This window comes from Embiotoca jacksoni, unplaced genomic scaffold (assembly GCF_022577435.1).
Source record: "Embiotoca jacksoni isolate LCO1_2020_lvr unplaced genomic scaffold, fEmbJac1.0.p SCAF_98, whole genome shotgun sequence".
In the NCBI taxonomy this organism is placed as follows: domain Eukaryota; kingdom Metazoa; phylum Chordata; class Actinopteri; family Embiotocidae; genus Embiotoca; species Embiotoca jacksoni.
In genome coordinates, this window is record NW_027185456.1 from 359,252 (window position 1) to 501,074 (window position 141,823).

The 141,823-nt window shown below is 43.7% G+C and overlaps 9 protein-coding genes and 3 long non-coding RNA genes across 16 annotated transcripts in view; 8 read left to right on the plus strand and 4 right to left on the minus strand.

The window, feature by feature from the left end:
• Positions 1-1,132, plus strand: part of rps6ka3b (ribosomal protein S6 kinase, polypeptide 3b) — a 37,671-nt gene extending 36,539 nt beyond the window's left edge. For all 3 annotated transcript variants that reach the window (XM_069142118.1, XM_069142117.1, XM_069142115.1), the window contains one exon: positions 1-1,132. This exon is cut by the window's left edge and continues 1,368 nt beyond it. The gene's annotated coding sequence lies outside the window, so the exon portion shown is untranslated.
• A 2,504-nt stretch (positions 1,133-3,636) lies between these two features.
• LOC138193868 (zinc finger protein 763) lies at positions 3,637-6,782 on the minus strand. Of its 2 annotated transcripts, XM_069142149.1 has the most exons (3): positions 6,633-6,782; positions 6,510-6,543; positions 3,637-5,942 (listed from the first exon to the last, which is right to left on the minus strand). In XM_069142149.1, the coding sequence occupies exons 2-3, from the start codon at positions 6,534-6,536 to the stop codon at positions 4,752-4,754; spliced, it is 1,218 nt and encodes a 405-aa protein (XP_068998250.1). In that variant the 5' UTR covers positions 6,537-6,543; positions 6,633-6,782; the 3' UTR covers positions 3,637-4,751. The 2 variants fall into 2 exon arrangements, with proteins under 2 accessions (XP_068998250.1, XP_068998249.1); XM_069142148.1 differs by having other exon boundaries at positions 6,510-6,782.
• Positions 6,783-7,268: 486 nt separating this feature from the next.
• Positions 7,269-12,670, plus strand: eif1axb (eukaryotic translation initiation factor 1A X-linked b). The gene is made up of 7 exons (XM_069142150.1): positions 7,269-7,448; positions 9,122-9,205; positions 10,268-10,371; positions 10,666-10,716; positions 11,129-11,210; positions 11,502-11,593; positions 11,873-12,670. Exons 1-7 carry the CDS (start codon positions 7,433-7,435, stop codon positions 11,876-11,878), a joined length of 435 nt encoding a protein of 144 aa, XP_068998251.1. The 5' UTR covers positions 7,269-7,432; the 3' UTR covers positions 11,879-12,670.
• A 1,869-nt stretch (positions 12,671-14,539) lies between these two features.
• map7d2b (MAP7 domain containing 2b) lies at positions 14,540-38,880 on the plus strand. Its single transcript, XM_069142180.1, is given in 20 exon segments — positions 14,540-14,641; positions 14,940-15,100; positions 16,122-16,205; positions 16,511-16,564; positions 17,272-17,432; positions 22,291-22,323; positions 22,325-22,454; positions 25,079-25,168; positions 27,631-27,720; positions 29,295-29,389; positions 30,232-30,305; positions 30,433-30,484; positions 30,486-30,642; positions 31,159-31,297; positions 31,989-32,169; positions 32,627-32,731; positions 33,008-33,071; positions 34,026-34,170; positions 34,714-35,006; positions 35,881-38,880. Coding segments are annotated over 18 exon segments (1,980 nt in total). The 5' UTR covers positions 14,540-14,641; positions 14,940-15,063; the 3' UTR covers positions 35,003-35,006; positions 35,881-38,880.
• Positions 38,881-40,033: 1,153 nt separating this feature from the next.
• LOC138193872 (BCLAF1 and THRAP3 family member 3) lies at positions 40,034-49,893 on the plus strand. The gene is given in 12 exon segments (XM_069142155.1): positions 40,034-40,045; positions 40,912-40,955; positions 41,110-41,191; positions 41,193-41,764; positions 42,169-43,017; positions 46,372-46,541; positions 46,915-47,041; positions 47,124-47,196; positions 47,271-47,395; positions 47,511-47,610; positions 47,695-47,797; positions 48,921-49,893. Coding segments are annotated over 12 exon segments (2,271 nt in total). The 3' UTR covers positions 48,935-49,893.
• A 722-nt stretch (positions 49,894-50,615) lies between these two features.
• lipib (lipase, member Ib) lies at positions 50,616-58,227 on the minus strand. The gene is made up of 10 exons (XM_069142157.1): positions 58,155-58,227; positions 55,425-55,816; positions 54,813-54,921; positions 54,511-54,612; positions 54,202-54,291; positions 53,899-54,066; positions 52,587-52,676; positions 52,285-52,393; positions 52,016-52,189; positions 50,616-51,455 (listed from the first exon to the last, which is right to left on the minus strand). Exons 1-10 carry the CDS (start codon positions 58,204-58,206, stop codon positions 51,371-51,373), a joined length of 1,371 nt encoding a protein of 456 aa, XP_068998258.1. The 5' UTR covers positions 58,207-58,227; the 3' UTR covers positions 50,616-51,370.
• An 81-nt stretch (positions 58,228-58,308) lies between these two features.
• LOC138193892 (uncharacterized) lies at positions 58,309-62,720 on the minus strand. Its single transcript, XR_011177888.1, has 4 exons — positions 62,647-62,720; positions 61,443-61,581; positions 61,013-61,336; positions 58,309-59,244 (listed from the first exon to the last, which is right to left on the minus strand). It is a non-coding gene; the product is annotated as an uncharacterized lncRNA (long non-coding RNA).
• Positions 62,721-62,813: 93 nt separating this feature from the next.
• LOC138193891 (SH2 domain-containing protein 1B-like) lies at positions 62,814-65,839 on the plus strand. The gene is made up of 4 exons (XM_069142186.1): positions 62,814-62,956; positions 63,587-63,650; positions 64,344-64,549; positions 64,638-65,839. Exons 1-3 carry the CDS (start codon positions 62,814-62,816, stop codon positions 64,527-64,529), a joined length of 393 nt encoding a protein of 130 aa, XP_068998287.1. The 3' UTR covers positions 64,530-64,549; positions 64,638-65,839.
• A 1,092-nt stretch (positions 65,840-66,931) lies between these two features.
• On the plus strand, positions 66,932-77,111 carry cip2a (cellular inhibitor of PP2A). Its single transcript, XM_069142188.1, has 22 exons — positions 66,932-66,995; positions 67,254-67,356; positions 68,063-68,210; positions 68,835-68,947; positions 69,341-69,435; positions 69,520-69,616; positions 70,265-70,387; positions 70,691-70,836; positions 71,105-71,180; positions 71,852-72,091; positions 72,717-72,879; positions 72,956-73,103; positions 73,252-73,351; positions 73,440-73,558; positions 73,648-73,828; positions 74,602-74,676; positions 74,821-74,931; positions 75,203-75,399; positions 75,965-76,078; positions 76,245-76,327; positions 76,595-76,734; positions 76,808-77,111. Exons 2-22 carry the CDS (start codon positions 67,255-67,257, stop codon positions 76,952-76,954), a joined length of 2,718 nt encoding a protein of 905 aa, XP_068998289.1. The 5' UTR covers positions 66,932-66,995; position 67,254; the 3' UTR covers positions 76,955-77,111.
• Positions 77,112-77,875: 764 nt separating this feature from the next.
• Positions 77,876-84,367, plus strand: chrnd (cholinergic receptor, nicotinic, delta (muscle)). The gene is made up of 12 exons (XM_069142189.1): positions 77,876-77,980; positions 79,099-79,244; positions 79,330-79,374; positions 79,465-79,574; positions 80,260-80,415; positions 80,853-80,962; positions 81,237-81,437; positions 82,069-82,180; positions 82,471-82,585; positions 82,867-83,077; positions 83,318-83,436; positions 83,957-84,367. Exons 1-12 carry the CDS (start codon positions 77,923-77,925, stop codon positions 84,137-84,139), a joined length of 1,566 nt encoding a protein of 521 aa, XP_068998290.1. The 5' UTR covers positions 77,876-77,922; the 3' UTR covers positions 84,140-84,367.
• A 24,152-nt stretch (positions 84,368-108,519) lies between these two features.
• LOC138193900 (uncharacterized) lies at positions 108,520-111,478 on the plus strand. Of its 2 annotated transcripts, XR_011177891.1 has the most exons (3): positions 108,520-108,608; positions 109,516-109,661; positions 110,036-111,478. It is a non-coding gene; the product is annotated as an uncharacterized lncRNA (long non-coding RNA). The 2 variants fall into 2 exon arrangements; XR_011177890.1 differs by lacking the exon at positions 108,520-108,608 and having other exon boundaries at positions 108,617-109,661.
• Positions 111,479-133,968: 22,490 nt separating this feature from the next.
• LOC138193899 (uncharacterized) lies at positions 133,969-136,057 on the minus strand. Its single transcript, XR_011177889.1, has 3 exons — positions 135,715-136,057; positions 135,607-135,637; positions 133,969-134,893 (listed from the first exon to the last, which is right to left on the minus strand). It is a non-coding gene; the product is annotated as an uncharacterized lncRNA (long non-coding RNA).
• Positions 136,058-141,823: the final 5,766 nt, after the last annotated feature.

Here is a 141,823-nt window from a genome sequence, read left to right on the forward strand (position 1 = left end):
AATAATCAAAGGTTGAGCAGAAAAATCTCTGCTGATGCCTTTTGATTTAGAGCTGCACAAGCTGACCTGCTGCTGCCCCCTGGTGGCCACAGGAGGGAGGGACATTTGAGGAGCATCAGTGTCACTTATTATAAAAAGTATTCTGACAGTTGAAGAACTTCAGAGCAACAGATTTATTCAAAGTATTTCACTCTTATGAGCAACTAGTAAATAACTAAATATTAAGTTTTAGAATTACTGTTGAAATAAAAACATAAAATATCAAAATATTTTACTTTAAAAAAACAACAGTCTGCCTAAAAAAACCTGAGAATCTGAATTCAACGTCTCAATAAATTTAATTTCAGAATTAGAATTTGATTTCAGTGAACTAAAATATTTTGTTCGATTTTGGACATTTTTAAAAGAAAAATTAAGCCAAAGTTAAAATAAAGTATTTAAAAAAGTGCATGATGTTAAATTTCCTTCTGAAAATATCTAAAAGTTGAATTCAAAACCGCATAAACCCAGAAAAATATTTTCAAGTTCAGAAAATGGCCCGTAACATCTTCCTGAAGTATATTCAAATTTTGAATATAATATTTCATTTAATATCAACAACCTAAATGTAAATATTTACATTTCAAGATAATGTTGTCATTTTTGCTTGCAAACGACTTTATAAACCAAAAGAAGACTTTAAAAAATGCTAAATATCCAAATTTCTGAATTTTCTTTTGCTTTAAAAAAACCCACTTTTCATAGTTAACTTATTATGTAAGAAGCTGCTGATTCGTTGCAGCTCTAATAAAATCATTTGTTTAAATAAATGTAACAACATGCCGCAGATCCTCCGATCGAAACAGGAAAACTGTTTTTTGAAATCTTGTGCAGCTTTAAGTCGTGTCAGTAAATTCAAACAGAAAAGTTTCAGGAAGGCCTTTTTTTAAAAGCTTCCTTAACTCGAGGAGTCTTTTTTTTATTATTATTATTATTATTTTTGTCTTCCTGCTTCCTACAAACTGTCACTTGAACCCGGCCGAGCCTCCGACCGCCTCCACGTGCAACAGAACTGTAAATATGTTGAGCAACTCAGAACTCAGGTGTCATGACTCAAGACGACGATGCATTTTTCTACGTCCGGGAGGAGGGGGGGGGGGGGGGGGGGGGGGTAAAAACATCTGGCTCCACGTCGACCTGAAAAAATATGAATGATAGTCACAACTAAAAACATCTTATTGAGACAAAATGATGAGAAAAAAACTTTCAGGTAAAAAAGGCAAAAAAAAAGTTTGGTTAAAAATCTGAGCTTGTCGAAGTATTTCCTTTTTTCATGAAGCTTTCTCATTTTATTTGATGACTTTTACGCAATCAGACAGATTATTGACTGTTTTTGTCATATTTTTGACTTTATAGGTGAAGATTTTGACTTTTTTTTCTTTTTACTTGATAATTCAAAATGTTTCAGTCAGACTTTGTCTCGTATTTTTTACCTCTGGCTCTTAATTCTCACTTTGTATCTGACAATTTAGAGTCTTTCTGATATTTTTCCTTTTTTAGGTGATAATTTTTAATTCTTCTTTTAAAAAATGTACCAACTTATTTGATCACTTTCACTTTTCATCAAAGAATTTTGACTTTCAATTTGATTATTTTGACATTTCTTGGGTTATTTTTTGACATTTTAAGTGAAAATTCAGTTTTTCTTAAAAAAAAAAAATACAATTCATTTAAGAATTTTGACATTTCTCTGACCAACGTTGGTAAACCAGAACTTTTTACTTTGTCTTTTGACATTTCATCTGATAAATTTGTCATTTTTCTGATCATTTTGACTCTTTGGTGGCTGCTTTTTAAATCACGTCTTACTTTTAGAAAATATTTTGTCTTTTACCGGCGGTGAGCGTCTCCTCGCCGAGCGTCTCGTCTCCTCGCCGAGCGTCTCGTCTCCTCGCCGAGCGTCTCGTCTCCTCGCCGAGCGTCTCGTCTCCTCGCCGAGCGTCTCCTTTAACCCTTCCTTTAACCCTCCGGTTGGTTTCGGGTTGAAAACTGCTTCCTCTCGGCTCGTCTGAATGTCCGTCAACATAAAGGGATGAACTGCAGATTTTTCTTTCTGCTTTCTGTATAATTATTGAATATATAAGTGTTGATCTCTCCATGTACAGCTCTGGGATAAAGACATGTAAAAGGAATTCATTTTATGTTTCTGTAATTATGAACAGGGGAATAGCTTTCTCGTCTTTCTTTGACTCTTCATCTCACTCCCTCCTCCTCTTCCTCTTCTCTGTGACCCCCGTCGGAGACTCGTTCAGCCCCTGCTGCTACGCCAGCTCTCTGTTTTTGTACCTGCAGCGAGAGTTGGACTTTCTATTAAAACCAATAAAAACCAATATTCAGCTGAGAAGGCGTCGAGGCTTTTATTGACTTTAAACACTTGTTTTCTGGTTCGTCTTTTACTGGCTGGAAGTTGTTTTTATACTAAAGTTAAATTAAATCAATGAAGGATGTGAAAAAAAGAAGGAATCCTGAATGAAGGGCTGAGAGTGAAATGGATGTTTTTGGTCCAAGACAACTCCACCCCTCCAGGAGAACTCCACCCCTCCAAGAGAACTCCACCCCTCCAGGAGAACTCCACCCCTCCAAGAGAACTCCACCCCTCCAGGAGAACTCCACCCCTCCAAGAGAACTCCACCCCTCCAAGAGAACTCCACCCCTCCAAGAGAACTCCACCCCTCAAGGAGAACTCCACCCCTCCAAGAGAACTCCACCCCTCCAAGAGAACTCCACCCCTCCAAGATAACTCCACCCCTCCAAGAGAACTCTACCCCTCCAAGAGAACTCTACCCCTCCAAGACAACTCCACCCCTCAAGGAGAACTCCACCCCTCCAAGACAACTCCACCCCTCCAAGAGAACTCCACCCCTCCAAGACAACTCCACCCCTCCAAGAGAACTCTACCCCTCAAGAAGAACTCCACCCCTCAAGGAGAACTCCACTCCTCCAAGAGAACTCCACCCCTCAAGGAGAACTCCACCCCTCCAAGACAACTCCACCCCTCAAGGAGAACTCCACCCCTCCAAGAGAACTCCACCCCTCCAAGACAACTCCACCCCTCAAGGAGAACTCCACCCCTCCAAGAGAACTCCACCCCTCAAGGAGAACTCCACCCCTCAAGGAGAGGTGTCCAGCAGGGCTCCAGATGTCCTCCGTAGTTCAGCTTTATACAGTGTGACCAACAGTCACCTCCGTTCCCTTTGTCTCTGCTTTCGTATGGTAATACAGAGTTGGTTGTAGGTCACAACATGAGGACACCGGAGTCGTTGATTAGATGCAGAAAGTCAAACAAAAAGAAATCACTTGCAAATAAGAGAGAAACCAGAAGAGACTTTTCGGAGCCACGATGCAAACAAGAGGAAGAGACAAATCTTTTTCCCCATCAGCTGATCTTTTAAAAGTATGAAACATTTTCATACAAATCCCAAACTAATAATTGTTAAAAAAAAAAAAAAAAAAAAAGACAAACAAACAAACAGCCTTTAAATGAATAAAATGCCGCTTGAAATTTTTGAAATTTGGAATTTAAATCAGATTTCAGGATTTTAATTCAGCCTCATTGAAAAGATTCAAAATATTCACACAATGAGGAAAATGACAGCGTTAAAAATCAGTGGGGTTTCCCTTTAATTGACAAAGTTTCAGAAACAAATCAAACTTCAAACAGCAAAGAATTAACAAGAAACACATAAAAAACAACAAACATTTCATCCCCAAACACTGGATTTCATTTCAAATATAATAAAAACAAAACAAACATCAATAAAAACAGAAACACAGCTGCAGCTCATCTCCGTCTCTCCACCAGTCTGCTCATATTTTGATGGTTTTTAGCACCTTTGACTCGTGATTTATTTATTTATATTCTTTTAAGAGTTTAAAATATAAATGTTTAACAGGATATTTTATATTTTAAAAAAAATAAAACTTGTTTTAGCTCAAAAGAAGTTCAATTCAACATATCTTATTTTTTATTTCATCCACATTTTGGGCTCATTTACGTTGGTCCCCAATCTGCGGGTCAGGACCCCTTAAAGGGTCCCAACATAAATCCTAAAGGGCCCTGTGATGATTTAAGGAATAAAAAACAGAAAAGTTTTTAATTTCTGTTTCACAAAATAACTTGAAACTCTTTGATCTCCTCAGAGACGTCGTCAGATGAGCTGAAATGTAAACAACACGTGATAAACAGGAAATAAAAGACGTTTGGGGACATCGTTTTTTTGTTTTTAATTCAAATGTAAAAATGACACCGACTACTTCACACGATCGTCTTCTGTTGTTTTTACTTCACAAACAACTTAAATCCTTGTTAAAAATATATTTCACATGTAGTTCCTCCTTCTTCTGATATCAGTTTATGTTTTCATCTTTTTTTTTTTCTTTCCAAACCAAAGTTTGTACATCAGATAAAAAGTAGTAAGATGTGTTGAGCAGCTGCTTTCGATCACATCGCGCGCTCTTCCTCAGCGGGCCGAAGATGTTTGGAGTTTTTATTCTCTGATGAAAAGTCGTCAGAAAACAAACGGCCGTTGGAGGCGACGTGAGGAAGATCATGTGATGAGACTGAAAGCTCGGAGCTGCTGTTTGTTTGTTTCACGCGGATTGTAGTGAAATCAGTTTACAGACAAACAGGCGGTCGTGTTGTTGTTGTTGTTGTTGTTGTTGTCAGACGTGAGCCCGACACAGACGAGGTCGCTCAGAGGTCGTCCGTGAGGTCAGAAGTCGGAGTCGTCTGTGGCCGAGTTATCGGCGGCGGCTCCGAACGTGGGCGGGGCGTTTCCGCCCGACTCCGACACCTCCTTCTCCACCTCCAGCTCCTTCTTCCTGCTGTGGTTCCTGATGTGCACGCTCAGACCCCTCTCGGTCATCTCGTAGATGCGACACTTGGCGCAGTAGTACGGCGTCACGCCGACGTGCCTGAACTGGTCGGCGAGGTACGAGGCGATGGTCTTGAAGCCTCTGCTGCAGACGTCGCAGCGCGGGACGACGCCGGCGTGCGTCTTCTGCATGTGTCTCCTCAAACCCCACCGTGACCCCGAGTACCCCGTCTGGCCCGCCTGGCCCGTCTGACCCGTCTGACCCGCCTGACCCGTCTGGCCCGCCTGACCCGTCTGGCCCGCCTGACCCGTCTGACCCGCCTGACCCGCCTGACCCGTCTGACCCGTCTGACCCGCCTGACCCGTCTGACCCGCCGGCCCGGCCGCGCAGAGGCGGCAGGTGAACACCGCCTCCTGGTTGGCGTGGCGTTTGGTGTGCGCGTCCAGCTCCACCTGCGTGCGGACGCTCTGCTGGCAGGTGGAGCAGAAGAAGGTCTTCCTGCCCTCCGTGTGGTGCATCTGCTTCAGGTGGACGGCCAAACCCGACGCCCGTTTGAAGAGCTTCCCCGGCGGCGGGCACAAGGAGCACATCAGCGTCTTCCTCCCGGCGGCCGAGTTCATGGCCATGATGTCGCTGTGGTCGCCGAGCGCCAGCACGCTCTTGTTGCTCACCGCCGCCGCCTCCTTCCTGAGCCGCGCCTCCTCCAGCAGCCGCCTCCTCTGGCTCACCTTGTGCCTCGGCCTCTGCGGTCTGGACGGCGCCGCGTTCTCTCGTTTGACCGCCGGCTTCTTGGCGGGCAGCGAGCGGTCCACGGACATGGTGAACTGGTAGCTCTCTCCCTCCTCCTCGGGGTTCGAGTACTCGATGACGTAGACGCCGTCGTCCTCGTCCTCGGCGGCGGGCTCGTCCTCGGCGGGCAGCGAGTACTCCACCTCGTAGTACTGCGGCGCGTCCGCTTTGGCCTTCCCCCCGCCGTGCGACGGCTCCCCGGCGATGTGGGAGTCGTCGATCCTCACCACCGTTATCTGGTCCATCCCGCCTGCGTAGTCCCAGTTTCCACCTCGAAGCGCCGGCTGCTCAGAAGACGCCTGAAGTGACAAAAACATTCATTGGCAGCAAATAAATTAATATCTCACACTTAAAATGCTTGAACATGTTCTTCTACGGGTCTGTTGTCTTCATTATTCTGTACAAGTATTGGAAAACAATAATAATTACCATTAATAATATCACTACTGTGTATCTCGTCCTTCAGAATTAAAGTAAATCCACGTTTTACATTAAAGACGAGTGTTTGTTTCTATTTGTTCTTTTATGCAAAAAAATAAAAGTTCCATACAACATTAAAATATGTTCAACATGACGTTAATAAAACATGAATAAAGAAATTACATCTGTTAACAATTGTATTTAAGGAAATGCTTTTATTTCTTTAAAAGCATGTTTACAGCAGCAAACATGAAAACACGTTTCTGAAAACGAGGGTTCATTGAAAAATCTGCTGTTTTAAGAAGAAGCTGAACAACAGGAGCAAAGTTCTTCTTCTTCTGTTGAACTCGAGTTCCTTTCTGGAATAAAGACTCACCACCTCTTCTCCGGCTGCGATATCTTGTCCGAATCTTTTAAATAAACGTGAGAATGACGTCAACACTCACCTGGATCCTGCTGCCGGAGTCAGCCATCACAGACCTGAAAACACAACCGCGGCTAACGTTAGCTCCAACGACCGAGAGAGACGCGGCCGGAAGTTCACGCCGAACGAGTTTATTTTTTCTCACTTTGCACCGCTGGCTCGTTATCAGGTGAAGTCAACGGTTAAACTGCGTGTTAGACACAGATGATGAGGAACCTTTAGTCGATGGAGGGTTGACTGGATGCGGGAGGCCCGTCGGTTTACCCCCCCAACAAAAAGGTCTATTTTTCTTCCTGCAATGTGAGCAGCGGCCTGTGGGAGGGACGGTGCGCCCCCTGGTGGCGCGGAGGAGTACAACCAACTCAGTGCGCCCCCTGGTGGCGCGGAGGAGTACAACCAACTCAGGCTTCGACTGGTTTCCATGATGTTTAAATTCAAGGAAAAACGGAGAGTTCAATAAATGTATGAATATAAATTAACCCACTTAAAGGGGTATAACATTTGGTGGTTTCAGACTTTAAAAAAAAAAAATCTTTTACAGTGCATAAATCACAAAAACAATAAACGTAGTTGGTAGAAAAATACAATTAAAGATCAAATTAAACTGGACTTAATAAAATATTTTAAAAAAATGAATTTGTATTATCAGATATTCCTACTTTAACATTAACTCCGAGTGCTTATTGGCTGTTTGTGTTGTTTTTCCCGCCATTGTCTCTGTAACGATTTCTTTTTATTAATAAAGCAACGCGGCTTTTGAATACCTCCATCCACGCATGCGCAGACCGGTGTAGACGCTCAGCGCTGACGAACCGAGCAGCTCAGTCGGTTCAGACCTCCGCGATCACCGGGAAACAGTCCGCCATCACCGGGAAACAGTCCGCGTCGGAGCACCTGGTTGTCCTCCACCGAGCGGGATCACAAGCGACCGAGGCGGGAAAGAACATGCCCAAAAATAAAGGTGGGACACGACGTGTGTGTGTGTGTGCGCTCGCGCCCGCCGCGAGGAAGACGCACGCAGCGAAAACGTGACACCGACCGGGCTAACGCTAAAGTTAGCACGGGTCCGGGTCGGGTCGGACCGGACCGGACCGGGTCGGTTCTGTCTGAAAGGAGGAAGTTACGTTTATTAAAAGTTGTGCAGCTCTTCGTGCCCGTTAGCCAGCTAGCTAACGCTCTTACCGTTGTAATGCGGTTGCTAGCCGACGCGGCTAACTAGCCGACTGCTAGCTGGGTAAACCGCACCCCGGCCCGGCCCATCCGGTCCGGCCCGTCCGGTCCGGCCCCGTCCGGTCCGGGAGATCTGCTGAATTTATTTTAATACAACCCGCTCGTGACGACTTGAAGGAAACCGTTCAGCCGCGTTATTAAACTAATTTCCGGATCCGACCGGAGCGTGTTTTTAAACGAGCTAACAGTGACGTAACGTCTAAGAGTCAGAAGACTTCAACGAAATAAACTCATTAAATCTGAATCACGAAGACTCGAGATCACCGAGTCATCCTGGACCTGACACGGGTTAAAACTCATCTCTGGATCTGGGCCTTCAACGGACCTCCGTCCATTGTTACTGGGAAGTAACGGAGTACTTCTGAAGTACTCCCGTCCTGTAACGGAGTACTTCTGAAGTACTTCTGAAGTACTAATACAACACCGTGAAAACACGTCATTACACATTAAAGTCCTGCTACACAACTTTAGTTGTTCAAAATATTTTTAGATGTAAGCAATTCAATTTACAGCCTTAAGAGAAAAACCAACAACAGATGGAAGAACAAACTCCAACAGAACCAAGGAACCTCCAACAGAACCAGAACCAGAGGTGGAGAACATCTGCCTCCACTGGGTTGGTGGTGAGAGGAGAGCAGAGAGAGAAAAGGACAGCATGGAGATACAAGACATGAACTGTCGGTTGGCGGCCGACAACCGCAGAGCCGAGACGACCGGTGGACATCTGTAAACAGAAAGGACAGAAACCATCATGAAGTTAATGAGAGTTATGAGTGTGTCCAGAGGAAAGAAGCCCAGTGCATCATGGGAGGTCCCCCAGCAGCCTCGGCCTGTAACAGCATCTCTGCAGGATGGTTCAGGTTCACCTGAGCAGCTCCACGAGAAACTTTATCAAAAAGGACGTTTTTAAGTCTGACCTTTAACGCTAAAGAGGATTATTCTCCTTTTAGATTAATATTACTGCTGTAGATGTTCAAGGTTTAACTTTCAATTTATCAAAAAACACGTGAAACTAAATTGACATGCCTTCCATCTGGCAGGAAGGGTGAGAGATTATAATCTTATAAAGTACCTCGTAAAGAGTTCAGACGTGTTGTGGAGTAAAGTTCAATATTCACCAGTAAGAAGGGAACGTCCACCTCGTTCATACTGACCAGCCAACGTTTGTGTACAGATGTGTGCGTCTCTTGTTTTTGTTGTTTGCTTCCAGCTGCTTTTGAAATGAAAGTGAGCAGCTCGTTCTCCAAAATGAAATAAAAAATGAGAACATTTATGATTCGATGATGATTCGAGGAGGAAGTGTGTCAACTAGATTTTACACACAAAGAGAATAAACTGAAAATGACGTGATTAAAAACTAAAACACAGAATTGATAACTTGATTTTTTTCGTCTCTGCTTTCAGGAAAAGGAGGAAAAAATCGGCGACGTGGAAAGAACGAGAATGAGTCTGAGAAGAGAGAGCTGGTGTTCAAAGAGGACGGACAGGGTGAGGTCTGGTTCGGTTTACTGACGGCTGCACTTGAAAGAAAACTAAACAACCGGGAAAAGGATAATGATGATAATTGATTCATCAGTTTCAGACTAAAAAAAAAAAGGCAACAAAATTTGAATAGTTTAACGTCCTCAAACATGAGAATGTGTGAATGTAAATTAGAGTAAATTAAACATTTTTAGGGCCAAAACAGAACCTGCAGATTCAAACACGGATCAGTGAGACGAACTAAAAATGAGGACAGTCGGCAGGATGAACAGGAATCTGTTAAAACCCGACAGGCTGGCGGTGATCCGTCTGAGGAGACGACCTTCGGTCCTCACGGCTGAAATGTGTTCACGGCATCGCTTGTAAATATTGAGGGGTTTTTTTTCTCTGCAGCTTCTTGAAATATTTATATATCCACAGCGTGTGTTTATGAGGATTTAAATAATCAAAAATAACCTGCATTAATTCAGCTCAATCACACAGAGGGGTTTGTATAGTTCATGTCGACAGGAAAAGCATCTTTAAAAGGGTGAAAGTGAAGTAATAATGTGCTCTAAAAGCAGGATTGTTCTCCTGCCTGGTTTCCTGTTGAAAGCGTTCTTCCTCTTTCTGTTGTTCCACCAACAGCAAGAACCTTCCTGTTCACACACCAGAGATTCTTCCATTTCCACCCGCAGCTCTTTTTCTGGACTCATCGCACACTTTTCTATCACAAATATTATATTTCCAGAAGTGATCAGATGCTTTTGACCAATGAAACCCAATTTGACTGTTTTTTTTTTTTTTTTTTTTTTTTTTTTTTTGTGGTTTTATTCAGATAAAATTCTTAAAATGGCTTATTTCATAATAAAGATGTTAGTTTCCGGTAGGACATCAGTAGAAACGCTCTTAAATGCTGCAGGAAATAATAGTCATTGTAAATAATTAGTATTTTAGGTTATCTAGCTTTAAATCTCTCATTCAGACTCTCTGGTGGTTTTTCAGAACTCGTTGTGTATATTTTGACCCGTCTCCTCCTCCTCCTCCTCCTCCTCCTCCTCCTCCTCCTCCTCTTCTCTCGTCTCTCAGAATACGCTCAGGTGATAAAGATGTTGGGGAACGGCCGTCTGGAGGCCATGTGCTTCGACGGGACCAAGCGGCTCTGCCACATCAGAGGAAAACTCCGGAAAAAGGTGGGAAAGTCCGGAGTGTCCTCTCTCACCTTTTTAACCCACCGGCTCACACACATGAACACCCCCCCCCCCCCCCCCCCCCGAATTAATGCTACCTCAGCGTTTTCTCCGTGGCTGGTCAACCACCGTTAATGTGGCAGCGTGGACTCCATTGACCGTGTGTGTGTGTGTGTGTGTGTGTATGTGTGTGTATGTGTTGTGTGTGTGTGTGTGTGTGTGTGTGTGTGTTATGTGTGTGTGGGTCACGAAGTGTACGACTCGGTGTAATCTCTGCTGTCTTTTGTCTTCCTCCAGGTTTGGATTAACACGTCAGACATCATCCTGGTCGGGCTGAGGGATTACCAGGTGGGTGGGAGACACACACACACACACACACACACACACTCACAGACACACACACGGATCTTTTTTCTTTCCGTTCTTTCAGTCGTTGTGTATCTGAAGGTTCTCGGTCGTCCGGGTCGTAGTCCGTCCGGGTTTTTATCTCGAGGCTGCTGGACTTTGTCCAAAAAAGCTTCTTCTGATTAGTTTTGATTGTGATTTGTTGATTTCTGCCAAAGCTGAGAAAAGTTATGGATTTACAGGAACACAAGGTCAATAGAAGTTTTCATATCTTGTCATTTTTATCAATAACTTCGTCTTCAAGACGGCGAGCTTTGTTTACTGTTGTCGTTTACCTCGGAGGCTAGATCAACGAAGCGTGTTGACTTTAAACACGGCAGAGCGTCGGACTCAAAACCTTCAACTTGTGTTTCAGGACAACAAAGCTGACGTCATCCTGAAGTACAACGCAGACGAGGCTCGCAGTTTGAAAGCGTACGGAGAGCTGCCGGAGCACGGTGAGTTTCACTGCAGACATAATCAGGATGTCTTCGAAAGGACAAGAGTCCAGGGGGGAAACTGGGACAGACGAGAGGAAGAAGTACTTTGGTCTCTTCCAAATCGAAAACTTCAGGACTCTTGTCGAATAACGTGTGCAGTTACAGACTTTCACCAGCAGAGGGCCTCATTTCACTTGACTTTTTAATTACAACATTATCATCACTTTCTGTTGCCTCTGCGTCACCTGGAGTAGAAACTATTGCTGCAGCAGTGAGATGATCATTTAATTGATAAACTTCTCCTCACAGCCAAAATCAACGAGACGGACACCTTCGGGCCCGGAGATGACGACGAGATCCAGTTCGATGACATCGGCGATGATGATGAAGACATTGATGATGTAAGTTTTTTTATTTTTTTATTCAACGTACCTTTTCTTGCTGATTGTCAATGAAGTTATTTGTGTTAATAAAGGGAGTTTTGTTTAAAAAGGCTACTTACTGCCGTTAATACTTTATCATGAAAAAGAATTACGCTCCCGCAAATATTGTGCCCTTGGCTTGAATTTGTGTTAATTAATAATTGATTAATTTCCTGGAGGGACTGTTAAATCTGTTAAAAGAACACGTGAAATGTTCTTTAAGTTGAACTAACCGAGTTTCCTGTCTTTTCTGTGCAGATCTAAGCGCCTGCTGCTGGAAGGGGATGATGGGATTTTACTACAGATGCTCCAATTAGGATATTTTGAGCCGATTACAGCACACCGACAATAATTATTTTTATTAAGATAAGCCTATGCCAATCCAATACCGTTCATTAATACACAATATGTTTATTCCAGTTTGTTTACCACCAGTTTGACGTCTTTGTTGTTTGGAGAACTTTTAAGTGCATTTCACAGCTGAGGAGGAGGAGGAAGAGGAGGAGGAGGACCAGGAGGACCACCACCGGCTCCTTTTGATTTGTTGTTAACGATGACGCTGCTCTAGAAAGACCATTTTGAGTGTTCGCTGTGAGCGGCTGCAGCCAGCTACCTGGTAACCACGGCAATGCAGATAGTCACCCCCCCCCTTTTTTTTTTTCCTGCCTTCAAGCAGTTGGATTGGAGAATCAGGAGTTGGCTGATCACCAATTTGGGTGACTATCTGGAGCATTGCTAGATTTTATTTTATTTTTACTTTTTTTTTTACTTTTTACATCAACAAAAAAAAACCCGACAACTCTGCTGTTTCACTCAGAGTTTTTCCTTCTTTATTATACTATTTTTTTTTTTTGCATTTAATGTTGAGGAAACAGTCGCTCATTGTTTTGTAGAGATCGACCTCAAGACTGCAAAAATATCCAGCACCAAATGCACGTGATGTTTTAAAAAAATTTAAAAAAAAAACAAGACAAGAAGTTGTATTTATATTAATTTCACTCTCTGTGGAATTTAGAAACAGTATCTTTGGAATCGATAATAAAAAGATGAACCAGATGTTTTTTTTGTTTTGTTTTTCTGTATCATTGTAGCTGTGAGACAGTCTGAAAACTGTTTATCGATGACAGATAATAACTTTTTTTTTTGTGGCTCTATATCCTTCATGTTTGTACTTTTTGTTCGTGTCCTGCTCCTGGCAGCGTGTCACAGTCTGTTTTGGGATGAACCATGGCCTTAACGAAGGCCCCTCCCCTACCCCCCCCTCACCCCCCCACCCCGCAATCAAAGGAAGAATCTAATGTAATTTTCTATCGTTTCCCTTATTTGTGTTTCTGCCTGGTATTTTTTTCTTTTGTTCCCATGTTCTGTTATCTCTGCTGCTCGCTCTGCGGCTGCAGCACCTGGTGAAGCTCGGCCCGGTCCGCCGCTCCGTCTCACGCTGGACCAGCGGTTCCCAAACCTGTCCACCATTGCCACATACGCCCCCGCCCCAGTAAAACCAGTAAAACCTCACAGCACAGCCATCTGTCTTACACATCGTCTGAACCTCTAGAGTCACAGTGATTATATATACAGTGCATTATATCTATCTTCTTCCTCTAGAAAACCTGCCCGCGTTCCCTTAGGGGGCCCCCGCACCTCAGTTTGGGAACCACTGCTCCAGCCTGAACGGGGCCTGTTGCTGTTGTTGCTGTAACTCTGAATTAATAAAAAAAATTAAATAATAATTAAAAAAAAGTACTATGATGTTTGAAGGCTTGGTTTCCAATAAAGATCTTAACTCCACTGACCTGGCAGCGTTGCTTCTTGGGTGCACTTCCTGTGCCGGTCTGATGGTGGCGACGTGGAGCTTCCAGGTAAACCGGCCTGGAGGCCTTCAGGGCTGCAGCCTGCGTTTTAGTTTCTCATGTTTACAGCTTCAAAACACACTTTTTGTTTTCCTCTTCCTCCCCGTGGTCGTCTTCTCCTCATCGGTGCTTCGTGTCTCCTTGTTTTTTGTCTTTTGTGTCACATTTTGATTATTTTACGTCACCTTGTCCCATTTATCTCATTTTAATTGTTTTGCGTCTCTTTGTTGTGGTTAAATGTCTCTTACAGGAACATTTTGGCAGCTTTTGGTGGTAGTTTGCATTAAATTCTGGTCCTTTTGCACCTTTATCTTTTCAGTTTGCAACCTTTTGTGTTTTATATTGTTCAGTCTGAACATTTTGCATCTCTTCTTTCTTTTTCAACATCTATTTGTGGTCTTTTTGTTATTCTTTGCAGTTGTTTTGTCACATTTTGCTTTTGCATTTCTTTTTAATCCATTTTGTCTCCGTTGTCATTTAATTTACATCTCTGTCTCGTTTTTGGTTGTTGTGTATTTCTGGGATGAAACCAGGGGCCCGCGGACTCCCTGGGGCCCTGGACGTGTGCCCAGTAGACCCCATCAGTAATCTGCGCATGATGCGGAAAGACGCAGCGTGTGATCGTTTTCATGGTGGATTATATTGGACAAATGTTTTGTTATTTCTGGAGCTGCCATCTGACGTCACTCTGAACGCGCGTGTCGAGAAGATGAAAGCGGCACTGAGTCGTATTAGGGCATCACTTTGAAATAACAATGACGTAACGCCGCCGCTGGGCCAGCTTGTGCCTGGCACGTGCGCTCTGGCACGAGCCAATTTGATAGCCAGCACCAGATGTTAGCACGTGAGAGAGAGAGAGGCATTTTTCTTTAAGGGCGGGAAACGATTGTAACCCACCTTTAAATCGAAAAGAATCGATTCAAACAATCAGTAAAAGGTGTTTTGATTGGGTTTTTTCCGCTCCGGAGGTGGTTTTATTCCTCCGCCGAGCTGCATATAGTTCTCAGGCAGCAGCGGCGCACCACCTGGTTGCTAGGCGACGCATTAACGGCGTGCGCATGAATATGTAAATTAGCCAACTGTGAAGCGGTCGCAGGTTTTATATTTCCGTTTTAGAAACAGCAGAAACACGAAAAAAAAAAATCGCAGTTTATTATTAATTTTCATTGTTTAAAAACAGGTAAGAGACATTTACAGCCTCATATATATCAGTAATATTTCATTTTTTGTGTGACATTGTCTACGTCTCTTTTAATTATTTTATTTGTGAGGTGATGGAAACCAACCGTTGAATTATTATTATTTTTTTATTTTTTTAAATCGTACTGCGGTCCTTTAAAATGAAGCTATTTTATTTAAGGGTTTTTAGCCGAGAAAAAAAAAAACAATGCAACAAAAGCGTACGAAAATAAACCAAAAATAAATAAACCCTGGAGGTGACATGCCCCCCCCCCCGCTCCGGTCTGCCCCTCCAACAGATCCGCTCCGCCGCTGCTCGCATCTCCTCCTCCGGTCTTTTCCCTGAGTCACGGAGCCGCACCGGCTGCTCTCCTCGGCGGCAGAGCTGTTTTCTTGTTCTCCTGTCGTGGTGCAAAATACTCGATGACCCAGGTGGCTCCGAGCCCTGCTGACATGACAGGTGAGGAACAACATTCAAAAATGGATTTTATAGATATATATATATGTACATATGTATATATATGTACATATGTATATATGTATATATGTACACATCTCTGGTAGATGACGACACGTCTCCAGAATGAGAGGGATTACTTTACAGAAGCACCAGGACATGGACATGGACATGGACATGGACAAGCCCTTTTTCTGCTAACCTAAACAAGCTTTATTTTAAGGATGTATATTTGTTAACAGTTTCCGTGGTGTGTTTTTATACCTGACGTTTGTAAGGTTGTTTATGGAAGTATATTTTCTATTTATAGTGTCGTGTTTTTTCATGGATCAGTCACTGCAGCTCCATGTTCAGAGTAAAATACCTGCAGTGTACCGGGCAGATGTTTGGTCAGGATGTTTTTCTGTATTCTGACTATATGCATGTGTTTGGTATGTGTTACTGGAGGATCCTCAATCCTAACGTTATATTTTATCATTATTGTTTGTTGTTTGAAGGCTGACAGCTCAATATTTTCCATTAAAAACAGCCACATTCCTTCATCAGTGCAGCAGCTCGATGGTCCGCTGTCACTTACGTCTATTTAAAGAAAGTCCTTTAAAAAACAAAACGTGATTCAGCTGATTTTTTTTTTTTTTTTTTAAAGCACGTGATGTCTTTTAAAGTGTAGATGAAGGACCAATGGGACACTCCGGGGACTTGGACCAGATTTGCATGTATTTGCATGTCTTAACGTGAGTGTGTGAAGAGGACGGAGATCGATCGGTGTCCTTTCTTGAGTTTCTTTTAACGTCAGCGTGACAGATTGAGGAATAAAAAGCGGAGCAGGGCGAAGGGCCGGAGGACTCGGGGCGTCCCGCGCTGACACCTGACCCCGAAGGCGCCGCAGTGACTGACAGGGGGTGTACTGCATTTGGACGCCACGTCCAAGTGTTAGCTTTAATATCAGCTTTACATTTGTTTCTCTGTGTTTTGCGTCTCTGGTGTCGTGAATCGTGTCGACCCCTTCTCATCCAAAACACAGATCTGGTCCCTCCTCCTGCACCGCCGATACCCAATAGGCACGCATCTCCCGCTCGATCGCCGTCCAATCACAGAAGCCCTCCAGGTAAACGTCTAATCGCGTTACACCCTTTGATGTGCTTCATAATCCACAACATAATTAATTGGAAGTCTGACAGCATCGAGATGAAATCTACGCAGCGGAGCGGCTGCAGGAACAAACAGCTCATATGAACACCGCCTTTCTTTTTCCTACTGAGGGAAACACAATCATTGAACTGGGTTGTTTTAGGATCTGAAATTCAGACACAGCTGGAAGCAACGTGATGCTTCATCAAAGATATAAAACGTATGTCCGACCTGCAGGCAGCTGAACTCATCTCCATTTTGTTCCTTTCACCTGTCTTCAAGGCTCCCGGGGACATTTAGCGAAAGAGGAACGGGAGGACAGAGAGAAGACACAAGGTAATGAGTAACCGTCCAGCTGGTGGAGCTGTGCGTGGTCTGTCCGGTTCATCTGTCACTGGCACACACACACACACACACACACACACACACACACACACACACACACACACACACACACACGGCGTGGGTGGTTGAGCATTGGCAAGGAAGTATGTGGATTTATTTTATTTTAGTTGGGAAAAATATTCAGTTTCAGGTCTCACGTTTACATGTTTATCTAAATATAATTAATCACGTATCAACAGAAACATTTATGTGAATTTAAAGTGTTGAGAAAAAAAAAAAAACTTTCAACTGCAATTTTTTTCATCTTTAACACTTGTTTAAGACAAAAGGGCAGAAAAAAGGCAGCTTTTAAGTACATTTTATTTATATATTCCAAAATCACAAATCACTAAAGAGGTTTTCAATCAGAACAAGATCACTTCCTTTGACCATATAAGGAAGAAACAAGACATGCACCGTACGGCGGTCGATGCCGGTGGGTTGAATGTCGCTCCAACAGTTTTAATAGTGGATGAAACGACACATCCACATGTTCATGTTTCACTGAAGCACCTCAGACATGATGGAAGACCGGAAAACCGGAGCCGAGGTCACTTTGAAGACACTTATTAATGCTGGTTTCTGGGTTTATGTGCTGACCGTCCCCCCGCCGTCCCCCCCGCCGTCCCCCCTGCCGTCCCCCCCCGCCGTGTGTGCAGAGCTGTCGGAGGCGCTGCGGGACAAAGAGCGCCGCGCGCAGCAGCAGCTGGAGCGCAGCGCCGACGAGAGAGGGAGGAAGATGGAGGAGCAGCGCAGGAAGGAGAAGCAGCGCAGGGCCGCGGCCGAGGGCAAGAGACGGCAGCAGCAGGAGGCGGAAAAGGTCAGAGGTCACGGCACACTCAACGACGCATTCAAATGCCACGAGAGGAGGCGGGACAGTCCGATGGCCGGAGGAGTTTAAACACTGAGGAGAACAAATATAAACATGGTCAAGATGTGATGTGGCTAATTTTATTTTAATGTAAGAAACAATCTGTTAAACTTCAACATAAGCATGAGATCATCCAAACTATATTGAGAAATGAATTAAGGTGTCGTTTAATTAAGTTAATTTAATGAAAAATAGCTGTGAGCGGGCATCAGTTACAACCATCACCTGAGAATTTTACATCGAACTGTATTTGTTCAAACATCCGAAATCAATTTCTAAAAAGTTAAGTTGATTGGTTTGCAAATAAAATGAATTCTATTAAAGTAAACGTAGGAGGATGGGCGGAGCCTAATGCAAACGTTTGTTAGTGAAATGGTTAAAAGCAACATCCCAGGATTATAATAATGCACAAAAACATAATGTTTTCATCTGTTGATGAACTATTTTCCAGATAAAGTGAATATTTACAAGTTAAAATATAAAATATCCACGTAGATCTTCTGTGTTCCTGGTTTAGCTTTAAATCAGAAAAAAAAACCTCTTCACACAAGTTCTTGATCACTTTGTATTAAAAAAAACAATTGAAGATGCTCTTCAGCGTGAGGTCAACACAATAATACACAATAATACACAATAATACACAATAATACACAACAATACACAATAATACACAATATAATACACAACAATACACAATAATACACAACAATACACAATAATACACAATATAATACACAATAACACACAATAATACACAATATAATACACAATAATACACAATATAATACACAATATAATACACAGTAATACACAGTAATACACAATAATACACAACAATACACAATAATACACAATAATACACAATAATACACAATAATACACAATAATACACAATAATACACAATAATACACAATAATACCGTACCGATACGATCACATATTGCTGTGTCGTCCTTCACGTGTCTCGTTAGGTGTTCCTCTCGTCATCTCAGCTCTCCATCACTCCGGTCCACATACAGATCACATCACCGTGTTGGTTTCCCAGATGAAAAGCGTTTGTTTCCCACCATTGATCCCTCTTTTCTTTTCTCTCTCTGAGCTCTGCGCTCTCTGAATTAATCGTGTCGATCCATAAACCGACTCGGTTTGTTTCCCCGGCTGTTGTTCGCCTGAACAACAGTTTTAAGGAAGTAGCGAGTAATTAATGCAGAAGCTCCAATGACTTTCTGTCGGCCGACCAATTGAGTGCATCCGACTGAAACGTGAACGGTTCGGTGGGTTTTGTCTGTTGGACTGAAAAGCCTCAGAAACGTTATTGTTTTCCGTCTTGAACTCCTGACGGCCAATCAGCAGGCAGCATGTCGAATAGCTCTGGATACCGTGAAATATGACAGGAAACCACCAGAGCCTCTCAGAGAAGGGATGCAGGAAACGGTGAAGCTGCGCGACCTTTACGGGTCAAACACGGACAAAAAACAAAGTCGTTGTTGTTTCTGAATTCGTGAAATACAAAAATTTGAATTTTCTTTTTAAGAATTTCTTGTTCTTATCTGAGGTAGTAAAACATTGAGTAAAACCTCGTGAGTCTATTGATCCGAACGCTCTGTTAACCCGCTAGCGGCCCCTTCTCCTCCCCCTCCCCCCTCCCCCTCCCCCGCCTCATATGCATAACTTAATGACATAATGATTGGTCGGTCTCACGGGGACGATGACATCACCTTCAGCGTATGGCGTGGCCGTTTACTGGAACAGACAGTCGATGTGGGCGGAGCTGTGACCAGCACATCTTCCACCTCCGAACAGGGAAACCAAAGCTTCAGGATCAATCTGCTGCAGATGAAGGATTGATCATTCAACTTAATGTCAGTGTAGTCTGTTAATGTGAGAATTTACTGGACGACTAAAGCTATTTTACTCACTGCAACTGCTGCAATTATTGATTTCTTCAGGGTTTTTTTAATTTGCCTTTAATCGTCCGGTTAGTTCACGGTTACCAACTAAATTCAGAAGCTGGAACGAGAATGTTTGACATGTTTGCATTAATTAATCAAAATAGATGCTCATTAGTCTTCTATCAATCAACTGATTTATTAATTGATTCATCTAAGAGTCCCTTTTCAGCTGCTTTATTGTAATTAAAAAACCTTCTCCATACAAGTTTGCAGGAGTTTTGTAATGAAAATAGATTTGAATAAATTGGATTTGTGCTGTAGATCATCGGCGTAGTTCTGGGTAACGTTTTTAAGCTCACTGGTCATTTTGTCGTTGTCAGACAGTTCACCTCTCTCGGCTTCTGGTTCTTATGTTTCATTAAGTCAGGTTTCTTTTGTGTCTCCAAGTGTAATTAATGGTGTCGTGCGTCAGGCGTTTTATCTCTGCAGATGTGAATTAGTCCATTATGACCAACTTTGGCTCATTTGCCTTGTAAATAACGTCACTTAACTCTGAAGAAAACAAATGACTGTTTACTGAAGCTCTTATCAGATTCACTGTTTTGTTATCGCTGGAAAAACTTCCTTCCATGAATAGAACGGGAATGATTGAATATCCCCTCGTGCTTTCGGTGACTTTCTGTTTTTTTTTTTCTTCCAATCCTGAATCAAGTTGCTGCAGTCTGCTAATCCATCCGTGCTTTTCTCTCCATCTTTGATCTATTTCTACAGTGTGTCTATATCTGTCTGCTCTCCCTCTCTCCCTTTAAATCCTCCCCCCTTACTGACTGAACCTCCCTCCCTCCTCCCTCCTCCCTCCACCTCTCCCTGCAGTTACTGCGTGACTCTGCATGCACCTTCAGCAAACCCCCCACAATGCTGAGGCGGGGCATTTCCATCCTTTATAATTCGGCAGCAAACAGAAGCAGCGTATCAGCTGCATATTGGGCAATTCATATTTTTATATATATATATATATATATATCTTTTTTTCTTTTTTTTCTATATTTACACATACATTAATGATGGTTGACTGGACACCAGTAAGAGGTGTGGTGGTAAACACAAAGCTGATCCACATAAAGAGCAGAAAGGAGTTTTTATTTCGTTGACCCCTAAAACAACATATTTTGCAACCAATCAAGAAATAAACAAATAACAAATTTGAATCAGGAATAATCATATTTATCTCGTATAATCTTCTGAGCACATCACGAAATATTTTGTATAAAAATACTAAAAATAGCAATTAAATGTCAAAATATGGAGTAATTTCACCAAAACAGGAAAATAAACCACCTGAGGATGAAGTCTAAATGTTGGTTTATTTTTGATAATATATGAGTCTACATTTATTAAAGGCTTTTCATTCCTAACCGTCCACTTGGAAAAACTGGACTATTGTTATTCAAAGAGAATATTTTGACGTTATTCAGCATCAAATCTATGCATTACATATGTGTATTAAATCGCTGTATTACACAGAACAAGGCCATCAGTCATTTACATTCAAATGAAGTTCTGTCTGATGAGAAGCATCAGAGGGTCTCTGAGGGTCCAGACTCAGGTTGCAGGTTCACTTCTTTTTTTTATGAGGTTTTAAGTCTGTATCATCAACATAGATCATGTTTCATTGGTTAATCTATCCATCCATTTTATATGAGTCTAGATTGCATTCATTTGACAAATGATATCTTCATGAATTCAGGTTATATACTGAAGAATATACTGGTTTTCTATCATACTTTATGATTTGAACTTTATGATGGTTAAATTACATTCTATGATGTATTAAAAAAGGCTTTAAATTTAACAAGGTGAAGCCTGCAGAGACCCTGTAATAACCTATGAATTACCATCTGTATGTAAATAATAGATGGACTACAGTCACCAGATCTGACGTTGTTTTATGAGGATGTCCTGAGGTGCAGATGAAAAGTCTTCAGATGGAAATCACAGAAAGACTATTACTATTATTATTTTCTTCATTTAAGCCTTGTTTTATGTCACAGATACGCTTTAAAATGAAATCACTTTGTTCACGGTTCATCTGCATTTAATACATGAACAACACACAAATCAATGATAATGTAAGAAGATGAAATGGGGAACACAAGATTTATTGTGTGTATTTTTGTATTTGAATGTGTCATTTATATGGTTTTTTTTTTTTATTTAATTGAATTAACATATTTACAGTTTTCAGTTAAAGTCCAAAGCAAGCAGAGGAACAGAGGAAGAGGAAGACAGGAAGGATGAAGGAGGAGAAAGGGCACTTTCTAAAACAAATGCAACCAGTATCAATATCCAATCCACCCACTCAGTCTGCACGCACACACGTGTGCGTGTGCAGGCATGGTCCCTGTGTGTGTGTGTGTGTGTGTGTGTGTGTGTGTGTGTGTGTGTGTGTGTGCTCATGCACGTGTGTGTACGTGGGGGTGGTGACAGGTTGCATGTGGCCCCTCCTGTCTGAAGCAGGCTCAGTCATTAAAGAGGGAGTGGGTGATCGAGAGAGAGGGGGGGGAGGGGGGAGAGAGAGAGAGGGAGGGAGGGGGGAGAGAGAGAGGGAGGGAGGGGTGAATTGAGCGGTGAGGTAGAGAGGGAGGCAGTCAGTGTTTCCTGGAGCGGCAGACGGAGAGCAGCGCCGCTGTGTTTTCTATCGCTGAGTGACAGGAGAGAGAGAGAGCGAGCGAGCACCGCTGACCGCCAGACAACAAACAGAGGAGCGCGAGGAGGACGCAGGGGCGAGGCCGCTGCGGTTGCATGCGGTAACCATGGCGCAGCCGTCTCCGTGCGCATCCCCGGGCGCCCGTCGCCGTAGCGACGGCTCGGTAAGAGAGTGTCTGTTCTTCCCTGTTTCTGAACGCAACGAGCAGGAGAGGCTGGAGGCCCTGGTGCGCCGGAGAGCCGGGGGGGGCCGAGAGGCGGGGAGGAGGAGGAGGAGGAGGAGGAGGAGGAGGCGGCGGAGGGGAGGTCCGGGACCACCTGGATAACAGGCCCAAGCGGTGGACATGGGGAGGACCGCCTGATGGAGTGGAGGGTGAGTACGATGGGAGGTGGGGGGGGAGTTTGTTGACCGCTGTTGATCGCGATGATGTCAGTGGAGGGTTGGTTTGAAATGTAGAACCGGGGAGACCGAGCGGGTGGATACTGATGGGGGGGCTGCGACCGACGGAGGGGAGGGAGGAGGTCTGGAGGTCAGGAGGGGGATGGTGGGATGAAAGGGTGGAGACGGCAAAGCGGAGGAGGGTCGTCTGTGGACAAAGAGCAGGTGAGATGAAGACGTGAGGAAGAGGAGAAGTGATGGAGGGCAGGAGATGGAAAAGGGTGTGGAGGCTGCAATGCAGGAGCTGCTCAGCGCTTTGTCTCCAAACGTCTGGGAGCCGAGCGGCTCGGAGAGTTTACTGTGACCAGAGCTTCAGTCTGACAGCAGCTGGCGGTATTCATGGTGTCGGACGGTCTCAGCTTGTTAATGTGCTACAGGTGTGTGTGTGTGTGTGTGTGTGTGTGTGTGTGTGTGTGTGTGTGTGTGTGTGTGTGTGTGTGTGTGTGTGTGTGTCATTGCTCTGTTGTTTTGTTTCTGAGCTGGGAGGCCGGTCTAATCCTCAGAGGACCGAGTTACACATCTAACCTTGAATGCAGCAAGGCCACACACACACACACACACACACACACACACACACACACACACAGAGACAGAGTGCGACATGAAGCTGTTCGCTCTGCCGACATCCGTCTCTCTCTTTTTTTTTTTTTTTTTTTTGCTCCGTATCATCTCCCTCCCGTCTTTTCCAAAAACGTTTTCCACGTCGAGGCCATAGCGCCACCGGCGAGGCTCCGGATCCTGCGGTGCATTCATAACGCCATCAATTATTCACAGCGGCCCATCAGCCGAGGCGTCCTGGCACCGACCCGGGACCGAGGTCCAGCCGGCAGCTCGTCTGGCCGCGGCCCGGCTGACTGGCGGAGACGCTGCTCTGGGATCTGTCGGGTCCAGCAGAACGCTCACTGCAGCAGAAACAGCAGCGTCTCATCTTACAGCTCCTCTCGATTAAAGGACAGACACTCAGAGACGCAAAGTGTGTGTGTGTGTGTGTGTGTGTGTGTGTGTGTGTGTGTGTGGTCCATTTTAAAATCTGTGCACCCAGAGGAGCTGTTATTGTAACGAGATGTTCGGTCTGTACCTGCATCAGTTGGAGGTTCCTCTGAACCACACGTCGTGTTTAAAAGCTTCATGGGCTGAAACATTGAGAGAAACATGGAGGATATTGATGGTTAGTAATCAGACGACCTTCCAGGGTGATGAATCAGGACCCTACGAGCTGCTCCACCATCAAGATCATGCAAATGCACCACAGGGACACGACAGTCGGATGTTATGGACTCAAACAGCCAAACATCAGTCAAACCTGCAGAACGTTTCATTTTATATCACTTCAGTTTCCAAAGATACGAAATACCAGAAAACATCCAGAATATTTGGATTTGATTGAATGTTTCTGCCGTTATAAATGTAGAAGCTTCATTTTGAATATTTTACCATGTTTCAACACTGACATCAGAAAGATCTGAAACAAGCTGTTACTGAATATATTTGTGATCTATAACTTCTGATCTGTCAGACAGGTGGAATAAGATGTTTTTGTAAAGGGGAAATACAAGATTATAACATGATCAGCTGCACTAGTTTGTGGTTTTGGGGATGATAATGTTGGTCAGAACTGAAATATGTGATGGCGTTTCTTAAGAGTTTTGTGCAGACATTCATGGTCCTCAGAGGATGAATCCTGTCTGTGGTGAGCCTTTGTTCTTGCAGTGTGAGCATGAGGTTGACCTGAGTGACTCAGAGACTGCTGGATGGCTTATTGTGCTGTTTGGTGCAGATATTCATTGTCTTGCTGAACTTTAATGATTTCCGGACTCCTCAGCAGCATTCAGACAGGATTCACATTACAGGGGGAGCAGGGCATCAAATATTCCCTGTGATTCATCGTCCCGCCTGACATTTAAACTTCATCAAAACACACAGTAAATATACACAAGTGAACATCCATACATCTACATTTTAAAGTTTCCTTCAACATCAAAATACGGTGCGTTAAAAATCAGCAACTGCTTAAAAGCTAATTCAGCACAATTTCAACGTCAACGGCTGAAAACAAAAGAGTCCAAACAGCTGACGTCGTCGTGGTTCACTGGCTCTTTATATTTCTATCGTAGTCGTTTCATAAATGTTCCACGTCACATTTGCAAACACAAAAGCTGAATTTCCCACCGAGCTGATGAAGTGCAGGAGAAGAGAGAAGAGTTTGAACTGGAATCCAATCAGTGATCAGGACGGGAGGTTTTAAAATCCCGGGCTGTCTGGACGAGGAGGACGTTACGCTCGTGTGTCGGGTTTGTGTCTCTCCGGCGTTTCGGGACGAACCGTCACGTTTGTCACGTTGTTTTGTGCGACGAGTCGACGTGACGCCGTCTGCTCTCAGCTGTTCTGGACGTCAGGACACCTGTCAGCGACGCAGGTGTGTTTGTGACACGCGAGTGTGTGTGTGTGTGTGTGTGTGTGTGTGTGTGTGTGTGTGTGTGTGTGTGTGTGTGTGTGTGTGTATGTGTGTGACCGTGTAACGCTTTGCTTTCTCCTGCTCTGCCTCACCTGTTGCCCAGGTAACCCTAAGACCCCGCCCTGCCCTGCCATTGGCTCCGCTCAGCCCAATGAGCTTCCTGCCGCTTCCAGTGCCAGCCAATCCCGTAACGGTACAGACCACATGAACTCTGTGTGCCACGCCCATACCACCCCCCATCTCCACCACCTCCACCCCCGCTGCTGCCGCCGCTGCTGCTGCTGCATCACCTGCAGCCGATCGTCTGTCTGCATGTGTGGACGTCTTTGTGCCGTCACACCGGCTGTGATGTCGTCCTGATGTGTGTGTTAACGGTGTGTGTGTGTGTGTGTGTGTGTGTGTGTGTGTGTGTGTGTGTGTGCTGGTGAATTCAACGCAGTGTTGGGGAAACTTGCTTGTGAAATCTTGTTTAATCCTTCTTGACTCAATATGTTTCTGTTTAGAAAAAGCTCTTCTCTTAAAATGAATCTTAAATCACACATCGCAGCGTGTGAACGTCTCCGCGTTGAGATGAAAGTGTCTCTGAGTGACAGATGTTGAGTTTTTTTGTCCAAAAGAAATCTGGATTTCCAGCATTCAAGTTGGACAACGTGGAGCTAAAACGTAGAACCAGACTGTTAAAGAAATACAGGTTTTTGCTGCATTGCTCTCCCGTCTGGTTCATTAAATGTAACATGAATTTTATTTCTACTCACAAGCATCTTGGCCGAGCCAAAAAAATCTCAACTTGAATCTGCAGGTGTTTTGCAGAAGCACGAACAACCCTTTCCTGTTTAGCTTTGACCAACACGACCTTTTACTCCAACTCTGATATTTCCCAGAGCGCCGTGATGTTCAAACGTGTCAACCAGACACTTTTATCATTACATTTTTTTTTTTAAATTCACTCCAAAGGGGAAGAAACGCCGCGTTCTGCTCGGTGACCTTCTCAAAATGGAGGCGGCGCCGGGTTAGAAAGGGTTAAAGTCAAGCAAACGTGTGACCTCCAACACTGACTGTCTCCTTCGTCTGTATTTGTGTTTGTGCGTTTGTAACAAAGGTGAAGACACACGGCTGCTGCGCCCATTTTCATCAACAGTTGACATGTCATCTTACCTTCTGCTCTTTGGCTGATGAGTGTTTGTTCATGAACAACCACACACACACTCTCCCCCACCCCACCACCACCCCCAGCCCCACCCCCACCCTTATCACAACAAAGGGCTGCTCCACTTCCCGTCTTCCTGGCCGATGGCCCTGTTTAGCGACGCATACATTTCATTCACAGCAGGGAGCCCAGCCTATAAAACACCCTGCTCCTACACACACACACACACACACACACACACACACACACACACACACACACACACATACCAGACATTCCCCCTGTAGCTATCTGTGAAACCCTTTCGACCCCACCTTCCCTCAGACAGACACCACCAGCACACATTTCCAATCATTACTGGTTCATACTGCAGCTCCACCCTGTTTTTTTTTCCACCACTGCTGAACTGCTGCTGCGCTTTGGCACAAAAACATCCAAGAATGTCCAAAAAAATGACACTTTTTATTTTATTTTGAAACTAGATAATCCATTTTTTATTGAAACAGGACTGCTGTGTTGTAATATCACGTTATTTTCTCCACCCGACTGCGGTATGAACGCAGGACGGATGTTCAGCAGACCGTTTTCCTGTTGATCAATAAGTTCTGTCCCACTAAAATCAACTCAATGAAAATAAATGTGTATGTTCAGGTCACATTTAGTTTGGCAATAGTCATAATTTTAAAGCACTTTTTCAAACATGGTTACAAAACAATTTAAAGTAAAAATAATAAAGCAACACGAAGAATTAACAAACACCAAACAATTAAAATGCTTTAAGAAATGAACTTTTTCAGACTAAAACACTGATGAGTAATTATAAAGTTACATTTTTGTATTAATTGTGTACATTTATGATAAATCCTGTATTGATTAGCTTGTCAGGCAGGTTGTTTTTGTGTGATGAATAGATTATAACTACATGAAGTTGACACGACGTTTGCATGAGCTCATTAAGTTATTTCTGAAATTAGAATAAGTGTAAACAAATAAACAGATTTAAACGACATTGTTCATGTTGAGGTTTGAGAAGTAAAAACCAAAAAGCTCTCAGGTCTTTTGTAAAACCTCTTTAAGTACATTTCGAAGCTGCACGAGCACAAACTGAACGTTCAAGTCCTCTTCATCCCTCCCGATGTGATCGCGGTGCCTTCAGGTGCCGTCCGACACGCGTACGTCTCGGGTGGGCGCGGCTGCTTCTCTGTCATCCTCCTCCATGTCGCGATGAAGCAGTTGGCAGACGACCTCTCCGTTCTGCCGCTTCACCGCTGTCTTACATCACCAAGGTTAATTCATGCAGCGACCTCATCGATCGGCAGCATTATTTCCTGCGTGAGCCGGCGGTTTGGTGTTTCTGTCGTGTGTTTTGGGATCAGGAACGTTTATTGAACCTACTTTTACGTCATCAGTGCAGCCGCAGCAGCGCGAGTCACTGGTTTGATTCACTGTGTGTGTCTGTGTAAGTGATGCACTTCTGTTTTGTTTTTTGTTGTTGTTTTTTTAATCAGTTGTTGACTTCCTGTCTCCGCCCACGATGGATCAGCCAATCAACAAACAGCTGTCCAACTCCTCAGCCGCCCTGGACTCACCGGAGAGAGGTGAGACGCTGCTCAACATCTGACTCAGGAAGGTTTTCTGAAACTTAAGATAAAAAAAAAATGTGAAGCGACACTTCAGCATGAAATCAAACTCATTTCTGCTAAAGTGGTTCAATCAAAACGGAAATGCCAAGTCGATCTGATCTGAAAGGAGCTGCAGAGTATTTAGATCAGACAGGTTGGTGAATTAAATCGGAGAAAATCAACTTATAATCATGAACAGCCGCCACAAAAACAAGGTCCTGGATCAAATCTACTGTCCGGCTCAGGTTTTTGTGTGTACTTAAATATTAAATTAAGTTTTTATGCCTTCCCAGATAGAGTCCTGATGCTTTATGAGTGATAATGTTGTTGTTGTTTTCTCCTGTCCTTTAAGAAGATTTAACTGAAGCTCAGTTCTTAAAGGAGAATATTAAGTGAAAGTAAAAAAATCTGAGACAGAATTTGCATTTCTGAATGGAAGATTTGATAAAAAGACAATATTTAAAAAGTGTTGTAATAAAAGGAACAGATAAAAACAATGAAATAAGATAAATGACAAGAATGTCATCATAGATAAAACATAAGACCTCCTTTCCATTCAAAAAATATAATATATATAAAAATGTATTATAATATAATAATGGAGAGAAAAGTATTCTGCATAAGGTTTGATGGTAGGTATTTAAATTAATCCTGAACACTGGAGGGAAAAGCCAGAAGTCAAAGAAAGACAGGACGACATATCGTTTAAAAATGGGGACAACGGTGCACCTTTTTATACGGTCCCTCCGCGGAGACATTAATCGTGCTGCATCGGGTCGTAAACATGCAAACGGCCACAAATAAAAGATGGAAAAAAGGAGCTAAAAAAAGGAAGTACAAACCTCGCTCACCTTCACACAGCTCGCCAATGAGTGTGTGTGTGTGTGTGTGGTGGGGGGAGGGGAGGGAAGGGAAGGGAAGGGGGGGGGGGGGGAAGGCGGCTTCTCTATCCGACCATCATGCATGCATTTCAGAGAGACTATAAATCCTGTTTAAGGCTTTAATAACCTCCAGGAAGAGGAAAGGACAGATTATTTGTAGCCTGAGAGGCGAAACTGAGGGCAAATAAAGCCCTCGATCACTGCTGCTCTCCTCAAGGCAAAAATAAAGGATGACTCAGACGAGTGTGTTCACGCTTTTACATTTTTAATGTATTTATTTTAATATTCTGATTGAAGTTCCTTGTTTTCTGTGTGACAATCTGCAGTATTGAGCTGTTATCAGAACAAACTGTGACTCCTTGCAGATTTATTGTACATTTGATTTCTGAAGATATTACTTTTAGGATACAAAAACACACAAAATGCCATTTAGATCAAAAATATTTCACGTCATACAGATTTTTCTTGATTTGTTTGTCGTAAATATCAGAAGATTAAAATATTTTGCCTTCATTTGTCTTCTTAACTGATGTGAATCTCTGATTTTCCTCGGTCTGTGTCATCGTCATGGTGTGTGCACATCTCTTTATGTTATCTGTGTGTGTGTGTGTGTGTGTGTGTGTGTGTTGGTCTGTGACCCATCAGTGTCTTTTGTGTCCCAACGAACAGTGTCCCCCAGCAACCACAGACCGCACAGGAGTTCCTCCAACCGCAGGAGCATCGCTGGACTTTCAGAGGACACGTCCAAAGCCAAAACACCCACGGTCAGCCTTCACACACACACACACACACACACACACACACACACACACACACACTTATATAAGACAAATCACTTCATCATAAGTGAGGTGTTCAGAACTAAAAGGTCACATTAGCAAGTGCTGTTTGTTGTTGTAATCTCATTAATATGTAAATGAAGGCACACACACACACACACACGCACGCACGCACACACACACACACACACACACACACACACACACACACACACACACACACACACACACACACACACACACACACACACATAATTTAAAGGTCCTGTGTGTAAATGAATGTAAATATCTCAGTAGGTGATTAACTTTCTGCTTCTGTCACCAACACGTGATGTTGTCAGTGTTGTTCCTTCAAAATAAGGCGACATTTTCACACATTTAGTTTCTGCTTTTCTTCACGAGAGGATATTTTTGTAAAAAAATAAAATAATTTTAATTTAAATTAAAAATTAAAAAAATTCAGGAAGTAAAGCAGCTCTGATGCTTAATTTTCATTAGTTCATGAATATATTTGTTATTCTGCTGACTAGACAGGAAGGAGTCAATCAAGTCAACAACAGGAAGAAGATTATACTTTTATGTCTGAGTGTCTTACAGCCGTCGTATTCGTATTTAAGAATTCATGTGGTGAGACGATGATGTCATCATGAAGCTGCAGCGAGCTTGTTGGAGGAGACGGCATGACTCATCCTCTGTGATGCGTCTCCACAACACAACAAAAAAACAAAAAGAAGGATTTTATAAAATGTTTGATGTCGTATTCCTTTTGTTTATTGTTTGTGTTTGTTTTATGTCATTTCTAATATTCTTTGAAATATGACTTTCAGGGGGAGACACCGAACACACAGGCCCGTAGTTCTTCCTTCAGGGTCAACAGCAAGGGCCCCGCCACACCGAAACGGTACGCACACACACACACACACACACACACACACACACACACACACACACACACACACACACACACACACACACTGGCTTGCCGTCCGGGTGTCTTGATCCGGGTTGTGTTGTGTTTTTTTCTTCAGGGTGAGGTCAAACAGGAGTCGCGCCCAGTCCCCCTGCTCCCCCGGACAGTACCCCCCCCTCCCCGCACCGCCAGAGGGCCACCACCCCCGGCACCGACGACAGGGGTCACCCCGAGGTCAAAGGTCACAGCACCCTGGAGAAGAAATCCAGCAAGTCTGAGATCTCAGAGAAGAAGATCCCCAAATCTACCAGCAGAGAGCTGAACGCAGGTAAACACACCTGTACGACCTCCATATAGAAAACTGCTTCCTGCTCTGAACCTCATCAACAACCAGCTCGACGGATCGGAGACAAATTATTGATTTTCGTCACCCAGCAGTAACTGCTGCCCTCTTACTTCATGAACTGACGCTCTGTTTCTAATCATTGTTCTTTCTCCTACAAAGAGCTCGTAACGCCTCTTTTTTAATTTATTTGGTGTCAAAGTGATTTTATTTTGTAATTTTCTTGTGATGAGAAACAGAGACAGGAAGTCACAGATCAGAAGGAGCGTCTTTAGAGGAAGAGTGAAGAAGAAGAAACGCAGCTTTCCCTCGCTGCCAAAAGGTTTTCCACTCGTGTTAAGTGCTTCCTACTCAGCCATCTTTGTCCCTCTCCACCCCCCCCATCCCTCCCCCACACACACACTTCCTCCACACACACACACACACACACACACTTCCTCCACACACACACACACACACACACACACACACACACACACACACACACACACACACACACAGAGTCTCCGAGCACTCCCACCGGCAGGAGTGTCGGCGGGACGACGGATGCCGAGGAGGCGTCCCGTCTGCTGGCGGAGAGACGCCGTCTGGCCCGAATACAGAAGGAGCAGGAGGAGAAGCAGCGGCAGGAGGACGAGAGGTGACTTATTCCACAGATGTTTTTAATACGGAGCTTTTCAATAAGTTATATGCAAAAAAAAAAAAAGAACATTTGAAATAAGTATTTATCAGGATGGAATTGTTTCCGTGACGTTTATCTTGTTCTAGAAAGTCAGACTAGAAGGAACTCTGGGTAAAAACATGAGCTGTGGTAACACACAGACTGTTTTCTATTTCAATAAATGGTATATTTCAGTTGTTCACAATGAAAAAACACAATTGGTCTTCTAATAAATATGGATTCGACTTAATTTCGCCCAATATTGTCCACAGTCGTAATTAATAGAGGTCCAAAACATTGTCCTGTTTTATGTGTGGACTCAGCTGTTTTACGGGCTGATGGATATTCTAAAAATAATTTAGATTGAATCCAAACTGACTTTGTGATTTCAAACAAATCAATATGCATTAAGGAGCCTAAAAAAGGCCGTGCAGCTTTAATTCACATCCTCTCTCACCTCTTTTTAATGGAATCATATATTTACTCCCTCCTGGACGTTTTAGCTTTTCTATATTTGGTTCCTTTGATTTGCTTCGTAATAAATATCTTTAATTTGTCTAAAACAAAAACAAAAAACCTCGTTTTCAATGATACGTGTGTGTGTGTGTGTGTGTGTGTGTGTGTGTGTGTGTGTGTGTGTGTGTGTGTGTGTGTGTGTGTGTTGCTTCAGGCTGAGGGCCGAGGAGGAGCAGAGGAGGCAGCAGGAGGCGAGAGAGCGACAGGAGAGAGCAGCGCTGCAGGCCGAGGAGGAGCGAGTGAGACGGGAGGAGGAGAGGAGGTGCAAGGAGGAGGAGGAGAGACGACAGAAGGAGCAGAGGTGGAAGGACATGCAGGACCAGCTGGACAGAGAGGTCACATGTCTCATTGTTTCATGTGACGTTGCAGTTTTGTTTTCGTTCAAAAGCTTTTAAAAATCGTTTATCGAGTTAATAATATTTACAATTCGTCTGAAGGGAACTTTAATTAATAACAGAAAGATAACGAGGACGAACGAAAACATTCCAGCAAACAGCCAAACGCAACACGCTGCTGCACCGCGGTTCTTTCCACATTCCCACATTGTTTTATTTATCTACATCTGTAAAGTCATCAAGAGTCCAACAAAAAAATCATTTTCATCTGGATTTCCTCATCAAATGTTGTAATTCTTCAAAGACCCACGAAAAGTAAAGTTGGTTAATCAGTGAAATGAGACCAAGCGAAAACAATAAGGAGTTTAGCATCAGCAACATTAATATCACCATAAATACATACAATATAATCACAGCGAGCAAACAGAATGATATTAGTTATATAACCGTGTTTCAGAGGGAGGAGGCGTTCCTGCGAGCTCAGAGGGAGGCGGAGAGGAAGAGGCAGCAGAGGGAGCTGCTGCACATCCAGGAGGAGCAGGAGAGGCAGCAGAGGAAGAAGGTAGACACACAACACATCAACACATCAGGTTCACAGCCTCACACCAACAGGAAACAACCAGCTCTTCATCAAACAACACCATCTTCCTCATTCAGCACTTTTGGGATATTTCTTTTTTTTTTTTGCTGTCATGAACAGAAATGGAAATTTCCTGGCAACACAGCAATAAACTCCCCGCGTGGGTGAAGAAGATCATGTCATGTGATCAAAAGCTCCACACAAAGGTTGCTGAATAAACCGTGATGTAGTGAGATTTATTTATCTCTGTTTTAACAGAGAATCGAAGAGATTATGAAGAGAACAAGGAAAAGTGAAGTGGAGGCTCCGTCTGCAGCTTCAGGTCACACACACACACACACACACACACACACACACACACACACACACACACACACACACACACACACACACACACCACAGACGATATGAAACTGCTCTCATCTCCCCAGTGACTTCACTTTTTCTGTACCAGCTCACTTTAATCTCTTTCATTTCCGTCGCCCTCTCACTCGTTTCGCTTCGGACTCCCTTACGGTTTATTTTACTTCCATAAAGTTCTTTTATTTGGACCCGAAACTTTCTCAGAGCTCATTTTATCTCATTCCTCCAGCGTAATTATTTCCCTCTATGAAATTGGATGTGAGCGGCGTCAGCTGCAGTGTGACTCAGCAGGGCGAGGCAGGCGGGGGAACAGCGCCTCCTGCTGGCCGAGCGGCTGAAACACCGACACCGAGAATACCGCAGCGCTCGTTGAACTCTCTGACCCCAAACCTGCTGACATGACGGCTGGTTTATCAGCTCAGGTGGACACAGAGGAGATGAACCACACTGAGCTACAAAACCTGACAGATAAACTCTTTAGAAAGGAATATTTTTACAATATATGTATTTTATTTCCTAATAATTTAACTCCCCATTCTCCACCTCCTGTCAAAAACATCTAATTGATGCTTGATAACTTCCCAAGTAAACATCTCCGAGTCATGTGTGGTGGCTTAAACCAAAGAAGACACTTCTGCTATTAAATGTATGATTATAAATTACTAATTAAATTATCCAGTAAAGATATATTTATTTATTCACAGTTGCCAAATAATGTGTTTAACTTTTTGTTTTCAGTAAATAAAACCTTGCTGTGATATTTTTGGGTATTTTCAGGCTGAATCGGATCTCTAACACCTCTGATATTATGCTGACCAAAGACTTCCACGTGTGTTTCTGATGACGTGTGTGTGTGTGTGTGTGTGTGTGTGTGTGTGTGTGTGTGTGTGTGTGTGTGTGTGTGTGTCCACAGCGTCTGAGATGAGAGCCGAAGGTGCCGTCAGCCTGGAGGAAGACGCTGCGACTCCTGCCGAGGCCCCCGTCATCATGCTGGGGCCTCTGGAGAATAAGAGCTTCGTGGACGAGCTGTCTGACGGAGTCCAGTCGATGGACGTCAGGTAGGTCGGCCCAACGCACCAACACACTCCTCCTCCTTGCAGTCGACGAGCTTCGACTGCAGGTAACTTCCCTCGTAACAATCGTGTCGTCTCTCATCTCACTGTCGTCCTCTGCTCGTTTATCTTCAGGGAAAACTGTCAAACTAAAATGTGTCTGCTCACAACTAAATGATCATTTACATCATCAGTTCAACTGCAGACTTTTTCTGGATTTCTGGACTCGTTTGATCTAAAAGTATTTTTAAAATGCTCCTAAATCCAAACTGATGTTTTGAAATTAGTTGCTTGTCTGAAAACAAAACCGTCGAATCACCTCGTCGGTATTACTGCTTGGAAAATAATTGTTATATTGATTGAATGTGAGAAGACCTGTTATTGATTAACTCATCATTTTCCTTGTCATTCACCTCGATGTGGTTTTGCAGCACGTGTCCACATGATGTCTGTCAAGTGACCAAATGTTGGTCGTAAAATACCGACGCGTCTTTTTGAGAAGTGCTAATGAGTGAATTATTGTGTCTCTGTCATCATTGTTCCTTTAAGCTCTCCATCTGTCTCCATCAGTCCAGTGTCCAGGGACGAGCCGGCGAGCGTCCACGAGTTCTCGCCGGTCACCGAGGGAACGGACGGCTGTCCCCTGGAGCACCTGATGGACCTGGACGCCATCCGAGGGCAGCGGCAGGGCGCAGACACGCCCCCGTACCCCAAGATGCAGGCCGGCAGCGGGGTCGGAGACCTCAACAAGAACCTGCTGATTCAGGCGTACAGCGCCGCCTCCGAGTCCTCCCAGCTCATCCCCAGTGTCGGCCTGAACAAGCTGGACGTCCAGTAGCCAGGTGGAGACGCACACAAACACATGAAGTGATTTAAAGGTCTCCATGTAGGACGGGTTCCCACAGGTCCTGGAAGTTCTGGAATATCTGCAATCGTACGAAGTCTCTTCCAGACATTAAAGTCAGGAGATTTGATCATTTCCTGGAACATCATGGAGTTTATTTTATATTTGAGTTTCCATTTATCAAACTGTAATATCCTCCCTGCAGTATTTTTCTATCTGGTGTCACTCAACTTGTTTCCTGAGGGATTTTTTTTTTAATTATCTCGTCAACAAATCACTTCAGTCAACTTTTTCACTGCAGCTGCTAACGAAGGTAAAACATGCAGGAAAATCAACATTTCAGGAGCTTCGGATCAAAAACGCCGACTCGAAAGAAAAGCTGGATGTTAAAGTTTAGTGAAACTACTATTGATGTGTTACCATGTGGGCGAGGGAGACGTTCACATGCTGCCTGCATCGCTGCTCTGCTGCAGCCCGGCGGAGGAGGAGCTGCAGGACGTTCACTCACTTTGTTCCACTTAAGAAGAAATATTTTGATCAGTTTATTTTGTGCTGAAAACGCCTGTGAAGTCGTAAATAAAGCTCACAAACTGCTGGGAATAAAATAATGTGGCTGGATTTTGTCTGATCAGCACAAAATAGACTTTATTTGAGGTCATTAAATTCAACTTTTTAACTCAGAGAAAAGTCAGAGAGTTTCTCATTTAACTTGCAGTGGGAGCTGTGTAGAAGTCATGCATTCAAAACTTTACTCATAGTTAAAGGTTTTAGCAGAAATATATAGTTGAACTAATTAAAAAATAACTATTATGCAAAAAAGATGCTGTAACATTTGCAAAAGTTTTAAATTTTTTCCTCTTTCTCTCTTTTAGGACATTTTTCAGGAGCTGGAAGGTAAAAACAGGAGCCAGGAGAAACACACCAAGAAATCATCACCTCCCTCTGCTGCAACAACAACAACAACAACAATAACAATCATCACGTCCACAAGGAACGACTGCTGAACACCCGACTTCTCATCCGTATTACGAACCACAGACACGGCTGTTAAGCTTTCGGCCACATTTGGAGGCCGTGCAGACGGGCAATTTGGACTCAGAGGAAACGATCATGTAAATAATGTGACGTATATTTATGACGTGATTATGTTCCAGAGAAAGAACCGGCGCAATCGGCTTTCTTGCATGTTTGTCGTACAGAAACTTAAGTTTAGGATTGTAAAGCGACTCGAAAAACTCAAGCTCACGGTCAGATTTAATCATCTGAGACTCCAACTTTCTTCTTCATGCTACGAGACTTGCAGGCATGAGTTGTTAAGAAATACACACATTAACCTCCTTCCTCTGCACAGACCGGCAGCGATCTCTTTACCAGCTTCTTCCAGCGCGTCTCCTCCACACTTGTACTCTCGCTGAAGCCAGTCTTGCCCGGCTGCATCGCCCCCCCCCCCCCCCCCCCTCCCCCCTTCCCCTCCTCCCACCCATTAAAAACCCATCACTCGTCTGCGGCCCGCTTTAACCTCTCCCCTCCTGCTCTGTAAAAACTCTGTAAATAGATGGGTGGTGGAGTCTATTGAAGGGGACGGGGAGCCGCTCCGTAGCAGCTGACCCGGAGGAGCGCTTGTTTCGTCCCGTGTAGCAGCGTCGGTGAGGACTAGAGCTAGTTGAGCTGTTTAATGGTCGTAGGTGTGCGTGGGGAGTCTCTCTCTCTTCCTGTGTGTTTATCCCGCCGTGGACGTTCCCTGCTGCTGACGGCGACTCTTCACTCGTATCAAACACAGTTTGCTGTAGATTTCCTGGAGGAACCGTCAAAACCACCGATATTATGAGCCCGCTGTAACACGTAGCCTACAAGCTTTGGTTTCTCTGCTGCTCGTCACGCGTCCGATGGACGTTTGTGGACCGGTGACAGTCCACGGCAGGAAGTGAATATAACCTGGGAGGGGACAGAAGAAAAAAAAAAAAAGCAAAATGTCCTGTATTTTTATCTGCAGGTCGGGAAAATGTTGACACAGTGTGTTGTGTATTTGTCTGGCACTGACTGTAACCACGCAAGCTGCAGTTTATAGTGTGCACTTACAGTAGTTGTGTGTTTCACTGCTCTGAAGACGCTTACCCCCCCCCCCCCCCCCCCCCCCCCCCCCACACCGACTAAAATATACCTCACCGATTGAGAACCGACTCTGGTGTTAAACAGCGTTCACCACCTCGCAGCTCATCACCTCCGAGGCCTTAAACCTCCGTGCAGTCAACAGCTTCGCCCTCCAGCATGCGTGCACTTTTCCACTAAAAGAAAACTTAGAACAAACAAGAACTACAAATTTCTTTGCTTTTCAGCTGCACTCTCAAAAAGGCAGATCAGAAGGACGTGAAGGCAGACACGTGAAAGCACAGTTCAAAACCACCCTTTGCCCCGGAGCCTCGGACCCTCACGGGCCCCCCGAAGCCCCGGGTTCACTGTGTGGATGATCAGGACCAAAACCAGGATTTCTAAAAGTACTAAGGTAACAAGTTCACATCCAGCAGAACCCCGCCCCCCCAACCTATAAAAGATTTAACCAACAATCTTCTGCACATTTTAAGGAAAGTTTCCTTATATTTATTTATTCTACTTTTCATTGCATCGTCTGCTGACCGATATTTCATTCAGGTGGAGAACACTAGAAGCCTTAAGTTACTTTGAGCAGCCACCAACCAAACTCTGTACAAATTTCTGAGCATTTAAGGGGAAAAAAAACAAAACTGCTGAATTCCCCTTTAAAAAGTAAACGTGTAATATGGATTAACAAATTACATTTTATTCATTTTATGTAACTGCTCTGTTATATTTTGGGGATAATTTCTCTCCCTATATTATGGTCTGGTGTCGAGTATGTTAATGTTAGATTTTTTTTTTTGCCTATAAACAGTCTAAAACCAAATGTTAGAGTCAGTCTTTAAAATCCGAACATAAACACTTGGTTTTTTATTCAACAGTTCAACCTTCCTTCAAAATCTAGTTTTGGGTCTTAATAGTGGAAAAAACAGTGTAATTCTAGTTTTTAAATGTATTTTTAAAAACGTTCAGCCTTAAAAAACAAACAAACGTGTGTGTTTAATTCTCTTCATGCCATCGTAAACCTTCCAGATCTCCTGAAATACTGCTGAGCTCATCACCAGTCACGCGTTCTTTATTTACGTTTATACTGTGATCGGCCTTTTTGTATTCTTATATTGATCTTGTTTAGTTTCGAAGGATATCATGTCCCAAAGCACAGAAAGATGCTGGTGTGGATCCAAGTTCTTGAGAGAGTTTCCTGTTGTGGAAAAGGGGCCCCTGCTGCCCCCCTCGGGGGGCCACACTGAGGGCAGGAAGCTTTTAACCCGTCACCGCTGCGACCTCCAGCGTGCTGTTGTTGTTTTTTTGTTTTTTGTTTTTCACGCTCCCCCGTCGCCACGTCAGCTCATCGTTCCTCCAGATTTCTGCTGAACAACTCCATGTGAGAGGGTCTCCTGGGTCCCCTTGTATATGAAGTAAAAAAATAAAGGACATAATGTTTATCCTAATATAACGTAAACTCTGTGACACTGCAGCTTGGTGGAATATATCATTGTAGATGTGGTGCATGGATAACTGCTGAAAAAGAACAATAAACTTCATCGAGCCATTCGAGTCACTGAGCTGGATAATAAACAAAAGGACGTCGATGGAAAACAGACTCTTTAAAGATCCAGAGTCTGTGAGAGGTTCGGTCTCTGACTTTCATAACAAGTGACGTATGAGATGACAGATCTAGTATAGCGCTTAATGCGGCCACTTTTATTTATCACGATAGCTCACTGTGTGTTGACTTTATGCTGCTCTGAAAATTAAAACTGATCTGCAAAAAAAAACCGGCCAATCATGATTTATTATCGCCTTGAAACTCAGCAGATGTTTTACACCGATGTCAACAAAATGAAACATCCTTGTTTTGGCCTTTAGACCTTCAAAATAAAACTGATTTTGAGTAAAAGACAAAAAAAAAAAAAAAAAAAAAAAAAAAAAGATGTACCATTTATGTCAGACAACAGTTGACACAAATTAGTTGGAGGTAGTGGGAGAAATGGGGTTTAATGGGAGTTCAGAAGGTTTAAGATTAAAATCAGCTTTTTTTAACGTCTTCAAAAACTCATGAAAGTTGGTGCCTGACGCATCTGCAAAGTTACGTGAGGTTTGGAGCATCGTTTGATCTTAAACATCAACTTCCTGTGAACCATCAAACTTAGCCGCATCGCCCTGGTTATACACTATACACACTATACACACTATATACACTATACACACTATATACACTATATACACTATACACACTATATACACTATACACACTATACACACTATACACACTATATACACTATACACACTATACACACTATACACACTATATACACTATACACACTATATACACTATACACACTATACACACTATACACACTATATACACTATACACACTATACACACTATACACACTATATACACTATACACACTATATACACTATACACACTATACACACTATACACACTATATACACTATACACACTATACACACTATACACACTATACACACTATATACACTATACACACTATATACACTATACACACTATACACACTATACACACTATATACACTATACACACTATACACACTATACACACTATATACACTATACACTATACACTATAATGACTTCGGTCACTTTTTGGAGTACGACCTTTTCCTGAACATATGACCTGAGGTGGGGATCGAACCGGTTACTTCTCACTGAGGGAACTGCTCTAACCACTGCACCACTGAGTCATACTGCAGCTGGTCGTCCAAAAAGTGATAAAAAGTCATACTTTATAAATACATATATAAAATGTATTTTGGATAAAGTTTGTGGTAGTTTGGACAGAAATCCAATGCGGTATAAAAATAATGATCGCAGGTGTTCATGAATTTTCTGTGGCTGAAAAGTAACAGCCACATTAAAAAGTATTAATCATATAAATATCATAATGACGGAATTTGTACAACGGCTCGTTAGGTTGAATTTCTGTAAAGCCAGGCATCAGCTTTATTTTGAAAGGACCGCAGCGGAAGTGCCTGAACTCTCGCCGTTTGGCTGTTTGCGGCTCTCACCGGAACATACGTCATCGACAGCCATTTTCCTTTTGGACATTTAACGGGAAGGACAACACACTGGGACACATTTTGGTTCTGTGGTGATAGACAGGGTCGTATTGTCTAATAATAAAGGTTTATCTTGCGGTTGTTTGTCGGTGTTATCCCGCTGTAGACGGTGTTAGTCGCGGTCGCCTGACGCGTCGCGGACGGAGGTAAGACAACCGCGTAACGTTAGCTGCTAATTAGCTTTAGCCAGCTAGAAGTTAGCTGATGCGCGTGCACACGTTGGTTTGGAAACGTTTGAGGAAAAATAACAGAATTAATATTTTATTATTCTGTCTTCACGTTGTCCAGACACTCAGATGTGCTCCGTCAGAAACGAGAGTTCAGTTGTTATCGCGTTACTATAGCAAAACGTGACGTCGTATTTTACCTGGAAATGATTGACACTCGTAAACTGAGTTAAATCAGAGAGCTGCAAGTACCTATGACGTCACACAATGACCTATGACGTCACACAATGACCTAGATAAATAGCTTATTTGTTCGGTCAACAGGCCTAAATCCCAAATTTATTTCAATCATTGGTGGAAGAAGTATTCAGATCCTTCACTTTCATTAAAGTATTTAACGGCAGACTGAAAATACTCCACTAAAAGTTTTTGACTTTTATTCCAGCTAACAGGAAGTGTTTTGTTTTGCCTGCAGCTTTCAAAGTAGTTCGTTTTTTGTGTGTTTTTTTTTACAAAAGACTCTTCTTTCCTTTCAGGTTGATCAAATGTCCGGACCACGGTCCCGGTCACCTCGTTACAGGTAAATCCGCCACCGGTGTTTCATTTTCATCAACATATTTGTGTCTCATATGACCCATGTAGCTTAAAACACACCTTTTAGTTTTTAAATGTAAAAGCAGATTTATTGATTCCTGTTACAGTTGTTACATTAGTTGTTTTTTTAATGTTTTCAGGAGGTTCCCGTGGGAGGAACCCGACTTTGACGCTCACAAACTCCCTTCAAAGATGGATGGAAATCCTCCGGACAGGAGCCACCCGCCCCAGAGGAGGTCCTGGAGAATTCAGGGACCGCTTTAGGGAGGACGTGCACCCAGAAGGTCAGAGGAGATCCTCTCCGTTCCCGTTCGACCAGCAGTTCGGGCACCAACGTCATCCAGACCAGGAGTTTCACCACAAGAAGCCGCCGGCTCACTATGACACGATGCGCTACGAAGACCGGAGGCTCTCGCCGCCGCCCGACGGGGAGAGACGCAGGGAAGGCTTCAGGCAACACTTCCAGAGCTTTGAGAACCGGGGCAGGTCGCCCAAGTCTCCTCTGAGGTTGATGAGGGAAAGGTTGCCGCCCACGCCGAAGTCTCCCCCGGACCACCAGCTGAGGGAGTCGGGGATGAGCTGGAGGAGAGAGGAGCAGGGCAGAGGACGAGGGAAGTTCAGAAACTTCAGTCCCGGCGGGAGGTCAGATGACCAAAGAGGCGCAGCAGACAGAGAAGGAGGAAGCAGGAGCGCACAGGGTCCGAGTAGAGGCGGGAAAAGAGAGAATCCGCCGCACGAGAGGAGCCTCGCTTTTAAAAGGCAAAGGAGAGAAACGGATGACGCCGGTCATCTTGGGTAAATTTTAACCAAAATGCTTTTCAGCACTATCCGGAAAAAATGAAGAATGCAGAGGATTCTCATCTCTTGATTTCCCATAGAACCAGATTCCTCCCTGTCCTCACGTCCTATTCTCACTAATGTAGTGACCTTGTGTAGCACAAATACTGCATGGCTTAACGTTTTCCTTCCTTTGCCAGCCTGAACCTTTCTGCATGCCTTAGGCCGACCTCACTGTAGTTGTTAATGCTCGTGGAAGCGAAAGCACTTTTTCAAAAGTTCATGTTGCAGCAGTAAAAACTAAACCAGCCGCTTGGTGAGATACTTCCAGAGCTAATTTCAAGTTAATGAACTAGATGTGAAGATGCGACGGTTGCATGTATCGTTGTTGAACCATGTCACCTCCTCTTATGCCATCACAGGTACAGAAAAGAGGAGGACTTTGAGGAACATGGTTATACAATGGACTCACCCAGAGATGGGTTTGGAGGAGGCGCTCGGGGGAACCTCCCCTCCGGGGACGTTCGCCACTCGCGGCCGCTCGTCGTTGAGCACGATCACGGCATCACGGGCGGCAGACAGACGCCACGGCGGGAACAGTTTGACGATCGCAGGGACCCCGGCTCCGACTTTGACCGCCAGAGGACCCCCCGTCCGACGGGCTCCTCTCAGGAGCGTTTCAGGACGTCCGACAGCCGGTCGGAGGATCGGGAAGGCTCAAGGGATCGGCATTTTCAAGATAATCCCAGAGACGCCAACTATCATGAATCTAGGAGGAGCCCCGGGCCGCAGGAGAGACCCAACACCATGAGATACGGTAATCGAGCCGGTCCGGTGAACCACAGGGGGCGGGGCGGCACTCGCCCGATGAAGGTTAACCTGAACCCAATGAAAAGGCAGTACAACCAAAGTGAGGGAGGACGGACGGGACAGCCCAGGAGTCAACCTCGCTTACAGCAGTCCAACCAAGGATACCAAGACCCGCCTCACACCGAGCAGAGACACGGGTACCAACCCTTCAGGGAGGATTACCAGGATCCCGTCGAAGAGGAGCCAGACTGGATGGAAGAAGACAGACCTCAGCAGTGGGAGCACGACCGGCCCGGAGGACTGGACCGACACCCGCCACGGGACCACTTGGATCCTAAAATGCCCCGTCAGAGGGAGCGGGCGTGGAACCATCAGAAAAACGATAGCATGGCGGTCGTAACCGAGGAAACGCTAACCATCAAAGTGGACATGAGTCGGCCCGTAAAAAAAAAACAGGTAGAGTATTTTTTCTAAAGTTGTGAAGGGGTGAGGGGTGAAAGTTCACACTTTCTTTTTCTGAAGTCAGAAGGAAGCAGCAGTGGAGTGACATCGAAAAGACAACGAATATTTTCAGCTGATATTCACGTGGATTTTGTCTGAAACTGAACCGAACACGAGCGGATTCAGGAACTACGGCTGGAAACGGGTGCACTTGTCACATCGTACGATCGGGACGCTTCACAGAAGTTCCTCCAACAGATGATACATTTTCATCCGAAGGGGAAGTCGTCCTCGGAGGAAACCTCGTGGGACTCGGAGAGGAGGTCTGTTGCTGCTCCTCGATGGAAACACCCAGAAAAAGCATCTCGTGCTTCCTTGAAGAAAATCAGATCCCGGCTGAAATGTAACACGCTGACGTTCAGCTTCGGGAGCGACGCGGGAAAAAAAACACAAAAACGAAGAATCCACTGGAAGCAAACGGTTTCTCCTTCAGAGCGACAGCTTCGGCTGCATCTCATCGTACATTAGTGAAGGAATGAATGAAGACTCGGCACGTTTGAAAGAACCGCACCGATTTAAAAGGACCGACCCGGAGTTCAGTTCTGATTTGAAGATGCAGAAAATCCTCCTCGGCTCTGACCGCTGGCAGGAAGGTTTATGGAGGACAACGCTGGACCGCCTCAGTTTAGCTGAACGGAAGATGTCTCAGACGATGTCCAGGATTCAATCAGCAGGTTTACGTCCACGCAGCCTCCACGGGGCGGGGGAGGTTTTTCTCAAAGATCTCAGAAGACGATTCAAATCTCTGCTGAAGAGGAACGAGCTGCATGAACGGAGCGTCACGCAGATTACAAACATCTCCAGGAGTCGACGGACGTGAACGAGGCAGCGACTCGCTGCTGGTGTCGTGTTTTAACGTCTGCGGTAGAAGGACGAACGCTGCCAACACTCACGCTGTGTCTCGGGACGCTGAAGACTTTTTACCCTTCTGATTTATTTTTGGAGCCACTTTGACTGAAAATGGAAAAAAAACAATCCTCATTTGACTGAGAAAGAATTTGGTGCACAGATGAACGTCGTGGGAAAGAAAGACGACGAGCGTTGAACCTGCTGATGGTTAAACAGCTGCGACGCTCGGACGCATCTGAAGAGACTTCAGGTGGCGTCAGTGAAGCTGGATCAAGAATATTATATGATGGAGAGGAAACGTCTGGGGAGGTCAAACAATGCTGATGGAGACGAAACCATGGAAACATAAGTGTGGGGGCGGAGGGGGGAATCGATCTGGAAACGATCTGCGACAAAGATGAAAGTATTTGGAATCAATAAACACCGTTTGTTTCTTTTTAAGCTGGAACTTGAGCTGACTTCAGGAAGCCGACGACAAACCTGGAAACGTCTCTCGGTTTTGGTCGGAAGAAGTGGAGACCCGTCACGGTAAAAAAAAAAACCATCGGCAGGTACGGTTGCCAGGTTACCGCATCCTGTGTGGATGAACAGGGAGACTTTGTGCTGACGGCTGAAACATCGAACAGGAAGAGGATTCAAAGCCTGCGATGCGACTGCAGACGGACACGAGGAACTAAAGACTCGTCTTCACGTCCAGCGTGTCGCAGGAGACAGATGATGGACGATGGAGACAGAAACAGCTGCTTTTATGAAGAAATCCACCCGTGGATCACCGTTACTTCTCCTGGTGAAGACGACTAAACACAATTTCAGCTTCGCGACATCAACGGGAATTTTCACACTCTGCTTCAACGAGAAGTTGAAGTCAGGAACATAAAGATCATCGTTCCCAAAAATACACGTAATCTTCTCAGTGATGATTTGACGAGGAACGTGAACGCATCATCAGTGCTGCCGAAAAGAGAAACGAAAGCAGTGACGATAAATATCTTTATAACGTGAACTAATACGTGATGGAAACAAAATGAGACCTGGAGCCTCTTCAGTGCTGAAAGAACACATCGACGCTGTGAACATACAAATCATCTGTTCTGAAGAATGGAGGGAAACGGAGTCGTCACCAACTTAAGAAGATGGAAAAATCAAGATGGAGAAACAGTCAGGAGGAGAAACAGTCGGGAGGAGTAACGGTCGGGAGGAGAAACGGTCGGGAGAAGAAACAGAAGGGAGAAACAGTCGGGAGGAGTAACGGTCGGGAGGAGTAACGGTCGGGAGGAGAAACGGTCGGGAGAAGAAACAGAAGGGAGAAACAGTCGGGAGGAGTAACGGTCGGGAGGAGTAACGGTCGGGAGGAGAAACGGTCGGGAGAAGAAACAGAAGGGAGAAACAGTCAGGAGGAGAAACGGTCGGGAGGAGAAACGGTCAGGAGAAGAAACAGAAGGGAGAAACAGTCAGGAGGAGAAACAGTCGGGAGGAGAAACGGTCGGGAGAAGAAACAGAAGGAGAAACAGTCAGAAGGAGAAACGGTCGGGAGGAGAAACGGTCGGGAGGAGAAACAGAAGGAGAAACAGTCAGAAGGAGAAACGGTCGGGAGGAGAAACGGTCAGGAGAAGAAACAGAAGGAGAAACAGTCAGAAGGAGAAACGGTCGGGAGGAGAAACAGAAGGGAGAAACAGTCAGGAGGAGAAACAGTCGGGAGGAGAAACGGTCGGGAGAAGAAACAGAAGGAGAAACAGTCAGAAGGAGAAACACGTCACGGGAATTACTGTTGAAACACAAAGGAGCGTCAGCGATGCTGGAAAACTCCTCAGATCTGTGAGTCCTCAACAGTTCAGACCAAAGGAGGCGTCCACGTCGTGGACAGATTCTGCAGGAGGACGAGAAGTCAGAAGAAACTAGTGGACAACAAAAACATTTCTGCAGCGTGAAAGGGGAGCGGAGAGACGACCTCCGTCCGTCCGTCCGTCCGGCGACGAGACGCTGAAACATCCGAACCGAGAACAAAAGTCGTGCAGCTACAACATGAAGATTTAACGGATCATACAAGAAAAGAAGTGTGAATTTTCACCCGAGCTTTAACTCACCGACATGTTTGGGAAAAAAAAAAAAAAAGAGGGAGGGGGGTAGATTAGTCTTCTCTGGATTTCACTTTAAGTGTTTTTAAATATCCTTAAAAACACTTTAAATTGGTTGGATGTGAACGTCCCCTTTTTCTAGTTATTGTAGACGTCTTTAAAGGAACTCGTGAAAGGTAAGTTTGTTGGGTAAGGTAAAGTTGTTGCTTATTTTATTTGTTTATTTTCTGCTGTGGTTGGGACAGAAAGGAATTAAAAAATACAATAGCTCCTTCTGTTAGTCCGTCTGTCGGGACAATAAATAGCATCTTAAAGATTTCAGTTAAACTTCAACTCCTCTGAATGTCGTCACAGATGCCAGTAAATCTTCCTCCTCCTCCTCCTCTGCAGTCCGCTGTGTTACTCCTCAGACAGGCAGCTCTCTCTGGACCTGGTCAACGTGGGCCGCCAGCGTCTGGACTTCCTGCCCATGCTGGAGCACTCGGGGACGTACCGGGAGACGGCCATGCACACGGGGACGTTCGCCCAGGAGATCATCACCCTGGTGCACCTCGTCAAAGGTCGGCGCCGCACATATCTGAACTAATAATCACATATCTGAACTAATAATCACATATCTGAACTAATAATCACATGTCTGAACTGAACTAATAATCACATATCTGAACTAATAATCACATATCTGAACTGAACTAATAATCACATATCTGAACTAATAATCACATATCTGAACTGAACTAATAATCACATATCTGCACTAATCTAATAATCACATATCTGCACTAATCTAATAATCACATATCTGTGCATCATTTTAGTCGACCGTGTTCCTCCCTGATATTTTTGGTTCAATTGAAACGGACTAATCTTAAAGGTCCAGACCAAACGGTGCGGTGTTGAGACCCTGACAGCGTCTCCCGTCTCCGCCCACAGATCAGTACTTCAGGGACGACGGGGTCACCCTGAACCAACGCTTCTCCACGCCGCAGAAAAGCAGCTACTCCGAAGAAGAGGAGGAGGTGGAGGAGCTGACGCTGGACGAGCGCTTCAGTTTGAACCGGTACGTCGCACGGCAGCGTCGTGATGGAGAAACTCTTCTGATCCTTTTTCTGACCACGTGTACGAATCTCCATCTTCTGCAGAGGCTTCAGTTTAAACATGAACTCGCTGCCTGACGACAACGAGCCTCTGTTCTCCAGACTGGGACCCACGCAGGTAAAAACCGTTTGACTGTTGAGCAGCATGGTTGTGACGGTCTCGTTAATCACACCGATGATGTGCCGAAGCAGCAGCCGGTCCGAGGCCCGGGAGACCTGAGGCACGACCTGGAGAGGAGGCGGCAGGAGAAACTGGAGGGGGTGAAAGTGACGATACAAGGAAACAGCATGTCACAGCGCCCCCGAGGGGCCGTCAGGTGAGTCACGTTCTTGAGTCCTTAACGTTTATCTGAAATAATTTGATGAAAGTTTTTGTGAAATAAACGTGGATTTTTCTCTTCGCTGTGATTTAAATGTTTTTGTAAATGTCAGCGAGCCGGATGTTGAGTACGGAGACGAGGTGGCTCAGATGGACCACGAAGGATTCTCCAACTGGCCCGACGAGCAGAACCGGAGACAAGAAGGGAAGATGGTGAGTGATGAGGTGGAGGTGGAGGTGGAGGTGGAGCCACGTCGGAGTCACGAGAGACTTTTAAATCCTTTTTCTCTTCTTCAGGGACCGAGGAGAGGAGCTCCGAACAGACTGAACCCGGGACCTCAGCGCCGGAACAATCGCTTCGGGAACCGGCGGCAGAACATGCCGAGCACCAACCCAGCAGGTAGCTTCACCTGTTAAACACCGACCGGAGGAGGCGGTGGTCCACATCAAGGCTCTTGTTTTTCTACCCGGGTCGGGTACCGGCCAGGTCGGGTACTTCCGGGCCGGCTGGTACCGGCTGCGACAACCGCTTGTATTTCCACCAGAAGCAGCTCGGCACAAAGCGTCACTAAAAATAGACTTCCTGACTATTTATGAGCAGATCAGCTGGACAGGAAGTGAAGAAGAAAACCAGAGAGATACATTTTCAAAATAAAACACCCTGCGCTGCATCAACCTCTTCAGGTAGAAACAACAGACGCTGCATGCCAAACAGTTTCAACATAAATAAAATAAATAAGACACCTTTGAACAACCTTTACCTTTAGCACAAAAATAAAAAATAAATCACCAAGTTAGAAAGTCGATGAAACACTTTTCTTGTGAATCTGCAGCCGTGTGGAGGATGAATCTATTTACTATGATCGGAGGGTTAATCCTTCCTTGGTGTATTCTTTCATATCATTTTGTCTCTGACGTGTTTAAACACGTTTCAGTGACTCCTCCTCTTACGATGCAGCTGCAGGTGTTTTATGTTCTCTGTGAACATCTGTTCAGGGCGGTTTACATGTTAAGGTCTTTATTCTGGAACTAAACGTTCCAAAATCAAGACTTCCTGCCAGTTATTATATTTTGGATCATCAGTATCCACGATTTATTTTCTCCCTCCTGCAGCTTCTCCTCTCAGACTCAGCGTGACACTTTTAGTCCGAACTTTTCCCGTCCTGAACTCTGCCTGCTCCCGTTGTGTAACAGTCCTCCCGCTCGTTTCCTCGGCAACCACCACGTGGAGCCGTTTGACATCGCCTGCTCCTGTAATATTCTTTGACCTCTGACCCGATGACACGTCACCGTTTTAAGGAGGCTTCCCGCTCGCCGGCTCGTAATCACGGCTGAGCTCATCCAATCTCTTCTCCTTCTCTTCCTCCTCCTCCTTCTACTCCTCCTCCTCCTCCTCCTCCTCCTCCTCCTCCTCCTCCTTTCTCTGCTCAAGCTGCTCCCATCCTCTTTTATTGTCCATGTTGATCTCTTCACTCCTCTGATCCTCCATCTTTGTCCTTTCGTCCCTCCATGTCCGTCTTCAGGTCCCAACTGGTGATCACACTGGGACTCTTCCATTTGGATGTTGCTGCTTTGACTGGAAGCACCAGTTGTATAAAAAAAGAAGTGTTGAGTCTCCGTCTGGGCCTCGATCGCTGCTTTAGATCGAGAGCTCTGTCGACTCGTCCCGACTGTGAAGACGTCTCGTGTGTTTGTGAACGAGGACGACGGACCGGCCGATGACGCCAATCAATATGAAACACCTTCGTTTGTGTCTGTCATTTATTTCTCTTTTTAACATTTTTTGTTAAACTTTGTTTCATTCAGATGTCCAATCAACTTACATTAAAACTATAAACATGGATCAAAGGTGTTGGTTTACTTCCGGCTGCTGAGACTGAATGAAACAGAAAAAGTTACAGTCACTTGTAGTTTCATGACGAGACGCTCAAAAAAGGAAACTAAATTCAAAATGGGGGACTTCCTGTTGACTTGAGGTCATGCTGCCGAGAGACTGTTTTGTACATCTTGATGTGACACACGTATCCTAAAATGTTGGTGCATGTCGGTGAAACGAGATGACGGAGCTGCAGTTTAGGGGGCGCTGGCGAGCCGTCTGGCCACGCCCACTCGCAAAACCCACATCACGTACCGTCTCACCACGCCGGATGTTTGTGACACATTTCATGAGGTTTCAAGCATCCTTTGACCTTAAACACCAACTTCCTGTGTCACGGTTGAGACATCGGACTTTGCCGCATCACCATGGCGACACTCTTTGGCAAAGACAAACAAACTTCTCAATATATCATCGACCACGCGTCTAAGCTATTCTGACCCGACTAGGTTTTCTGTGATCAACCAGGCGGAGCAACGAGCGCCGTGTTCAGAGTCCTGCAGGAAATACTCAGAATAAAGGCACGACTCAGCAATATTTAAAAAGATATCGTTTCAAACAAAACATTTATTTTGAACAGTGTGTGAAAATACACAATAAAAAAGGTTTTCAAGACTGAACCACATTTTTGATCTACTGTGTGTGTGTGTGTGTGTGTGTGTGTGTCACATTGACTGACAGCTCGGTTGAAGGAGTGTCTTCATCTCACCGTGTGAAACTCACTACGACATCACATTCAGGGTTTTCCTTCCATTAAAACAGTTCTTTTTGTTTTTGTTTTAAGTAAATATTATAACGATAAAAGTCCAAAAATGCAAACTGCACCTTCGCCTTCAGGAAACGAGGTGAAAACTCTGAACGTATTTAAAAAAAATAAATAAATAAAACGGATCCGCTGAAACACAACTGCAGACGCAGCTCCTCCTCCGGGCGGTGACGTCATCCATCTTTGTGTTTTCTGCTCCTGAAGTGTCTCTGCAGCGTCCAGGACGTCCACATGTGCAGCGAGGACTCAGGACGGCAGAGAGCTGCTGCTTAAAGGCACAAACGGGAAAAAGATGCACTTTCACTTCCGTTTGTAACGGCAGTGAAACGGATCAACATTTAGATCCCGTATGAAATTATTTTATGTCTCGTAGTGGGAAGATTTTTACATCCATTAACTGATTTCAGGAGTTTTGACTCGATTAAACAGTTAATTTCTTTTAGGGAATTGTGGGAATTTACATGGAAATAAGATGTAAATCCAAAAACATTAAAGGTGAAGATAAAAAAAGGCAAATTAAAACCTTAAAGGAGCTTTAGTCCAGCTTAATAGTTCAAAACAGTCTTTTAATGGGTTTTATGAAATTTATTTATTTTCACAATAAATTCTACATTTTTTTGTTAAACACTTTATATATTTTTTTTTTATTTTTTAAATAAATCTGACTCATTGAATTTAAATGCTGCACATGCAACATTTAAATCTGACAAATTTAATCGTTTTTTTTATAGAATTAAATAATACCTTTTGGGTAAATCCGATAAACTGCATATTGTTTCTCTTCAGCTCTGTGACTGTTTCTGAAATTAATTCAGGATTTAATTATTTAATTTTACAAACTCATGAGGAAATCTTAATCCTTCAGATTATCTGAAACATTTGCAGAAACTCAGTGAATACAGATGTTAAAGATTAAATCCACTTTGTCTCGTGTTTATATAAATATATATATATATTCATATATATATATATATATAAATACTGTTAAATAAAGTTGTATATCTGCGATAATCAGAATGTGATCTGACGGTTTCACTGCAGCTTCATCGCTGACATCAACGTCTCCTGCAGCTCAACGTGAATCAGTCTCATCATCAATTCCTGGTTTCAGTGAGCAAGAGGAGCAGGAGGAGGAGCAGCAGGAGGAGGAGCAGGAGGAGTAAATCCGCATGCAGGTCGTCGGGCGGAGCTCCTCGACGCCCGACGGAGGGAGACGCTGCGGCACCACGAGGACGTCCAGGCGGGTTAAAGGTGAGTCTGATGTGTCTCCATAGAAGAAGAAGAGGAGGATGAGGAGGAGGGGATGAGGAGGAGGAAGTGTGATCAGGGAGTCAGAAGTGAGAGCCGCAGAGCAGAGGTCGAAACGCCACCTCCATGTTCTCCTCCATGATGATGTCAAAGCGGCACAGCAGAGGCCTGATGATGAAGAGGAGGAAGATATGTTTGTTAATAATGAAAGTCTTCATCACAGATCTTAATGTTCTAATGATCTAAAATGAGCAAGAAACTCATCGTTTGTTTTCAGCAGCTGAACTTCAGCTGTTTTGGTTTTTATCAAACTTGAAAGTGAGAATATGAATTCAGATTTAAATCAGCTGCGTTGTAGATTAGATTATTGTGAAAAATATTTTATAATCCAGTGAAACAAACCGTCATTGGAAACGAGAGCGTCACATTTATTTTCTGGATCTTTCTGGATTTCTAATGAGCCTTCAGTGATTATTCATGTTAATAAAGCATTAATGAAGCATTAATGAAACATTAATGAAGCATTAATAAAGCCTTAATGAAGCCTAAATGAAGCCTTAATAAAGCATTAATAAAGCCTTAATGAAGCCTTAATGAAGCATTAATAAAGCATTAATGATTCCTGCAGCTGTCTCAATCTTATTAAGGCCTTATAAATCCTCACTAAATGATTCATTACTCCTTATTACTGCGTTAGATAGGGCCAATGGACCCCGGTGACCTCTGACCTCTCGGGCAGCTCCAGCGGCGTGAGGCGGATCCGCAGCACGCGGATCTTGTAGCGCGGCCCGATGACGTTGCCGGTGTTGATCCGCAGGGAGACCTTCTGGATGTTCTGCAGGTCGTCGTCGAACTGGGCCAGCAGCCGCGTGGCCGTGTACTGCTCGAACCGCTGCGGCTTGCTGCGGAACATTTAGAACATCCGGAGGAACACGATGAACAACGACACGCAGGAGTTTACAGGTTTCCTGTTCTCACCGGATCTCCGACGACTCACTGGTCGATTCGGGCCTCGGTGACGTTCATGCCGCTGTGCAGCCGGATGTAGACGACCCCCCAGCGCAGGTACTGGTTCCACGTCACCATGTCCACCCTGTAGCTCAGCTCTGAGACACACACACACACACACACACACACACACACACACACACACACACACACACACACACACACACACACACACAGTTACACTCAGTCATCAGAGTAAAATATTCTCCTTGAACAAACCAAACTCAGTACCACAGTACTGTGTGTGTGTTAATGTGTGTGTGTGTTAATGTGTGTGTGTGCTGGACTCACTCTTGTAGGGCAGGTGTGCGGTGGTGCTGAAGAAGACTTTCGTCTGTCCGAGCCGCAGCAGCGTCCCCCTCCACCTGCTGATGTCGTAACCTGCAGGTGAGACCGTTCAGGTGTTCAGTCGGACCTCCAACCTCACTGTGTGTGTGTGTGTGAAGCCTTAATAAAGTATTAATGAAGCATTAATGAACCATTAATAAAACATTAATGAAGCCTTAATAAAGCATTAATAAAGCATTAATGAAGCCTTAATAAAGCATTAATAAAGCATTAATGAAGCCTTAATAAAGCATTAATAAAGCATTAATAAAGCATTAATAAAACATGAAAGCATTAATAAAGCATTAATGAAGCCTTAATAAAGCATTAATAAAACATTAACAAAACGTTAATAAAGCATTAATGAAGCCTTAATAAAGCATTAATGAAGCCTTAATAAAGCATTAATAAAGCATTAATAAAGCATTAATGAAGCATTAATGAAGCCTTAATAAAGCATTAATGAAGCCTTAATAAAGCATTAATAAAGCATTAATAAAGCATTAATGAAGCATTAATGAAGCCTTAATAAAGCATTAATAAAACATTAATGAAGCCTTAATAAAGCATTAATAAAACATTAATAAAGCATTAATAAAGCATTAATGAAGCCTTAATAAAGCATTAATAAAGCATTAATAAAGCATTAATAAAGCATTAATGAAGCCTTAATAAAGCATTAATAAAACATTAATAAAGCATTAATAAAGCATTAATGAAGCCTTAATAAAGCATTAATAAAGCATTAATAAAGCATTAATAAAGCATTAATGAAGCCTTAATAAAGCATTAATAAAACATTAATGAAGCCTTAATAAAGCATTAATAAAGCATTAATGAAGCCTTAATAAAGCATTAATGAAGCCTTAATAAAGCATTAATAAAGCATTAATAAAGCATTAATGAAGCATTAATGAAGCCTTAATAAAGCATTAATAAAGCATTAATGAAGCATTAATAAAGCATTAATAAAGCATTAATAAAACATCAATAAAGCATTAATGAAGCATTAATGAAGCCTTAATAAAGCATTAATGAAGCCTTAAGAAAGCATTAATAAAGCATTAATAAAGCATTAATAAAACATTAAAGCATTAATAAAGCATTAATGAAGCCTTAATAAAGCATTAATGAAGCCTTAATAAAGCATTAATAAAGCATTAATAAAGCATCAATAATTCCTGCAGCTGTTGTTCTTGGAAGACAAACCGCTCTCTCTTTTTTTGGGGCTCCCGGCTGCCGGTCAGGGTGTTTTTGTTTTTTTTGGATCACCTACCGAGGACGGGACAGGAGGCGGGTTTGAAGGCTTCGCAGCGCATGCAGCGTCCGTCCAGGAAGTCTCCGTAGGACGTGCAGGGATACCCGGTCAGGCTGCAGGTTCTGTTCAGGGCGCACAGGAACAGGAACACGGAGCGCTGGTGGTCGCACACGAAGTAAGATTTACCTGCAGGGGACAGACGGAGGACGCCGCAGGGGACAGACGGAGGACGCCGCAGTCAGCATGTGTGTGTTAATGTGTTAATGTGTTAATGTGTGTGTGTGTGTGTGTGTGTGTGTGTGTGTGTGTGTGTGTGTTCACCTGAGAAGATGGTTTTGGGACATCCGGGCTGGTCGGCGCCGCCGTTGGCGTAGAAGTCGATGTGTCCGTGAGCTCCTCGCAGGCCGAACGCTGCACGCAGGAAACACCGATTTCATTTATTCTGCACCGTCAGCAAAGAAGTGACGAGATCTCTAATCGTTCTCTGATCGTTCTCTGATCGTTCTCTAATCGTTCTCTAATCGTTCTCTGATCGTTCTCTGATCGTTCTCTAATCGTTCTCTGATCGTTCTCTGATCGTTCTCTGATCGTTCTCTGATTGTTCTCTAATCGTTCTCTAATCGTTCTCACAGTTCATGTCGGTGTGAAGAACGTCCACGAACATGGCGTCTGACGGGTCCAGCCTCTCCTCCGGTCTGGCGCTAGTGAACATCGGCCCCGCCGGGTCCAGACCTGGAGGAATAGGAGGAGGAGGAAGAAGAGGAAGAGGAGGTGAAGGTGAAGGAGGAGCAGGAGGAGGAGGTGAAAGAGGAGGAGGAGAAGGAGGAGGGAGAAGAGGAGGTGAAGGAGGAGGAGGCAACAAAACCCGTCAGCTGGATGATGTATTCGTTGTTTACGTGCAGGTTTGTGTTGCTGCCGGTTGAATCGTCCACCTGTGATGCGGCCGATCTTCCCCTTCAGGTTCGCTCCCACGAAGCCGGCCAGGTGAGCTCCCAGGCTGACGCCGATGAGGTGCACCGAGCTCAGAGCGGCTCCTTCGTCCTGAGGACACGACATTCAGGAGGTTCGTGGACACGTTCGCTGAACTTGGTTCTCATTTAATTATTTTCAGATTGAACTGCTTCAACAGCAGGAATGTATTTATTGGCTTCATGAAGACTTTGAAACAAGACTTTAATGTCTGGAGGCTTGAACGCACCGTGTTTTACTATCAGGCCATTAAACCCAAACTAGGAACGAGATGAGTTGTTTAGATGTTGAGATGCAGCCAGCCGTATTTTTTTGGAGCCGGACGTGACCATATTTGGACGAGATGGGGAGGAGCTGTCAATCAAACTAACCTCTTTTCAGGTATCTAATTAATGGTGGAATTATTTTCAGAACAACACTGATCAGATGTGAATTTATCTTCATGACGCCATAATAACGCGTTAAAAACATGCATTGATTTGTTTTGAATGAGTCTGATGGAGTCGTGATGAAAACATCTGGCCCTCCAGCTGTCGTCCGTCCGCCCCGCGGTGCGTTCAGGGTCGCCAGCTCACCTGCATGGTCTGGATGAAGCCGGTGAGGTTGAGCGCCGCCTCCCTGGTGTACGTGACGGCGGTGAAGTAGTTGAGGTTGGCGGCGCCCTTGTTCCAGTCCACCACGATGACGTTCATGTCCTGCTGCTCGGCCAGCAGGTGCACGAGGTGGTCGATCCAGATCGGCGGCGCGCCGGTGGGCCGGTAGCCGTGGATGACGAAGGCGGTCGGGCGCGACAGGTCGAAGAGCGGCTGGGAGGAGAGCCGGCGGTGGTTGACCTCGCGGCCGCAGTCCAGGTTGGAGCGCGTGTAGAGCAGCAGCCGCACGTACAGGCTCGTTCCCATGAAGCAGTGCGACAGGTTCAGGTCGGTGAAGTTGTCGCAGGAGTCGGCGCCGCTGCTCTCCTCCTGACCTGCAGGGCAGACCGGGGCGAGGCCGTCGGAAGGAGAGCCGGAGAAAATGACATCGAAGCTGCACTGCATGGAGGTGTTTCCATGGCAACGAGGAGCAGCATCAAAGTCACTCACGAACACACACTCACACACACACACACACACACACACACACACACACACACACACACACACACACCTTTAAACCCCAAACAGAGTCTCTCGGCCCGGATCAAACTGAACCAGACTTCTTAGCTGGTTCAGAAACTAATTACAGGAAGTTGAGGCGGCGTGTCGTCACTCGTTAAACAACAGAAGAAGAAAATATAACCGGACAAGAAGTAAAAGGAGCCGAAGTCGCGCTCAGGCAGCGAAGGAGGGAAAAATAAATCAAAAATCAGCTTGAAAATGCTCAAACTTAACTCGTCTTACAATATTACAATATTTTGGCAAAGAAATGAATCTGTTTGTCCGTTTTTTTTCTCCATTTAAACTTAAAAGTCGACGACATGCCGTCTGAACCAATCAGCATCCAGCACCGGGAGCTCCATCTGTCATGAAAAGTTCTCAGAATGACAAACTGAAATGAAACTGAAAAGCTTAGTTTGGACGTTCAGGTGTGAAAACAACCACAAAGTGAAAACAGGAAGTGGCTTTATGTTCCAGATGAAGTGGTTTTTTTGTTTGTTTGTTTTTGTTTGTTTGAGCGTTCCTCCTGTTTGTCTTTTTGCCTCCCGATTAACTAAATCTCCCGGCGGGCGAGCGCCACGTGTTTTCATCAGAACGTGGATCACCTCCCAAAGATGAGACGCGTTCAAGGAACCCACACGGGGACGTTCACGGTCAGCTGGTACAAAATCACATTCACCTTAAAAAAAACGCTTCTTCACGTATGTAACTCTTGAGAGAAATGCTTCATCAGCCTTTGACCCAGTTCCTCTCTAAAAACTGTGCACAGGTCAGAGGTCAGAGGTCAGAGGTCATCAGTGTGAGTTAAAGGCCGCCTGTAAGCGGCGGCATTAGTTCTCCGTCTGGTTTGTCTGTAGTTTGGCCTCTTAAACAGTCGGGATCAGCGAGAGTCTCTTCAGCCTCTTTAAAGTGTCTTTAACCTGAAAACCAAAACATCCAGACGGCTGTGAACGCGTCACCACGGGAGGAAAACAAACCGCTCACTGGTCCTGCAATATATCCTGGAATTAAAAAAATCTCTCTTCCAGACATTAAAGTCAGGAGATTTGATCGTTTCCTGGAACATCATGGAGTTTATTTTATATTTGAGTTTCCATTTATCAAACTGTAATATCCTCCCTGCAGTATTTTTCTATCTGGTGTCACTCAACTTGTTTCCTGAGGGATTTTTTTTAATTATCTCGTCAACAAATCACTTCAGTCAACTTTTTCACTGCAGCTGCTAACGAAGGTAAAACATGCAGGAAAATCAACATTTCAGGAGCTTTGGATCAAAAACGGAAAGTTGGAGAGTTTGTAGATTCTCTTTGAGCATAAAGACTGAAAACCAAAGTGAAACCTGGTTTGAACCTTTGGTGAACTGACAGTTTGATTATCCTCCAGTTCCTTCTAATGATCAATAATTAATCCATTTGATCAATCTGCCTGCAAGCAGACGTCTAAAAAGAGTCGTTGGAGTCACTATATCTTTCGGCGTGGCGACTAATCCGAAGGTTTAACGCCATCTGACCACGTTGTCACTCGTCCAAATATGCCAGGCTTTAAAACTTCCTCCAAACACAGCGACTTTAGCGTTAGCTCGGTGTCCAGCTTCCCGTTGGCGCCCGCCGCCCTGCAATTAGCACACAGGAGCGCGACACTGCCCTCAATAGGATCAGGCTGCTATAAAAAAACCTCCTCATCCCATCAACACAAGGAGGAGGAGGAGGAGGAGGAGGAGGAGGAGGAGGAGGAGGGGGGGCGGGGCTTCACTCTGGAAACGGTCCAACCACACACACACACACACACACACACACACACACACACACACACACACACACACACACACACATCAGTGAACTCTGAGTGAGAAATGACCTGCAGCTCGTTTCACTGCAGCAGAAGCAGATTTTTATTTTACTTTTTTAAAACTTCCCACCGCAGCAGATGGAGAGTTAACTTTAAATAATCTGTTCTCCCCACGCAATCACTAATCTGTTACACACACACACACACACACACACACACACACACACACACACACTGTCTGTTTCTGGGTGTTTGGACTAAAAGAACATTTTTTTTCATCTTTCAGCTCAAATATAAAAACTCAACAGGAAGCAAGTTTAAGTTTTCACGCTTGAACAGAAGTTCTATTTTTATGAATCTTTTGTGATTATTTTTTCGTACCTTTGCAGAGGACGAGGAGTCCCAGCAGAGACACCAGTCGGCCGGGAGGCATCCTTCCTCCGGAGACGCAGAAGGTGAAGAAGAACGTGGAGGGAGAAAGCAGCTCTGAGCGTTGAGAGGAGGAGGGAGCGACTGAACCCGGGAGGGATTTCTGTAGGAGGAGACACCAGGAGGAGGGAGGGGGGTGGGGGGGGTGTCCTGACTTACAGTGAGGATGAGAGCGAAGGGAGATCGGGACAGACGGATGTCAGTCAGGACGCTTGGCGACGAACGAGGTGAAGGACGAGAGTGAGATAATAGATCAGAAATACTTTTAAATCGACTTTTCATCACAAAGTTTCAGGATGAACATTCAAGGAAATAATGTGGAGACGAAAAGAAAAGAAAGGATGAAGACCTTTTAAATAATCAACTGTTGGACAACTCCTGTATTTTTAATTAGATGTGAGAACAAGTTAATCAGCTGTAGCTGCTATAAAAAGTTGAATCTGCTGCTGAACGTTGGAACCACGAGACTCGACCTAAAAGTTCAGTCTGTTCCCGTTGAACGCAGCGCAGCGATGCACCCCGAGCAGCAGGAAGCAGCGACCTTCATCAGGAAGTATTCAGAGTTCAACATCATCACTGAGTTCCTCACGATAACGTGACCGCTGGTACGAGAACATCAGTGACGTCACCATGGAAACCTGAAACTGGAGCAGAGAAACAGCAGATTTTTGGGGGAACAAAGTCTTCAACACGTCTGCTAACAGCCGAGTGTTCCTGAGCCCATGCAGTGATTTCCACTGATTCCTCTTCTCCGCTGTGAGCGGTCGTGTTGGAGAACCCTGTTGCCACGGCGCCACAGTTCAGGTGGTTCACAGTGAATGTTTTCCCCTCAGACGCCTCAGAAGGTTCCCAGTGGAACTCTGTGTTGACAGTCTGAATCTGGGGGACGAATTCACGGTGACACAAAGAAAACCCACCTGGTGTCTCCTGACCTGATGCCTTCTTCTTCAGTCTTGGACAGTGAAGCTCCGCCCCCTTCTTGAAACGTGAACATCTCTCAGAAACACCTCGCCTGGCTCGTCGCTTCACCGCCGGAGACTTTCTGAAACATTTCAAGGGTCTCTATTGATGATTTACGTGTTATGTTTCAGGTCATGTTCACGTACCAGCGGTCACGTTAACGTCATCAGTGATGATGTTGATGAAGAGACGACACTCTGAATACTCCCTCATGAAGGTTGTTGCCTCCTGCTGCTCTGTGAACTTCACTGTGGATGTTTACAGGAAGATAAACAACCAAAAACAGCATCAGAGTGCATTTAAACGTACTCAGTGCTGCACATACTAACAGCCAATATTTTCAAAGTGCAAACGTCACATTTCATGCAAAAAGTAGAGCTTGTTTTGCATCTAATCGTCACTAAAGAAGTTTTTTTTTTGTTTTGGATTCCACTACTGGAAGTCGGCTCTGAACCGTTCCTCGTGATTAATGATGTCAACGTATGATTGTGGGTAAATGTGTGCCATCGGAAGGTGGAGCCACACCAGCGATGGTTATTAATAGCTCTGCAGACTCTGACCACAGTGCACCCAGCACATCCTGCCCTGCACCCTCCGACTTCAACATCAACACATGTAATTTAACATGTACGCTGAGCTTCGGGCCTCGGCTGCAGCAGCAGACTCTCAGAGCACTTCAAAAGCAGCGAAACAGAGCCGAGGCTCACAGTAATGGAAGAGTGACGGCTAAAAACATGCAATCAATGGTGGAAACATACAACAGGAGTCTGGTTGGACTTTTTAAAGTGAGAGAGAGGAAGCAGCATGCAGAGACTCCTCTTCGAAATCTGGGTATCAAGAGCAAAACTGCAGGATGTGGTAAAATAACACGCAGTTCGTTCATAATTCTCGATCTTCCTTCATTACAGCCTCAAAAAAAGGATATATACAATGTACAATATCCCTAAATAGCAAAGCTCGGTCACACTGCAAACAAATCTTTGCCAAAATTCAAGAAAAAAACATATAATTTGAGGAGATAATGACGTATAACCAGTGAAATTATCTCTATATAGCTCGTTAATTTTACTTAGCAGGAAACAATTGAAGTTGGTTCCAGTGTAGAAAGAAATGGACTTTAATAAGTGTTCAAAAGTTTGAAATAAGTGGAAAATATAATTCAAACTGATGTGATGTGAAAAATATGTCCGCGGCAGAAGTGTCTTCGGCTGCAATACCTCCGAGTGCCACTAGAGGTCGGCTCCAAAAAGCCTCCGGCTCCATAGACTCCCATTCAACTTCTCTCATCAAATCCAAAGTGAATAAAATGTGTCCATCAGTTATCTCGGTGTTGTTAGCTAAAGTCACTCCTTCTTATTAGTTTTCTGGAGGTCCAGCACTTTAAAAATGAACCGGAAACTTGTTTGAGTTTCTAAAGTACGCACTGCATCAATATAAAAAAAAAGAAAAAAATCGGAAACCACGTCCATCTGGACTGTTCGACAAAGACACGGTTTGTTGGAGGTTTTCCTGACTGGGACGTTAGAAACAGTGCACGTGTCTAAATGTCCGTAGGACCTGCGTGTTTGTGTTTCGGGGGTCTCTGCAGGCCGAGGTCCACCTGTGATTGGCTCGGTGAGCGGCCAGGTAAAAAGGTCACGATGTTCTGATCAGTTAAAGAGCTTATGTTTGGAGGCCACGCCCTCTCATCGGCCATCTGGCTCAACAAATATAAGGAGTGAATCGGGTGAAAGAGATCATGAAGTCAGTGATGTGTGGTCAGCTTTCAGCGGTTAATTCACCAGGAAGCAGCGAAACCACCATCATTTTTTGTTGAGCTCCCAGAGGTATAACTATGTGACCTGACGCACCTTCTTCGGTCTTGGACGGTGAAGCTCCGCCCCCTTCTTGAAACGTGAACATCACTCAGAAATACGTCGCCCGGCTCGTCGCGTCATCGCCGTAGACTTTCTGAAACATTTCAAGGGTCTCTGTTGATGATTTACAGAGTTTGACCCCAAAATCTGATGTTATCTCGTGGAAATCACTGCATGGGCTCAGGAACACTCGGCTGTAAGCGAGTGTTTTGAAGATTTTCTGTTCTCTGCTCTGATCCGAAGAAGGAAGTGAGTTGATGTGGTTATGAAGAGGCAGACGCTCGCTTGGCTCGAACTTTTCCCCAGAAGTCTGATGATCTAGTCCACGTGTAAGAAAACGCAAAAGTGGATTAATTCTAATAAAGTTACATAAGTTAATTTAGGTAACACATTTAACATGTCCAGAGTACGCATGGTAACTTACTTGACATGTGTGACTTATCAACCCACATCTTCACCAAATTTACTCAGTAATCTGAGCTCCTAAACCAGCTGACTCCTCGCCAAAGGACACTTTATCTCACGGAGGCCAGCGAGCTTCGGCAGAGCGACCGGACCGGGTCCTGAGAACCGGGTCGGGTTGGAAACAAACACACGGCCAAGAAAATATAGAAATTTATCATGTTTTATAAAAGGAAGGCAGGAAAAAAAAATATAAAAAAGAATTTGACATTTTGGATAAAATACAGCAAATAGTTATAAACCAGGAAATAAAAAAAATAAAAACACCCAGCATTGAGGAACTGGAAACATTTGTTATATTAAAAAAATTAAAAAAAAATTCCCCTCGGGGATTAATTAATAATAATAAAGTAAATACCTACCTACCATATAATCGCTAAGATCTCTGAGTCTTTTAAAAGATGTTACTGCGCCACCTGCTGGTTCTTTAAAACTTTCTACAAATTCAGCTCAAAGGGAACTGAAAACACTCCTGTTCACCTTTTAACACTGAAGACGGCAGCAGAGGTGTTCACAGTGTGTGTGTGTGTGTGTGTGTGTGTGTGTGTGTGTGTGTGTGTGTGTGTGCGTGTGTGTGTGTGTGATTTGATTTTTTAATTTTTTTATACACTTTATTAATCCCCGAGGGGAAATTTCTTCACTACAGCAGGGGGGGCTATCAGGGGGGAGATGCTGCAGCAGGCTGCCACTAGCGCGGCGCCAGGTAACCTGACCTGAGGTGTGTGTGTGTGTGTGTGTGCGTGTGTGTGTGTGTGTGTGTGTGTGTGTGTGTGTGTGTGTGTGTGTGTGCACCAGTTAACCCGCTGTGATTAAATGAAACAGATGGCAGCAGCTCAGACGCACCAGAGAAAGAGAGAAAACACACAAGTCTAATAAAAACTGACAGGAAGCACCTGACGGGGGACATTGTGGTTATATATCTATCTGTATATAGATTTAGATCTAAATCTGTGTTGTGTGCATTGGACCCCTGGTAGTACTTTTTTCTTTCGATTAAATGTTCTCTGATATTTCAGCTCGGCCTCTCTCTCTCTCTCTCTCTCTCTCTCTCTCTCTCTCTCTCTCTCTCTCTCTCTCTCTCTCTCTCACACACACACTTCCGGTCGTGGCGCCTCTGGTTTTGTTTTCTGTGTTGTAAAGCGCGTCTGTGCGCACTGAGCACTGACCCGTCTGCCGCTCCGCCACCGCTCCATTCCCGCTGATCCTCTCCAACGGAGCCGCTCCGGGTTTTCATTGGTTGTTTCCCCCCCGTGGAGATGAACCGGTTTTGAAGGAAGCTCGAGAAGCAGCGTGAGACGTGCCTGTGGATGTGCGTCGTTGTGCCGTCGTCGCCATGGCAGCAGCTCTGCCGATGTGCTACCACGGCGCCCTCACCAAGAAGGAGTGCGAGGATCTGCTGGGGAAGAAGAACAAGGACGGAGCGTACCTGATCCGAGACAGCGAGACCATCCAGGGGGCCATGTGTCTCTGCGTGTAGTGAGTACTCCTCTAACACTGGATCAGTCCTAATATTGGTCTGTTTTAAACTAGAGTATTGATCTCCCTTACTAGTTTTATTATATTAGGTGAAGCAGGAAAAAGAGAATTACAATAATGCAGTAATAAAACGCATAAGTGAGTAATTCAGCATCTTTTTTTTTTAATTTAAAAAGAAGCTTCAATAATCTTTGTTAAAATGAGGATTAAAATCACTCCCAGTTCTTCTCCGCTGCTTTTGGGTCCCATCAAAAGGTTTCATCTCCTCATGACCAAAAACACTTCCTCTTCCAGTTTCATGTATGAACCCAGTTCTGCAAAGTCCAGTAAAATGTATTCATTTATTTAAAATAAAACAAATAGACTTGATCAATAAAAACAATTTAAAAAATCAGAAGCAAGATTAAACTAACAAGAAGCACGCAGAAGTGTGAAAGAAGCAAATAAAAACTGCTCCAAAAAAGTGGTAAAGCTGCTAAAAGTCAAAGTGTTCTTATAAATGTTTTAAGAAGTGTTGTCAGAAGTATTTTTCCAGGTGTTTTTAAGCTCTCGTAAAAGAGGACGATGAGATGATGTGAAGATTACAAACATGTCGTCTATCAACAACATGCATCTTGTTTGTCTTTGCAGTAAACAGATGGTGGTGTATACTTACAGACTGCTTCAGACATACACCGGCAGCTACTCGCTCCAAGTAAACACACACACACACACACACACACACACACACACACACACACACACACACAGCTCGGCAGCAACAGAATATAACTAGAATAATATGATAGTTATTAATACGGCTCCTCTGATGATGCCTCAGATGTTTCCGGTTGAAGCGGTCTGAGTGTCTTTAAAGGAACATTTCACCCCACAAACATGGAAACTCACCCGTTCATGACAGAGGAAACTCTTCTGACGTCACAAACACCGGAGGGTTGATTCATGCTCATTGGTTTTTTCCATCCCACTCAAACTGCGAATTGTTGATTAAATCAGCACTGATATTTGAGTCACTGTTCATGCGTCTTACGGGCTGCTGGAGGCTTGAATTCACATCTATATTTGTCTTTTTGATTAGTTTGTTTCCCCTTTTTTTCTGTTCTCCTTTTTCTCCTCCTACATGAAGCTTTTTTTTCTTTTTTTTCTTTACTTCACCTGTCTTAATCATTTATTTCGTTGATATTTAACAGACAAAACAGAGAACTGATTAACTTAGAAAACAATCCGCACCCCCACTGACAATGGAAAATAAAGTTCGTGCATTATAAATGCCAGATTAACTGATATCCGTCCTGGAACCACTGATTCACATTCAGTTTCTCCTGCAAAACAAAATGTACTTTCAATTATACTCCTTGTTATTTACCATCTGCTGTTATTTCGTCAGACGACCGGAAGTGTGCAGGAGTCCTTTTTTAAGACTTTGGACGATCTGATCCTTCATTTTAAGAAGAAGAACCAGGGTCTGGCCATACACCTGCGCCACTCCGTCAAAAGGAAGACGGACTTGTTGATTCGTCCCAAAAAAAACGGCTCCACAGCCGTCACGCCGCGAGCCGATGCCTCTGCCTGACGAAGACTGCGACTACGAGAGTACGTCATGAGTCTTTTCTGTCCTCTTCTCACAGCTTCTTATTTGATTTCTTTTTCTGTATTTCACTTTTTCTGTTTTTTCCTCCAGACACTGCGGCTTCCTCCGACTACGTCGAAGTCCTCCCTGAACAAGTCTGATGTTTGAAACACAAAGAGACAAAAACAAGAGGACGATGCGTTCAGTGACCGGATCTGATTCAGGATAACTGGACCTATACAGCACTTTTCAAAACAAAGTCACAAAGTGCGTTGTGTCATAGATTCAGGATTAAAACATAATGGAGTAAAATTCTGGACAATAAATAAAGGACAATCAATTTTATTTATGTAACGCCAAAAGTTATTTCAAGGCACTTAACATAGAAAAGTCCTTCCAAGAAGAAACCTGACAGTTGAACAATTCCCACGAGATGACAGGTGAAAGAAAGAAACTTAAACAACTGGAAGGAAAAACTCCCTTTTAAGAGAAAGAAACCGTGCTTTGTGATTAAATGAGCGTTTATATGAATACAAATCTGATTAAAACGGTGTCACAGCGATAAATGAGGATTTAAGTCGGATTTGATTGTTTCTGATCCGTTACTTGAAATGGGTCTTTCTCTGGTCTCTGCTGTTCTTCTTCTTCTTTTTTTTTTGGCCAACTAGAAGTGGAGTGAAAAGTGTTTAAGTCATGCTTGAGAGCACAATGTGAAATTTTGTGGTTGTGATTCTGTGAATTTATCAAACATGGTGATCAAGTTTGTGGAAACAACTCTTTGTCTACTGGTCACTCAGACAGATGTCTTGTCACTGCAGCAGATGCATCAATATCTAGGTATCGTAAAAATGAGGAAACTGCTGCTGCTGCTTGTTGTTACTTGAAATGGGTCTTTCTCTGATCTCTGCTGTTCTTCTGTCAGAACAGAAACGTTTCTTATGTCCTTCACACAAGACGATGGCTCTCAGGTACAAAGCTTTCATGTGAAAAAAAAAAAAAAAAAAAAAAAGATCACCTAGTTTTCACGAGGCAATGAACTCTCTTGACCTCTTCCTAAATTTCTGTAAAATATTTTGTAGATATTAACCTGTTTTAATTCCTTACCGGTTCTCCTTTTACTATTAAATGCAATTAAAGGTTCAGTCTTGTCTGATGAAAATAAGATTTGAGTAGCTTTATTTTTTTGTAGTTCATGCAGACCAAACATTTAAAAGAAGTTGTGTCGATCAGCCCACTAGCTGTTTTCTAAACCACACATCCTGTGTCTGTTTTCACACCCCATCTTAACATGCAAACTGCTCACATGCACCTAATATCAGTTGGCACATAAAGAAAATAGTTTAAGATAATAAAATTGTGGAACGCCAGATTTCATAGTCGAAAAGTCTGGTTTGGTCTTTGTTACACTTTGTTGATGATGCTCATGCTGTTATCGGCTAATATCACCTGCAGAAGCAGCTGTTGACATTTGTTGACCCAATTTTTTCCCCTCTGATTTATCTGAAATTCAAAATGCCAAAAGCATCATAAAATAAATGACAAGAAATTGCAGCACCGTATGTGCTGATATGTTTGACTTCAACATGTCTAAACTTTATCATCCTCTTTTAATGAAATGCTATTTTTAAAAGCTCTATTTTACCCAATTGTGTGATAAAACAATGTATACCAAGTATATACTTCCAATACAGAACAAGAACATAACGTCTAATACGATCCGTACAAGTACACAACAGCCCTACATGTTTTGTTTGAATGTTAATTCTTCACCACCAACCACAGTTTATCACAACAGGACAGCCTGTGGTAGTGTTTGACTGCTGAATGTTTAAACTGTTGGTGAGCCAAATAAAGTAGGAGAAAATAAAAACATTTTAAAAGAGTTTACAATTAACAATTCGAAAAAACATAATAAAGACACACAACTTTCCCAATCAGAGAAAAAATAAATATCAAAAACTTGCTTGGCATTTAATTGCATATATTTAATTTAATGTATATATTCTTATATCTTATTAGTTTATTTTTTATTGAATTTTATTCTATTATGTCTTATTTTTATTTTATTCCTTTATTTAATTTGATTTGAATTTAATTTAATTTAATTTTTTTAAATTAAGCTCCAGCCGCTGGCTCTTGCCGCGCCCCCTCACGTTACGTCTTTCTCCGTGATCTCGCCCTAAGACACGTAATAGGGGTGCTGTGATTTTAATTACCTTCAAATTATTAAGAAAATACTAAATTAAAGTGTTACTAGTGGTAAATTAAAACTTTACACATTATTATTAATTAAAATCTTTTGTTTTATTTACACATTGATCAGTATTCGCTTTTAATGTAGCTTGAATCCGTCCGGTCCCCCCCTTCTCTCCGACGTGGTCCGTTCCTCTCCTGTTCGAAGCTGGAAGCGGGAGGAAGTTGCTGCCGGTTTGTTGTTGATGTTTCTCGGAGAAATAAAACCCGCGTCAGGTAGTCTGAAACAAACAAACACACAAATATGGCATGTTACGCATTTGTTTGAAATACACGAGCTGCAGTTAATATTTGAAGCCGCTTTTTTTCTTTTCTTTGGATGAGTTTTATTTCTGTCGTGTCGTGATGAGCGTCGTTAGCCGGAGCTAGCACCGCCGAGGTTCCAACATGGACGCCGGCTGAAGGCTGACATCGGTGGAGGGCGGTGTTGTTCTCCCCTCGTACAGCCTGACAAGGTGTAGTTTTGTTCCGCAGGATGGACATGACGACGTGTCTGAAGTCTCTGCTGCTGGCTGTGCGGCAGTACGGAGACAGCCGGACGGCGCACAGCGCAGCGCAGCTCCAAAAACAGGTGGAGGTGAGCTGCGACGGACACCAGCTGTCAGTTGATTCTGTCAATCAATCAATGTCACAGAAATATCACCGGAGGGACTCTGATCTGCTTCACGGAGCACAGGTTGGGTTGGAGAGGCAGCAGGGACTCACGAGGGTCAGGGAGGAGGTCTGGAGGGTTCATGGAGACGACTAACATTTGGCAGCTCCGACTTTTAAACGATAGAAGATAGAAGTAGGACATGTAAGAAGAGCTAAATGAAGTAAACGAAGGTCTAATTAAACAGAGGACTCATATTAATATATCAATTCATTATTATTAAATATTATATTTAATAAAAATTTTTTTTTTTTTTACTGTTGTTTTATTGCTTTCCTGCACCTATAATGCTGCTGTAGTGAAAACATGTCCCCTTGTGGGATTAATAAAGTATATATATATATTATCTATCTATCTATCTATCTATCTATTATCTATCTATCTATTATCTATCTATTATCTATTATCTATCTATCTATCTATCTTAAGAATTATTGCGCAATGCCAGATATAAATAAATGGTAATAATAATAATCTTCACCTTCCTCACAACAAATGCAGCTCAAAGTGCTTTTACTGGAAGAAAAAGATGTGTTTCATATAAAAACATATCAAAATGCATAAGAACAGTGTGTGTGTGTGTGTGTGTGTGTGTGTGTGTGTGTGTGTGTGTGTGTGTGTGTGTGTGTAGGAGGTTTCGGGCCTCCGGTGTGACCGGCTGCTGTCGTCGGGTCAGGTCCTGCCCACCGAGTGTGTGAGCCGGCTGGTGGAGCTGGCCGGCAGCCCGAACACCGACCTCGCCCTCACGAGCTCCATCATCTCCCTGCTGGCTCAGCTCGGTAGAGAAGCTCCTGTTCACACACACAACGACCGCCGTTATCTCAGTCTGAATCTGTGTGGGTGCATCACATGGAAACAGGAGTCTCTTTTTTTTTATCTTTGGAAATTTTCTTGACGTACGCAATAAGTTTTAGATCAGAATCAGCTTTATCGGCCGGGTATGTTTACACATACAAGGAATTTGAATCCGGTTGTAGCTTCTCTCTCAGCAAGAGAGAAACACAGTCAGGAAGAAAAAGGTGCACACAATAAGAAAAAATTACAAATACGTATACAATAAAATAAGACGAGATACAAATATTTTTTTTTTTAGAAAAAGTAAGTCCAATGAATAAATACACACACACACACACACACACACACACACACATTCAGCTAAGAAAAGTTCTGTAGCGCCTTCTAGAGGGGAGGAGGAGCTGAAACCGAGGGTGTCCAGGATGGGATGGACCTGCAGAGAACATGAACAGGATTCAGACTCTGTAGTCTGCTGCCAGGTTAAAGGTCACGCATCAGATCAGCTGGTAAAGCGTCGTGTGTCCGTGATGCTCATAACGTCGGTTGTTAAAGGAAGTAGAGGAAAAGAAAATCCCAAACCCTGATCTGTGTGTTTTCTTCTCGTTCAGCCTGTGACGACAACAGTCGGGAGATTCTTCACAGCAGCTACAACCTCACCAGCACGCTGGCGTCGGTCGTCCACCGCCACGGCACCGCGCCCGGAGAGCCTCTGGTGCTGCAGGTGAGTGTAAAATGTTTTAAATTTGTTTAAAATCAAATATATAAGAATCAGCAACATCTGCGAAGACACGACACACCGAGGGTCCTTCTCTGTTCGTTCCCCTGCCATCAGGACATCCCCGGCCATCCTTTATCTATTTATGACACTTATTTATACGTCTATACTTCATGACGTGGTGATGTGTCTTTTCCCTTGTTCGTTGCTGCTGAACTGATGAGTTGGCAACTTAAGTTCGTTGTATCTCTTACAATGACAATAAACCACCTTATAACTATACTGTTTGTACAGTTTTGAACCAGTAAACAACTCGGACCTGCGCTTGTTGTTTTCAGTACCAGATGTTTTGATGTTCTATTGAGTACCAGATGTTCTGATGTTGTGTTTGTTCTTCAGTGCCTGCAGGTTCTGCAGAAACTGACGTACAACACTCGCGTCCTGCAGTCGAGCGGCTACGTCCACGAGCTCGTAGCGTTTCTCATGACGAACATGTGAGAAGCATTTTCACACGTCGACCCGCACAATGTATGTTGTGGCTGCTTGTCAGCTAACTGTCCCCCCTCCCGCCCCCCCAGCCAGTCTCACAGTGACGACATCATCATGCCGTGCCTCGGCCTCATGGCCAATCTGTGCCGGGACAACCACTCAGTGCAGAGCCTCATCAAGTCTCTGGTGAGTGTGTGTGTGTGTGTGTGTGTGTGTGTGTGTGTGTGTGTGTGTGTGTGTGTGTGTGTGTGTGTGTGTGTGTGAGAGAGTCTAAATGTTGATGTAACCTTTCTGATAAATATAGTTTTAAACATTTTGATTCTATTTTAACATCCAAACAAACTTCTTTGAGTCCACTCTTTGAAATCGTTGCAAATTTGTTTTAAATTTAACACTGATATAATTAAAACAAGCAAACGTCTTTTTATTTTATTTTTTTTACTCTAAAACCACGTGCAGTAATAATTCTGTCTTCAAATATGTTTTAATCACACAGACTATTTAGCTATTTACACTATTTACTATTTGGTGTCTCTTATTAGTGTCTCTGTGACTTTTCTGTACACGACGACCTGAGGTTGTTGTTTTTATTGGAGCCCACCAAAGACAATTAATTCAACATCAATAAAGAGGCAGGACTGAAAATACACAGTTATTAGAACTGGTGTGTGTTTATCCTAAAAAAACAATTCTTGTCATTTGTCTATACTAATTTTGATGTGACAACACTGATCTTATAAATTTGATTGATTAACATGTTGAACGGGGACGTGTGTTTAATGTCTCGTCCTTATTCTTGTGACTTTTTTTATGTGTTTTTGTGTGTTTTCGAAGGACAACGTGAAGCCCTTCTATCGTACTCTCATCAACTTCCTGGCTCACAACAGTCTGACGGTGGTGGTGTTCACGTTGTCCATCCTGGCCAGCCTCACTCTGAACGAGAAGGTTGGTGAGAAGGTAGGTGGGACACCAGTCGGCCTCCATTTAACACACAAAGAAAAGAAGAAGAAAAGAAAAAACATGTCACGCATAGACGTTGTTTCCTCCTTCGACCGTTGTTGCTTCTCATGGTCTTAAAAATAAGTCGACACACCTTCTTGGTAAATGTTCATAGTTTTTCTTTGCAAAAAGTTTGTTCCTTTTTCTTGTTTGTTCCTCTTTTCACTTCAGTTTTTAATTTAAAACAACAAACAAAATTCCTCTTTTCATTGATGACTGTCTTCATGTTTTTTTTTGTTTTTTTTTCCCCTCTCTCGTCAGCTCTTTGATGCGAAGAACATCCACCAGACCTTCCAGCTCGTGTTCAACATTGTCGTCAACGGCGACGGCACTCTGACGAGAAAATACTCGGTGGACCTTTTGGTCGACCTGTTGAAGAACCCCAAAATATCAGATTACCTCACGAGGTACGCACACACACACACACACACACACACACACACACACACGCACACACACGCGCACACACACACGCACGCACACACACACACGCATGCGCACACACACACACACGCACGCACGCACGCACACACGCACGCGCGCGCACACACACACACACACACACACACACACACACACACACACACACACACACACACACACAGAGTTTGACCTCAGCTGTTGCTTCACTCGTTGAGGTTTTCGTACGCAGTGAAACCACTTTTCCATTCGTAGGTACGAGCACTTCTCAGCATGTGTGTCTCAGGTTTTAGGACTGCTGCAGTCCAAAGACCCCGACTCTGCAGCCAAGGTGAGACGAGACATCTGCACTTTGTTCTGAGTGTGCACACGTCACTAAACACCACACCGGAGCTCCAAGTGGGCTGGTAGTCTCTGCCTACGCAGTACCACAAATAATATGTCATGACTTCTGTCCACTGTTTCTCAGTTCATATGAAAACAAACGTCTGACGTTACTATTGGTCGGCTAAATGCAGCATTTCAAACTAAACGCCTTCTAGTGTCCAGCACTAGGTTCTGAACATAGACTGGATGTAAAAGTTGAAGTAGCTTCTGGGTCGGACAAGTGAGGTCGATGCAGAAGTGCCTTGAACTGCACTACCACCGAGGGCCACTAGAGGTCGGATCCTACAAGCCGCCACAGACTCCCATTGAACTTCTGTCATTAAGTACAAAGTCAATTAATTTTTTTCCACGAGTCATCATTTTGTCATTCACTAAAGTCACTCCCTCTGATCAGAAAATAATTCTGTCATTAATAGGCCTTAAAAAATGGTATGTTTAGGGGCATGTCTGTTTGATTGACAGGCCTGTGGTGCAGTCAGGTTTCTGCTATCGGTGGGCGGGGCTTAGTGTCCTCTAGGTTTCCAATCAGAAAACCTTAGATCAACCGCTAATTTTTAACATGCAGAAAAGACGGAGAACCACCATGTTCTTCATCTTCGTGCTTTTTCCCGTCAGGTGTTGGAGCTCCTCCTGGCCATGTGCAGCGTCGCAGGTCTGCGCCCGCTACTGTGCGACGTGGTCTTCAGACCGGTGGCACCCAACCTGAGAGTCGCAGGACGCCGGCAGAGGGCGGGGCTGGACGGCGGGCGCAAGGCCGGGTGTGGCCTGACTCTGGTGCAGTGGCTGAGCTCGCCCGTAGAGGGCGCCGAGTCGTGCTCGCTGCAGGTGCTGCAGCTGCTGAACGAGCTGCTGGAGGTACGGCAGGGTGGGGGACGAGGTTTCAGCCCTCCATCATGTCCTTCCTTCCCTCCATCATGTCCTTCCTTCCCTCCATCGTGTCCTTCCTTCCCTCCATCATGTCCTTCCTTCCCTCCATCATGTCCTTTCTTCCCTCCATCATCATGTCCTTTCTTCCCTCCATCATCATGTCCTTTCTTCCCTCCATCATCATGTCCTTCCTTCCCTCCATCATGTCCTTCCTTCCCCCCATCATCATGTCCTTCCTTCCCTCCATCATCATGTCCTTCCTTCCCCCCATCATCATGTCCTTTCTTCCCCCCATCATCATGTCCTTCCTTCCCTCCATCATGTCCTTTCTTCCCTCCATCATCATGTCCTTCCTTCCCTCCATCATCATGTCCTTCCTTCCCTCCATCATCATGTCCTTCCTTCCCTCCATCATGTCCTTCCTTCCCCCCATCATCATGTCCTTCCTTCCCTCCATCATGTCCTTCCTTTCCTCCATCATCATGTCCTTCCTTCCCTCCATCATGTCCTTCCTTCCCTCCATCATCATGTCCTTCCTTCCCTCCATCATGTCCTTCCTTCCCTCCATCATCATGTCCTTCCTTCCCTCCATCATGTCCTTCTTTCTGTCCAGGAGGTGCTGGGAGCAGAGATGGTGTCTGACTCCACGCTGAGCTTCGTGGAGATGCTGCTTCCTGTCCTGTCCGGTCTCCTGAAGGGCCTCGATCCTGCGCGAGGCGACGTTCACCTGAGGAAACAATGCGACCGCATCTCGCACGTCACCGGCCTGCTGCTGAATATCCTTTCACTCGTCTCCACCGGTCTCTGCCGTCTCTGACTTCCTGTTCGCTTCGACGCCTTAACTCCTCAAACTCCTGTGCTCCGAGGACGCCACCAGATCTCTGGTGTCCCGCCAGGTCAGCGCCCAGCTCTGCCTCTCGCGGGTCGAGTCCCTCCTCTCCTGTTGCCATAGCAACAGCCAGCTCAACTGCCTGCCTTCGGGCTCCGAGAACGATCTCAGGTGAGCGACTCACGGTCCCAAATCCAGTCCGAGTGACTTCAGAGTCTAAAATGTGTGTTAATCCAACTGTGATGTGTTTTATGATCTCGGTTTCATAAAATAAAAATCACATAAGAAATTCTTAGTTTAATACGTAACCGTGTTTCAGTCAGGTGTGTGCTGAAGCTCTGCTGCAGACGCTGGAGTTGATGAGCAAACTGAGACAGCAGGTGAAGGACATGGAGACCAGCTTCTACCGGATGTTACAGGTAACACCACACTCTTCCTCATCTTCATCGTCCCTCCGCAGCGCTGTGCTCTTCACTCTGTCCTCGTCTCTCCGTCTCCGTCCTCCAGGACCAGAGGATCGTGACTCCGCTCTCTCTGGCCCTCACGTCCCACCACAGGGAGCGTGTGCAGACGGGACTGTCGCTGCTGTTTGAAGCCACGCCCCTCCCAGACTTCCCCTTGGTGGTGTGAGTCGCTCGCTGTCAACACGTTTATATAGAAAATAATAGATCACAGAAAATCGTTTCATTCCACCTGTCCAATCATGTCTCTGAAGTCTGGGAGAAAGTATCGCCGCCAACAACGCCTACCGTCAGAGGGAGGCCGAGCTGTCCGTCAAGCGCGTCGCAGTGCAGGAAGTCCCGCCTCCTTGGACAAACGGCAGCGTGCTGGACTCGTCCGCTGGTTCCAGCAGGAACGTCTGCAGCCTGGTGGAGAAGATTCAGACTGGATTAGAGGTGCAGTGTGTGTGTGTGTGTGTGTGTGTGTGTGTGTGTGTGTGTGTGTGTGTGTGTGCGTGTGTGTGTGTGTGTGTGTGCGTGTGTCATTGATACGGGAAAGTAATTAATCATAAACTGAGACAGGAGCTTCGTTTTAAGAGATTTTCAAACAGTGAATGTTTGCAGGATCTTTGTAATTAATTATTTTACAGTGTTCCAGTTATACTCATCCTTTAAAGGCCCATATTTAAAAAAAAAATAACAGAAAGGAAAGAAGATACAGAGCATAGTCACGGTTTGGGATTTAAATGTGTCTGTACATCATGAAACATGCCCATTTATCTTATGCAGCTTTTATTTTGAAATGTTTACAGAACCACTATTTATTTTTGACATCTAAAGCTTAATTCGATTGAAGTTAAGAAAATGATTCTAGTGTTTTATTTTGTATTAAAGTATTTTAGCTTTTATTCTTACGCGTCAGCGTATTCTGTAATTAACAGTGTAGCCTGGAGATGTGATAAACCTGATAAAGTCCTAAGAAAATTAAAACCATTTAATCTCTGCAGGGATCTAAAAGAGAGTTCAGATAAATGTGTTGACGTGGAAAGAAAAACGGTGTGAACAGCTCAACACTGTTATTAATGTCACAGGTTCCAAACACACTTCGCTTTGTTTTACGACGTTAAAAGACAAAAAGCTCGGGAACATCTGGTTCATGAAGGAGTGGTTGCATTCACTGTTTTCAGTGTTTTCAGTTTTATTTGTTGATGTGTGTTTGTTGTTTGCAGCTGCAGGAGCCGGTCAGAGACTCACACGTGTCGGAGATCATCGACGTTTATGAACAGAAGCTGTCTGCGTTCGCGGTGAGTACGTTTATCCAACAATGAAAACATTTTGTTTTGACTGGATTTCAGCATTTAAGACGCTGTAACTGATGAGTTGTTGTCGGTGGTCGAGTTGTGATGAGTTCTTCTGAAGAGTTGTGTTTCTCCGTGTCTCCCCGTCAGTCGAAGGAAAGCCGTCTGCAGGACCTGCTGGAGGCCAAAGCTCTGGCTCTCTCTCAGGCCGATCGCCTCATCGCTCAGTATCGCTTCCAGAGAGCTCAGGCCGAGGCCGAGGTAACACACACCTGTCACAGAGTTTCACAAAGAGCTGCATGAATGTGGTCAAAATATTCTTTTCATATGGATTTACTAAACACCAGTTTAACATCAGACTGCAGGAGCATGCATCCTTTATGACATTAAACTATGGAATTAACTTTCTCATGATGGAACATGAGGCTGAATGTGAAGTAGATCAGTAAAGAGAGAAGAGGTGATTTCTATTAACAGTCTCAGATGTAATTGTTGTTGAAATATATTATAAAAATGTATTTTCCGCCTGCAGGCTCGTAAGCTGGGCTGCCTGTTGAAGGACGCCGAGCGGCGGCGGGAGGATCTGCAGGCCGCGCTGAGCGGCCAGGTCCTGGAGGTGGAGCGCTCCAAGGCCGACATGGAGGAGCTGCTGCAGCACAACGCCCGGCTGCAGAGGGACTCCGAGGAGCACCAGGCCCTCAAAGGAGCCTACAACACCCTGCTCAACAGGTCAGAGGCAGACATCCAGGATTCACACTCGTAATAGACACGTTACAGGGGGCTGGAGTCCATCCCAGCTCACAGGGTCACAGCCTCCCCTCCACACGTGGGCGGGGTTTTTAATTTACAGTATTTTCAGGTGTGTAACAGGTTTATTTATATATTTAACAGGTTTATTTATATATTTAACAGGTGTGTAACAGATTTATTTATATATTTAACAGGTTTATTTATATATTTAACAGATTTATTTATATATTTTCAGGTGTGTAACAGGTTTATTTATATATTTAACAGGTTTATTTATATATTTAACAGGTGTGTAACAGATTTATTTATATATTTTCAGGCGTGTAACAGATTTATTTATATATTTTCAGGTGTGTAACAGGTTTATTTATATATTTAACAGATTTATTTATATATTTTCAGGTGTGTAACAGGTTTATTTATATATTTTCAGGTGTGTAACAGGTTTATTTATATATTTAACAGGTTTATTTATATATTTTCAGGTGTGTAACAGATTTATTTATATATTTTTGGGTGTGTAACAGGTTCTTCTCCTGTGCAGGTTTAACGAGGCCGATCGGCTGCTGAAGGAGCTGCAGGTGGCTCACATCTGTCTCTCCAAGCAGAACGACACTCTGAGGAAAAACCACGAGGCTCTCCAGCTGCAGCACGACAAGTAACACACACACACACACACACACACACACACACACACACACACACACACACACACACAGTTTCAGACTTCTATTAAACTCCACAGGGTTTTTAAATCCGGCCTGAAATGACCTCTGACCTCTGACGTCTCAGTCGACGACGCTTCTTCTGTGTCTCCTCTTCAGGATGGCGTCGGTGTTGGAGGAGAGAGAAGAAGAGATCCGATCTCTACGTTCAGATGTGCAGAAGAAGAACAGCGACATCGCAGGTCGGTCCGACGTCAGTAAACTCAACACCTGCAGAGAAACGACTTTGTTTTGTGGTTTTAATTGTTTTCTGTTGAGACAAAAATGATCTTAATTATTTTTCTTGAATTTCAGAGAAAGTAGATGCACAAAGTTTAATAAATTAAACTCCTAAATGTTTATTTTTGGAAACTGTCTCTTCCTGCTGTGTCTCCTTTACTTCTTTCCTTCTGTGTGTGATGATGTGAATTCGCTGCTTCAGTAACTCCTCTGCGTTGTTTCTGTTGCAGGTCTTCGTGCTGAACTTCGGGCCGAAGAGGAGAAGGTGAAAGAGAGAGACCGGGTGAGGAGAGAGCTGGAGGAGACGGTGGACGTCCTGAGGAAGGAGCTCAACAGAACGGAGCAGGCCAGGAAGGACGCCAGCATCAAGGTGAGCAATCAGGAAGGCAGTCGAAATCATTTATATCTGACGCACCGTGTTCTCAAACACTTCCTGTTTCCAGGCGTCGTCTCTGGAGCTGCAGAAGAGTCAGCTGGAGACGAAGCTGAAGCAGAAGGAGGACGAGCTGAACAAACACTCGTCGATGATCGCCATGATCCACAGCCTCAGCAGCGGCAAGATGAAGAGCGACGTCAACCTGTCGCTCTGAGCGGCGCAGATGAGTGACGAGGGACAAACTAGACTTTTAAAAAACAACAACTTCACTCTGAATGAACTGAAGCATAAATAACTCTCTGATACTTAATGAACACACATCATGAACTTTATTAAACTGAACTGCTATTTTAAAGTATCGTTGAAGTTCCTGTGTCGCGTGAATGTCTGGGTGTCGTCAATGTCTGTCTCCTTTTCAAATTAAGAGCTCATCTTTTCAAAGTAAAACGCGCACGACGGCATGTTTGGAGTTGGAAAAGCACAACGAGAACGCCGCTCATCATCATCTGAAGAACGTTTAGTTTTAAAATCTTAATAAAGCCATACAAATTTATAAAAACATGTTTCATTTGAATGTTATGGGTTATTGAGGCCAGACGGATGAGACAAAATGCAAATTTTATTGTTGTTAATATTAAATTTACACAAAAACTGCAAAAAGTGAACGTTTCCATATGTACTTGCTTTAATACTTTCTATTTCCAAATGTACATATTTACTCAGTTTTAAGTTGAATTCCTTATTAGTTAAAGTTTATCAATGATGCAAAAGTTAATTTGTAAAATCTTTTATTAATAATGTCCAATTAGATATCACTTAATGAGAAGCTTTACTATTTTCACAACAGTTTGGTCCACAACTTAAAAAAAAAAATTCTCTGTTAAAAAAAACAACAAACTAAGATTTGATGAGCAGATTTTTTGGTGGGAGTAAAATAGTGTAGTAAAGATCTTCCTGTGATGTTGTGAGTGAGTGACCCTCTGCTTCCCGCACAGGGTGGAGCGTCTGTTGTCTATTTTCTCCTCTCTGTGTGTGTGTGTGTGTGTGTGTGTGTGTGTGTGTGTGTGTGTGTGTGCGCGTGTGCGTGTGTGTGTGCAGCTGCTGCCGTCGCTCATTCGTCTGGCAGAAGGTCGGTGGGTGAAAAGGCCTCCCGGACTCGTCTCCTGTCTCAGTCGGTCCGTCATGGAGCCTCAGCGAGCAGCTCCGGCCGCCGTCCTCCTGCTCACTCTGCTCTCATCTGGTGAGTCGCCGGCATTTAATTCAAATTCCACCCGACCACCTTATTTATTCTTGTAAATGTTTTGTTTTAATCTAATTTTGAGACTCACGTGTTAAAAGTCTGATTTAAAAACGAAGGCCTGAACTGACTGGTTGAGCTTTAAAACACTCACTATTTGGTGTTGCTTAAAAAACATCTGATTTATTTGTATTTTCCTGTTAAAACATAAAAGATTTTCTACACTTTTCTGTGTAAAAATATTCATATCTGTGTATAAAAATCCTCTTTTGATCAGTGTAACACAGGACAGTCTTCATGGAAAAGTTTGCAGCAGTTTGTCTTTGAAATTATATAAATTCTGGGACAATTAATCAATTAACTGATGATGTGATTGACAGGAATTTAATTAGCAGCAGTTTTGATAACTGCTTCATCATTTTAAGTACTTTCTTCCAAGCAAATGTAAATATTCAGTAGTTTTTCTCGTCTTCTTTTAATAACGGGACAAAATGATCCGCGTGAATGTGTCAACCTGGACTTAACTCAGTCGCAGCCCCACATTAGACCTTTAAATGAAAAATGTTTGATAGATAAACAAGATAGATGAGCTAATGAAGAAAATAAGTGTATGGAGCCGTCCTCCAATCAGACCCGTGAAAATAAGATAAATGAAATAAAGTGTAAATGTTTGGAGGGGAAATGTCGAGCAGGGAGGGAGCAGCTGATATCACTGCAGCACAGCAGGTGTGATGCACTGAAATATGAGCAGTGTGGAGGCATTCACACACACACACACACACACACACACACACACACACACACTCAATCCTGTTTGTTTTCCTGTGTGTGTGTGAATGCCAAGGAAAGCTTTGTTAACAGTTTACAAAAAAAAACCAGCAAGAAGACGAAGTGACACTCAACTCTACGAGTTTGTGGCTCTTTATAGACTGAATGATAAATTAGTTGGGATTTAAAAGTTCATCCATCGTACAACAGATTATTCTGATCACGCAGGTCACGAAGAAACAACCTGCTGCGTGTTGATGTGAATTTTGAAAGTATGTTTTTGTGTGCGTGTGTGTGTGTGTGTGTGTGTGTGTGTGTGTGTGTGTGTGTGTGTGTGTGTGTGTGTGTGTCAGGGTGCTGGTGCAGGAACGAGGAGGAGCGTCTCATCAACTACCTGTTCAAAGAGAAAGGTTACAACAAGGAGCTGCGTCCGGTGGAGAGGCAGCAGGACGCCGTGGACGTCTACCTCGCCCTCACGCTGTCCAACCTCATCTCTCTGGTACATGAACTCCACGAGGAGCATTCATCAAACACGTGATTAAATAGTCTGTTTAATTTGTGTCTTTGCTCGCCTTCTTCTGCAGAAAGAAGTGGATGAGACGCTGCTGACCAACGTGTGGATCGATCACGTACGTAAACACTCTTTTTTTTCACATTTTTATTTTGAAATATTTCAGTCGTGCTTTTTCTTTTCTAACGTCTGCGCTGGTTCGCGACAGGCGTGGATCGACTACCGACTGTCGTGGAACTCGTCGGAGTTCGACGGCATCCAGATGCTCCCCCTCCCGTCCAGCATGGTGTGGCTGCCGGAGATCGTCCTGGAGAACAAGTGAGATACAAGTTTACGTTTTATTATTTGCACGTGTGGAGACAGAAAAACCTTCCAGCCTGTCGTATCGGTCACAAACATGTTCCACTTCTGAGCACAACCACATCTATTATTTGTTTGCAGGTCAAATTGCTTTAATGTTAATTTATTTGGATATAAAACCATAAACTGTGTGGCCCGGAGGATTCATTGGCACAGTTCATTGATCCACCGCAGCGCAGAGCCAGACCCTCTCAAACCCGCTGGATTATTTCAATAATCTGAGCCTGAGCCGACGGGATCGGGTCGAGTCTGACGGTTCAGGTTGTGAATTACAAACTGGAGTGTTCAGACATTTACAAACGTGAAATACATTTTAAAGCGTTAAAATGAGGGACGACGTCTCAGTGTGTTAAAGAGCTCCTGCTTTCACTCCTCTTTCCTCCCTTTCTTCCTGGTTTGTTTACTTTCCTGTGAGACGACGGCTTGTTTTGATTCATTTCTGTACTTTCAATTCAACAGTTAGAAACAAATTCAAACTCATCAGTTTCCACACTTACTTTTCAGTCTGCAAACCTGCTGCAGGTTTTTGTAGTTTCTCTCTCTGATTCGTCCTAATGTTTATCTGTGTTGGTATTTTGTGTGTTTTATATTTATGTTTATGTTTATGTTTGTGTCCCTGCTTCCTGCTTCCTGCCTCTCCCAGTAACGACGCCCAGTTCCAGGTGGCCTACTACAGCAACGTCCTGGTGGACCCCACCGGTTTCTGCTACTGGCTGCCTCCCGCCATCTTCCGCTCGTCCTGCTCCATCAACGTCAACTACTTCCCCTTCGACTGGCAGAACTGCACGCTCAAATTCACGTAGGACACAAATCAAAACTCAAAAACTATTTGTTTACATGTTTACTTTGTGGCTACAAACTCAGCCGAGCCGCATATTTCAACAGGAACCTGATTTTGACCTTGTTTGGATGATAGAGTTGTAAAAAAATGTTTATATGGTCATGTGATATTCAGAATATTCTCCATCAGTCAACAAATCAGAATAATTCATAAAAGTGTGAACGTACTGAGAGAAAATTAGGATTTAGATGTTGATTATTTGATCATAAAGGTGCAAAAATCCTCAAATGCTAATCAACAAATCAGAAGGAAGGTGTAAACACAAAGGAACTGTCAGAAAAAAAGAAAGAAACTACAAATGCAAAAAAATAAGAACCTGAGTTTTTTTGTTGTTTTTTTTAAAGCAAAAACGTATCAAATGAATTTCAAGCTTCATTTCCTGTGTTGCTGTGCAGCTCGCTGACCTACAACGCCAAAGAGATCCGGATGCTGCTGAAGGAGGATAGTGACGAAAACAGCAAGTGGACGGTGGAGTACATCATCATCGACCCTGCTAGCTTCACGGGTAACTGACATTTAAATAACAGTAAAATGATAATAAAGACCAATGTAATATTAATAACAGTGGAATATCAATATAAATAAAAAGAGACGCAACAAACAAACGCTCACCTCTGCAGACGTTGAGTCTGAAGAAGATCAGTTTTAAAATCCCTCAAAGAGCAGAAACGTCTCCTCAGGTTGTTGATAAATCCCGGCAGCATGCTTCATCCTCTAAACCTCGTCTTCCTTCCGTTCTCCGTCTGTTCTCCGTCCGTTCTCCGTCTGTTCTCCGACAGAGAACGGCGAGTGGGAGATCATCCACCGACCGGCCAAGAGAAACACCTACAAGCACATTCCCATGGAGAGCAACAAGCACCAGGACATCACCTTCTACCTGGTCATCAAACGCAAGCCTCTCTTCTACATCGTCAACATCATCATTCCCTGCGTGCTCATCTCCTTCCTGGCCTCGCTCGTCTACTACCTGCCCGCCGACAGTCAGTGCACGTTTACCACATTTTATTTGTCGGGTTTGAGGGACAATTAAAAAGTCGTAAACTTTTTATTTATTTGTCTGGAAGCTATTTAGCACGAGCTTATTGTGATGGAGGTTTATGTTTTCAGATTGAATACAGAATTTAATTAACTTTCAATTCACATCATTGCGCAGTTCAGAATGTAGATTTTTATTAAGTTATAATCTGGCAAATGTTTCAGTGATAGAAACTTACATTTGAGACGAACAAACTTTCCGTTTAAAGCTGCAAAGGAAGATAAATTTCATTATATTCATCTTTTATTGTTTTCGATTATTATAAAACCTAAAAAAAAATAACCACTGGGGAAAAATGCCCCAAAACCCACCCTGACTTTATTTTGAAAAAAACCCAAAATTTTGAATTTCCTATATTTTAAAACAAAACAACAAACAGAGCCCAGCTGTGTTTACTCGACTCCTAAATGTACTTTCTGCTATTAAAATAATCACCAAGCGTTGGTCTAACGTCAGGGAAAACCCTGCTGAAACAGACTTTGGACTTTGTTGGGGTTTTAAAACGAAACGGAAGCAGAATCTTTCATTTATGAGGAGAAACCTGAAAGAGTTTTTTTGTTGTCTTTGTTGTTCAGGTGGTGAGAAGATGACTTTGTCCATCTCGGTGCTGCTGGCTCAGTCGGTCTTTCTGCTGCTGATCTCTCAGAGGCTGCCGGAGACTTCAATGTCCGTTCCCCTTATTGTCAAGTACGTGTCACACGCACACACACACACACACACACACACACACACACACACACACACACACACACACACACACACACACACACACACACACACACACACACACACACACACACACACACACACACACACACACACACACACACACACACACACACACACACTGATTTTAGTGTTACAATCAGGTTTAGGTTAGAATGAGGGCTGAAGTTTTAGTTGTTATGGTTACGGTTCGGGAACAGGGCTGGAGAAAGCTTTATGTCAATGAGTGTGTGTGTGTGTGTGTGTCTCAGGTATCTGATGTTCAACATGGTGCTGGTTACGGTCGTGGTGTTGAACTGCGTGGTCGTCCTGAACCTTCACTTCAGGACGCCGAGCACGCACGTCATGTCTGAGTGGACCAAGCAGGTAAAACACGCACAGAACACGTGTCGCAGAATTGTACAAATGTCGAGTAAAAACGTCCCCGGAGAGATAAAGAACTGAAATCTAAAGTCAGGGTTTGTCTTGTATGTGGTTTTATGCCTCGATCTTGTATGAAAACACAACTTGTGTACTGTTGCCATGGAAATTGTTCATTTTTATTTCCATTATTAGCTTTAAAAACTTCGTCTTAGAATTCGTATCGTGTCCGTCAACAGAAAAAAAGCAAGCAAGCTATTAATCATCAGCAACTGAACTCTGTCCAGTTTTTCCTTGAGCGTCTTCCCCGGATCCTGCGCATGTCCCACCCTACGGAGGCGGAGCCGCAATGGGATGGAGCGTTGCCGCGGCGATCCAGCTCGGTGGGCTACATGGCCTCGGCGGAGGAGTACTACAGCGTGAAGTCCCGCAGCGAGCTGATGTTCGAGAAGCAGTCGGAGAGACACGGGCTGGCGGCGCGAACAACGCATGCTGCCGGTACGTCAAAACTGATGCCAATGCAGAAGTGGCTTAAAGTGCAATACCACTGTGGGCCACTAGGGGCTGGCTTCAAAAAACCTCCAATAGACTCGCATTGAAAAGAGCATCAAGATCCAAAGCCAATCAAACACATCATTATGTCATGAGATAAATTAACTCCTTCTGATCTGGTGGTTTAAAACAAATATCTGAACGTTTACAAGATGCTAACTTGTATTTGTGTTTGTGTTTGTGTAGTGGTGAAGCCGCAGGACGAAGGAGGTGTGACCGATCAGCTGTACGCAGAGATCAAGCCGGCTGTGGACGGAGCGAACTACATCATCAAACACATGCGCAACAAGAACGACTACAACGAGGTGAGAAATCAACAGGAGGCCAACATGTGCCTGTTTAAAAAAACATCACCAGAAGAAGTTGTTGTTGTCGTCTCTTCTACAGCCTCGTTTAAAAAAACAAAACAAAGTTGGGAAACTGTAACGTAAATAAAAACAGAATCCTATGATTTGCAAATCATGTAAACCCATATTTAATTGAAAGATCGTGCAGCCAAATAGTGCAACAATTTATGGATTCATGTTTCTGAACGTAAAATAGCAAAGAATTTTGTGGATTTCATCATCTGTGGTTCATAATATCATAAAAAGATGAGGACAATCTGGAGAAATCTCTGTACGCATGGGACAGGGCTGATCTTTGGGCCCACAGGCGGCACTCGCGTTAAAAATCACTGCATGGGCTCAGGAACACTTCGGAAAACGGTCCTCTGGTCTGACGGACACAAATTTGAAATGTTTTATCACAAACACGAGCGTTTGCAGGTCTCTGGTATTGGACTGCATTATAAACACAACCCCCCCCCCCCCCATGTCTTCGCAGGAGAAAGATAACTGGAGCGGCATCGCTCGCACGGTGGACCGTCTCTGCCTCTTCCTGGTTACCCCGGTGATGACCTTCGGCACCATCATCATCTTCCTGATGGGAATCTGCAACCACCCTCCACACCTGCCCTTCAAGGGAGACCCACACAACTACACAGAGGACAACCCACGCCTGCTGTAACAGACACACACACACACACACACACACACACACACACACACACACACACACACACACACACACACACGGTCGTGTTACTGTCGACTTCAGTTTCTTTCTTTCCGCTTTATTCTTTCTATTCGATGGTGTTTCCAGGTGGGTTTTCTTACCTTGAGGTGAACGTCTGCATCAGTATATCTTTTACTTTCATTTTATTTGTGCGGTTTGAATAAACTTTTACGTCTTTGATTTTATTTTTGTTTCTACTTCTTAACAGACGATCCACACTTCATACTAAAAATCTCAACTTTTATTCTTCATGATGAAGACACATAAAAACACACGCTCACAGTTTAAAATGACTTCGTTCAACCTTCAATTTGTTCACAGAAATCACTGAAAGGTCCATCAAGTGTTTAAAGTCTGAATCACAGTAATGAAGTTACATTTTGTTTATGCATCCTTTTAAAAGACAAAATCTTTCTCTTCTAAATGAAAAACAAACCCTTATTTAATTCAATATATTTTGCAGATTATGATTAAATTATTCAGGAGAAAGTCTCAATAGCTGCACAGATTCTTTTACTTTACGTTTTAAAGCCCTTCACACTCACACGGGCGCTCTGGCTGATTGTGAACGTGAAGCCTTTAAAGCGATTATAAAATGTAGAAAATAATACCAAAAGGGGGAAGAAAAAAAAAAGCTGAATTAAAAATACAGAAAACATGGAAAAAACAAAAATGCTGCACTTTTTAAAAGCTGCACTTGTGAATCTTCAGACAATGAATCAGGAACAAAATGCAAAATAAACGTGCTGTTATAAAGAGTCAACACGTGTGGTCGAGATGAAGAGCTGAAGTTATAATAACATGCTGTAATTCATATTTTTCTATTTCACAACCTTGTTGGTGTTCGCCTGTCGTCCTGTCGTCCTGTCGTCCACCTCTGACTGTTGTTAAAGGGGATCAATTTACATTTCTGTTATATCCTCATTTAGTTGAGTTTACTGCTATTAAATGTTGAAACTACAACATACACACTCTAGAAAACCATCAGGGGAAAATATATTGTGGTTCAAACTGTGCTGCAGTGCATTGTTATACAAAAGGGTTACTCACCGTCAGAGTTCACCTCCGTTAGATCTTCTTGTTCTTCAGAAATGATGTGGGACCATAAAACAACATTATTAATAATAAAACACAGAAGAAAGGAATTAAAAAGTGAAGGTGGAACATCTTTTTACCTTTAAAATACAGCAACAGGACGACTGTTACTAGAACTGCTCCAATCAAAATAGCTCCAACTACTCCACCTATTTTAACTGCTTCCTGTTGTCCTTCTTTGTTTGTTTGACATCCGGTTGCTTCAGTTAGTCTACCGGCGTGCATCATGTCAACAAAAAGACGAACTACCTCCTTGTTGTTTTAGTTAATTCTCTATTCTGACTTCCTGCAGCCAATAAATAACCCGACTGTTTAACTCTGCATTTCTCCATTAGAGGTTTATTTCATCTTTAGTATTCATTGCTACTTTGAAATTACAGAGAAAAATGATCAACGTGACTTGATAGAAAATTATTTCTACATCCTGACAGATGAGCTCAACCTGCTGCAGAGCAAATGATCTGGTTTCAGATTATAAACTGAATTTAGAGGCCGATATTGAGTAGTGTTAAACCTTTAGTTCATTTTAAAATCTTCTTTCTGTACAATAAGTTATTTTAATCTACAGTAAAATATTTAACTTACTGTTTCTGAAGTCGTTTACTTTCACTTTTAAAAGTGACTCTGAAAGATGCTCCGCCCCTCAACTTCCTCCATTTCAGGAAAACAACCCTTCTTCACCTCTTGAGTGTTTGTCAGATGTACTCACCCTTAGTCAGCAGTGGGAGGGGCTCTGTCAGAAGTGGGAGGGGCTTCGTCAGCAGTGGCAGGGGCTCCGTCAGCAGTAGGGGGGGCTCCGTCAGCAGCGGGAGGGGCTCCATCAGCAGTAGGGGGGACAAGTTAGTAGTGGGAGGGACTCTGTCAGCAGTAGGGGGGACAAGTTAGCAGTGGGAGGGGCTCTGTCAGCAGTGGGGCAGTGGGGGGAGGGGCTCCGTTAGCAGTGGGAGGGGCTCCGTCAGCAGTGGAGGGGGGGCTCGGTCAGCAGTAAGAAGGGCTCCGTCAGCAGTGGGCGTGGCTCTGTCAGCAGTGGGGAGGGCTCCGTCAGCAGTGGGGCAGTGGGGGGGACTCCGTCAGCAGTGGGGGGGGCTCCGTCAGCAGTAGGAGGGGCTCCATCAGCAGTGGGGCAGTGGGGGGGGCTCTGCCAGCAGTGGGAGGGGCTCCGTCAGCAGCAGGGGGGGCTCGGTCAGCAGTAGGAGGGGCTCTGTCAGCAGTGGGAGGTGCTCCGTCAGCAGTGGGGCAGTGGGGGAGACTCCGTCAGCAGCAGGGGGGGCTCGGTCAGCAGTGGGAGGTGCTCCGTCAGCAGTGGGGGAGACTCCGTCAGCAGTAGGAGGGGCTCCGTCAGCAGCAGGGGGGGCTCCGTCAGCAGTGGGGCAGTGGGGGAGACTCCGTCAGCAGTAGGAGGGGCTCCGTCAGCAGTAGGATGGGCTCTGTCAGAAGTGGGAGGGACTCCGTCAGCAGTAGGAGGGGCTCTGTCAGAAGTGGGAGGGGCTCCGTCAGTAGTAGTAGGGGCTCCGTCAGCAGTGGGAGAAGCCCCATCAGCAGTGAGGGGGGGCCAAGTCAGTAGTAGGAGGGGCTTCGTCAGCAGTGGGGGGGGGGGCCCAAGTCAGTAGTAGGAGGGGCTTCGTCAGCAGTGGGGGGGGGGCCCAAGTCAGTAGTAGGAGGGGCTTCGTCAGCAGTGGGAGGGGCTCCCGTCAGCAGTGGGACGGGCTCCGTCAGCAGTGGGGCAGTGGGGGGGACTCCGTCAGCAGTGGGGGGTGCCAAGTCAGTAGTAGGAGGGGCTCCATCAGCAGTGGGGCAGTGGGGGGGGGACTCCATCAGCAGTGGGGGGGCTCCATCAGCAGTGGGAGGGGCTCCGTCAGCAGTGGGAGGGGCTCTGCCAGCAGTGTCCTGAAGAGGAATTTCTTCTTCCGTGTTCCTGCAAACAATAAAAAGGTTTAACAGAAAACAAATATTTAGATAATCTAAAAGAAACCTAAAAAAAAAGAAAAAAATTTAAGTTGTGAAGTAGAAAGAAGAAATTGAGGAAAAATGTTGTTAAAAGTTGAACTAATGAAGCATTTTATGATTATTATTATTACAGGTTTAATTAAACAGGAAATCATCAGTAAATCCACTGTAGGTATAATTTAGGCCGACTGCTCCTTTTACTTCAGGAGTTCTGTTTTTATTCAACTTTTTACTTCAACTGTTACAAACAGACTTCAGCATCACAAACAAATACAATTCAAATACATTCAAACAGTCCTTCGTGTCACAAGCTGTCGAGAAAGCTGGTGATGAAGCACAAAGTGAGAGAAGTCGTGCGTAGAGACGAGGTTGGGAACAAACACAGGACTTTAACGCAGGAAACCAGAGTGAGAGTCCACGATAAAGAAAAAGATCAACGTGGATCCAAACCATGACGCTTTCCTGTCACTAATCATGTCGTCTTTGGTGCAGAAATGTAAAGATTTAACGCCCTGGCAACGATTTCAAGCCCGATTTCAGCTGAGAAGAAAGACTTGATTGATTTTTATTCATGAAACTACAACAAACAAACTCTGGTTCTATAATTTACTTTAACATCTTCATTTATATTCTGTAGTTCAAACAGTGCAGCAGTGCATTTTAATAGAAGATGTTACTCACGGTGTGTTTTCATCTCCGCTGGATGTTTGACCTGAGAACATAAAACTTTATTAATACAAAAAACACAGAAGAAAGGAATTAAAAAGTGAAGGTGGAACATCTTTTTACCTTTAAAATACAGGAACAGGACGACTGCTGCTGCTAGTAGAACAACAATGGTTCCACCTATGATGCCTCCAACACTGATTTGACGATCTGAAATAGAAAAAGAGTGAGTTAACTGGAGGGTCCCTGATGATGATGCCGCAGGAGATCGTGGTTTCAGTGGTTAATAGCCCAGTGATGGAAGCTGAAATAACAAATATACATAAGAGGAATTATTTCTTCTTTCCTTTTCCAGTCTGTCCAGTACGACTGGGACACTGTGGTCCCAACTTCAAATGGAACAAAAGAAAAACAACTTCTTATTTGGAACTCTTCATTTCACAACTTCTACAACAAATTGTCAGTGAGGATTGGATGAAGGTAGAAGCAGCTTTTGAGTTGTAGTTGGTGAGAAGGGGAGAAGGGGAGCACCGGAGGCCTGAGCCCGACACCGAGTCCCTGAGGATCCCGTAGAGGAAGTACAAACACAGACTGCTTTAAAAACACTGAAATCACAGTTACAGCATCTCCACACATTTAAACTCTGAACCAGATGAACTTACCTGGTTTCAACAAAGTGGACGTCCTGTTTTCTACATTTGCTGGTGTTTCTGTGTTTCTCATACTTTTTACATTTAGGTTGATAAATGACTCCTGATTTCCGCTGGAGGTGCCGATGTGACATTTGTATATGCCCTCGTCCTGAACCTCCACTCTTGTCAGCAGCAGGGAGGCGTTTCCTGCAGAGATCTGGTCTTTGAACAGTGACGTCCTGTTTTTGAACCTCTGGTCATGGAGGTTGAGCTGATCTAACTTGTCGTAGTACACGTGGACATTAATATCTTCTTTTGTATAAATCCAGTAGATGACGACCTCATCGCTCCTCGTGAAGCTACACGGTAAGATGCAGCTCTCCATGAAACCACAGGACACCTCAGACTCTGAAACACATTATTAAAAGAGAAGTGAGGGAGGTTCACTTGATGGAAAACAGCAGCTGAATCCAAGATATCAGGAGTGAAAACAGCTGCTGTAATCCTGAGGTAGAAACAACTAAACAACTACAAATATTTGATCATTGATATGATGAGAAGCTCGTTGAATATTTACGTCATATTTTCTACTTTGACATCTTGACATTTAATCAGGGTTGTCTCTGTGTTCCTGCTGCACACTTTTCATCCTGAATCTTTTCAATGAGAGCAGAGGAACAACCGTCCCTCACTGTGATGCAACTTGTTGGGTTTAATATCAAAGAAAACTTTAAAACCTTTAACTGTAACCGTCCCTTTAAAAACATGCTGGATTCAACTCTTTAATGTGCAAATTATATATTTTATAAATCTGTGTAAATATCGCTTTGCATATAAACTTGCATAAGTTTAAGAAAACATTAAAAACAGTAAAATTGGGAATTGCTTTTTAAAATATAAAAACCCAATTGTGTTTGAACTCTCGGCTTTAAATAACAAACTATGATGTTTTATCACTGAATTTTTGTTGTTTAACTTAAACAAAACTGAATGAAGCCAAACTTCATTAATTTACCTTAAAAAAAAAAACAACAACATATAAACAACTTATAAAGAAAACACACTGAAAATAACCACATTTAAATCCAGGAGCAAGAGATCGGTTATTGTCTTCATGGGATGTCTGAGCTCGGTAGAAAGTGTCCGAGTTTTTCTATTTTTTTAAATATGGCCTGCATTGTGTTGGTTGCTCAGATAATGTTGTCACAAACTCTTGAGATCATCTCCCTTCATTCTGAAAACAGAAGACAAATAAAAAAGCCCAGAACGAGCTGCCCGCTGCAGACTGTCTCCCACAGGAGAGTTATTGAAATGAGTGTGAACGTGAACTCAGACTATACAAAAAGAATCTTAATTTGCCTGAGCTTTAAGAAGAGGAGCACTCTCCTTTTAAGAGTATTTTTTAAACATTAGTGTCGCTACAATCTTTACACCAACAGCTATAAACACATGATGCTGATAATAATACAACGAATAACCAAAAACAGCAAGAAACAATGCATTTTGATTCAAAAATATATTCTCATTTTGAATTTGATGGCAGCAACGTGTCAGATGTATTTGTGTCCATATCCAGTGAGGGCTATTTCACCTTCACCAAAGATATCTGGCTCTTAAGCTGCAGGAGACCTCTATTTTTAGAGTGTTTACAGGAAGCAGACTGAAGTCTCTGGAAATGAAAGTTAAGAGAACAAGCAGATTGAATTATACAAATATGATGTAAATTTGCTGCTTAGCCAGAGTTTTAAATATGCAAAAAAATGCTCCTTAAAGCTGCAGAGTCGGTGAGAATTCAGCATTTAAAAGCCAGAAACAAGAAACTGAAAGCATTTATTTATTCTCCGGGATGTTCTGAGGAATCAGATGAAGCCGGTTCAACAAGATTCCAGTTAAAGGTGCCATGAAGCTCTTCATCGTCTTCCTACTATGTAAATACTGAATATATTACACAATCCCTCTTTTAAACATTTTGGTTGTTAATAAAAGGCTTTTTAAACCCTATAAAAAGGGAGATATGATGTTTTATTAAAGCTCCTATAAACAGTTTCAGTGGATTTTATCACTTGACTAAAGTTTAAAGTATTTCTGTGTAGATAAATAATCTGAGTCTGTCGAACAGATTATGTTTCAGAGTGTCAGTTCATCATTTTAAATTAACTTCATCATGTTGTTGAGATTTTTTCCTGATTTATTTCCTCCTCGCTGGACAGTCCAGCTGAAAGACATTTTTCTTGTTGTGTTTAAACCGGTGAAACACGGCAGCAGTTTATATTTCAGTTATATTGTTTTTTAAAGCTTTGAATACCACATATCAAACTGGATTCACCTCCAGTCTGTATGAGGCTTTAATACACCTGTTAACTGACATCTGGAAATCTTGGCACATAATAACATAGAAACTAACATAACGTCATGAAGGTAGTTAGTTTCCTGGTATCTGTAGTTTCAGTGGTGAAAAGTTCAAACATTTGTGATTCATATTTCAGCAGGTAAAAAGTGCAGAAGGACTTTAAAAGCTTCACTCACCTCCTCTGGAATAAGAACACAAAAGATTGAGGGTCACCAACACAACAGGAAACTTCCCCAAAGTCATCCTCATGTCACACTTTGAAAAGTATTACTGCAATGATCAAAGTGCTGCTGGAGACATTTGACTAAGGAGTGGACAAACTGGTCACACAAGTATCAGCTGGGTGTGTGTGTGTGTGTGTGTGTGTGTGTGTGTGTGTGTGTGTGTGTGTGTGTCTTTCCAAGGAAATAAAGGTCAGTTGTTAAATAAAACGCTTCATTATCAACCTTTCTCAATAGAAATTGATGTAACGTGAACTCATTTCACTGGTTTGCTGGAGGAACAATCTGAATTCGTGACTTTCTTCCAAGCTTTGCCGGGCCAGCTGAGACTAACTGAGAGTTAGTCAGCAACAGCCAACTCAGCAGATTCCTTATTTCATATCAGCCAAAGTCAAATAACAAGATGCAAAGAAGTGAACAGTAATTTTCCATCTGACCACAAAGACACACCAGAATAAGCAGATTTGAAGGAAGGGTGAGGCATGAGAGGTGGGACAGAGCAGCGGAGCACTGCTGCCCTTAACCTGGTGATGTATCGCCATGACGACTGGGACCTTCACTGGGTTTGCAGATTTGCACACAAACATTTGGGCTCCATTTCTACCAACTGAGTGGGCTCTGAGTCGGCTCCCTTTTGCTAAGTCAACTCTGATAACAGCCGAGTTCATCACCAGTTCATGTATTTTGGAGCTACAGGGAAATTGTACCGTAAATTAAGATGTAATAGTTTTAAACTCTTTTCAAGTGTTTGAGTCCCAGACAATACTGTACATTTGTCTGTGGACGCTAGCAGAAGGTAAAAGAACATTGGCTCTGATAATTGACCAGTTTTAATCCTCTCCTAGTAGATAAGAGTCCTTTTAATTTCATGTTTTTACTCCTACATGTGTGCGTTAACGTGAACACGCAGTAACGTTGTTGACTAAGTAAACACAGATCTCAAATCTCCAGTTTTCTCCCTGATAACAAGACTCCTTCTGCTTTCAGTAACTTTCTCAACCTTTTACACAAAAATCCCTTTTGAATAATTCACAAACTCCATCAACCAAAAAAAGTATTTTCCGTTAAATACAGATACTCATAAAACTTTTGATAAATATGTTTTTAATAATGAAAACTAGAAAACTATTTATGCAGCATATTGATGAACAGAAACTACAAATATCAAATGACTTTACTTCCATTCATGTCACGATAAAAACTGATTTGTTCTTTTCATTGTTTCACCTTCAGAAACATTCAGTTAAATGAACTGCTTGTAGGTTTATTATTGATTCAGTGGTGTTATGGACTTTTCCTGTGTGTCCTCGTACCCTGTTTCACCTCCAGCTGCTCTCTATAACTGTTCTTCTGTTTTCTCCAGTGCTTGACGGTCTCACCTTGCTGCAGCCACATGGAGGTAAAATCACCGCTGGATGTTGTTACACATTTCAACCAGAAGAGGTCAGTAAAGAAACGCAACGGTCAGCAGTATCACGTTGGTTTCTCAAATCTCAAGGATCCTTCAGAGACGAGGTCGGACTCCTCCTGAGAAACACAATCTTTGTTTTAACTGTGCACTGCCACCAGGTGGCGCTCTATTCACACCTGTGTTATATTCCAGATGTGCATCACTGATAAAGTCACAACCTGGTATGTGCACAAAGGACTGGAGGAGCTTTAAGGCTTCTGGAAAATCCCCTGAACAAAGGACTCTGTGCTTGGTAGGACTTTGAAGGATCCTTGTTATTGCAGCGGACTTTCAGGGGCTTTGATGACGCAGCATCCAAGTTGTCAGATGGATAGATCATAAATAATAGATAATAAATAATAGATAATAGATAGATGATAGATAGATAAGAGATGGATATACTTTATTGATCATTGACATTTTTAGCTACAACAGCTACATAAATTACAATAATATGAGAATAAAATTAAACAATTAAACAACAAAGTATCATTCATCTGTAAAAATATTAGTATTATTGCATTCATTTCAGTTTTTTAGTACAACAGTAAAACGTGATGATAAATAATAATTATAATAATAATAAAAATAATAATATCTTCTACTGAAGATTGATTTGAATCTTGATTGATTTGTTGAACTATAACATATAAATTCTATAGAATGATCAGCGGAAAAGCTTATTTACTTTTTTCTTTGATACGTCAGTTTATATTCTATAAATCAAACATCAGCAGCTCATTTTAATACAATAATTACTCACCACCAGACTAATCCTCACTTTTACAAATGTAAAAATCACAACCTGAATATATTTGATTGAAAAAGCTGTTATTTATATTTGAACCATGAAAAGCTAATCTGCTTCACGAAGAACTATTTTTTCAGGTGAAACAACCAAAAATATTCAGAGTTGACCAACATTTACATCAGTAAGAAGCTAATTCACAAAATGTGTTTTCAAAGTCTTTAACATTTAGCTGTAAACATGTACAGTATTCTTGTATTTTATTTCTACAGTAGGACTGGATGATGACCACGTGGGTGGATCAATAAGTTTGGTGACGTGTTCAGAGTGCAGAGAAGCTGTAACCTCTGTGAGTGAGTACTCCAAGTTTTGTTGCTTGATAAAAGTCAGAACCTGAGTTGCACTCGTTTTTCTAAGCAGAGGTTCAGGTGCGTCTGCAGCGTTTTACGCACCTGAAAGTTGAAACCTGAGCAGAGAAACATCAAAGTTTTTAAACATGTGAGCGGTGCGTGTTGTCGTGTTGGAGAACCCTGTTGCCATGGTGACACAGTTCAGGTGGTTCACAGTGAATGTTTTCCCCTCAGATGCCTCAGGAGGTTCCCGGTGGAACTCTGTGTTGACAGTCTGACTCTGGGGGATGAATTCACAGTGACACAAAGAAAACACACCTGGTGTCTCCTGACCTGACACGCCTTCTTCTTCGGTCTTGGAGCGTGAAGCTCCGCCCCTTCTTGAAACGTGATGTCATCAGAACACCTCGCCCGGCTGGTGGCTTCATCGCCGGAGACTTTCTGAAGACTTTCAAAGGTCTCTGTTGATGATTTACAGAGTTTGACACCAAAATCTGATGTTTCTCTGCTCATCTTTAGGTACCAGTGCTCACAAAAACATGTGGAACTCAGGAACTGATTGTGGACAAGCAACGGAATTTATAACACTTAATGCTGATGTGTGTTGACTTTTCTTTTAACACTTAATCAAAGTCTTTGTAATGCTTGAATCCAGTGGTCCCCAACCTTTTTATCACCGCGGACCGGTCAATGCTTGACAATTGTACTGCAGACCGGGGGGGGGTACGTAGATTGTTTATATTGCGAATATAATAAACGTGATAATAAATAATAAAGAAATATATATAATAATAAAACAAATTATAAAATAATCAACGTTATAGAAAATACGAAGAACCAGCAATTTCACATTTTTATTATTAAACACTCCATGAATGTTATTTTTCAACAGCTGAAATAAAGTTGTCAGTTTGAACCGTCTCCTCTCTCCTCCTCTCCTCCCCTCTCCCCTCCTCTCCTCTCCTCTCCTCTCCCCTCCCCTCTCCCCCTCTCCCCTCCTCTCCTCTCCTCCCCTCCCCTCTCCCCCTCTCCCCTCCTCCCCTCCTCTCCCCTCTCCCCTCCCCTCCTCTCCTCTCCTCCCCTCTCCTCTCCTCTCCTCTCCTCTCCTCCCCTCTCCTCTCCTCCCCTCTCCCCTCCTCTCCTCTCCTCTCCTCTCCCCTCCCCTCTCCCCCTCTCCCCTCCTCTCCTCTCCTCCCCTCTCCCCTCCCCTCTCCCCCTTTCCCCTCCTCTCATCCCCTCTCCCCTCCCCTCCTCTCCTCTCCTCCCCTCTCCTCTCCTCTCCTCTCCTCTCCTCCCCTCTCCTCTCCTCCCCTCTCCCTCCTCCCCCTCTGTTGGCGACCACAGCCCTAACGCTCTCGGACTCTGGTCGCTATGGTAACGTTTAAACAGGCCTTCACAATAAGATACAGATTCACCACCAACATGAATATAAAGTGCATGAACATGTTTCCTCACCATGACGCTAAATCAATGAGAGCCCTGAGCTTGTTTCTCTGCAACGAGATGGTCCCATCTCGGGGTAATGGGAGAGCCTGACACCCGAAGTGTTGCTGATGTCCAGTCTACTCCGTTGTTTTGTTTTGGTTGCTGTCACGGCAGAAAACCCGCTTCACACAGACCGGATGTCGGAAATGGCAACAGGGTTCGGCTGGTTCCTCAACGCTTCGGGTCACGGTGCTGGCCGACAAAGGTCCCCGTGCTATCTTGTTAACAGCAGCCTCTCCTCTCCTGAAGTTCGCGGCAGATGTCTTCAGTGGAGGTTAGATCAACTCTTCACCAATAGTGAATGGCTCTTTAGCCTTAGCAACACGGTGAGCCACCAAGTATGATGCTCTCAGTGCTTTCATATTTATTGACGTGGTGGCCGCCAGTAATTCCTTCTGTCCTTCGTGTTCCTGGTTTTTTCTTTCCAAATCCTCCGGGGGCTTGTTTTCTAATCCAGGGTGTTTGGTCTCCAAGCGGCGAAGCCATGTTGAAGGCTTCGTTGCCTCGTCAGAGAGCCGTTCACCGCATGTGATGCAGAGCGGGCTTGGTCTGTGGGAACCAGCTGTCGCCATAAAGCCAGACTTCAAGGACAACTCCTGCTGTTGTCTGGTCAAAACTTTCTTCTTCTTGGAGGTGGGAGGCTCTTCTTCTGGCTCTTCACTGGCCCTTTTCCCCTGAGAAAGGAAACTTTCCAAACACGTCTGTGTTTTGCTCATTTTGCTTGTGGGTTAAATTTTTGGCGCTCAAAGTGACCGACATGTAACTGAGAGAATCCGGTCATTTTTCAAAATAAAAGATTGTTCAGACTCAGATAATAAATACAACGGAAATAATTAATTATTTCTTGGGCGGCCCGGTACCAATTGATCCACGGACCGGTACCGGTCCGCGGCCCGGGGGTTGGGGACCACTGCTTTAATCTATCAGTATTATTTAATCCTTCACTCTCTAGCTCTTCTTCAAATGACATCAATTTCTCCAAGCTCAGCTTTTAGTAACAGTCAGACTTCAGGAGTGTTTTGTGCGACCCGTTGGGGTTCCCCCGAGAGGTTCTGACTCTCCTTCTTCCCTGAAAACAAAATTCAGCATCAAAAACAAATAAAGGTAAAAGTCCAAACTATCCCTCATTTATGGTTCTTTAGTAAAAATCACAACAATCACAATTTACATTTCTGTTATATCCTCATTTAGTTGAGTTTACTGCTATTAAATGTTGAAACTACAACATACACACTCTAGAAAACCATCAGGGGAAAATATATTGTGGTTCAAACTGTGCTGCAGTGCATTGTTATACAAAAGGGTTACTCACCGTCAGAGTTCACCTCCGTTAGATCTTCTTGTTCTTCAGAAATGATCTGGGACCATAAAACAACATTATTAATAATAAAACACAGAAGAAAGGAATTAAAAAGTGAAGGTGGAACATCTTTTTACCTTTAAAATACAGGAACAGGACGACTGTTACTAGAACTGCTCCAATCAAAATAGCTCCAACTACTCCACCTATTTTAACTGCTTCCTGTTGTCCTTCTTTGTTTGTTTGACATCCGGTTGCTTCAGTTAGTCTACCGGCGTGCATCATGTAAACAAAAAGACGAACTACCTCCTTGTTGTTTTAGTTAATTCTCTATTCTGACTTCCTGCAGCCAATAAATAACCCGACTGTTTAACTCTGCATTTCTCCATTAGAGGTTTATTTCATCTTTAGTATTCGTTGCTACTTTGAAATTAGAGAAAAATGATCAACGTGACTTGATAGAAAATTATTTCTACATCCTGACAGATGAGCTCAACCTGCTGCAGAGCAAATGATCTGGTTTCAGATTATAAACTGAATTTATAGGCCGATATTGAGTAGTGTTAAACCTTTAGTTCATTTTAAAATGTTCTTTCTGTGCAATAAGTTACTTGAATCTCCAGTAAAATATTTAACTTACTGTTTCTGAAGTCATTTCTTTCACTTTTAAAAACCTGCACACATAATAGCTGCTCTGTTGAAATATTCTCTGTTGAAATATTCTCTGCCCCTCATGTTCCTGCAAATCAGGAATTAAAACTACCTGTGGTCATGTTCCTGCCCGTCTTCGCCTCTGAGTGTTTGTTAAATGTACTCACCCTTAGTCAGCGGGGGATTGAAGAGGATTAACTTCTTCTTTGTTCCTGCAAACAATAAAAAGGTTAAAAGAAAACAAATATTTAGATAATCTAAGAGAAATTTAAAAAAAAAAAAAGAAATTTAAGTTGTGAAGTAGAAAGAAGAAATTGAGGGAAAATGTTGTTAAAAGTTGAACTAATGAAGCATTTACTGATTATTATTATTACAGGTTTAATTAAACAGGAAATCATCAGTAAATCCACTGTAGGTATAATTTAGGCCGACTGCTCCTTTTACTTCAGGAGTTCTGTTTTTATTCAACTTTTTACTTCAACTGTTACAAACAGACTTCAGCATCACAAACAAATACAATTCAAATACATTCAAACAGTCCTTCGTGTCACAAGCTGTCGAGAAAGCTGGTGATGAAGCACAAAGTGAGAGAAGTCGTGCGTAGAGACGAGGTTGGGAACAAACACAGGACTTTAACGCAGGAAACCAGAGTGAGAGTCCACGATAAAGAAAAAGATCAACGTGGATCCAAACCATGACGCTTTCCTGTCACTAATCATGTCGTCTTTGGTGCAGAAATGTAAAGATTTAACGCCCTGGCAACGATTTCAAGCCCGATTTCAGCTGAGAAGAAAGACTTGATTGATTTTTATTCATGAAACTACAACAAACAAACTCTGGTTCTATAATTTACTTTAACATCTTCATTTATATTCTGTAGTTCAAACAGTGCAGCAGTGCATTTTAATAAAAGATGTTACTCACGGTGTGTTTTCATCTCTGCTGGATCTTTGACCTGAGAACATAAAACTTTATTAATACAAAAAACACAGAAGAAAGGAATTAAAAAGTGAAGGTGGAACATCTTTTTACCTTTAAAATACAGGAACAGGACGACTGCTGCTGCTAGTAGAACAACAATGGTTCCAACTATGATGCCTCCATCACTGTTTGAACGATCTGAAATAGAAAAAGAGTGAGTTAACTGTAGAGTCCCTGAATGCCTCATGATGTTGATTGAGATGTTTGCAGGTCTTACAGGTATCACAGATAACAGACAGGTTCTTGCAGACCTTCCCTCACCTGCACTGATCCTCAGATCGGTGTTCTTTGTCAGCGTCTCTTCAGCATCACTGAGTTCACACGTGTATTTTCCCTCCTGACCTGAAGATAATTTCTGCAGTGTGAGGCTGCCGGAGTCCGACACACTCTTCACATGCTGCCTCCACTCCTCTGAGACTGTGTAGTCCACGTTAGAACTGGATTTATTCAGGATGGTCTGATGGTGGTTGAATTTCCAAACGAGGCTGAAGCTCGATAGTGAAGGATTTGAAGCAGAGCAGGAGATCGTGGTTTCAGTGGTTAATAGCCCAGTGATGGAAGCTGAAATAACAAAACACAAAAAAAAGTAAAAAGTAAATAAATGTCTTCCACAGAGAAGTGGTACGAAAACGTTTTCTCTAAATGTAGTTGCAGTGCTGGTGTTTCGACCACAGACTGTATAGAAAGTGGACGTGGCTTCAAGGTCTGACAAGTGAGGCTGATGCAGAAGTCCTTTAAACCGCAATACCACTGAGTGCCACTAGGGGTTGGCTCCAACAAGGCTCCGGCTTGATCCACCTGTCACTCCTCCCTCTGATAGTGGATTATTTGATTTGTAGTATTCCTTTTTAAAAATACTTACTTGGTTTCAACAAAGTGGCTCTCCTGCTGTTTCCTGGAGTTTTAACGGTGCAGATGAAGTCCAGATCAGCAACGTTGTCTGAAAGCACCAGAGAGCTGCTGATGTTGTAAAGCTGCTGCTCAGTCTGCTGGACTCTGGTTGTGTACCAGAGGTTCATGTTGGATGGAGGGCTGGTGGTCCAGGTGAGCTCAGGTTCAGGGTAGATCCTCTCTGAGCTGCAGCTGATCCTGTTTCCTTCCTGCTGAATGTCCACTTTATGGACCGGAGCTGGAAAACATGGATTTACTTTATGACAATACAACCAGTAATAAATGAACGGCAGGTTTTCACTCATTGTAAATGGAAATATACAGTATGGTCTAAAGTACAAACTTCTAATGCTGCAGTTTATAAGTCTCTAATGTGGAAGTATGACTAAAATATCCAGTTGGTTGATTCCACCCTGATGATGTCCCATAATGCAATGCACAACAGATGAGCTGCTCACTGCTGCAGTAACATTCAGGTGTGTATAATGCAGAGATTTAAAGAAGCAGCAGCAACAAAACCACGTTACATGTTTGGAAAATGTTTAGCTCTGTGTTGTTGATGTTTACTTGATGGAGCATCCAGAAGTCAAAGTGTGACATGTATCTGGACGTACTGTTTTCTACATTTGCTGGTGTTTCTGTGTTTCTCATACCTTCTACATTTAGGTGGATCAATGAATTCTGATTTCCGCTGAAGGTGCTGATGTAACATTTGTATCTGCCCTCGTCCTGAACCTTCACTCTTGTCAGCAGCAGGGAGGCGTTTCCTGCAGAGATCTGGTCTTTGAACAGTGACGTCCTGCCTCTGAACCTCTGGTCCTGGTGGCCGAGCTCATCTAACTTGTTGTAGTACGAGTGGACACGAATTCCTGTTGTATAAATCCAGTGGATGATGACGTCATCGCTCTTCTTGAAGCTACACGGTAAGATGCAGCTCTCCATGAAACCACAGGACACCTCAGTATCTGAAACATCTGGTAAAGACCATGTTAGTGAGACTTCCATCCGACCTGCGCCGACTGTCGCTCACAGCTTCAGTTTTCTTCTCTGTGATTACAGTCTGGGAACTCGGCTCGTGTTAGCGTTTGTACAGACACTCTGAAGGACGGACCAATCAGAGAGCGGTGTCGGTCGTTAACTGTGTTTGTCCCGCCCGAGAGACGACCGGCAGTGATGTCACCCGTTGGTTTGTGAACCGCCGTTATGAAGCCTCGAGTTTTTTATTATTTATTATTTAGAATTTTAGTTCGGAGCAGTTTGGAGCAGGAAGTGACCATATTTGGACGAGCTGGGGGAGGAGCCAGAGGTCGAACTGACTGATCTGATTGGACACCTTGACGATACCAAGTCCCGCCCACCAATAGCTGTAACCTGACTGCACCACAGACCTGTCAATCAAACAGACACGCCCCCAAAAACAGGTCTTCTTGAATCTTCTTTTCTAATGAATGAGGGATTATTTTCAGATGGACCTCCAGAAAACTAATAAGAAGGAGTGACTTTAGCTAACAACACCGAGATAACTGATGGACACATTTTATTCACTTTGGATTTGATGACAGAAGTTGAATGGGAGTCTATGGAGCCGGAGGCTTTTTGGAGCCGACCTCTAGTGGCACTCGCTGGTATTGCAGCTGAAGACACTTCTGGATCAGAACCATTTTACAGACCTGAAGCTATGAACTCTTTTACATACAGTCTACGGTCCCGCCCCTCCTTCACTGTGATTGGACGGATGGTGACAGTGACGAGCGCAGCGTTAGTAGATTTTTCAACTCTCTGTGACGGTCAGCACCTCGTCAATTAAAACAACTTTAAAAAGTTTGCTGTAGTTCATCAAAAAGTCTTTGGTGGACGCGGTAGATAGTTGCAGCCGTGGCAGAGTGTCGGTCGAGCTGATTGGTTCAAATGAGGCCGAGGCCAACGTGTAGTAGGACGGAACAAATGCAAACGCTTCCCTGTGGAGGGCGACTACACCCATATTCACAGAGTGAAATCTTCAGCTACATCAGACCTGCATCAAACACAAACTTCGACTTAGTTGTGGAGGAAATGTTGGGGAATCGTTGTGGCCGAAGCTGTGATAGTTAACTCTTCACTCACCTCCTCTGGAAAGATTCAGCATGAAGAGAAACCTCATGATCAACGTTAAAATGAGGAAGTGGACCTTCATATCTCTGACCCGGGTCTAGTGAGGATGATGTTTGTGAGAATCTTCCATCAGACCTGCATTAAAAAACAAACTTTTTGTTAGTGAGAGATTTTAAAAACAAAGTAAAACTACTGACAACAAATGAAAACAACAAGAACAGAAAACCAACAGAATCAGAAATATTTAGAAAGTTCAAATCTGTAAAAATGCCTTTCAAGGTGCTGAAGTGCCTTTAAACCAGAGTAGGACAAATATAAATCTGTGATTTAACATGAGGTTTGTGTTTAGCTTCAGTTTTTATAATCAGTGGAGTGTGTTCTCTCTCTCCTTGTTTTTTGGTTGCTTAGTTTGTAACCTGTTATTTGTGTGTTGGGAGGAGAAAAGCAACCAAAACTTACATCAATTCTGAAATACGTGGACTCAGCAGGTATACAGAATTAATGTTGCTGTTTAGCTTTATTTTGGTTTTGAATGATTAAAATAGTTGTTTTTTGCCTTGTGTATGTTGAACCTGTTTCTGGTGTTGTAATCCTTGTCTACAGGGATTTCTGGGTTTTAACTTCTTCAGCTGCTTCAGTTAGTCTAACTAGTCTAGTCTAATGAATCATGTAAACAAAAAGACTAACTACCTCCTTGTTGTTTTAGTTAATTCTCTATTCTGACTTCCTGCAGCCAATAAATAACCCGACTGTTGAACTCTGCATTTCTCCATTAGAGCAGGCCTGTCCAACCTCTGGCTCCTGAACCACATGCAGCTCTTTGCCTGGTTTCATGAGGCTCTTACGTTCATATCGAAGTTTGTGTTTTGTTTTTTTTTTCTTTTAAAATCTTTTTCTTGATTTTGCAAATACTTTAGACAGAGAGGTAGGACAGGATTACCCCTCCAAAAAATTGGGATCTACAGAACAGTACATTCAGTTGTAAGTCTCTTGGAGGTCGTGTTTGTGTTGTTTTAATGTGCGTGTTCGCTTCGCTTGACTTCAATACGGAATTTTCGTCAAACACGTGCGTGAGATGAAAATACCGCAAAGTTTCCCAGTCGGGGCAAAATCATCTGAGGAAACAATTAGTGTCCAGTTCGCTCTCAAAATGGCAGGAAAAAATGCATAGCAAAACGAAAAGATGAAGATGAACACAGGACGTTTTAACAGAGTGGGAGAGTTTGTATTTTTTCGTTGAACGTCATGGCGAGCCATTCTACCTCATATGTCAGGCGTCATCAGCGCATTTCAAAGCTTCAGATCTTCAGCGCCACTTCAGCTCACTGCTAACATCGACCAGGGATTTCTAAAAGGGACTGAACTTCACAAGCACAAGTTGGTCACTTTGAAAAGTCAGACAGAAAAGCAGGTACAGTTTTTCCAAAAATGTACAAAGCACTCAGAGACCGTAACGCTTGCATCGTATCAACTGGCCTGGAACATTACACGGGTCAAAAAGCCATTTAATGAAGGGGAGTTCGTTAAAAAATGCCTCAGTGACGTTGTTGAAATCTTGTCTCCTGAAAACGAAAAAAGAAAAGGCCAGGTACTCTCTCGCTTCTTTGAGCTTTTGGATGCCGTGAAACTGTTCATGGAAGAGAAGGACAAGGACTATCCCGAGCTCTCGGACCTCGAGTGGATTATGGATCTGGCCTTTTTGGTCGACATGCTGTGTCACTTGGACAGACTGAACCTGACCCTGCAGGGTAAGTTAAAAATGCTGCCTGACCTGCTGCAAAGTGTGTTTGCGTTTGTCAACAAACTGAAGCTGTTCAAGGCGCATATTCAAAAGGGAGATTTAACGCATTTTCCCACTCTGCTAAAAGCCAGCGGGCAAGTCACCAGCGCCGCCCTGAATAAGCAAAGAGCCAGATATGCAACACTGGTTGAAAACCTGCACGAAAGCTTTGTGACCCGGTTCCGTGATCTACAACTGAAAAGGCCACAGATGTTCCTCTCGACCCATTTAATGCGGAGACGGACTGTTTGAAAGCCCCGCTAGTCACAGATGAGGCCGCGGCTGAGTTGGAGATGATCGATCTTTGTGAGGAGGACCAACTGAAACCTGCTTTAAGGGAAGGGACCATTGAGTTCTGGAAAAGTGTGCCAATGGAAAAATACCCCAATGTCAAACGGGCTGCGCTTAAGATACTGTCAATGTTTGGGTCAACATACGTCTGAGTCTGTGTTTTCTACCCTGAAACACGTGAAATCAAAGCATCGATCTGTTCTGACTGACACCCGTGTGAAAGATTGGTCAAGTGGCCACAACGGAGTACAAGCCAGATTTGAAGAGGATTGTTCAAGGCAAGGAATGCCAGAAGTCCCACGAAGCAACATGCATAGTAAGTGAAAAACGCTTGTAAATGATGATATTTTTGTTTGTGGACTTGGTTGAACTGAGAGTTTGTGTGTGTGAGACAGTTCACACAATGTTCATTGTTGAAGATGACTGGCCTGTGGTCTGAGTACTGTAGGAGTCCATTTCTGTCATTATCATGTTGGTGTGTGACATTTACAATAAATCTGGCTGAGCAGAGGTCTGTGTGTGTGTGTGTGTGTGTGTGTGTGTGTGTGTGTGTGTGTGTGTGTGTGTGTGTGTGAAGAAGGGATGGGTGATGTTCATGTGTATGATGTGGCTCTTTGCGGTAACACAGTAAAAAATGTGGCTCTTAGTCTCTGACTGGTTGGCCACCCCTGCATTAGAGGTTTATTTCATCTTTAGTATTCGTTGCTACTTTGAAATTACAGAGAAAAATGATCAACGTGACTTGATAGAAAATTATTTCTACATCCTGACAGATGAGCTCAACCTGCTGCAGAGCAAATGATCTGGTTTCTGATTATAAACTGAATTTATAGGCTGATATTGAGTAGTGTTAAACCTTTAGTTCATTTAAAATCTTCTTTCTGTACAATAAGTTACTTGAATCTACAGTAAAAGATTTAACTTACTGTTTCTGAAGTAGTTTACTTTCGCTTTTACAAACAGGAACGCGTCGGAGCTGCTCCATTGAAACACTCCCAATCCTCATGCTCCTCCACTTCCTCCATTTCAGGAAAACAACCCGTCATGTCCTCTGAGTGTTTGTCAAATGTCCTCTCCATTAGTGGTTTCAGCGCCCTCTGCTGGACACAACCTGTAAACACCTGTCAGAGCTCCCTGCTTTCCTTTTACAGATAAAGTAAAAATAAAAAAGGGAAAAATAAACTAATACATTCAACTTTTGTGTTGCAGCATCACAGAAAATTTGATGTGAAAAGTTGAGACTCACTGATGAACAAAATCAAAGTATTTCAACATTTTGAATGAACGTGATTCAAATTAAAACCTACAACTCAGAAAGTTACAAATCTCACTTGTTTCTGTTTTAATCAACCAAAAGCTGCATCGTGGTGATACACGTATACATGAAGCCTTAATATGTATTCAGCCTCACGAACACACATGTTCAGGGTCGGACCGCACAAACAAATAAAACTGCCATCCAGATGTTTCAAAACACAGAAGAACGTTTTATTCCTTTTGAATGTAACAAAAGTCCTGATTTCTGCTGGAGGTGCTGATGTAACATCTGTATCTGCCCTCGTCCTGAACCTTCACTCTTGTCAGCAGCAGGGAGGCGTTTCCTGCAGAGATCTGGTCTTTGAACAGTGACGTCCTGCCTCTGAACCTCTGGTCCTGGTGGTCCAGCTGGTCTGAGTTGTTGTAGCACGAGTGGACATGAATATCTTCTGTTGTATAAATCCAGTAGATGATGACCTCATCGCTCCTCTTGAAGCTACACGGTAAGATGCAGCTCTCCATGAAACCACAGGACACCTCAGTATCTGAAATATCTGGTAAAGACCATGTTAGTGAGACTTCTATCCGACCTGCATCGAAAACACTTATATGTGTTCAAAGTTTCTTCAGAGAAATTTTTAAAACGCAGACATGTTACTAAGTGCTCTACAGCAAATGATAACCACAACAACACTGACAAACTTCAAGCAAGAACAGACATCTTTAGGTTTCTGTTGAGCTTCATTTTTTTAATCAGTTCATTTCTAATCTGGTATTTGTGTGTTGGTGTTTTGGGAGGAGAAATGCAACCTAAACTTGGGTGATTATTTAAAAAGACTCGCAACCATATGAATATGAAAGACGTGAACTTTTAACAGTTGATTTCTTAGTTGTTGAGCAGTATGCTACAGAATATGATTTCTCGGCCCTGATTGATTCACTTTCTTTGTCGGAGGATAATTCATGTTATGCCCCGTCTGGACAGGCCGAGACATAACATGAATTGGGGGCTTGTCCGGGTCGTCCGTTTGCATTTGCGTCGTCGTTTAGATTAGGTAAGTTTGGTAAGTAGTCTTTACTTCTGGTTGGCAATTGTTCTGGTGTGTGGGGAAGAGGAGCTCCAGAAAGGGATTTCCTTTATCGACGATTTTGTGACCTCTCGCTCTTGGGAAAAAAGATCGAAAAGTTCAGGGCAGCAGATTTACTGATTGTGGCTAATTATTATTAAAGCAGAGTTAAAAACAATATCCTGTGTGAACAGTTGGTGGAGACCAGGCCAGGTTCCACATCAGCAATGGCTGCAGGGAGGCGAAGGAAGCAGATGAGGCTGCACGAGTGGCGGATGCGAAAGTGGCGAAGCTTGCTGGCGGGCTCGCCGCTGAATGTGGAACCTGACCTGGTCTCAGACCCACCAGCAGCTACGTCCACCGAGGATCTCGGCTTAACGCTTCGTATAAAGGAGGCGCAGATCTGGAAGGAAGAGCTGGAAGTGCAAGCTATGCATCTCCGTATCAGAGCTCTTGAGCTGGAGAGAGGGTCCCCTGCTACTTCTACGTATCCATAAACCAACGCACACACATCTCTACTTCTTCTGGGTTTGACATCAGCAAACATCACATCAGTCCCACCATACCGTGAGTCCGAAGTTGACTATTATTTCAGTGCTTTTGAGCGCGTAGCTGCCGTATTAAATTGTCCGAAAGAGTTTTGGTCACTTCTGTTGCAGTGTCAACTTTTAGGAAATGTCAGGATCCCTGTCCAACCCTGTGTTCACCTTTTGGTTCCCCCGGTCTCCTCTCCTGATGTGTTCTGTCGTTCCCCTGTTTGTTGTTGTTTGCCATGTGCTTGGTGTTTTGGTCAGTGTCCTCCTCTGCCCGCCTCCAGACTCCTCCCATGGCCACGCCCCTGATCAGCCTGCACAGCTGTGGACAATCCAGCTGATTGCCACCTGCCAGTATATCAGCGCTGGTCCTGCAGTCCTGGGTTGTCGGTCCATACTATCTGCTACGTCAACGAAAACCTGTCGTCAAGGCTGCCAGCCAGCTGTCCTGTTCCGTCGTCTTGGGGTGGACGACCTCTATCCAGCCTGCTGCCCTGTGTCGGACCTTGGGAGACCACATACTCTCTCCAGCCTGCCAGCCTGCCTCGGACTCATCCTCCACCAGAAAATAAAGTCCGTTCTGTACCCGAATTCGATTCTGTGTCTGCATTTGGGTCTTATTCAGTCCCACCTCATAACAGAATGGACCGACCAAGTATGGACCCAGCGGCCACAGACTCGGGACAACAAGCTCCGCCACTCTCTCCACCCTCTGAGACTCTCCCTGCAGAGGAACTTCTAGGGGTAAGATCCACCCTGGACTATTTATATGCTTCGGTTCTGGACCCTGACATTGACCTCCAGTTGGCAGCTCTCACCCTAATGGAGAGAACTGTGACATGCTTGTCCTGGCTGGTTTCTATACCCTCTGTCTCCAAGACGCTCAATAACATGACCAAACTTAGGATGTTTCTGGAGGGTTTTTGGGAAATCACTGTGGTTCTCAAGGGTGGTCGGGTCTTAAACCTGCCACTCTTCTCCATTATCTGGATCAATCAGCTTCAGACCTGATAGCATCACTACCCAAGTCAGTCTCAGTATCTCCATCAGCTTCAGAATCGGTGTCTTCAGCCCCGCCAAGAGATCCAGATGCCATTAGGGCCGGGAAGCTGGCCAATCAGATCCTACAGAACCAAGTTGAACCCAGAAAGGGTTTTGAGGTAACCCGCCTAGCCTTCTGGGAACTCCCCAGGAGGAGGCGACATCGGGCTCACCGGTCCAGCCGCTCTGCTGGCTCCTTTTCTGGTCCTGCAACATTCCTGACCTCAGCCTTTGAGGACTCAACCTCCGAGCCTTCCACGGCCAGATCTACAGAGTCTTCAGCCCCGGCAGCCGCCACAGACTCTCTAGCCGCTATGGACTCTCCTGCTGCTCCTGTCTCTGGACGGGTCGCTGATGCCGGGCCACCAGCTTCCGCCCGGGTCGACGACGCCGTCCCCCCTGCTCCTGCCTCTGGCTCGGTCACTCAAGTCTGACCTGCCTCGTGGTCGTCCTCCAGAGAGGTTCCTCGGGTCTGTCCTGCAACGAGGTCATCCTCCAGAGAGGTTCCTCTGGTCTGTCCTGCCTCGAGGTCGTCCTCCAGAGAGGTTCCTCGGGTCTGTCCTGCAACGAGGTCATCCTCCAGAGAGGTTCCTCTGGTCTGTCCTGCCTCGTGGTCGTCCTCCAGAGAGGTTCCTCCGGTCTGTCCTGCCTCGTGGTTGTCCTCCAGAGAGGTTCCTCCGGTCTGTCCTGCCACGAGGTCTTCCTCCAGAGAGGTTCCTCCGGTCTGTCCTGCCTCATGGTCGTCCTCCAGAGAGGTTCCTGAGGTCGTCCTCACCTGAATGAACATCACCGTCCCTCTGAGCAGGTGAGACAAAACACTAAAACCAGAAGAGTCGGTTCGTCCCGACATCTCAACCTTCTTCCTGATAAAGTAAAAGTTTGAACACAACTCTGCTGACTGACAGGTCAAAGTTAACTTTATTTTCATTCCAACATCGTACAAGAAATACAAAGAGATTGAAGTATTGTTCTTCACAGTGAAAAATAAAAAGAGGAAACAACAAAGTATAAATATGAAATGATAAAAATAGACCAAGTCACTGTTAACACTTTTTCAAAGATAAAAATATGTTACGTAACTTATTTCTCCTCCCCCTGCTGGACCAAATATGGAAGTAACACTAAAAGTAACAGTTTAAAAAAAAATGTCTTTCAAGTAACATTCATCTGTAAATATATGTATATATTCGGTTATTACACTTAATACTTATGTTTTGGCTTTTCTTTTAATACTTAATCAAAATCTTTGTAATTTAATCTATCAGTATTATTATTAACTAGAGGTTGGCTCCAATGCTCACGTCGCCTCCCGAAGAGGTCGAGATGGAAGCTACAGCAAAGAGTCAGAGGGATGTGATTCCTGGTAAAGCAAGTTCACGTTTCACCAAAGATTTAAAGAAGTGAAATACCTCTCGGTTTAAGGAAAGTTGGTTTTTTGTTTGTGTCGCTGGTTACGCGACAAATGTAAGTCTGTTCTGTGTCGTTTCCCGTCGGCGTCAGTGAACTCCGGATGACGGAGGAGCCGAGTGGGCTTTTCTCGATCTTCGTTTTGTTCCGGAGGAGTCGGCCAGAAGTCGGAGGATCCGTCGACCAGGTGAGCGTCGGAGCCGGGGAGATACCTTCAGCTCGACAGGTGACCGCGTCTTCGCCGAACTCGACGTCAACCTGTCGGACGGGACCTACGAGAGAGGAGCGATAATGGAAAGTACAGATAAAGAAGCATCGACATTTTTGTTCAGGAGTTTCCTATGAAAATAAACCCTAATAATTTAATAATAACTGTAATCAAGATTAATGACCGTACGACCAGGCTCAAAGTGAGCTTTCTGTTTTCTTTACTGAATGTCGATCCGATGTTTCCTTCAGACGAAATGAGATTTAACTGGCTTTTTTAATGGCTTTTAAAATAACAGCTTCTTCTCCGGTACCGGCTCGGCTCGGCTGTACTCGCTGTTTTATTTGTGGGGTTTCCATTGTCCGTGGATGGTTTCCGGTACCTGCCACCTGGTCCTGTTGCAGGGTCTCACGAAGGTCTCACACTGAACTTTATGGCGATTTTGTCGAAGTGGTCAAAAAAACTGCACAGTGCACCTTTAATGGAGCCCGTACCTTTTACAACCAGAGAGATGACGCCGGATTGCCTTGTTGTTGTGCATTCAATACTAAGCTATTCAAATAATACAGGTTCATATATTCATGTTTTTATTTTAAACATGTGCAAGGTACAGTGAGCAGGGTGGCCGTGCCACTGCCATTTATAAACAGACCTTGTCAACTGATACCAATCCAGTATCAACATTGTCTGTCAATTACATGATAATCATGCATACAAACTATTCAAATTGCTTTTATTTTAACTTTATCCATTCACTACAATATATTGGATTCATGTTAATGTGTATTTAAAGACATTAAAATTTGTGGGAAAAAATTGGGGGAAAAAATATAAAAAATTGTCTAATCAACCAAAAATGTCACTGCTCACTTTTTCCTTCTTCCAGAGACCAACACCACAGGAAGGAGAACAGAAGAAGTCGTGTATTTGCTGCCATGATGAATCCACAAAGATGAAGAACTCCTTCATCTCCGTGGTTTTCCACCTCTCGGATCAACTCACCTGAATGAACATCACCGTCCCTCTGAGCAGGTGAGACAAAACACTAAAACCAGAGGAGTCGGTTCGTCCCGACATCTCAACCTTCCTCCTGATAAAGTAAAAGTTTGAACACAACTCTGCTGTGACTGACAGGTCAAAGTCAACTTTATTGTCATTCCAACATCGTACAAGAAATACAGACAGATCAAAGTATTGTTCTTCACAGTGCAAAATAAAAAGAGGAAGCAACAAAGTATAAATATGAAATGATAAAAACAGACAAAATCACTGTTAACACTTTTTCAAAGATAAAAACATCTGTTATTTTTTGAAGGTCTGCAGCAGCTCGACTGGTCTTTAACCTCCTGAAATTCACTCCTACTACTCCGCTCCTCCTCCTCCTCTTCCTCCTTCTCTACATCCAGGACATGGTCCAACCTTACATCCCAGCCCGTTCACTCTGCTGCTGCTCCTCCTCCTCCTCCTCTTCCTCTTCCTCTGTCCTGGATCCTAAATGGTAGGATGAGCTCCCCAACGACATCAGGACAGCAGAAAGTCTGAACATCTTCCACCACAAACTAAAAACACACCTCTTCAGACTTCACCTTGAACAGTAGAACTTTAGTATCTTAAAATAGAACTTACTGATAGAACTTTGGAGTTTAGCTTTCTGGAAGAAATTGTATTTTCTTGATTCTTGTTGTTCTGGTTTGAACCCTCATGGTTGAAATGAACTTATTGTAAGTCGCTTTGGATAAAAGCGTCACATAAATGAAATGTAAAAAGGTCTTAATGAATTCTAAATACTGGCAATTAAAATCATCTATAATATTATAATAATAATAAAATGGATTGGAATTGATCCTTCACTCTCCAGCTCTTCAATTCAATCACATCAATTTCTCCAAGCTCAGCTTTTAGTAACAGTCAGACTTCAGGAGTGTTTTGTGCGACCCGTTGGGGTTCCCCCGAGAGGTTCTGACTCTCCTTCTTCCCTGAAAACAAAATTCAGCATCAAAAACAAATAAAGGTAAAAGTCCAAACTATCCCTCATTTATGGTTCTTTAGTAAAAATCACAACAATCACAATTTACATTTCTGTTATATCCTCATTTAGTTGAGTTTACTGCTATTAAATGTTGAAACTACAACATACACACTCTAGAAAACCATCAGGGGAAAATATATTGTGGTTCAAACTGTGCTGCAGTGCATTGTTATACAAAAGGGTTACTCACCGTCAGAGTTCACCTCCGTTAGATCTTCTTGTTCTTCAGAAATGATCTGGGACCATAAAACAACATTATTAATAATAAAACACAGAAGAAAGGAATTAAAAAGTGAAGGTGGAACATCTTTTTACCTTTAAAATACAGCAACAGGACGACTGTTACTAGAACTGCTCCAATCAAAATAGCTCCAACTACTCCACCTATTTTAACTGCTTCCTGTTGTCCTTCTTTGTTTGTTTGACATCCGGTTGCTTCAGTTAGTCTACCGGCGTGCATCATGTAAACAAAAAGACGAACTACCTCCTTGTTGTTTTAGTTAATTCTCTATTCTGACTTCCTGCAGCCAATAAATAACCCGACTGTTTAACTCTGCATTTCTCCATTAGAGGTTTATTTCATCTTTAGTATTCGTTGCTACTTTGAAATTACAGAGAAAAATGATCAACGTGACTTGATAGAAAATTATTTCTACATCCTGACAGATGAGCTCAACCTGCTGCAGAGCAAATGATCTGGTTTCAGATTATAAACTGAATTTATAGGCCGATATTGAGGAGTGTTAAACCTTTAGTTCATTTTAAAATGTTCTTTCTGTGCAATAAGTTACTTGAATCTCCAGTAAAATATTTAACTTACTGTTTCTGAAGTCATTTCTTTCACTTTTAAAAACCTGCACACATAATAGCTGCTCTGTTGAAATATTCTCTGTTGAAATATTCTCTGCCCCTCATGTTCCTGCAAATCAGGAATTAAAACTACCTGTGGTCATGTTCCTGCCCGTCTTCACCTCTGAGTGTTTGTTAAATGTACTCACCCTTAGTCAGCGAGGGGTTGAAGAGGATTAACTTCTTCTTTGTTCCTGCAAACAATAAAAAGGTTTAAAAGAAAACAAATATTTAGATAATCTAAGAGAAACTTAAAAAAAAAAAAAAAAGAAATTTAAATTGTGAAGTAGAAAGAAGAAATTGAGGAAAAATGTTGTTAAAAGTTGAACTAATGAAACATTTTCTGATTATTATTATTACAGGTTTAATTAAACAGGAAATCATCAGTAAATCCACTGTAGGTATAATTTAGGCCGACTGCTCCTTTTACTTCAGGAGTTCTGTTTTTATTCAACTTTTTACTTCAACTGTTGCAAACAGACTTCAGCATCACAAACAAATACAATTCAAATACATTCAAACAGTCCTTCGTGTCACAAGCTGTCGAGAAAGCTGGTGATGAAGCACAAAGTGAGAGAAGTCGTGCGTAGAGACGAGGTTGGGAACAAACACAGGACTTTAACGCAGGAAACCAGAGTGAGAGTCCACGATAAAGAAAAAGATCAACGTGGATCCAAACCATGACGCTTTCCTGTCACTAATCATGTCGTCTTTGGTGCAGAAATGTAAAGATTTAACGCCCTGGCAACGATTTCAAGCCCGATTTCAGCTGAGAAGAAAGACTTGATTGATTTTTATTCATGAAACTACAACAAACAAACTCTGGTTCTATAATTTACTTTAACATCTTCATTTATATTCTGTAGTTCAAACAGTGCAGCAGTGCATTTTAATAGAAGATGTTACTCACGGTGTGTTTTCATCTCTGCTGGATCTTTGACCTGAGAACATAAAACTTTATTAATACAAAAAACACAGAAGAAAGGAATTAAAAAGTGAAGGTGGAACATCTTTTTACCTTTAAAATACAGGAACAGGACGACTGCTGCTGCTGCTGCTAGTAGAACAACAATGGTTCCACCTACTCCACCTATGATGCCTCCATCACTGATTGAACGATCTGAAATAGAAAAAGAGTGAGTTAACTGTAGAGTCCCTGAATGCCTCATGATGTTGATTGAGATGTTTGCAGGTCTTACAGGTATCACAGATAACAGACAGGTTCTTGCAGACCTTCCCTCACCTGCACTGATCCTCAGATCGGTGTTCTTTGTCAGCGTCTCTTCAGCATCACTGAGTTCACACGTGTATTTTCCCTCCTGACCTGAAGATAATTTCTGCAGTGTGAGGCTGCCGGAGTCCGACACACTCTTCACATGCTGCCTCCACTCCTCTGAGACTGTGTAGTCCACGTTAGAACTGGATTTATTCAGGATGGTCTGATGGTGGTTGAATTTCCAAACGAGGCTGAAGCTCGATAGTGAAGGATTTGAAGCAGAGCAGGAGATCGTGGTTTCAGTGGTTAATAGCCCGGTGATGGAAGCTGAAATAACAAAACACAAAAAAATGTAAAAAGTAAATAAATGTCTTCCACAGAGAAGTGGTACGAAAACGTTTTCTCTAAATGTAGTTGCAGTGCTGGTGTTTCGACCACAGACTGTATAGAAAGTGGACGTGGCTTCAAGGTCTGACAAGTGAGGCGAATGCAGAAGTCCTTTAAACCGCAATACCACTGAGTGCCACTAGGGGTTGGCTCCAACAAGGCTCCGGCTTGATCCACCTGTCACTCCTCCCTCTGATGGTGGAATTATTTGATTTGTAGTATTCCTTTTTAAAAATACTTACCTGGTTTCAACAAAGTGGCTCTCCTGCTGTTTCCTGGAGTTTTAACGGTGCAGATGAAGTCCAGATCAGCAACGTTGTCTGAAAGCACCAGAGAGCTGCTGATGTTGTAAAGCTGCTGCTCAGTCTGCTGGACTCTGGTTGTGTTCCAGAGGTTCATGTTGGATGGAGGGCTGGTGGTCCAGGTGAGCTCAGGTTCAGGGTAGATCCTCTCTGAGCTGCAGCTGATCCTGTTTCCTTCCTGCTGAATGTCCACTTTATGGACCGGAGCTGGAAAACATGGATTTACTTTATGACAATACAACCAGTAATATATGAACGGCAGGTTTTCACTCATTGTAAATGGAAATATACAGTATGGTCTAAAGTACAAACTTCTAATGCTGCAGTTTATAAGTCTCTAATGTGGAAGTATGACTAAAATATCCAGTTGGTTGATTCCACACTGATGATGTCCCATAATGCAATGCACAACAGATGAGCTGCTCACTGCTGCAGTAACATTCAGGTGTGTATAATGCAGAGATTTAAAGAAGCAGCAGCAACAAAACCACGTTACATGTTTGGAAAATGTTTAGCTCTGTGTTGTTGATGTTTACTTGATGGAGCATCCAGAAGTCAAAGTGTGACATGTATCTGGACGTACTGTTTTCTACATTTGCTGGTGTTTCTGTGTTTCTCATACCTTCTACATTTAGGTGGATAAATGACTCCTGATCTCCACTGAAGGTGCTGATGTAACATCTGTATTTGCCCTCGTCCTGAACCTTCACTCTTGTCAGCAGCAGGGAGGCGTTTCCTGCAGAGATCTGGTCTTTGAACAGTGACGTCCTGCCTCTGAACCTCTGGTCCTGGTGGCCGAGCTGGTCTGAGTTGTAGTACGAGTGGACATGAATATCTTCTGTTGTCTGAAACCAGTGGATGATGACGTCATCGCTCTTCTTGAAGCTACACGGTAAGATGCAGCTCTCCATGAAACCACAGGACACCTCAGGATCTGAAACATGTGGTAAAGACCATGTTAGTGAGACTTCCATCCGACCTGCGCCGACTGTCGCTCACAGCTTCAGTTTTCTTCTCTGTGATTACAGTCTGGGAACTCGGCTCGTGTTAGCGTTTGTACAGACACTCTGAAGGACGGACCAATCAGAGAGCGGTGTCGGTCGTTAACTGTGTTTGTCCTGCCCGAGAGACGACCGGCAGTGATGTCACCCGTTGGTTTGTGAACCGCCGTTATGAAGCCTCGAGTTTTTTTATTATTTATTATTTAGAATTTTAGTTTGGAGCAGGAAGTGACCATATTTGGACGAGCTGGGGGAGGAGCCAGCGGTCGAACTGACTGATCTGATTGGACACCTTGACAATACCACGTCCCGCCCACCAATAGCTGTAACCTGACTGCACCACAGACCTGTCAATCAAAAAGACACGCCCCCCAAAACAGGTCTTCTTGAATCTTCTTTTCTAATGAATGAGGGATTATTTTCAGATGGACCTCCAGAAAACTAATAAGAAGGAGTGACTTTAGCTAACAACACCGAGATAACTGATGGACACATTTTATTCACTTTGGATTTGATGAGAGAAGTTGAATGGGAGTCTATGGAGCCGGAGGCTTTTTGGAGCCGACCTCTAGTGGCACTCGCTGGTATTGCAGCTGAAGACACTTCTGGATCAGAACCATTTTACAGACCTGAAGCTACGAACTCTTTTACATACAGTCTACGGTCCCGCCCCTCCTTCACTGTGATTGGACGGATGGTGACAGTGACGAGCGCAGCGTTAGTAGATTTTTCAACTCTCTGTGACGGTCAGCACCTCGTCAATTAAAACAACTTTAAAAAGTTTGCTGTCGTTCATCAAAAAGTCTTTGGTGGACGCGGTAGATAGTTGCAGCCGTGGCAGAGTGTCGGTCGAGCTGATTGGTTCAAATGAGGCCGAGGCCAACGTGTAGTAGGACGGAACAAATGCAAACGCTTCCCTGTGGAGGGCGACTACACCCATATTCACAGAGTGAAATCTTCAGCTACATCAGACCTGCATCAAACACAAACTTCGACTTAGTTGTGGAGGAAATGTTGGGGAATCGTTGTGGCCGAAGCTGTGATAGTTAACTCTTCACTCACCTCCTCTGGAAAGATTCAGCATGAAGAGAAACCTCATGATCAACGTTAAAATGAGGAAGTGGACCTTCATATCTCTGACCCGGGTCTAGTGAGGATGATGTTTGTGAGAATCTTCCATCAGACCTGCATTAAAAAACAAACTTTTTGTTAGTGAGAGATTTTAAAAACAAAGTAAAACTACTGTCAACAAATGAAAACAACAAGAACAGAAAACCAACAGAATCAGAAATATTTAGAAAGTTCAAATCTGTAAAAATGCCTTTCAAGGTGCTGAAGTGCCTTTAAACCAGAGTAGGACAAATATAAATCTGTGATTTAACATGAGGTTTGTGTTTAGCTTCAGTTTTTATAATCAGTGGAGTGTGTTCTCTCTCTCCTTGTTTTTTGGTTGCTTAGTTTGTAACCTGTTATTTGTGTGTTGGGAGGAGAAAAGCAACCAAAACTTACATCAATTCTGAAATATGTGGACTCAGCAGGTATACAGAATTAATGTTGCTGTTTAGCTTTATTTTGGTTTTGAATGATTAAAATAGTTGTTTTTTGTCTTGTGTATGTTGAACCTGTTTCTGGTGTTGTAATCCTTGTCTACAGGGATTTCTGGGTTTTAACTGCTTCGGTTGCTTCAGTTAGTCTAACTCAGGGGTGTCAAACTCATTTTAGTTAAGGGGCCACATACTGCTCACTTTGATCTCAAGTGGTCCAGACCAGTAGAATCATAGCATAATAACGCAGACATAACGACAATATTTCTCTGTTTAAATCATTGGTGAAGGTTTTTGGATGATAAACCCTATTTTAAGGTCTTTCTACAATAAACTAGAAACATAAAGACCATAAAATCAGACATCAGCCCACTGTTTATCTGCCTGGTTTCTCCTCTGCAGATTCTCTCGCTTGCGTCACAAAGCGAGCAGCGAACTCTGCTGTCTCCGGAGCAGACGTCACATTTACGATGTTTTTGAAGGAGTTACTGGATCGATTAAAAAGAATTACAAAACGTTTGTACCGTATGTTTGACACCCCTGGTCTAACTAGTCTAGTCTAATGTATCATGTGGACAAAAAGACGAACTTCCTCCATTTTGTTTTAGTTACTTCTCTGTTCTGACTTCCTGCAGCCAATAAATAACCCGACTGTTGAACTCTGCATTTCTCCATTAGAGGTTTATTTCATCTTTAGTATTCGTTGCTACTTTGAAATTACAGAGAAAAATGATCAACGTGACTTGATAGAAAATTATTTCTACATCCTGACAGATGAGTTCAACCTGCTGCAGAGCAAATGATCTGGTTTCAGATTATAAACTGAATTTATAGGCCGATATTGAGTAGTGTTAAACCTTTAGTTCATTTTAAAATCTTCTTTCTGTTCAATAAGTTACTTGAATCTCCAGTAAAAGATTTAACTTACTGTTTCTGAAGTCGTTTACTTTCGCTTAATAGCTGCTCCGTTGAAATATTCTCTGCCCCTCAACTTCCTCCAAATGAGGAAATAAAACGACCTGTCGTCATGTTGCCCGTCGCCTCTGAGTGTTCGTCACATATATTCTCCCTTCGTCAGCAGGGGGTTGAAGAGGAATAACTTCTTCCGGGTTCCTGCAAACAATAAAAAGGTATAACAGAAAACAAATATTTAGATAATCTAACAGAAACTTAAAAAAAAAAGAAATTTAAGTTGTGAAGTAGAAAGAAGAATTTGAGGAAAAATGTTGTTAAAAGTTGAACTAATGAAACATTTTATGATTATTATTATTACAGGTTTAATTAAACAGGAAATCATCAGTAAATCCACTGCAGGTATAATTTAGGCCGACTGCTCCTTTTACTTCAGGAGTTCTGTTTTTATTCAACTTTTTACTTCAACTGTTACAAACAGACTTCAGCATCACAAACAAATACAATTCAAATACATTCAAACAGTCCTTCGTGTCACAAGCTGTCGAGAAAGCTGGTGATGAAGCACAAAGTGAGAGAAGTCGTGCGTAGAGACGAGGTTGGGAACAAACACAGGACTTTAACGCAGGAAACCAGAGTGAGAGTCCACGATAAAGAAAAAGATCAACGTGGATCCAAACCATGACGCTTTCCTGTCACTAATCATGTCGTCTTTGGTGCAGAAATGTAAAGATTTAACGCCCTGGCAACGATTTCAAGCCCAATTTCAGCTGAGAAGAAAGACTTGATTGATTTTTGTTCATGAAACTACAACAAACAAACTCTGGTTCTATAATTTACTTTAACATCTTCATTTATATTCTGTAGTTCAAACAGTGCAGCAGTGCATTTTAATATAAGATGTTACTCACGGTGTGTTTTCATCTCTGCTGGATCTTTGACCTGAGAACATAAAACTTTATTAATACAAAAAACACAAAAGAAAGGAATTAAAAAGTGAAGGTGGAACATCTTTTTACATTTTTTAAAATACAGCAACAGGACGACTGCTGCTGCTAGTAGAACAACAATGGTTCCACCTATGATGCCTCCATCACTGGTTGGACGATCTGAAATAGAAAAAGAGTGAGTTAACTGTAGAGTCCCTGAATGCCTCATGATGTTGATTGAGATGTTTGCAGGTCTTACAGGTATCACAGATAACAGACAGGTTCTTGCAGACCTTCCCTCACCTGCACTGATCCTCAGATCGGTGTTCTTTGTCAGCGTCTCTTCAGCATCACTGAGTTCACACGTGTATTTTCCCTCCTGACCTGAAGATAATTTCTGCAGTGTGAGGCTGCCGGAGTCCGACACACTCTTCACATGCTGCCTCCACTCCTCTGAGACTGTGTAGTCCACGTTAGAACTGGATTTATTCAGGATGGTCTGATGGTGGTTGAATTTCCAAACGAGGCTGAAGCTCGATAGTGAAGGATTTGAAGCAGAGCAGGAGATCGTGGTTTCAGTGGTTAATAGCCCAGTGATGGAAGCTGAAATAACAAAACACAGAAAAATGTAAAAAGTAAATAAATGTCTTCCACAGAGAAGTGGTACGAAAACGTTTTCTCTAAATGTAGTTGCAGTGCTGGTGTTTCGACCACAGACTGTATAGAAAGTGGACGTGGCTTCAAGGTCTGACAAGTGAGGCTGATGCAGAAGTTCTTTAAACCGCAATACCACTGAGTGCCACTAGGGGTTGGCTCCAACAAGGCTCCGGCTCCATAGACTCACATTCAACTTCTCTCATGAAATACAAAGTCATAAAATGTTTTCCACCAATCAGTTGTGTCGTTCACTAAATTCACTCCTTCTTATTAGTTTTCTGGAGGTCCATTTGAAAATAATCCCTCATTCATTAGATATTAGGCCTTAAAAAGCGTCATGTTTGGGGGTGTGTCTGTTTGATTTACAGGCCTGTGGTGCAGTCAGGATTCTGCTATAAGTGGGCGGGGCATAGTGTCCTCAGGTTCCCAACATGATAGAGGCAGATCCACCTGTCACTCCTCCCTCTGATGGTGGAATTATTTGATTTGTAGTACTCCTTTTTAAAAATACTTACTTGGTTTCAACAAAGTGGCTCTCCTGCTGTTTCCTGGAGTTTTAACGGTGCAGATGAAGTCCAGATCAGCAACGTTGTCTGAAAGCACCAGAGAGCTGCTGATGTTGTAAAGCTGCTGCTCAGTCTGCTGGACTCTGGTTGTGTTCCAGAGGTTCATGTTGGATGGAGGGCTGGTGGTCCAGGTGAGCTCAGGTTCAGGGTAGATCCTCTCTGAGCTGCAGCTGATCCTGTTTCCTTCCTGCTGAATGTCCACTTTATGGACCGGAGCTGGAAAACATGGATTTACTTTATGACAATACAACCAGTAATAAATGAACGGCAGGTTTTCACTCATTGTAAATGGAAATATACAGTATGGTCTAAAGTACAAACTTATAATGCTGCAGTTTATAAATCTCTAATGTGGAAGTATGACTAAAATATCCAGTTGGTTGATTCCACACTGATGATGTCCCATAATGCAATGCACAACAGATGAGCTGCTCACTGCTGCAGTAACATTCAGGTGTGTATAATGCAGAGATTTAAAGAAGCAGCAGCAACAAAACCACGTTACATGTTTGGAAAATGTTTAGCTCTGTGTTGTTGATGTTTACTTGATGGAGCATCCAGAAGTCAAAGTGTGACATGTATCTGGACGTACTGTTTTCTACATTTGCTGGTGTTTCTGTGTTTCTCATACCTTCTACATTTAGGTGGATCAATGAATTCTGATTTCCGCTGAAGGTGCTGATGTGACATTTGTATTTGCCCTCGTCCTGAACCTCCACTCTTGTCAGCAGCAGGGAGGCGTTTCCTGCAGAGATCTGGTCTTTGAACAGTGACGTCCTGCCTCTGAACCTCTGGTCCTGGTGGCCGAGCTCATCTAACTTGTTGTAGTACGAGTGGACACGAATTCCTGTTGTATGAAACCAGTGGATGATGACCTCATCGCTCCTCTTGAAGCTACACGGTAAGATGCAGCTCTCCATGAAACCACAGGACACCTCAGGATCTGAAACATGTGGTAAAGACCATGTTAGTGAGACTTCCATCCGACCTGCGCCGACTGTCGCTCACAGCTTCAGTTTTCTTCTCTGTGATTACAGTCTGGGAACTCGGCTCGTGTTAGCGTTTGTACAGACACTCTGAAGGACGGACCAATCAGAGAGCGGTGTCGGTCGTTAACTGTGTTTGTCCCGCCCGAGAGACGACCGGCAGTGATGTCACCTGTTGGTTTGTGAACCGCCGTTATGAAGCCTCGAGTTTTTTATTATTTATTATTTAGAATTTTAGTTCGGAGCGGTTTGGAGCAGGAAGTGACCATATTTGGACGAGCTGGGGGAGGAGCCAGCGGTGGATCTGACTGATCTGATTGGACACCTTGACGATACCACGTCCCGCCCACCAATAGCTGTAACCTGACTGCACCACAGACCTGTCAATCAAACAGACACGCCCCCAAAAACAGGTCTTCTTGAATCTTCTTTTCTAATGAATGAGGGATTATTTTCAGATGGACCTCCAGAAAACTAATAAGAAGGAGTGACTTTAGCTAACAACACCGAGATAACTGATGGACACATTTTATTCACTTTGGATTTGATGAGAGAAGTTGAATGGGAGTCTATGGAGCCGGAGGCTTTTTGGAGCCGACCTCTAGTGGCACTCGCTGGTATTGCAGCTGAAGACACTTCTGGATCAGAACCATTTTACAGACCTGAAGCTACGAACTCTTTTACATACAATCTATGGTCCTGCCCCTCCTTCACTGTGATTGGACGGATGGTGACAGTGACGAGCGCAGCGTTAGTAGATTTTTCAACTCTCTGTGACGGTCAGCACCTCGTCAATTAAAACAACTTTAAAAAGTTTGCTGTAGTTCATCAAAAAGTCTTTGGTGGACGCGGTAGATAGTTACAGCCGTGGCAGAGTGTCGGTCGAGCTGATTGGTTCAAATGAGGCCGAGGCCAACGTGTAGTAGGACGGAACAAATGCAAACGCTTCCCTGTGGAGGGCGACTACACCCATATTCACAGAGTGAAATCTTCAGCTACATCAGACCTGCATCAAACACAAACTTCGACTTAGTTGTGGAGGAAATGTTGGGGAATCGTTGTGGCCGAAGCTGTGATAGTTAACTCTTCACTCACCTCCTCTGGAAAGATTCAGCATGAAGAGAAACCTCATGATCAACGTTAAAATGAGGAAGTGGACCTTCATATCTCTGACCCGGGTCTAGTGAGGATGATGTTTGTGAGAATCTTCCATCAGACCTGCATTAAAAAACAAACTTTTTGTTAGTGAGAGATTTTAAAAACAAAGTAAAACTACTGACAACAAATGAAAACAACAAGAACAGAAAACCAACAGATCAGAAATATTTAGAAAGTTCAAATCTGTAAAAATGCCTTTCAAGGTGCTGAAGTGCCTTTAAACCAGAGTAGGAAAAATATAAATCTGTGATTTAACATGAGGTTTGTGTTTAGCTTCAGTTTTTATAATCAGTGGAGTGTGTTCTCTCTCTCCTTGTTTTTTGGTTGCTTAGTTTGTAACCTGTTATTTGTGTGTTGGGAGGAGAAAAGCAACCAAAACTTACATCAATTCTGAAATATGTGGACTCAGCAGGTATACAGAATTAATGTTGCTGTTTAGCTTTATTTTGGTTTTTAATGATTAAAATAGTTGTTTTTTGCCTTGTGTATGTTGAACCTGTTTCTGGTGTTGTAATCCTTGTCTACAGGGATTTCTGGGTTTTAACTGCTTCAGCTGCTTCAGTTAGTCTAACTAGTCTAGTCTAATGAATCATGTAAACAAAAAGACTAACTACCTCCTTGTTGTTTTAGTTAATTCTCTATTCTGACTTCCTGCAGCCAATAAATAACCCGACTGTTGAACTCTGCATTTCTCCATTAGAGCAGGCCTGTCCAACCTCTGGCTCCTGAACCACATGCAGCTCTTTGCCTGGTTTCATGAGGCTCTTACGTTCATATCGAAGTTTGTGTTTTTTTTTTTTTTTCTTTTAAAATCTTTTTCTTGATTTTGCAAATACTTTAGACAGAGAGGTAGGACAGGATTACCCCTCCAAAAAATTGGGATCTACAGAACAGTACATTCAGTTGTAAGTCTCTTGGAGGTCGTGTTTGTGTTGTTTTAATGTGCGTGTTCGCTTCGCTTGACTTCAATACGGTATTTTCGTCAAACACGTGCGTGAGATGAAAATACCGCAAAGTTTCCCAGTCGGGGCAAAATCATCTGAGGAAACAATTAGTGTCCAGTTCGCTCTCAAAATGGCAGGAAAAAATGCACAGCAAAACGAAAAGATGAAGATGAACACAGGACGTTTTAACAGAGTGGGAGAGTTTGTATTTTTTCGTTGAACGTCATGGCGAGCCATTCTACCTCATATGTCAGGCGTCATCAGCGCATTTCAAAGCTTCAGATCTTCAGCGCCACTTCAGCTCACTGCTAACATCGACCAGGGATTTCTAAAAGGGACTGAACTTCACAAGCACAAGTTGGTCACTTTGAAAAGTCAGACAGAAAAGCAGGTACAGTTTTTCCAAAAATGTACAAAGCACTCAGAGACCGTAACGCTTGCATCGTATCAACTGGCCTGGAACATTACACGGGTCAAAAAGCCATTTAATGAAGGGGAGTTCGTTAAAAAATGCCTCAGTGACGTTGTTGAAATCTTGTCTCCTGAAAATGAAAAAAGAAAAGGCCAGGTACTCTCTCGCTTCTTTGAGCTTTTGGATGCCGTGAAACTGTTCATGGAAGAGAAGGACAAGGACTATCCCGAGCTCTCGGACCTCGAGTGGATTATGGATCTGGCCTTTTTGGTCGACATGCTGTGTCACTTGGACAGACTGAACCTGACCCTGCAGGGTAAGTTAAAAATGCTGCCTGACCTGCTGCAAAGTGTGTTTGCGTTTGTCAACAAACTGAAGCTGTTCAAGACGCATATTCAAAAGGGAGATTTAACGCATTTTCCCACTCTGCTAAAAGCCAGCGGGCAAGTCACCAGCGCCGCCCTGAATAAGCAAAGAGCCAGATATGCAACACTGGTTGAAAACCTGCACGAAAGCTTTGTGACCCGGTTCCGTGATCTACAACTGAAAAGGCCACAGATGTTCCTCTCGACCCATTTAATGCGGAGACGGACTGTTTGAAAGCCCCGCTAGTCACAGATGAGGCCGCAGCTGAGTTGGAGATGATCGATCTTTGTGAGGAGGAACAACTGAAACCTGCTTTAAGGGAAGGGACCATTGAGTTCTGGAAAAGTGTGCCAATGGAAAAATACCCCAATGTCAAACGGGCTGCGCTTAAGATACTGTCAATGTTTGGGTCAACATACGTCTGAGTCTGTGTTTTCTACCCTGAAACACGTGAAATCAAAGCATCGATCTTTCTGACTGACACCCGTGTGAAAGATTGGTCGAGTGGCCACAACGGAGTACAAGCCAGATTTGAAGAGGATTGTTCAAGGCAAGGAATGCCAGAAGTCCCACGAAGCAACATGCATAGTAAGTGAAAAACGCTTGTAAATGATGATATTTTTGTTTGTGGACTTGGTTGAACTGAGAGTTTGTGTGTGTGAGACAGTTCACACAATGTTCATTGTTGAAGATGACTGGCCTGTGGTCTGAGTACTGTAGGAGTCCATTTCTGTCATTATCATGTTGGTGTGTGACATTTACAATAAATCTGGCTGAGCAGAGGTCTGTGTGTGTGTGTGTGTGTGTGTGTGTGTGTGTGTGTGTGTGTGTGTGTGTGTGTGTGTGAGGAAGGGATGGGTGATGTTCATGTGTATGATGTGGCTCTTTGCGGTAACACAGTAAAAAATGTGGCTCTTAGTCTCTGACTGGTTGGCCACCCCTGCATTAGAGGTTTATTTCATCTTTAGTATTCGTTGCTACTTTGAAATTACAGAGAAAAATGATCAACGTGACTTGATAGAAAATTATTTCTACATCCTGACAGATGAGCTCAACCTGCTGCAGAGCAAATGATCTGGTTTCAGATTATAAACTGAATTTATAGGCTGATATTGAGTAGTGTTAAACCTTTAGTTCATTTAAAATCTTCTTTCTGTACAATAAGTTACTTGAACCTACAGTAAAAGATTTAACTTACTGTTTCTGAAGTAGTTTACTTTCGCTTTTACAAACAGGAACGCGTCGGAGCTGCTCCATTGAAACACTCCCAATCCTCATGCTCCTCCACTTCCTCCATTTCAGGAAAACAACCCGTCATGTCCTCTGAGTGTTTGTCAAATGTCCTCTCCATTAGTGGTTTCAGCGCCCTCTGCTGGACACAACCTGTAAACACCTGTCAGAGCTCCCTGCTTTCCTTTTACAGATAAAGTAAAAATAAAAAAGGGAAAAATAAACTAATACATTCAACTTTTGTGTTGCAGCATCACAGAAAATTTGATGTGAAAAGTTGAGACTCACTGATGAACAAAAACAAAGTATTTCAACATTTTGAATGAACGTGATTCAAATTAAAACCTACAACTCAGAAAGTTACAAATCTCACTTGTTTCTGTTTTAATCAACCAAAAGCTGCATCGTGGTGATACACGTATACATGAAGCCTTAATATGTATTCAGCCTCATGAACACACATGTTCAGAGTCGGACCGCACAAACAAATAAAACTGCCATCCAGATGTTTCAAAACACAGAAGAACGTTTTATTCCTTATGAATGTGACAAAAGTCCTGATTTCCGCTGGAGGTGCTGATGTAACATCTGTATCTGTCCTCATCCTGAACCTTCACTCTTGTCAGCAGCAGGGAGGCGTTTCCTGCAGAGATCTGGTCTTTGAACAGTGACGTCCTGCCTCTGAACCTCTGGTCCTGGTGGTCCAGCTGGTCTGAGTTGTTGTATGAGTGGACACGAATATCTTCTGTTGTATGAATCCAGTAGATGATGACGTCATCGCTCCTCTTGAAGCTACACAGTAAGATGCAGCTCTCCATGAAACCACAGGACACCTCAGTATCTGAAACACATCATCCCCATCAGTAGTGAAACTCTTTCCTCTTGACATCAAGCATGTTGTCTGACGTCATTCATTCAGCTGAGCGGAGGAATGTTTCCCAGCAGATTCAGCAGGATTGTTGTGGAAGTTTACAAAATAAAGCTCTCAATCTTAAGAACAAGTTATTTCATAAGTTGGAGACCGCAACTGGAGGCGGGGTGTCGACCGCGCTGGATGATGCAGGAGGATGCAGGAGCTGGAGACAGGACGTCGACGACCCGTCCAGCGACAGGAAACGGAGGAGCAGCACCACTGCTGCGTAAGGCCACGCTGCAGGACCCTGTGGGCCAACTCCCTGGCCCGGATGGCGTCTGGATCGTTTGCCGCAGCTGGAGGCAGGGCCTGCATGATCCTGCGGACCAACTCCTCATCCCGAATGGCGTTGGGATCGCTCGCTGGCGCTGCGGGGGTAGAGAGTCCGTAGTGGCGACTGATGGGGCTGTAGGCTCGCTCATGGCGACTGACGGCTACACATCCAGAGACCAAGGGCGTAGCAGGACCGGATGGCCGGTGACCCCAGCGTCGCCGCCTCCTTCTGGGGGGGTTCCAGAAGGCCAGGTGGGTTCCCTCGAACCCAGTCCTGGGTTCAGCGAAAACAGGATCATTCCGGCGGGCTTGACTGGCAAAATATTGAAACAAAGTCATGTCCCTCGGCCCCGAGTCTGTGGCCGCTGGGTCCTTCCTTGGTCGGTTCATTCTGTTATGTGGTGGTGTTTTATCAGGACCCAAATGCAGGCTCACAGACTCAGGTATCGGTTCCAAAATACAGTCTTTATTTCCATAAATAAAAACAAACAAATGAACAAACCAACCAAAAGGTGGCACCTACAGTGTCCACTTGCTTCCAAGTCGGGAGGGCAACTCCACCGACTGGTGACTCCGACAGGTCGCTCTGCAGGTGGAACAGGAGCCGGAGGAACAGGAGCGGGACGGAGGACGGACGGGTGACTAACTAATGAACCGACCACCAGAGGAGTGCAGGGTTAGGGTACATATAGTCTGGGGAGGTGATCAGGGAGATGCAGCACACCTGCAGGTGGTGATCCGGGGTGAGTGGCTGCAGCTGCTGGGACCAGTGAGGGGCGTGGCCATGGGAGGTGAGGAGAGGAGGACACAGAACAAGCAGACAGGGGACTGAGAGGGCACAGGAGGACACAGGAGGAGAGGAGAGGAGGACACAGAACAAGCAGACAGGGGACTGAGAGGGCACAGGAGGACACAGGAGGAGAGGAGAGGAGGACACAGAACAAGCAGACAGGGGACTGAGGGGACACAGGAGGACACAGGAGGAGAGGAGAGGAGGACACAGAACAAGCAGACAGGGGCTTGAGGGGACACAGGAGGAGAGGAGGACACAGGAGGAGAGGAGAGGAGAGGAGAGGAGAGGAGAGAGGAGAGGAGAGGAGAGGAGAGGAGGACACAGGAGGAGAGGTGATCGGGGTAAAACAGAGGAAAACCGGACTCCTGACAGTCTCTGCTCAAACTGTCAGAAACAGACTCCATGAGGGCGGTACGAGGGCCGGACGTCCACAAGTGGGGCTATCGGACTTTGCCAGAGAACACCAAGATCGGCAGCTTCGTCGGCGTCCTGCGGTCTTCACGGATGAGAGCAGGTTCACACTGATCACATGTGACAGACGTGACGGAGTCTGGAGACGCCGTGGAGAACGTTCTGCTGCCTGCAACATCCTCCAGCGGGACCGGGTCGGCGGCGGGTCAGCGACGGTCTGGGGAGGCGTTTCTTCAGAGGGCCGCGCAGCCCTCCGTGTGCTAGCCAGAGGTACCCTGACTGCCATTAGGTCCCGGGATGAGATCCTCAGACTCATTGAAGACCATCTGCTGGTGCAGCGGGTCCTGGGTTCTTCTGATGCAGGACAATGCTCGGCCTCATGTGGCTGGAGTGTGTCAGCAGTTCCTGCACGATGAAGGCATCGATGCTACGGACCGGCCCGCCCGTCCCCCAGACCTGAATCTAATCCAGCACATCTGGGACATCGTGTCTCGTTCCGTCCACCGCAGACTGTCCAGGAGTGGACTGATGCTTTGATCCAGGTGTAGGAGGAGATCCCTCAGGAGAACATCCGTGGTCTCATCAGGAGCATGCCCAGGCGTTGTAGGGAGTGATACAGGCACGTGGAGGACACACACACTACTGAGACTCATTTGGACTTGTCTTCAGGAATCTCCACAGAAGTTGGATCAGCCTGTGATCTGAGTTTTCCACTTTTATTTTGAGTATGATTCTGAATCCAGACATCCATGGATAATGATTTTGATTTCCATTGATCATTATTATGTTATTTTGTTCTCAACACATTCCACTATGTGATGAATCAAGATTTTAAATGGAATATTTCATTCATTGAGATCTGGGATGTGTTGTTTAATTGTTCCCTTTATTTTTTGGAGCAGTGTATATCGATACGTCCTCCAGAGAGGTTCCTCTGGTCTGTCCTGCCTCGTGGTTGTCCTCCAGAGGTTCCTCGGGTCGGTCCGGCCACGAGGTCGTCCTCACCTGAATGAACATCACCGTCCCTCTGAGCAGGTGAGACAAAACACTAAAACCAGTGGAGTCGGTTCGACCCGACATCTCAACCTTCCTCCTGATAAAGTAAAAGTTTGAACACAACTCTGCTGTGACTGACAAGTACAAGTCAACTTTATTTTCATTCCAACATCGTACAAGAAATACAAAGAGATCAAAGTATTGTTCTTCACAGTGCAAAATAAAAATAAAAAACAACAAAGTATAAATATGAAATGATAAAAACAGACAAAATCACTGTTAACACTTTTTCAAAGATAACAATATGTTACGTAACTTATTCCTCCTCCACCTGCTGGACCAAATAAGGAAGTAACACTAAAAGTAACGGTTTAAAAAACAAAAGTCTTTCAAGTAACATTCATCTGTAAATATATGTATATATTCAGTTTTTACACTTAATACTTATGTTTTGTTTTTTCTTTTAATACTTCATCAAAATCTTTGTAATTTAATCTATCAGTATTATTTAATCCTTCACTCTCCAGCTCTTCTTCAAATGACATCAATTTCTCCAAGCTCAGCTTTTAGTAACAGTCAGACTTCAGGAGTGTTTTGTGCGACCCGTTGGGGTTCCCCCGAGAGGTTCTGACTCTCCTTCTTCCCTGAAAACAAAATTCAGCATCAAAAACAAATAAAGGTAAAAGTCCAAACTATCCCTCATTTATGGTTCTTTAGTAAAAATCACAACAATCACAATTTACATTTCTGTTATATCCTCATTTAGTTGAGTTTACTGCTATTAAATGTTGAAACTACAACATACACACTCTAGAAAACCATCAGGGGAAAATATATTGTGGTTCAAACTGTGCTGCAGTGCATTGTTATACAAAAGGGTTACTCACCGTCAGAGTTCACCTCCGTTACATCTTCATGTTCTTCGGAAATGATCTGGGACCATAAAACAACATTATTAATAATAAAACACAGAAGAAAGGAATTAAAAAGTGAAGGTGGAACATCTTTTTACCTTTAAAATACAGGAACAGGACGACTGCTGCTGTTACTAGTAGAACAACAATAGTTCCACCTATGATGCCTCCAACACTGGTTGGACGATCTGAAATAGAAAAAGAGTGAGTTAACTGTAGAGTCCCTGAATGCCTCATGATGTTGATTGAGATGTTTGCAGGTCTTACAGGTATCACAGATAACAGACAGGTTCTTGTAGACCTTCCCTCACCTGCACTGATCCTCAGATCGGTGTTCTTTGTCAGCGTCTCTTCAGCATCACTGAGTTCACACGTGTATTTTCCCTCCTGACCTGAAGATAATTTCTGCAGTGTGAGGCTGCCGGAGTCCGACACACTCTTCACATGCTGCCTCCACTCCTCTGAGACTGTGTAGTCCACGTTAGAACTGGATTTATTCAGGATGGTCTGATTGTGGTTGAATTTCCAAACGAGGCTGAAGCTCGATAGTGAAGGATTTGAAACAGAGCAGGAGATCGTGGTTTCAAAAGTTAAAAAACCAGTGATGGAAGCTGAAATAACAAATCACAAGTTTTTATTAAAAGTAAATACATTTCTTCCACAGAGAAGTGGTACGAAAACGTTTTCTCTAAATGTAGTTGCAGTGCTGGTGTTTCGACCACAGACTGTATAGAAAGTGGACGTAGCTTCAAGGTCTGACAAGTGAGGCGAATGCAGAAGTCCTTTAAACCGCAATACCACTGAGTGCCACTAGGGGTTGGCTCCAACAAGGCTCTGGCTCCATAGACTCACATTCAACTTCTCTCATGAAATACAAAGTCATAAAATGTTTTCCACCAATCACTGTTGTGTCGTTCACTAAATTCACTCCTTCTTATTAGTTTTCTGGAGGTCCATTTGAAAATAATCCCTCATTCATTAGATATTAGGCCTTAAAAAGCGTCATGTTTGGGGGTGTGTCTGATTGATTTACAGGCCTGTGGTGCAGTCAGGATTCTGCTATAAGTGGGCGGGGCATAGTGTCCTCAGGTTCCCAACATGATAGAGGCGGATCCACCTGTCACTCCTCCCTCTGATGGTGGAATTATTTGATTTGTAGTATTCCTTTTTAAAAATACTTACTTGGTTTCAACAAAGTGGCTCTCCTGCTGTTTCCTGGAATTTTAACGGTGCAGATGAAGTCCAGATCAGTAACGTTGTCTGAAAGCACCAGAGAGCTGCTGATGTTGTAAAGCTGCTGCTCAGTCTGCTGGACTCTGGTTGTGTTCCAGAGGTTCATGTTGGATGGAGGGCTGGTGGTCCAGGTGAGCTCAGGTTCAGGGTAGATCCTCTCTGAGCTGCAGCTGATCCTGTTTCCTTCCTGCTGAATGTCCACTTTATGGACCGGAGCTGGAAAACATGGATTTACTTTATGACAATACAACCAGTAATAAATGAACGGCAGGTTTTCACTCATTGTAAATGGAAATATACAGTATGGTCTAAAGTACAAACTTCTAATGCTGCAGTTTATAAGTCTCTAATGTGGAAGTATGACTAAAATATCCAGTTGGTTGATTCCACCCTGATGATGTCCCATAATGCAATGCACAACAGATGAGCTGCTCACTGCTGCAGTAACATTCAGGTGTGTATAATGCAGAGATTTAAAGAAGCAGCAGCAACAAAACCACGTTACATGTTTGGAAAATGTTTAGCTCTGTTGTTGTTGATGTTTACTTGATGGAGCATCCAGAAGTCAAAGTGTGACATGTATCTGGACGTACTGTTTTCTACATTTGCTGGTGTTTCTGTGTTTCTCATACCTTCTACATTTAGGTGGATCAATGAATTCTGATTTCCGCTGAAGGTGTCGGTGTAACATTTGTATCTGCCCTCGTCCTGAACCTCCACTCTTGTCAGCAGCAGGGAGGCGTTTCCTGCAGAGATCTGGTCTTTGAACAGTGACGTCCTGCCTCTGAACCTCTGGTCCTGGTGGCCGAACTCATCTAACTTGTTGTAGTACGAGTGGACACGAATATCTTCTGTTGTCTGAAACCAGTGGATGATGACGTCATCGCTCTTCTTGAAGCTACACAGTAAGATGCAGCTCTCCATGAAACCACAGGACACCTCAGTATCTGAAACATCTGGTAAAGACCATGTTAGTGAGACTTCCATCCGACCTGCGCCGACTGTCGCTCACAGCTTCAGTTTTCTTCTCTGTGATTACAGTCTGGGAACTCGGCTCGTGTTAGCGTTTGTACAGACACTCTGAAGGACGGACCAATCAGAGAGCGGTGTCGGTCGTTAACTGTGTTTGTCCCGCCCGAGAGACGACCGGCAGTGATGTCACCCGTTGGTTTGTGAACCGTCGTTATGAAGCCTCGAGTTTTTTATTATTTATTATTTAGAATTTTAGTTCGGAGCGGTTTGGAGCAGGAAGTGACCATATTTGGACGAGCTGGGGGAGGAGCCAGCGTTGGATCTGACTAATCTGATTGGACACCTTGATGATACCACGTCCCGCCCACCAATAGCTGTAACCTGACTGCACCACAGACCTGTCAATCAAACAGACACGCCCCCAAAATCAGGTCTTCTTGAATCTTCTTTTCTAATGAATGAGGGATTATTTTCAGATGGACCTCCAGAAAACTAATAAGAAGGAGTGACTTTAGCTAACAACACCGAGAGAACTGATGGACACATTTTATTCACTTTGGATTTGATGACAGAAGTTGAATGGGAGTCTATGGAGCCGGAGGCTTTTTGGAGCCGACCTCTAGTGGCACTCGTTGGTATTGCAGCTGAAGACACTTCTGGATCAGAACCATTTTACAGACCTGAAGCTACGAACTCTTTTATATACAGTCTACGGTCCCGCCCCTCCTTCACTGTGATTGGACGGATGGTGACAGTGACGAGCGCAGTGTTAGTAGATTTTTCAACTCTCTGTGACGGTCAGCACCTCGTCAATTAAAACAACTTTAAAAAGTTTGCTGTAGTTCATCAAAAAGTCTTTGGTGGACGCGGTAGATAGTTGCAGCCGTGACAGAGTGTCGGTCGAGCTGATTGGTTCAAATGAGGCCGAGGCCAACGTGTAGTAGGACGGAACAAATGCAAACGCTTCCCTGTGGAGGGCGACTACACCCATATTCACAGAGTGAAATCTTCAGCTACATCAGACCTGCATCAAACACAAACTTCGACTTAGTTGTGGAGGAAATGTTGGGGAATCGTTGTGGCCGAAGCTGTGATAGTTAACTCTTCACTCACCTCCTCTGGAAAGATTCAGCATGAAGAGAAACCTCATGATCAACGTTAAAATGAGGAAGTGGACCTTCATATCTCTGACCCGGGTCTAGTGAGGATGATGTTTGTGAGAATCTTCCATCAGACCTGCATTAAAAAACAAACTTTTTGTTAGTGAGAGATTTTAAAAACAAAGTAAAACTACTGACAACAAATGAAAACAACAAGAACAGAAAACCAACAGAATCAGAAATATTTAGAAAGTTCAAATCTGTAAAAATGCCTTTCAAGGTGCTGAAGTGCCTTTAAACCAGAGTAGGAAAAATATAAATCTGTGATTTAACATGAGGTTTGTGTTTAGCTTCAGTTTTTATAATCAGTGGAGTGTGTTCTCTCTCTCCTTGTTTTTTGGTTGCTTAGTTTGTAACCTGTTATTTGTGTGTTGGGAGGAGAAAAGAAACCAAAACTTACATCAATTCTGAAATATGTGGACTCAGCAGGTATACAGAATTAATGTTGCTGTTTAGCTTTATTTTGGTTTTTAATGATTAAAATAGTTGTTTTTTGTCTTGTGTATGTTGAACCTGTTTCTGGTGTTGTAATCCTTGTCTACAGGGATTTCTGGGTTTTAACTGCTTCAGCTGCTTCAGTTAGTCTAACTAGTCTAGTCTAATGCATCATGTGGACAAAGAGACTAACTACCTCCTTGTTGTTTTAGTTACTTCTCTATTCTGACTTCCTGCAGCCAATAAATTAACCCTCTCCCTGGTGCAGACACGACTTGTTTGTCGGTTGTTGTGTGTTAGGTCTGTTTATTTTTACTTTTATACAAATCAATGAGCCAAGGTTTTACTTATTACAAACAAACTACTGATGCACAGTTTATTGCTTGCACAATTTTAAGGCATTGTCCTCCTGTTTCTCAGGAGACTTATTGTTGTCTGTGGACTTGTTATTGTCTGTCCACCAGGTGCAGCTCAAGTAGAACAACATGACATGAACATTTGGTGCTCTCTGATAAAGTTATGACTCCTGAACAGATAAGAGGAACCTTGCAGGAGACAGGAGCAGCACATGAGACAGTGTCGGGTGTCCTCCCCTTTAGGACGCTGTCTCCGCTGTCTCCTGTGACTGGTGGAAGCGAAGAGGAAGTGAAGTGCGCACCAATGAAGGGAGAGCTCAGTCTAAACCACGCCTCCCCACCTTTTTATGACCAATCAGATAGAAGCACATTCTCATTTGAAACTGAACCGCCAAGACAGAGACTCTTCTTTGGAAAGCTGGCTGCAGTTAACTGCTCCCAGTCTGTGGTTCTCTGAACAGAAAAGATCCATGTACACGCTGATTTTGATTCTCTGATGCTGAAATAAATTGCTGAACTGAGAAATAATAATTCTCCTGGATTCTCTTCGCAAATGAACGAACGCGCTGACATGTGGTGTCTTTGAATATTGGCTGTGACTTTCAGATTCTAGTTATCTGTGATGTCTCACTGGTTCTCAGTAATGGTTAGTGGAGGATATGATGAACCCCTTTGGGTGAAATAGAAACCTTATAATGTCTGTCGTATGTATTGTTCCGGATGGAAACAAATACTGTCACCTAAACTCTGCATTTCTCCATCAGAGGTTTATTTCATCTTTAGTATTCGTTGCTACTTTGAAATTAGAGAAAAATGATCAACGTGACTTGATAGAAAATTATTTCTACATCCTGACAGATGAGCTCAACCTGCTGCAGAGCAAATGATCTGGTTTCAGATTATAAACTGAATTTATAGGCCGATATTGAGTAGTGTTAAACCTTTAGTTCATTTTAAAATCTTCTTTCTGTTCAATAAGTTATTTGAATCTACAGTAAAATATTGAACTTACTGTTTCTGAAGTCGTTTCTTTCGCTGTTACAAACAGGAATGCTCCGTTGAAATATTCTCCGCCCCTCATGTCCCTCCAAATCATGAAATAAAACATCACGTCATGTCCTCTGAGTGTTTGTCAAATGTCCTCTCCATTAGTGGTTTCAGCGCCCTCTGCTGGACACAACCTGTAAACACCTGTCAGAGCTCCCTGCTTTCCTTTTACAGATAAAGTAAAAATAAAAAAGGGAAAAATAAACTAATACATTCAACTTTTGTGTTGCAGCATCACAGAAAATTTGATGTGAAAAGTTGAGACTCACTGATGAACAAAAACAAAGTATTTCAACATTTTGAATGAACGTGATTCAAATTAAAACCTACAACTCAGAAAGTTACAAATCTCACTTGTTGAGCACGTTTTATTCCTCATGAATGTGACAAAAGTTTTACATAACTGTAAAAAACTAATAAAATTCAAAGACCAAAATCATTTTGACGTGTGTAAAAATAAATATTAAAGTATTATAAACTGTAGACTAAAAACTCCACAGACAGTAAACCAGTCCATCAGCACCTCTGGACAACATCTGCAGCTGCAGCAGGTGTTCCCAGATGTGCTCACCGGCTTGTTGCCTCAGGTTTGATGCCGTAGCCTCAGTCACAGTCACAGTGAACCAACCTGGCAACCCCGCCATGAAAACTGGACCTGAGAGATGCAGCTGTAACTGCTGACTCGGGGCTTTTTAGTTCCAAACAAGGGAACAAAACTCTTCAAAATGTTCTGAAGAAATCAGAAGAAAAGTGTCTCAAGAAGCTCTCTCGTATTTCATATATTTTTTGTGCTCTTTTGATGCATCAATATCTGTAGTTTTGTTTTGAGTTGGCCACGCCCACCTCACAGATCACCTGCATCCTCCTGTTATTACAATGAGTACTTCTGTAATTGTGACTTTTGTCGTCTCTTTTCCTGCTGTTTCCTGTCAAGCTTTTGGTCCTTTATATTTTATATATAATATTTTATATAATATTATATTTTAGATGTTTCATAATTCAGTCCAGATCCTTGCAGTCAGTGCAAAGTGTCAAAAGGCTCCAAACAGTTATTTTTTCAGCCTCCAACTGAATATTGTCTGTTGTGTCTTTGTTGTCTCAGTTCTGAGATGCTGGAAGACAAAATGTCTTTGAAACATAATAATCCATCATTTAATCCTTCAGTGCCCGACTTGTCTTCAACTCGCTTTCTTTCCATTTATTGTCCATCAGCAGGAGTGGGAGGGGCTCCGTCAGCAGTGGGGGTTGAAGAGGATTAACTTCTTCTCGGTTCCTGCAAACAATAAAAAGGTTTAACAGAAAACAAATGTTTGGATAATCTAAGAGAAACTTAAAAAAAAAAGAAATTTAAATTGTGAAGTAGAAAGAAGAAATTGAGGAAAAATGTTGTTAAAAGTTGAACTAATGAAGCATTTTATGATTATTATTATTATTACAGGTTTAATTAAACAGGAAATCATCAGTAAATCCACTGTAGGTATAATTTACACCGACTGCTCCTTTTACTTCAGGAGTTCTGTTTTTATTCAACTTTTTACTTCAACTGTTACAAACAGACTTCAGCATCACAAACAAATACAATTCAAATACATTCAAACAGTCCTTCGTGTCACAAGCTGTCGAGAAAGCTGGTGATGAAGCACAAAGTGAGAGAAGTCGTGCGTAGAGACGAGGTTGGGAACAAACACAGGACTTTAACGCAGGAAACCAGAGTGAGAGTCCACGATAAAGAAAAAGATCAACGTGGATCCAAACCATGACGCTTTCCTGTCACTAATCATGTCGTCTTTGGTGCAGAAATGTAAAGATTTAACGCCCTGGCAACGATTTCAAGCCCGATTTCAGCTGAGAAGAAAGACTTGATTGATTTTTATTCATGAAACTACAACAAACAAACTCTGGTTCTATAATTTACTTTAACATCTTCATTTATATTCTGTAGTTCAAACAGTGCAGCAGTGCATTTTAATATAAGATGTTACTCACGGTGTGTTTTCATCTCTGCTGGATCTTTGACCTGAGAACATAAAACTTTATTAATACAAAAAACACAGAAGAAAGGAATTAAAAAGTGAAGGTGGAACATCTTTTTACCTTTAAAATACAGGAACAGGACGACTGCTGCTGCTAGTAGAACAACAATGGTTCCAACTATGATGCCGCTGGAGATCGTGGTTTCAGAGGAGCTGGTAGAAATGAAAGCTTAAATAACAAACACACATTGGAGGAATTATTTCTTCTTTCCTTTTCCAGTCTGTCCAGTACGACTGGGACACTGTGGTCCCAACTTCAAATGGAACAAAAGAAAAACAACTTCTTATTTGGAACTCTTCATTTCACAACTTCTACAACAAATTGTCAGTGAGGATTGGATGAAGGTAGAAGCAGCTTTTGAGTTGTAGTTGGTGAGAAGGGGAGAAGGGGAGCACCGGAGGCCTGAGCCCGACACCGAGTACCTGAGGATCCCGTAGATCAGGGGTCTCAAACTTAATTTACTTGGGGGCCGCTGGAGGCAGAGTCTGGGTGAGGCTGGGCTGCATCGGGTATTCCACAAGAAAAGCTTTGTTAAAAAAAATTCCAATCTTCTCAAATGTCTTTATTTTTATTTTTTTTAACACAAAATAAGATGAAAAAATAAATAAACAAATTAAGAATTAATAAGTAAATAAATCAGTAATAAATAAAATAATAATAATTAGATTTCTCTAGTCAGCAACTATGTGTGGTTTCTTCAGTCTTCTATATCTGCTGTATTCAGATTTAAACGTCTTTATTAACAGTTCTTTAACCTCAATGGGTTCTTCTGAACATGAATTGTCCTGAACATGAATGGAACATTGAAGAACATGAACTGTTCTTCTGAACATGGCTTCTCTTGCCTACTCCTTGCTGCTAGAGACCCGGCAGCGCTTCCTCTCGCATAGCTGAGCCACATTTGTCTTGAGGGAGGAAGCAGTTGAGACCCTCAGTATGGCTTGAAGATGATCATCAGTAAGTCTGAACCTGTACTTGGACTTATTGAAGTTCAAGGTGGAGAAGAGCTTTTCGCACAAGTATGTGCTCCCAAAAAGGCACATGGTCCGCTTGAACATTCGGGAAAGCTCAGGGAAGCTGGGGGTCAATTCTCTCAAAAATGGCCCAAGCTTGTCTGCTTTTCCACTCACCTCCCTGAACTTGGCTTTGAGGTCAGAGTTGCACTGCAGGTCAATGAGCTCCATTTGAAGCACAGGAGGGGCATCTTGCACATCAAAGGAGAAGGGGTCCGCAAAAATGTGAAATGTGGCTCTGTGCGTCTTGAAGTCTGCAAATCTGGAATCAAATTCCTCCTGTAGCTTCAAAATGGCATCAACATACTTCTCACCACTGAATGGTGTGCCTGCATCCACGAGTGCCTTGCATGCTGGGAAATGGCAAAGGTTTGTCTGAGAGAGCTGGGCTTTCCATGACACAAGTTTTGTGGAGAATGCTCTCACGTTGTCATAGGCAGCACTGACCAGTTGCCCCTGGCCTTGTAAACTCTTGTTCAGTACATTAAGCTCATGTGTGATATCAACAAGAAAAGCTAAGTCCATGAGCCATTTGGGATCACTTAGCACAGGAACAGCCACCCCATCCTTCTCCATGAAGGCTTTCACTTCTGCTCTCAACTCAAAAAATCTCTTCAAGGCGTTTCCCTGCTGAGCCAACGTACCTCGGTGAAGTAGAGCACATCCCCATCTTCTGACTCTATTTCCTCTAGAAAAGCACAGAACCTTCCCTGGATCTGATTTGGTTGATGCATTTCACAACGACAGACATCACATTGTCAAACTTCAGGCATTTGCTGCAAAGGGCCTGCTGATGGATAATGCAGTGCAGAGCAATGGCCTCCTCTACACCCTCCTCTTCCAGTTTGTTTTGAACAAGTGCCACCAGTCCATTTGTCCTCCCTGTCATTGATGGCGCTCCATCGCTTGTTATTCCAACAAACCTCTTCCGTGGCAAACCGGCATTCTCAATGGCATCACACAGCTGGTGAAACATCTCCTGAGCGGTGGTCTGGCCATGCATTGGGATTACTGTGAGCAACTCCTCTATCACTTCACAATTGTCATCGATACCACGGACATACATTGCGAGCTGGGCGGTGTCTCTGATGTCTTTGGTCTCATCAAGAGCGACTGAGTATACACTGAAATATTTGGCTTTCTCACACAGTTGATCATAAATGTTACTTGACAGGTCAGAAATGCGCTCTGCTACGGTGTTGGCAGGAAGGCTGATGTTCCTAAACCGACCTTTCTTTTCCAGACAGACGATACTTGCAGCCTGTAATATGCACTTTTTGATGAATTCACCTTCTGTGAACGGCTTTCCCGCCTCAGCAATCATCTCACTAACCACGTAGCGAGCTTCGACTGCTGCATTATTCTCTTTGGTTGCTTTCTTGAAGAAATCTTGTTGCCTCAGTAGACGTGTTTTAAGATTTGCAGCCCGGTTGGCTCTCTCATCTCCCTGGTATTTTACATACTCCTCAGCATGTCTAGTTGTGCAATGACGTTTCAAATTGTATTCCTCGTGCACCGCAACTTTCTGTGTAAATAAGACACGTCGGGGTGCCCCTGTGCTCAACAAAGAAATATTGCATCTCCCACTTTCCCTGGGATTGTCTGTGCTCATCACCAACCTTTCTCTTCACTGCAGGCTTTGAAAAAGACATGTTTGGGGCTGTGGGATATATTTTAATTCCACTTGGTGTCACTGTCGTGTTTAGCCGTGTTTATGACATCATCTAGAAATAGATGTAGTGTTCATCGTGTGAGGCAATGCAAATAACAAAATAATGACCCCCAAATAACGGTGCGACCCTATAATTGGTCCGGGTTATCGGGGACTGTTATTGCCGACGGACAGGTGTCGGTATGTGACTGCAGACCACGTTAGACTACATTATTTCCTTTCTTTTATCTCGCCGTGTACGCATCACTTTGATTTATTTTGTCAGAGAGAGACATATATACGTATAATGTCCCGCTGGGCAGCAACTTAAAAAACTTTTTTTTTGAAGTGTTGTGAACGCAGCGCGCTGGGACGGATGTCCACGTTTGCCGAATAGAAACGAGGCAGCCAGCCAGGCCCGGAAGAAAACTCTCCATGGCAACGCTGCTGTCACTTTCACTCATTGAGAAATGTTGCTCTGATTGCATCAAGCCCGGTCGATGTCCCGCCCCCGAGAGCCATATACCCACCGTGATTGGTCGGTTCGTTCAGCTCCGCACACAACACTGGAAAGTGCCATTCATAGAAAACTCGCGGGCCGCACTAACATTAAACTTTCATGTTAAGGTGGGGGCCACAAAATATCGTCTCGCGGGCCGCAATTGGCCCGCGGGCCGCGAGTTTGAGACCCCTGCTTTAACAGATAAAGTAAAAAAAAAAAAAGGGAAAAATAAGCTAATACATTCAACTTTTGTGTTGCAGCATCACAGAAAATTTGATGTGAAAAGTTGAGACTCACTGATGAACAAAAACAAAGTATTTCAACATTTTGAATGAACGTGATTCAAATTAAAACCTACAACTCAGAAAGTTACAAATCTCACTTGTTTCTGTTTTAATCAACCAAAAGCTGCATCGTGGTGATACACGTATACATGAAGCCTTAATATGTATTCAGCCTCATGAACACACATGTTCAGAGTCGGACCGCACAAACAAATAAAACTGCCATCCAGATGTTTCAAAACACAGAAGCACGTTTTATTCCTTATGAATGTGACAAAAGTCCTGATTTCTGCTGAAGGTGCTGATGTAACATCTGTATCTGCCCTCGTCCTGAACCTTCACTCTTGTCAGCAGCAGGGAGGCGTTTCCTGCAGAGATCTGGTCTTTGAACAGTGACGTCCTGCCTCTGAACCTCTGGTCCTGGTGGTCCAGCTGGTCTGAGTTGTTGTAGTACGAGTGGACATGAATATCTTCTGTTGTATGAATCCAGTAGATGATGACCTCATCGCTCCTCTTGAAGCTACACGGTAAGATGCAGCTCTCCATGAAACCACAGGACACCTCAGGATCTGAAACACATCATCCCCATCAGTAGTGAAACTCTTTCCTCTTGACATCAAGCATGTTGTCTGACGTCATTCATTCAGCTGAGCGGAGGAATGTTTCCCAGCAGATTCAGCAGGATTGTTGTGGAAGTTTACAAAACAAAGCTCTCAATCTTAAGAACAAGTTATTTCATAAGTTGGAGACCGCAACTGGAGGCGGGGTGTCGACCGCGCTGGATGATGCAGAAGGATGCAGGAGCTGGAGACAGGACGTCGACGACCCGTCCAGCGACAGGAAACGGAGGAGCAGCACCACTGCCGCGTAAGGCCACGCTGCAGGACCCTGTGGGCCAACTCCCTGGCCCGGATGGCGTCTGGATCGTTTGCCGCAGCTGGAGGCAGCGCCTGCATGATCCTGCGGACCAACTCCTCATCCCGAATGGCGTTGGGATCACTCGCTGGCGCTGCGGGGGTAGAGAGTCCGTAGTGGCGACTGATGGGGCTGTAGGCTCGCTCATGGCGACTGACGGCTACACGTCCAGAGACCAAGGGCGTAGCAGGACCGGATGGCCGGTGACCCCAGCGTCGCCGCCTCCTTCTGGGGGGGTTCCAGAAGGCCAGGCGGGTTCCCTCGAACCCAGTCCTGGGTTCAGCGAAAACAGGATCATTCCGGCGGGCCTGACTGGCAAAATATTGAAACAAAGTCATGTCCCTCGGCCCCGAGTCTGTGGCCGCTGGGTCCTTCCTTGGTCGGTTCATTCTGTTATGTGGTGGTGTTTTATCAGGACCCAAATGCAGGCTCACAGACTCAGGTATCGGTTCCAAAATACAGTCTTTATTTCCATAAATAAAAACAAACAAATGAATAAACCAACCAAAAGGTGGCACCTACAGTGTCCACTTGCTTCCAAGTCGGGAGGGCAACTCCACCGACTGGTGACTCCGACAGGTCGCTCTGCAGGTGGAACAGGAGCCGGAGGAACAGGAGCGGGACGGAGGACGGACGGGTGACTAACTAATGAACCGACCACCAGAGGAGTGCAGGGTTAGGGTACATATAGTCTGGGGAGGTGATCAGGGAGATGCAGCACACCTGCAGGTGGTGATCCGGGGTGAGTGGCTGCAGCTGCTGGGACCAGTGAGGGGCGTGGCCACGGGAGGTGAGGAGAGGAGAGGAGGACACAGAACAAGCAGACAGGGGACTGAGGGGACACAGGAGGAGAGGAGAGGAGGACACAGGAGGAGAGGTGATCGGGGTAAAACGGAGGAAAACTGGACTCCTGACAGTCTCTGCTCAAACTGTTAGAAACAGACTCCATGAGGGCGGTACGAGGGCCGGACGTCCACAAGTGGGGCGATCGGACTTTGCCAGAGAACACCAAGATCGGCAGCTTCGTCGGCGTCCTGTGGTCTTCACGGATGAGAGCAGGTTCACACTGAGCACATGTGACAGACGTGACGGAGTCTGGAGACGCCGTGGAGAACGTTCTGCTGCCTGCAACATCCTCCAGCGGGACCGGTTCGGCGGCGGGTCAGCGACGGTCTGGGGAGGCGTTTCTTCGGAGGGCCGCGCAGCCCTCCGTGTGCTAGCCAGAGGTACCCTGACTGCCATTAGGTCCCGGGATGAGATCCTCAGACCCATTGAAGACCATCTGCTGGTGCAGCGGGTCCTGGGTTCTTCTGATGCAGGACAATGCTCGGCCTCATGTGGCTGGAGTGTGTCAGCAGTTCCTGTACGATGAAGGCATCGATGCTCCGGACCGGCCCGCCCGTCCCCCAGACCTGAATCTAATCCAGCACATCTGGGACATCGCGTCTTGTCCCGTCCACCGACGCCACGTCCACCGCAGACTGTCCAGGAGTCGACTGATGCTTTGATCCAGGTCTGGGAGGAGATCCCTCAGGAGAACATCCGTGGTCTCATCAGGAGCATGCCCAGGCGTTGTAGGGAGTGATACAGGCACGTGGAGGACACACACTACTGAGACTCATTTGGACTTGTCTTCAGGAATCTCCACAGAAGTTGGATCAGCCTGTGATCTGAGTTTTCCACTTTTATTCTGAGTATGATTCTGAATCCAGACATCCATGGATAATGATTTTGATTTCCATTGATCATTATTATGTTATTTTGTTCTCAACACATTCCACTATGTGATGAATCAAGATTTTCA

Bases quoted from the DNA above. Each gene is read 5' to 3' on its own strand.
- LOC138193868 (XM_069142149.1), bottom strand. From the start codon at position 6,536: ATGGCTGACTCCGGCAGCAGGATCCAG. The intron at 5,943-6,509 runs GTGAGTGTTGAC...TTGTCACTTCAG, and splicing joins ACTCCGGCAGCAGGATCCAG to GCGTCTTCTGAGCAGCCGGC.
- eif1axb (XM_069142150.1), top strand. The intron at 9,206-10,267 runs GTGAGGTCTGGT...CTCGTCTCTCAG, and splicing joins GTTCAAAGAGGACGGACAGG to AATACGCTCAGGTGATAAAG. The intron at 10,717-11,128 runs GTGGGTGGGAGA...CTTGTGTTTCAG, and splicing joins TCGGGCTGAGGGATTACCAG to GACAACAAAGCTGACGTCAT.
- lipib (XM_069142157.1), bottom strand. From the start codon at position 58,206: ATGCCTCCCGGCCGACTGGTGTCTCTGCTGGGACTCCTCGTCCTCTGC. The intron at 54,067-54,201 runs GTGAACACACAC...TGTCCCCTGCAG, and splicing joins TCCCAAAACCATCTTCTCAG to GTAAATCTTACTTCGTGTGC. The intron at 52,190-52,284 runs GTGAGTCGTCGG...AATGTTCCGCAG, and splicing joins ACCGAGGCCCGAATCGACCA to CAAGCCGCAGCGGTTCGAGC.
- LOC138193891 (XM_069142186.1), top strand. From the start codon at position 62,814: ATGGCAGCAGCTCTGCCGATGTGCTACCACGGCGCCCTCACCAAGAAG. The intron at 62,957-63,586 runs GTGAGTACTCCT...TTGTCTTTGCAG, and splicing joins GCCATGTGTCTCTGCGTGTA to TAAACAGATGGTGGTGTATA. The intron at 63,651-64,343 runs GTAAACACACAC...TTATTTCGTCAG, and splicing joins CCGGCAGCTACTCGCTCCAA to ACGACCGGAAGTGTGCAGGA.
- cip2a (XM_069142188.1), top strand. From the start codon at position 67,255: ATGGACATGACGACGTGTCTGAAGTCTCTGCTGCTGGCTGTGCGGCAG. The intron at 73,352-73,439 runs GTAACACCACAC...TCCGTCCTCCAG, and splicing joins GCTTCTACCGGATGTTACAG to GACCAGAGGATCGTGACTCC. The intron at 75,400-75,964 runs GTCAGAGGCAGA...TCTCCTGTGCAG, and splicing joins TACAACACCCTGCTCAACAG to GTTTAACGAGGCCGATCGGC.
- chrnd (XM_069142189.1), top strand. From the start codon at position 77,923: ATGGAGCCTCAGCGAGCAGCTCCGGCCGCCGTCCTCCTGCTCACTCTG. The intron at 82,586-82,866 runs GTAAAACACGCA...AACTCTGTCCAG, and splicing joins TGTCTGAGTGGACCAAGCAG to TTTTTCCTTGAGCGTCTTCC. The intron at 83,437-83,956 runs GTGAGAAATCAA...ATGTCTTCGCAG, and splicing joins ACAAGAACGACTACAACGAG to GAGAAAGATAACTGGAGCGG.